The sequence below is a fragment of the Epinephelus fuscoguttatus genome, linkage group LG19, assembly GCF_011397635.1.
Source record: "Epinephelus fuscoguttatus linkage group LG19, E.fuscoguttatus.final_Chr_v1".
Lineage (NCBI taxonomy): Eukaryota > Metazoa > Chordata > Actinopteri > Perciformes > Serranidae > Epinephelus > Epinephelus fuscoguttatus.
Genome location: NC_064770.1, coordinates 35,662,046 through 35,802,232, shown reverse-complemented (window position 1 = coordinate 35,802,232; position 140,187 = coordinate 35,662,046). Strand labels below are relative to the sequence as shown.

The following is a 140,187-nucleotide window of genomic DNA, read 5'->3' as shown; positions in this document are numbered from 1 at the left end:
CATGAGCTAAAAGAAGACACATACCACCTCCACCAAGATACGCAACAAAATTTTGAATGAAAATACTTAAACCGTAAGATAATCCCTCGACTGTAATTTAAAATAAGTTCTGCCGTTTCTGTTATATTTATGTTTTGATATCAGCCTGCTATGTAGTAGCGTGTGCATACGTCATACATGATTATCTACTAGCTAAACTACGATATCGAGAGAGTAAAGGGCCGTCCACACCAAAAAAGATAACTGTAACGTCAACTATAACGATAACAATGGCAGCATCCACACCAATGAACGATATCGTTGTGTTGCTAGGTTACGCCAAACACGCACTGCTCGGTGCGGTCGGCAGGGGAGCAGAGTGATGGATAAAATGGATATTGATGACCTGTTATTGCTGTATGTTGCGAGAAAGAAAAAGAAAACCAATTTACCGCTTGCTCCACCTGTCTGTCTGTAAGCTCCGTCTGTCATGAGACAAACATGAATGAAGACGTGCAGTTTATTGTGTTTCACCGGCGACGAGCTGTCATTACGAGCGACAATTACGCACGGCTGCGCGCTCTTTATAACTCACTGTGTGAACCTATGTTGCATAATCAAGATTTGCCCCCCTCAGTAACTTCATCTTGGCGCCGGGCTTGCCTTAACCTCAATCACTGCCTGATTAGTATATAAAAGGTAGAAAAATAAAGAAAATTGCGGGCGGTAATGGTCAGAAATTCAGCGGGAGTGGGCAGGAGCGGGTTGAAGAAAACAGTCCCACGCAGAGCTCTAGCGCACAGGATGAATTTTATGAATGGAGCAAAATGTATTTTATTGCAGTTATTTACCCGGTATTTGCAAAACAAAACCACTGAAGTTAAAGTTCTGTCACAAAACTATATTGTTACGGATATTTGCACATTTTTAAGTGTGTATATAAAAAATCCTGGAGCTTTCTTAGTGGTACGTCACGTGATGAACGTCTCGACCTGTCATTTCGGATGGATTTTGATTGGCTGTCAGTGTTTCTATCGTTCATCAAATCACTCTGAAAGTGATCCAAACGATATCGTCCACCACTATCGTTGTCGTTATAGTTGTAGTGTGGACGCTGCCGAACACTTGAGTTTAGAACGATTTATAGTTATATATAATATATATTTATAGTTACAGTTCTTGGTGTGGACGGCCCTTAAGCCAAGGTAGAATTAACGGTTTCAGCACTGCAATAATGGCTCCAAATAACTGACCCAATCATAACATAGCATGGGGCCGGCTGTGCTCCACTGACTCAGATTTCCTTCGTTTTCAGGCTGGTTTTGTGGATTTGGAGCTAAATGTTGTGCCTGGGGCACGTCGTGTATTAATGATACTCGTTACCTGGAGAGGTTGGAAAAAGATATACGTTTCTTCCCTGTTCCAAAACCAAAATCAAACCCTGAAAAGTGCAGGGTTAGCTAGCTAGCTACTGAAGATATAGCCTACTGAATGTATACACATGCTGCTTTTGCTTTGCAATGATTATAACAGTGAAACAAAGAGCGACCCTGCTGTACAGGAACCAGTGAAGGGAAGCAGGGAAACTTTGCTCATATTCAACCAGCTGTGTGTGATATCAGCAAAGTTTCCCTTTATATTCATTGTCTTGTGTGGCGATCAGCAGTGATGTGGTGGTTCACTTTTACACTGTGATCTGTGGCCTATAGTTCGGCTTTAGCTTCTAACTATCTTTGTCTTTTTAACCTGTTGTTGCTGCTGAGTCAGTTTGACATCCTGGATATATCCTTCAAACACAGACTGCAGACCCCTCTGTCTGCTTCTCTCTGACATCACTCTTTCATGTTTCCAAAAATATGATTCTTCAGGGAGTGCAGTTAGTTACAGTGTGGGCTCCATGCTTACTGCGACAGCTTGTCGAGCCATTGCAAAGGGGCGGGGCTTAGTGAATGGTCAATTAGGAGGAGAAGTGCAAATCAGGCGGAGAACATTTCTTATATAATATTTTGAGTAAGTGAACAGGCTTGGTCTACACTTCTTTATTTCAATGCCAGTCACTGTGGTGACCTGAGGTTGTTCATGGTGTAGGAAGTTTGAGAACCACTGCGTCATATCTTATTAGTTTTACTGGTACAGAAACATGTGAAAACGTCAAGTTGTGGTTTCATGTGTAGTTTGGTGCTTTGTGTTAAATTCAGCTAATCGTCTCCTGGCACCACTTAGCACCCAGACAGATCGTGGTATATTCTCATCTAAGTCTCTACAAGAATCTGAACAAATGTGGCCTATTTCCAGTAATGTCTGAATATGGTAAACAAGATAATATGTTACTGAGAAGTCATTTTGTTTTGTTGTAGTTGTTTTTTCAACAGGACACTGAGGCTAAATGATCTCACTGCAAAAGAAACAAATGGAGCTTTTGTGATGTGTTTCAGGCAAACATGGCGATAAAATTAGACAGCAGGGCTGTGGTCTTGCGAGCTCAACATTAACCTCGGTTTCAGAATTGTGCTGCAAAATGCCTGTGGCTTCACACCTCTTCATTTGCAACACACACTCACACACTGACATATTGACACAACCATGCCCATAGACAGGGATGTTTTGGGTGGGGTCGTGTTAAGTGTCAGGTTTCATACGTCCATGTTGTCAAAAAACATCATAAGCCACAGGCCTCTCTGCACATCAGATGGGTAGTATTTTTTACACATGAGAAACATTACACAGTATGTTGCCTCTGAACTGGTTTATACAACACAGTCTGTAACCTTTAGTGGAAACACTGGCTGAAACCCTAAAAAAGACCAGTGGACTGGTGATTCGCTCCGTTGAAGCTACATAAAAACTTGGTCTGAAGATAAGGTTGTTTGAATTTTTTAAAGTATTCAGCACAACATGGATATGAAGACGAAAAGACAATACATTATGCTAAAGTATGTATTAAACAAATGAGATGTAATGATTATAGTATAGTTAGGTTTAAGGTTGATTTTGTGACCTTTGGAAAGAGCCAGGCTGTTTCCCTCTGTTTCCAGTCTTCATGCTAACTTTACTGTGCAGGTATGACAGTAGTGTCTGTCTTTGTTTTGGCGTGAAAGTATGTTTTTTTCACAGCTCATCAGATGACAAAGCACTGAGTGAGCAATGAGACACTTTTTTAGAGCTGAATGTGCTGAATGCTCATTTTTGCTAGCGAAGAACAGGTTCAAAACCATCAGCAAATGTACCGGAAACACTGAATATCTGACTTCCTGGAGGGTCTTTTGGTGCAACCAAATGCTAAACAAGACTTTTTTAGGCAGCCAAAATATTACAGTTAACTTTCAAGAACTGAAAACACACTGAAATAGTGACAGCTGCGGCTACGCTTAGGCCTATACTCTCTTGTTACACCAAGGTTATGTCTATGTTATCTAACCAATGGTGCCCACCAGTCACTCAAAGCCCCAATCCCAATACCCCCCCTTGTCCACTACCCCTTAGCCAGTGGCGGCTGCTGGTTTTTCAAGGAGGGGAAGCTCATTTTCGGCCTACATCATAAAATGTGTCCGTTTATTTATACGTAAATTCTACCCTCTGGGGCTGCTGCGCGAGGCTAGTGTGACCGCCTGTGAGTGCTTTGGGACGGTGGAGGGGCTCACAGCAGCACCCGCTGCTCGTTGGGGACAGTAACTGCAGAGCGACAGAAGTCAGAGTCTCCAAACACGAGTACAGTCTCCAATAACACCAGAAAAAGATGCTAGATTTGTCGCTAGTCGTTTCTAACAAAGAAAAAGTCACTAAGAGGATTGGAAAAGTCTCCAGATCAACTCGGAACAACGGATTGAAACTTGAAAAATGCTCCGGTGGTGTTTATGTTTCAAGATCGCTGATTCGCTCATTTCGCTATCAATCAAAAAGGGATTCAGCCTCAGACAGATCATCCAATCATCATGCAGAAGCCCAGCGTCCAGGCCAGCCGAGGCCAGCCCACTGCCCCATAGACCCCCAGAGATGCTGAGCGTCCGATGGGCGGGACAAAACTGAGCATTTATCCAATAACTGTCTAGTTTCGCTGCAGTGGAACAACCCACTCTATGCTTCCCCATTTAAGTCTTTGGACGCTGAGCTTCCACTGTTTAATGCACTTTGACGCTACGGGAATGAATGAGAAGAAAGTCGCGACAGTGACCTGTGATCAGTAGCTGATTCTGAACAAAAGTTGAACGCGTTCTAGCGCATATTTAGTCAATGAAATGTAAACACAACAGTACATATTTGAACACTTATTTTTTGACATTTTAGGGGAAGCTGAGCTTCCCTTGCAGTCTTAGAGCAATCACCACTGCCCTTGGCCCTCGAAATGAAGCAACGAGGGGTAGGGGTTGAAATCTTTCCCTAGGAATTGGGACACCACTCACTACGTCACTGCGTCAGTTACATTCACGCATATGTAACTATTTTAAACAGGAAGCTGGGAGCCATCTACATTTCCAACCGGCATCTACAATGGAGTCTCATTCATCCCACCGATCGCGTTTGCTGCATTCATCATGCTTCGTTTGATGAACGACAGACAACAGGGGACTTCTGCTAGCTAGCTAGCTAAGCTAACATTACGAGGCAGCATAGTTATACTAGCTGGTGCGTTATCGTAATGTGAAAAGTCTGACAATTTTGCAGAACAGGACAGACTACAGACGCCAGATAGTGCAAGCTAGCTAGCTAGCTGACAAGCAACCTGACGATGGTAACGTTAGCTATGTATGAACTTTTCTCCCCGCCTCTTGCTTGGTGGTAGCCATGGCAACATCTACCCCTCGCTGGCAAGTCAGCATCTGAAATCCCTCGCTCCGAAGGGCTAGTGGGAGGGGCCGAAAGTCTGACTCATTAACCCTAGCCCTATCCTGTAAAAACAGGAAGCTATGGGGAGACACTTGTTGTTGATACTGATTGGCGTTTACAGTAAGCTAGTAGTGCTGACTGACAGTAGCTACTACCTTGACATGTAGAATAGCCATGAGGACAACTTGCTCTCTGTTGTCAAGGACTTCTTAGCACCACCCTGGCCTACACCTGCAGATTTTACCAACAAATTGGACAAGGTTGAAATGGAGGAAGAACACAACCATGATGAATTTATTGTTGGAGTAAAATTAGGAAGTCTAGAAGAGACACATGATTGAATCATTTTACCACCATTCAAGTTAACGGAGCAGTAAACTGGAAGCAGCCAGCTCGGCCAGCGGAAGTCGCTAACATGCCTGCTCTATGGACTGCTAAGTGTGGAAGCAGTGCTGATAATTCCCGGATCATCCCAGTAGTTTTATATGTGGCAATTTTGGCTTCATGTGCCACTGAATAACTTTCATAGGAACGCTACCTCCAACACTGTATCCAGGTCTCTCTATCCATTGGCCGAACTGTCATATTACAACTTTCTGGTCTTTCACATGATGCCGTGGGGCCCAAAAGACTGTATACCATAGACTAACACTAGCTGCGTTTCCATTACAGTTTTGTGCAAAATAAATGTAATATTTCTAAAGTTTCGATAAGTACAATTGCAACTTGCAGGTGTTTCCATTAAAAGGTGTTTTGTGTATGAGCCGTAATTCTCATAAAATCTCGTCCTGCGAGACGGATGGAAATTCCAAATCTCTTGCGAGCTGGAACAATCATCTCGGTTTTTCGAAATGTAGGTGTTTCAATTACCAGTTTCTTATTGCGATATTTAGGTTTTGCGCATTTCTAGGGTTAATGGAAACGCACTTACTGTGAAAGAGACATCTGGATACATTTTTTTGAGCTTGACAACTGCCTTGAAGTGACTCCTTTCACTACCGGCATTTGATCCATTCGATCTAATCGGCTCAGTCAGTGGAAGTCTGTAGTGCATTTGCTCTATGGGCCCAACGATTGGAAGATCCAGGTAGTTGTAAACACAGGAAGTCGACCTTTTTTTATTTTTATGTGCCACTGAGCAACCTGCCTCCACCGCTGAATGCAGTTCTTTTATATATCTATCTATCTTTCTCAAGTGTAAGGAAAAATGGTCTGTCGATATATGGTATAAACCAAAATTACGAACTTACCGTCTCATAAAAAACTGTTATGATGTTGAAATGTATGTGAAGTATAATTTAAAGGGCCAGTGTGTAAAATGGGTTGAAAACAGTGACATCAGTGGTCAAATTCTAGATTGCAGGGCTCACTCGCTCACCCCTCCCGTCGGGTAAATGACGGTGGCCTCGTAGGGACAAAAAGCCTTGCGCACAAGTTTTTCAGGAGTAGGTCTATCTAGTGATGAGGTGAATATTTATTTAGAAATTTAAACCATGTTACGATATTGTAATGAATCCCTCATGAGCAGGAGACCGGAGAAGCGTTCGGGAAAAAGGCCCGTTTATTTGAGCACTCCAAAAACTCCAGTAACACTCCAGGGGGTAAAAGACTCCGTCCCAAACTCTGACTCTTCTAGCGTAACACACACACTCCATAACTTTACACACACACTCGTTTACCATACCTAGCGGGTACCCCCTCTCCTCTCTGCTCCACCAACCTCCAGCCCGCACACTGACTGACAGCGTAGCCTGTAAACAGAGCTCAGCTGTTTATTTAGCCAAGCGATATCTCCGGACTATAGTAGCTGCAATGGACGACTTTGAACGCGATTTTGAAGAGTTTCTTGTAGCGGACACAGACCCAGAGCCATACCTGTTTGAGCCGGAGCATACAGATGAGGAACTCCATGTGTTTGATGCTGAGCGAGCGAGAAGAGAGGCTGAATGCACAGAATGGGATTCGGTGCTACTGCTACCATCGTTGGGGAGATATATCATCAGGAGGAAAAGCACCGCAGAGAGTGCATCACAAGGAGTGAAGTTGCGTCTTCTTTTCCTCGCAGATGGCGGTTCGGGTTCATTCTCTCCTGTTGCGTGGTAAGTGTGGTCCATTCGCAAACTTTATAACTAAAAAAACTTTTCACTATTCTCTATCGACGAACTACTAACACTCTCTGCTGTTTCCTCCTCCTTCTTCCTTCCTTCTGCTGTCTTCGTTGGTTCATTTATACACGCGAAACGCGTTCTCTGGCTGGTTGGATTGTCCGCTTGGGCTGCCGTATATACATGGCGGCGCAAGATGGCGACCTCTCTAAAGCAAGGCCCTTGCTATATATATATATAAAAGCATAATTATAAGGCTACGAAAACCAAACGAATTTTATTTTATAGCGATCATACACTTGTATAAACATATTAATGGGTAGAATATTCAGATTCAGATTCAGATTGACAATAAACCATGCCAAATATTACACACTGGCCCTTTAAACATGTGCACAGTTACGTTCAGGAACATTACCCTTGGCTTTACAGACCGGCAGGTTTAATGCCATTCCAGAGGAGGACAGACTTTGTCAGGTGTGTGAGCTCGGTGAAATTGAGAGTGAGGTCCATTTTCTGTTTTACGGTCTTGTTTATGAGGACTTGAGGGGTGTACTTTTTATTAAAATGTCCTCTGTTTATGCTGATTTCTTTTGGCTGGACGAGTACGAGAAACTTGAGTTGTGTTTTAGAAAGGGAATCTTTTTTGTTGGAGATTTTATTTGTAAAGCGTGGGAGAGAAGGCAGAATATTCTGTTTAAAGTCTGAGCCGTAAAAGGGGCTGTAATTATGTATGAAATAAAAAAAAAAAAAAAATAATAATAATAATAATAATGTACACTGCAACTGTACTTTTTTGGTGTCTTATAAACCCATGAGGGTTGGGCACTTTGTGCATGACACGTAAATAAAAATAATCAATCAATATCTACCCTAAAATACCTACAAAAACTACTTACTGACTTGCTTACTTACACATGTGATCAAAAAACTCATTGGAACTTCAAGTCTTTTTTAACCAGTGCTACTGACATCCTAAATGCCTTGACATCAAGGTAAATAAAAATCAGACTTGTGGTTATATATTTAGGCTTTCTCTGAACACCACCAGTTTTACAGATGTAGGCAGTGGCTCCCTTGGGTACCATGTCACTTTGGAGTTCTCACACCCCCTTACCTCTCTGTAACCCTGCATTATGATACCAGTCTCCGAGAGTTGTCTGCGTGTGTGGGAGTGGGGATGCCCATTGCTTGACTGAATTTGAGAAGATGACATCACTGTGATTATCACCCTTAGTATCACCACCAACATCACTGTCATTCACCGTGTTTTGACTGTTCTCACACATGGAACATATTTAAGCAGCTAATCCATTCTCACAGACGCCACTGGGAGAGTGCTTCACCTAACCACAAAACGCTTTTCCACAGTGACTGATGGAAAACACAACAAATGGTTTTAATCTGAATCTGTGAAGTTTTCAATCTGACAGCAATTGATTGAAAACAGTAGGAGGGTGTGATAAGCTGTAACATAGAATGAAAAAATACCTCAGCAAAATACTTGTTTCCTGTTCAGTGGGAGGCGCCGTTGTCAGTGTTGTGGCTTTGCTCTTGAACATGACCCTGTGATATGGTGTGATATTGAGAGTGGGTGCAGTCCACAGTTCCCATTGCTAGTAAATATAGATTTGCTGTTCAAGCATCATGTACTGCAAAGCAATTCCTCTTTTTTTCTGTTACTACCGCCTATCTTTTATTTACATATTTTTTACATATGTGAAGTCTAATTTCCAGTAAATTTTCACTCAGCATCTCACCAAGACTTTTTTTTATTTCCCTTCCCTCACCCAACCATGAAAAGAAAGTCCTGTACTGTCCGTAACCTTCGCTCTTTCGCCAACCAAAGTGAGAGAAATTTGAAAAGTTGTGAGGAAATGAGTGTAAAGTGGGTGGGTGGGGGCAAAATGGTGACAGCAAGATAGAGAAGCTGTTGGCCGTGAGAAAGTGGCACAGCACTTCTTTCGTCAAGTCCTCTGACTGAAACCACCTAAGCCACCAGCCGCAGCAGCACAGATAAACACCAAGGAGCTGAGACTGCGGCACGACTCTGACACTGCCTGATAATCTGATGCTTCTCAGTCTGTGATCTTTGACGACAGTTCATTTGGCCTAATGATGTCATTTAATGTACTACAGAACACCTACGCTCTTTTCACGAGCGGCATATTGAGAACGTACGTGACTGGGTACACAAATACCAGTCACCAAGAGGTGCTTTGTTGCTCACTTGACATCAACAATAAAAATCATTTCAGATTATCATGTGTGTGTCATTTCTGTTTGATGTTTGTTACACGGTTTATATCTAATATCTGTTATCGTTAGCAAAACATTCATATATGTAGGTGTGCATTCTGACCCAGTGTGGCTCCATCTTATGTAAAGATCTGCGATGTGTGTGATGAAGATGCACAAAAATGTCTTCTCTCTACACTGCAGTATGTTCTCATTTTAAATTATGTTCTACTTTGCTACAATGCCTCGCAATATGTTAACCTCATGCATCATTGAGCAGCTCAACTTAAAGGGGCACTTCAATGATGTGTTGTTCAACTCAGTTTTACCTGATGACATCATCAGGTTTATTTCATCAGACTTTACACAGCTCTCTCAGGAACCACACATGACATATACAACTGTTCGCACAGGCTTAGTAGCATAACTTGACAGTAAAGGGGAACGCCACCTATATTAGGACTTCTGATAGGTTATTTCCATGGTCAAGGAAAGCTCAATTACAATTTGCAAACATGAGCTACTCTCTGTCAAAGCCAGAAACCAGAGAAGAAAGTCTAGCTGCACCACAGACAGTGAATGGGAGCCTGATTGTGCGGACCCACAGAATGTTTGTTTCTTTTTTTATCCCTGAAAGAGCTTTATTGTTATATTATTCTATTGTAGTGTTCTGAGTTCTAAAACAGAAAATATACCCATATACTCAGAACACTCCCCCGAGTACTCTCACTGTCATCTAAAACATCTTTCTAGGGCTGCCCCGATAGTTGACCAAACGTTTTTCAACCAGAAAGGTCATTAGTTGGCAAGATTTCACTGGTCGCTTAGTCGCAGAAGACAAAGAAAAACCAAACGTGAAACTCTATCAGGAGCTGCTCCTTGTCAAAATAAATCCAAACCTATATGACTGGACCATGTGGGGATTTAATTTGAAAGGGCAGACACAGGAAGTGTCCTCGTCAGGTTAATTTCCAGGGCTGGTACCTGCGGTTATTCCACAGGCTAGTTAATAACATGTCGGGCAGGAAATCCAAAGTGTGGGATCATTTTGAGAAGGTGAAGGACGAACCCAAGGTGATATGTAAACTCATCTTCATTGGTCGACTACAAACATGACGTATCATCTGAAACATGGAAGTAGCTACATGCCCATTAGCCCACAGCGTCATTAACAGGCGGCTCGCTCAGTGTGTGACGTGCACTTGGAGATAAAATATAGGCCACCCCTCCCACCCTCCCATACAGACTTTCACTGCCTTCACATTTGTTATTGTCCTGCCGCATTTCCTCCTGACGCCACCAGGCACCGTTAAACAATACCGGTGGCTTTTTTCGTCAGTGTGTGACGCTAGAAGTCACTGACCAAGTGACGGTTTTCAACGACTGCGGAGTGAGACCTGGTTGACTTTAGACGCCCTAAGCTACTGCTCATACCAGGCCACATGTTGTAGCACCGACACCCCAGAATGCATTGAATTGAGCAAGATTGAATTTTATTGCTTCTGAATTAAGCTTTAATTTTTAGAAATGTTTTGTAACACAGTCTCACTTTAATGTGTAAAACTGGTCTCTTTAAAGAGACAGGGTTGTAAGACGCTAGTTATTTGATGTTTGGATTACTGATTTAAAATCAAACGTTCATATAGTTCACACTCTAGCGTGTGTTTTCAAGGTGTTAGTTCTAAAAAGGAAACCTATAGTTCAAAGTGTTAGAGACAGTTGTGAGGAGAGATGACATTTATTGGAAGCTGGAGGATGGCTGGTAACTTTGCTCCACACTTGTAAAGGTTTTGAAAAAGTAATTTAAGGGGTGTCGGTGGCTTAATGGTAGAGCAGGCGCCCCATGTACGAGGCTATTGCCGCAGCGGCCCGGGTTCGACTCCAGCCTGTGGCCCTTTCCTGTATGTCACTCCCCCTTTCACACTTGTCTGTTCTATCCATTAAAGGCTAAAATGCCCAAAAAATATCTTTAAAAAAGAAAAAGTAATTTAAAACAAAAAAGTAATACAGTAAATTATAAGTAGTGTTTAATCGTGTATTTATTCAACACATGATGTGCGTCAATATCACACATGTACCACGTTCCTCCTACATGATTACCATACACAGTACGATTTAAAAACCCATAACATGGTGAACATCAATGGGAAAATGAACTTTAGACGACAGCCTCGCTCCCTTCTTCCCCTCCTCCTACCAGAGTTTCAGGTTCCTAGAAAGGCACTTCTCTGCCACCATCAGGGGAACAAGAAGCCCCCGATCCCCTCAGAACAAATGAGGCAGAAACCCACTGAACCCACCAGCCCGTCTCAGCTCCCTGCACGACTCTCGTCTGCTCTCCTGGCAGCCCCTGGGAGAAGGTTACGAGCCCCCCGCCACATCAACCACAGTGCTCTGCCATGCCTCTCTTTGTGCACATCAAGGCGAGCTCGGCTCCATTTTCAAGTCAAATGAGATGTTTGCAGAAATACAGCCACACTGAGAGATGCTTCAGTTTCAGTTCATGTGCAGCCCTCGATGATCTGATTTCAATCTGAGGTCAGATTCAGACCTCATTATCTGACATTACTCCTCAACAGATCGGCCTACACATTCACAGAATACTGTTTTTAATTAGTAAAGAAAAGCTTTTATGATGATTGTTGAAGCAATGGTGTTCTGTTATCGTCTGGTAAAAAAATAGCTTAATAAATCAGATTTTTCTTTTAGTAGAGACTTGTGTTTTTTATGATCTTATTCTACTGCAGTGGGATAAAATATTAAAATAGAAATTCCTTCAAAGGATTTTTGTCTTCAGCGTGGTTTACTAGGCTTATTCTCCCATTGGAATAACGTAACTAGCCCAATTAATTTATTGAAACACTCACACTCAAACAGTGACATGACCAGTTTAATATTAATTCCAGGGTGTAAATATAGACAGTGCAGGCAGTGCGGTGTCACTGGGGCCCATGGGGTGGGAGTGAGTGATTCAGTTTGCCACCTCTGAAAAACCCCTGTGTTCAATGAAGAGCACGTCAAAGTACAGACAGTTATCTGCTATATATAACCTCGAGAAGGGAAACCCATCTCCGACAATGTTTCTTTGGTTTTTCTTTTGTGAAATAGGCAGAAGAAATCTTTTTTAAAAAAGTATATGTTCATTTTACATAAACCATATAAACTATAAATATTTTTAAAATCCATTTAATGAATAATCTCTCATTTTATTTGGTATTTTTTACAGATTTGCAGTGATGATTGGTAACGTGTGTGTTGATGTTGTCCAACGTCAAGTCTGTATTTGTGTAATAGGGTCAATTATACAGCAGTAATATGCGTGACAAAATCAAATGTACATTTGTAATATTAAGTACTATAATTCCACAAAATTTGATTACCTGACACACTTAAGCCTCTGTACTCAATGTGTGGAACATTTGATACTCTGTGTGGTTGTGTATGACGCAGGATTTTGTTTTAGCCACCTGTTGTCAGGAGAGGAATAAACGGAGATTGCTGTTTCCACGGTGTAGGCATGTAGATCATGTGACAGTACTATAAAATACACAGTAACTGTTTTGATGCAAAATCTGGCACAAAATCCCATCATACTAGTGTGCACTGGGGCCCATCCTAACAACTGTACACCACTGGTTAATTCCATCCAGCCAATAGAAAATGAAATGCTTTTTTTTTTAAAATCAGTTTGTGTAAAGAGTTTAAATTTATGTCAGAATTAGGTACCCCTTTATATTTATTTTTCTCTGGGTTCACTTTCTTCACTGAGACAGATGAAAGTGAGAAGATTCAGCACAAACTGGAGTAGGACTCACAAAGCAGACTCACGGATTCTTAAATCTAAATTGTCAAACAAAAAAAGTGGTCACAAGGCAAAAACACACTTACAAATAACACTAGGGAAACGCTCGAACTCTCACTCAAAGGTAAAGATGACCTGGCAACAAATGAGGGGCAGACAGGGCTTTAAAAAACACATGAGGTGAAACACACGAGGGCGGGGCAAGTAATCACAAAGGAGGGAAACTTGACAGGACGTGGGATCTGAAATGGGACAGGACAATGGTCACCAAGGTAAAACAGGACACACACAGGGATGACAAATAAACATGAATCAGGTAGCTTGATGGGTCACAACAAGACGAGGAGACTGAGAGAAACAGAAAGAGAGAAGGTGATGAAGATGAGAGAGGAAGAGCAGGTGCTGCCCACTGTACACAGGATGAGATTAGCATTACGTCCCAGTGCTGTTCAAACCTGATCCGATTCAAACCATGTCATTACCACAGAGATATAAATGTTCCTTGGTAGTAACAGTGGAGCCAACACAAACATCTAAAAAAGTACACTGTTATAATAAAGTATTATTGTATAAATATATTACTGTCAGTAAATGGACTGCACTTGTATGGCGCCTTTCTAGTCCTCCAACCTCGACCATCCACCGGGGATCTTCCAGTTGGTGGACGACCCGCTCTGCCTCTGAGCCACAGCCGCCCCCTAGTGTGGGAGGCTACTTTAAAAGCATAGCTTTGCAAGCTACCACTCACTTCACACTGGAAGAAGTTTAACTATAGCGAACCTATCCTGGGAGAAATCCATTTTGGTTAACTAACGCTACCTGAGGAAAGTAGCTCAGGAATACTTGTACTCGTCGTCCTCCGCTTATCCGGGTCCGGGTCACAGGGGCAGCAGCCTCAGCAAAGAAGCCCAGACAGTCCTCTCCCCAGCCACTTCCGTCAGCTATTCCGCGGGAACCCCGAGGCGTTCCCAGGCCAGCCGGGCGATGTAATCCCTCCAGCGTGTCCTGGGGCGGCCCTGAGGTCTCCTCCCGGTTGGACATGCCTGAAACACCTCAAGGGAGGCGTCCGGAAGGCATCCTTACCAGATGCCCGAACCACCTCAAGTGGCTCCTCTCGATGTGGAGGAGCAGCGGCTCTACTCCGAGCCCCCTCAGGATGTCCGAACCTCTTACCCTATCTCTAAGGCTGAGCCCAGCCACCCTGCGGAGGAAACTCATTCCGCTTGTACTCGCGATCTCGTTCTTTCGGTCACTACCCAGAGCTCGTGACCATAGGTGAGGGTTGGAGCGTAGATCGACCGGTAAATCAAGAGCTTCGCTTTCTGGCTAAGCTCTCTTTTCACCACAGTGGACCGGTTAGGCGCCTGCAGGAAGAAAAAATAAAATACATTTTAAAAAAACACTTGTTCACAGGTCATACATGAGCCAAAAAAATTAAAATATCTTACCATTCATGGGAAAGTGCAGAAATTTCAGCTTTGGTTAATGTCCATCAGTCCGACACCTGCCCTCCAGTACGCTACGAAGATAATCCAACTTACCCAGGATATCTTCTCATTGTCTGGTTTGACTAACCCGTCACATTGGCTGTCTGGATCACTGGCACTACAAAGCTGGTTGTCAACTGGTTCAGTCAACTCTGGGTTTTCTTATCCAGACATGAACATGTGAAAGAGGTGAGGGTGTGGATTACAAGCGACATCATCAGAACCACAAATGAAGGAGGCTACTTGATATCACTTAAGATGAAATGGTAAATGACACCTGGAAATTTCAGCCGAGACTTAAATTACATGCAGGTATCACAAGGATGTAAGTGACATTAGTACGGAGTACTTTGTGCCATTTAGTTGGATGGTGATAACACTACTCTGAATCTGTCACAAAATTGATCTTCTTTATTTTATTCCTGTGTATTTCTCTTGTATATTTTAAGTTTTAGCACTACTTATTTTTGCATATATTTTATATTTCTATGTTCTCATATATTTTTATTTTGATCTGTCCACATACTATTTGTTTACTTGCTGCTGTAATGCAACAATTTCCCATTTCGGTAGCCTAGTTAATGACTGATGACGACTGTTTGACCAAAATGTTGCATGTATATTAATGGGAACCAATTAACTGTGCGGATTATTTTTCCTAATAAAATAATATCTTTAATCCCAGTTCCCATCACACAGGTGTCTCGTGTTATTTTGAGCTGCAGTGAATCAGAGTGTGAAAATAGCAACATTATCACCATGGACTTAAAAACCCTGAGTTAACCCTGAGGTTACGTTGCTAACTCCAAATCCTGCGTCATAAGCTATGTTTCCATCCAAAAGTGATTCGAATCATTGGGAAATGCGCATTAAAAGAAATACGAATCCTGTGTGTTTCCATTAAATGTACGGACTTTGGTGAAAACTACGAACTCGCGTGAGTTTTCCGCAGAACCGGAAACAAAACAAGTCTCGCATTCTTCTTCTTCTACGTTTTCTGGCGGTTGGCAACCAGCTTGTAAATGCATTACCACCTTCCCGACCCGGAGTGTGGATATCACCATGGAGAGAGGTGCGCTACGTCAGACTTAATTCAAACATAACTGTTTCCATCCCCCGTTTTGCGAATCAACATTTTTTCGAATCAACCAAAACCCGGCTATAGTGAGCATATTTTAGTTTGTGCGAATCAGGGGATTTTAATTCGAATTTTGACGTTTCCATCATAATTTTCCGATGCGATACTTCTAGATGCGCATCTAAACAGGCTGATGGAAACACGGCTATAGCCCAGGCCTCAGTTTCTCCTCCGTTGTTTACCAGCTGCAAACCTGTTGTTGTGACCTCCACAGAGGGCCCGCCTCTCAAATCATCCAATTGGACAATGGGAAAAAAGATGACGAAAAGAGAGATGACATGGGGCGATTTTCTGCTCTGAGTTAAGGTTTGTCTCCCAGTTGGCCTGATAACAAAGCACACAACAACTTCTTTGAACATTTGTTAATAATTAGCAATAATCAAACGCCTAAATGTGACTAAAGCACTATTCGGACGGGATTAGTTTTACATGGGCACGTGGGGTAATGTCACTTTACCACAGGACGTAGGTAATATTAATGGCCGATTCGCACGGGATAAGAAATATCAGTAAAACTACCACAAGTGGGATGGGGAAAATCGATTCACGCACCAGCGTCCCCTCCTGTCGTCATGTGCGTATGACAGGACTGTCAAAAGCACCATGAAATTGAGTTTGAATATTTTCAAATTAATTTAGTAGAGTTCGAATAACATTAGAATTTATTATTATTATTAGTAGTAGTAGTAGTATTTTTCTTTTTTACAAAAAAATCAACAACACAAAAAATAAGATGCTTATTGCTGACGCAATATGAACGTGACCAACTTCTGCCTCGCTATCTGAGCAATGTTTGGATACTTCAGTGCGTAATTTTCCACCACGAGAGTGGATCCTGGCCGGCTCGTAGTGGTGTCTCATTCTGGTAACGTTTCATCTCTTCTTCAAAAAGGGTAAGCAGGGGAGGCAGCAGGTGCAACACTCTCCCTGTATGTCTCCCCAAACAGGTCACACATCGCGAACAGCGCAGCAGGTGGTGTTGGTGCAGTGGGCTCCTCCGTCGGCGCCTCTCCCTCCGTCACTGCGTCCCTCTCTGGCCCGGCTTGTGCGTGAGCCATCTCTGCCCAAATAGGATTCACCAAGATATACAACATTATTGATAGTATTAATTAATTATTAATGATATGTGAATTATCAAATTTAGGTTCCAACTAATAAAAAAATATATGTATTCGAATATATGTTGAACTTCGATTTTTTTTTGACAGCCCTAACACACATATTTACTGCTGGTCTATTCGCACAGGATTAGTATTACCTGAGGTAATTGTCCTGGACCCTTTTACAGAAGGTAAAAGTCGCTGTAATCTTTACTGACATGGTGCGGTAATGATTACTGACATGACACATTTGGACGGGACTAAAATCTCTGGTAATTATTACTTTACTCCACATACCTATGTAAAACTAATCCCGTCTGCATAGGGCATAACTGTGGTCAAAGGAGGTTCAAAACATGAGAAGCAGTCAGCAAAAACAAACACATAAGAAACATTCCTTTCCTTTCGTGGCCCCAACCCCCCATAACTCCCCAACCAGCTAAATGTTTGTCCCCTGGTGTCTCTAAAACCGTGCGTGCGTCCCTGAACACATCTTGTTGACTTGTTGGGTGCGTGGGCACAGTGTGTTTAGCTGCTACTAATGCTCTGCTCTAGTAAATGTGTTCAGGGGGCGACGCCTCATGTGTTGTTGGGAAGATGAAGGAGGAACTTTGCAATTTGTATTAACAAGCCCCACACGGCACGATGACTCAGTGTGTCTCTTTTGCACCATGAGTGTGAAACTTTACACACTGTGCTCACATGACTGCACTCTTCTCTGAGGTATTGACAGAAATTATATTAGCAGCAAGTTAACGTGCTGTAAATATTTGAAATTACTGTGAAATATTTTCAGCACACAATTAATTATGGTTTCATAATTTGTTAGTTATTTATCACATTTAATGTCTTGCTAATTATATGGCAGATAAACAGTAATAATTTGATAATGGTTAGTTTATATTTACAGAGCTTATCAATGGTCATTAATAATAATAATAATAATACTAATATATTTATTTTATTTATGCAGCACCTTTCATACAGGAAATGCAGCACCAAGTGTTACAATAAGGGTAGTATAAGCACTGACTGCTTCACATGAAAACAGATATAATGAACATAAAACAGACATCATAAAATCATAGAACTGTAAAACTGTAATTCAGAAAATCAAGTGAGATTTTAACGCGCAAAAAGAAAGAGTTTCAGACCTGTATCAAGAAAGCCAGAGTGAGTGAAACACTAAAGTGAACAGATATGTTTTTAGCTTTCTATTAAAAATATCTAACGAGATAGCTTCTCTGATATCTACAGGTCGTGTGTTCCATAGATTTGGGGCGTCACTGACAAAGGCTGCATCCCAGATATTCTTCCAGCTGTTTCAGGAAACCTCCAATAAACCAGCACAGCAGGAGCTTAAAATCAATTGTAAATGTAACAGGAAGTCAGTGCAGAGCAGCTCAGACTGATCTGATGTGCTCTCCTCTCTTGGCTCTGGTTCATAGCTGAGCTGCAGAGTCTTCAGTCAGCTCTCAGTGGTGTTTTTGGGAGGCATTGCAGTAGTCGGCTTGACATCTTAAATCAAATATCCTGAAGGTTAAAAGTTTCAGTGTCCTCCAGACAAAAAGGTTAGGCAGGATATAGCTTACTACTTAAGATGAAGGTAGTGGAAAGAGAAAAAACCACACACACACACACACACACACACACACACACACACAAACACAAGGGTAAAAAGTGCGATGTGTAATTTGCACCTCAGTAGTAAAGGTCCACTTGTTCACATGAGAACGATGAGATATTCAAACTTTCCAGTGTATTTATGAGTCGCCTACACGAACAGTCACTACAGTGTAAAATCCAGCTGTGACATAAGCATATTGTCCCACAGTAAATAAAGTTTCATCTTGACTTTGGTATGACAACACCTCTATCCAACCGACCAATCAGACCTTTAGAGAAGACAGAATGCGCTGTGCTTATCAGATTAAAGTAGCAACAGAGATAAAAACACAAGAAGTAACTGAAATGAGGCGAAACTTCAAATTAAATTTATTTGTTTCATAATTTCAATTAACTTTTGGGGCATTTTTTCCCCCTCCATGGCCTGAAGTCCAACAATCGTCAACAGTCTCTCGAAATCAAATCAAATCTCATTGTGTCATGTCATCAGTTGATGGGTGTGAGAAAGAGAAAAGGGGACGTTGCCAACAGCAAAGACACAAGGAACACTCTCAACATTCAGCTGCGCAATACAGAGGTAAGATCAGCAATTCAGCTGGAATCTCACTTTTATTACATCATATTATATATTCGACTCATTAGACATTTTTTATGTACTTATAGCACAGCAAATTTAATCTGCGAGCACATGAACACATGCAGCTTTAAGGGTGTGAACGGTGTTATTTTATAGCATAATACGATCTGATTGCTAAATGAATCATCGTTAATACAGAGGCTCAAATGAAAATCTTCATGAAGATTTACTGCCCAAAAAAAGTTTGTGAAAGTTAGCGTAGCCTCTTTTTCTTGAATCGTCTCTTCTCATTCAGGCTTTCCTCTTTTTTGTTTACTGTATGAGCTCACATCATGTTAAAATCAACTAATACTAAAGTAGTTTTAAGAATTTATTTGCAACATATCTCTTGATATTTAATAAACGTAAACCTGCGTAAATACACTTTATTGATTTCTTAATTCCCAATTTCAGAGTCCTTCTGCTGTTGTTCTAAGTGTCTAAATAAAGTCAATGCATCTTAAATATAAGTATAAAAGGTGCACCGCAGTGTCAGTTTTGTGACAACACTACAGCCGGGTTATCCTCAGTGAAAGCCCTGAAACCTTTGTGCAGGTGTCGGGCTGTATTTGCTGAGGAAACCTCAAGCTTTGGCATTGTAACTGAACAGCAGCAGGTGTGCGACATCTGAGTGTGTGTGAGGCTCTAAAAGAGGCGTTCAGGAGCTGATTTTTCAGACTCCTGCAGGTTTACTCTGCATGATTTTTTTTAAAATCATCTCCCTCAGACACCACCCGGTCTGCCATGCCTCGCTCGTTCCTCGTCAGGAGTAAAAGGACCCATCTGCTCGGCCCAGCTAAGGACACCTACAGGCAGCATTCCCAGGACCACACAGACGCCCACCAGCCTGTGCAGCATGTGATGGGACAGGACAGGAGGTGTCCTGAAGATGCTGTGCAGCCTTTGTCCCCCATGTTTGGGGTCAAAGACCTTCTGGGTGAAGGCGTCTCACCCTGGGATGGGATGGCAGTCCGGTCCCTCAGGGCCCCCACAGATGATTCTTGGCTTTCAGGTACCCAAATATTTTGTGACTCTGAGAGACTACATTAAGTATACAATGTTTTTTTGAAGGCATGTAACAGTGTTGTTGAACTCAGTCATAAAGGTTCAGTGTGGAGGATTTAGGGGCATCTACTGGCAGAAACGGAACATAATATAACAAGTATGTTTTCTTCAGTTTATAATCACCTGAAAATAATAATTGTCGTGTTTTTGCTACCTTAAAATGAGCGATTTATATCTGCATAGCAAGCGGGTCCTCCTCCATGGAGTCAAACATGTTTCTACAGCAGCCCAGAATGGACAAACCATAGATGTATAAGGACAGTGGTTTCCAACTGGTTGTTACCGGCTCACCCTTTTGCCCCTGCAAGGGTGGCAGCCTTGTGGGTAACCTGTGAGGTTGTGAGGTGTACTTCATGGTGTGTGGAGGGAAGCAGCCCTCTCTTAGGGTGCCACGGTGAAGACAGCAGGTGGCAAAGAGTGATGATAGTCAGAATTAAGTGTCTAAGCTCAAGGCTACATCTTTTCCATTTTTGTTTTGTGGTGAAGACTGTAATAAAGCCATAGTTGTGAACGTCACCTGAACGCTTCACCATCCTTCTTTCTGCAGAGTGGTCTAATTTAATGTTAATAGCCAGCGTGTTCCTAACTACGGTTTGGAGCTGGTCAGCTGTCAGAGAGGTAACGTGTGTCCAGCCACGGGTCCAAACTTCTCCTCAAGGTCCACATGGTTTTTATACATTCAGCGTCATACTTGTGTTTGGCCATGTTGTTGAACTCATTTGCCATCTCTGCCAAGTAGCTTGTCATCAGTCACTCACTCTACAGCAGGAAACAGCACTTCAAAATAAAAGCTCTGCGCCAGAAATTCACTGTATTTAAAAGTAAAGTCTGTTTTTACAAACTTAAGTCACTTACAGTCCATTCAGAATGGACCTGCGCCACACTTTTGGACCGTGACCCACCAGTTGGGAACCACTGTATTATGAGAACTGGTTGCAGCGTTGAAAACAGGGCTCCTATCATAAGAGTTGCTCAATGGCACATCAAATCAAACTTGTTCAACTGCCATGTATGAAGACATTATTTGGATCCAGGGATGATCATCACTACTTCCACACTTTGCCGCCCATAGAGCAGATTCACAAGAGACTTACGGTCGACTTAGTGTAACGGAGCATCTTACTTCCGTCGGCTGAATGGTTAACTTCCAGTTTAGCGCTCCGCTAACTTCAATGGGGATAAAATTATTTCATCATGTGGTTTTTCTAGACTTGCAAAACTGAATGGGTTGAATCCTGATAGTAAAACGAGTCATTTCGTGGAAGTTGTGATGCTGAAAAAAAAAATGTACCCACTGATTTACAGACATCTTTTTCGCAAATCAATGGGAAAAAGTGACAAACCCCAGAAACTGTAGTACCACTGTTTGGCCACTATGAAAATTAGCTTCAAAGTGCGACGTGCTTCCTGGGCCAAACCAAATACAGGCTCTAGATAGGACCGTTAACATGTCAGCATTGGCTACCACAGCTGGCAGCCCCTCCACGACTAGCAGTGTCGGAAAAAAGGCAGCTTTTATTTATTGTGAAACTTCTTTATTCAGCGTTTTACCTGTTTTAATCCTCGGGTCTGTTTGTTTCGGAGAGGAAGAGACCTCTGTCAATAATTCAACCCCCAGTAAAAACCTCCTAAACAATAAACACTAAAGGAATTCTAACCGGGAGAAGTTTCAGCTGATTGCAATTTGCAATCCTCACCACCGGATGCCACTAAATCCCCCTTAATGTTACACACAGATCCTTTAAGACATTAATATTTTAAAAGAAACTTAATATTTAGGATCTTTGTGTAGACTCAAGGCCACAAAATGCGAAACAAAGACCTTAAAAAAGCCATTATCTCTAATCTAAACATGTTCTCATCATCATCATTATCATGAACTATTGCAGCCTCCAAATAAGTTTGAAAATAGCCGCTCACAGACGCCATAAAGAGAGAAATGATAAACTTGGTTTAATTTCACTCTGTTGATCCAGGTGTCTCAGTTGGTTAAAAGTTGAATGATTTGCAGGATGTATGGAGAGTTGCAGGATGACGCTGTGAGCTGAGTCTCTTGACTTTCGCATTTAAAAAATGAAAACAAACATTCCCCAAATGAACAGGCCTTTACAACAACAACGTTCAGATTAATAGCGTATTAAAGGACTTCAGCACACCTGCCTTTAATCAAAGGTTCCTGAGATGCCAGGTCAGGTGGCGCATTGAAGTGACTCAAACGATAATGGGAAACTAGGACTTGCTAGAAATGGCTCTAACATCAACCTTTCATGTTCCACCAAAAGCCCCCGTGGAGAACAGAGACGCTCCTCTGCCAGTCTCACCTTGGACGGTCGACAGACACCAGGCATCCGCCAGAGAGAGACAACTGGAGGGACTCGTCTTCATGTTGCTCAACCACACATCTCACACTGACCTTAAGTCCCCTGTCAGCGAGTGTCCACTCTGTGACAAGGTAGGATGGCCTCCGCCTTGTGAGAGTTACCACGTGTCTGTAATATCTCCATCTTCATCAGCTGTTAGAACAAAAGAGGAAACCAGAGTGAAGAACGATAAGAGTAACTGGTGTGACACACACGCTGGGAGATTGTCAGGGTGACACAGCAGAAAGGCTCACACTGTAACATAAAGTCTGTTAGTGCAGTCTGTGGGAAAATGGCTGCAGTTCTTCTTCTTGTGGAGATTTTTGTGACGTCTGGTCATGGACTTTCTACATCTACATACGTTGTGAAAGGTACCCTGGGTGTGCTGGTTGTTGTCTTTTTTAAAAATAAAAGCACTACGTTGGTACAACACCGCAAATTGACATTTTTTTCCTTAAACAACAAAAACACGTGGCTAGGTTTAGGAAAAAAGAACAGAGTTTGGCTTTATCGCTCTCTCAGGTGAAAGTCGGTCTTTGTTGGACCCATCCACAATCCCTCTTCCGCCCCACTCGGACTTTTGCCGCCTTAACTTTCATCCTTGTCCCTCCATGTTTCTCCTTGAGGCCACTGGGTGCCATTAAACTATAATGGCACCTGGATGTGAATCATGCCAACTTCAAAGGACGTCTTTTTTTTGTTGGTTGCTGATGCTGCAAGTCACTGCCCAAGCACCTGATTTTGACAACTTTGGATTGAGACTGAGCTTGATATGCAGTCAGCAGGCTGTTGCTTGTGCTCACACTCCTTAAAGTTTCTTTACGCTTCTGCGTACACTCGACCTGCAATTCCCCACCAAAGCTCTTGGGGCACGGTGTTCTTTTATATACCTGCCTAGACTCTGTGGCGTCTGTGGTTGTTGCTTGTTCATTGTTTGTTTATCTTCCGGCTTTGCTGTAGTCACAGTGAAGATGGCGGCCCGGAGAGAAAGATGATCAACACTGAACAACAAATGCTCTAATTACAAATGTTACGACGACAACAAAGAGAGAAGCGACTGCGCCGGGAACTGCCCATTGGTCCGACAGCCCATTGGTCCGACAGCCCATTGTTCCAAAGTCCCGTTGTTCCGAAATCATCATGATGCCCTGTGGTTAAGGTCTGGTTAGGTTTAGGCACAAAAACCACTCGGTTAGGGTCAGGAAAAGATCATGTTGTGGGTTAAAATGAAAAAGAAAGTGACAAACACATAAGCTGTGAGCCTGCTTCACTTCAAGCCTTTCCCAGCTGACCCAGAGCCGGTCGCGGCACACCATCAAGGTAGAAATACGCCCGCCGGGAGCCGTTCAGCACCGCGGACCGTCGGACTAAAGGGATGTCGGACAAATGGGCTGTCGGACCAATGAAATGGACCCACTGCGCCGATGGTCTGTACACCCGTTGAATGGCTCGAGGCACGAGACTACGGGTGAACACTGTACTGCAGCAGGAAGTGAAACCTTGCAAAATGCTGGAAATTATGTAGTTTGAAGGACTAATCAGAGGGACGCAATGCCTCCGCAAAGCCCTCTGCGTCGTTGGTGCGTAGCACCTGGGCATTGGCCAGTAACAGTGACGTGACCAATAACTGTATGTAAAGATGGACAATGCGTCTTCACTTCCTCCAACTCTACAAAAATGAAGCCAAGTTATCTCAGATGTAGCCGCTGCCATCTTGAGCTGGTGATGTCATTTGGGGCCAGAGTCTGCGCAGTGAGCCCAATGACACTCCAAAGTTGTCGAAATCCAGCGCTTGGGCAGTGACTTGCGGTGTCAGAAACCAAAGAAAAAAGGCCGTCTTTTAGCATTGGCATGATATGCAGCTGGTTGCCATTATAGTTTAACGGCGTCTGGTCGCGTCAGGGGGAAACGTGGCAGGACAAGGACAAAAGTTAAGGCGGCAAAAGTCCGACTGTGGTGGGTGGGAGTGGTGGTGGATGTGTCCAACAAACACCAACTTTCAACCAAGAGAGCAGTTTTCATGTCCCGTATGATTCTAAAGCCAAAAATCTTATTTTGCCATTTCCTGTGTTACCACTCGTTTGCTGGCTGTAGCTTCATTTTTGAAGTACAGACTTGACAGTGTTGTTCTTCTTTTCTGTCTCCCTCAGTCTTTCTCAGAGGTCTTATTATCAGGAGGTGGCCTGCAGGCTCATCTTCACAAGACCCTCTCTGTCCCACTGATGAGATCACCCACTGCCACAGACGTGTCCCATGTGCCCTTTGGCTTCAGAGCGATAGGCAGCTATAGAGCGAAGGTACAGCACACAGTGAGAATGTTTATATGAGAAATAGTTTTCAGTACAAATGCATCATGAGTTCTAAAGGAAACCCTGGTTTGTCCTCGTGTGTGTCTGCGTAAATGTGTGCACCCAGGAGCGTAGCTTTGGCTGCAAGGTGTGTGGGAAGGTGTTCAAGCGCTCGTCCACCCTGTCCACACACCTCCTCATCCACTCAGACACGCGGCCCTACCCCTGCCAGTACTGCGGCAAAAGGTTCCACCAGAAGTCAGACATGAAGAAACACACCTTCATACACACAGGTGAGTGAACACGACCAGGCCCAACGGCAGGCCGGGAATGAAGGTAATATAACACAGGTTTTTATTTCTCAGTAACAAGTGTCATAACTAAATTAAAAGTGGCTGAATGAATCAGTTGTGAGACTGAACTTCTAAAATAATAGTGGAAGCTCTGAGGCCCCTCTTACCTCTTCAAGGCGCAAAATGGTTTAGTCCACCAATGTCTTTAAGGCCCTGACACACCAAACTGACGGTCCACCATTGGTGAACAGTTGGCTGTCGTTAGCATCTGTTGCCTTAAGCGGGATTTATACTTGTGTGTCAGCTCTATGCAGAGCCTAGGCATGTGGCCTACGCCGCTGTGAGCATTTATACTTGTGCGGTGGTGTGTCTGTGTCACTCTGCAGTTACACCTCTAAAACACTAGTCAGCGGTGGAGGTTTCTGTGAAGTGCTGTAAAGTTTAGTTGATTCAAAACACACATTAAACACACATTAAACATGGCTTAATAGAGACAGTTTCAAACACAAGTACACAAATCAGCTTCACTATAACTCGCAGCATTCACAGACAAACACTTGTCTTTGAATGGACACTTTTTCCCCACAAAAACAACATGCTAACGTTATTAGCACAAGCCTATGGCATATGCATTGAAACAGACAATATTACTGATGTATTAAATAATGCTGCGGAGCACTTTTTTTATTCCGACGCCACACAGTCACATCTACAGCACACGCATGAACACGGACACATGCTTGCTCAGATTAACCCCTCTGATCCCACTCAAACATTCACACACAACAGGCCAAGCCTATTTACACATAAAGGCACAGATGAAGCTATAGCAAACAACAAAGTACATCCAGTGCACAACTACAACCAAAACTCATCTTGCTGCCTTGAATCTAAATCAACATCATATTCATTATCATCACAAGTCAGCACTCATATCAGACTGATGTGCAGAGCCGCACACACACACACACACACACCCAACAACAAAACAAGCGCAGCTGCGCAGTTACTGAAAAGTAACCAGAACACTGAATTTCTGACCATTACTGCCCGCACCTGCAATGTGTATGTCCACTCCCGCCCGCTCCCGCAAAGCTCTGACAATTTATGCCCGCACAATAATAGAGATGCATTGATTTTGTGTCTTCTTCCGTCCCGCAGGAGAAAACACATCATTTTATAGGCTATTAATAAAGAGATTCATGGGGTTGTTTGTTTCGTTTCCCTGGTCTGCATGTCTTTTGACGCACTGGTCAGGAATAGCGCTCCTATTTCGTTGTTTTCATTTAGTTTTTAATGAAATAAAGGCTCCTCCTCTTATTTATTTATTATTCTACCTTTATATAATCAAGCAATGATTAAGGTTAAGGCAAGTCTGGCGCCAGGATGAAGTTACTGAGGGGGCGGTTAAAAATTACGAGGGGGCAAATCTTTATTATGCAACATAGCTTCACACAGTGAGTTATAAAGAGCTCTCATGTTTGTCTCATGACAGATGGAGCTGACAAACAGACAGACAGACAAACAGACAGGTGGAGCAAGCGGCAAATTGGTATGAAAGTTGGTTCAGGGCATATTCGTCCATTTATGAATAAATATGGAGTGGAAACGCTCATGCATGTGCACCAAGTTCATGTGTTGACATCCTGCCGCTAGGCTACATCTTCTTCTTCTTCTTTTTCTTCTTCTTCTACTGTTTAATGGGGACCCGCGGGCCCCCCTGGCCAGTTCCGCAGTCTATGAGTTAAAGTAAATAAAAGTTTTGTTTCCACTGAGGGAAATGGTTTCAGCTTACAGAGACAGACAGGATGTCTGCGTCGCTGTGACGTGTAGTTACATTTCAGGGGAGGCGCACGTCAGGCCACGGAGCACACAGAGCCTAAAATACCTCAATTCACTCTTGGTTTCACATGGGACACGAACAGTGGGGTCCCGGGTGAAAGTCTGGAGTTTGTTTGACCCATCCACCTCCCACCCCGCCCACTCTGCGGACATTCCCACTCTTTATTCTACGGTAGTTGCTGAGAGTGTTAAACGTCACAGGAAAGTAAATCTGGGGTGGGCTTTTACTTTCCCTTCAGTTGGCAAGTGTGCATATTGTATACCTTTATCCAAATGTTGCTTTATATGCCAAAAAATAACAGATGGATAAACAGCTGAGACACCGGTGACGTGAGGCGACGCAACTGTTGGCTTTTGTTGTCAGTTAGGTCTCTGAAGTCGGTTTGGTGTGTCTGGGCCTTTGAATAAAGCTAGAGCCAAGTGACTGCTTATGTACACCGTCATGTCTGAAAAGAAAGAACAAAGGGAAATGGAAAGAAAGCAATCTGACCTTTAAGTTAAAAGATGTGTGAGAGAGACATGTGTCAAGAGAGGAAGGGCGTATGGTCCACAGAGACGACTCATGCACAGGGCCCAGAACACACCGGTGAATAAACTGAGCTGCGAAATGCTCAGACTCTGAAACATTGTGCACTTTCTCCCGTAGGTGAGAAACCACATGTGTGCAAGGTGTGCGGTAAAGGATTCAGTCAAAGCTCCAACCTCATCACCCACAGCCGAAAGCACAGCGGCTACCGGCCGTTCAGCTGCCCACACTGTCAGCTCAGCTTCCAGCGCAGGGTTGACCTACAGCGCCACCGAGAGACGCAGTGTGGATATGGAGACATGTTCACTCAAACCTGAGTCCTTGAAGCAAAGAAGAGATGGCAAGACTGTGAAGTGGCATTTTTAAATAATTTTAAATCATCTGTAACTGTAAAAGTCAGAGGAATATGCATCATGTTACACTTTGTATGCTTAAAAATAAACTTAATTGATTGTGTAAGAGTTGTTTCATCCTTTTTGTGTTTTTGAATTTAAAAGCTCTGCTGTTTGTTGTAGATTTGTGTGATAATCAGGAATCTAGTAAACATCCTGACACAAACATGATGATGCATCTCTCAGGAAACACATCGGCAGAAGTCAAAAGATAATTTGGGTTATTTTTTTCCCAGGATGTGCCACGCAACAGTGTTCTTAGAGGACCATCATCCAATCAGGTTGTGTAATTTTCAGGAATTAGTCGTGTGAATGTGACTGTAGTCTGTGTGTGTGATTTTCCCATTAGTGAACGAGGCGGGCTGCAGCTGGGCTCCCGACAGCGAGGACTGATGATGCATTCACAGGATGTACCTCAACATCATCTGGAGGACCATTTGGAAATTACTTTCTAGAAATTAAAGTAAAAAAAATCATACACGTGAATTCTCAGCACTACCATCTCCACTGCACATCCAGAACGCTGAATCAAAGTACTCAGATTCAAAGCTGCACTGATCGATAGCTTCAGTTAACAAAGATCAGAAGACGACCCATCTGGCACCGGACGTCAATATGATGTTAGAAAGACACTGGACTCTTATGTTGGACAGACGCTAAAATTTGTTCATTTGAAAATATGTTTGTTGATATCTTTAATGTCTAACAATGGTAGACGTTAACATTAAGACGTTGTGTGGACGTTGGGTTTTGTTCTCCATTCCTTTCGACTAAATGTTTTTACTCTACGTCAAGATAGTGTTCACGAGATGTTTGGAAGAAGTTGGATTTTGGTAACTTAACACCAACAAAAATCTGTCACCTGTGTTCTTCGTCACATTCTACGTTAGACACGGTCCTGACATTGACATTTGGTCACCCAACGTCACAACCTAAATTCAACCAAATATAAGTGTCTACTGATCAGTTACAGTAATATTACTTTTTCAGGTATGGTGTAGGGTATCTTGTCACTAATTAAATTTCAGTTACCCCAAAACCAAATAACTCATTACAACATTACTTTTGCTATCACCTCACTACTGACTCGAAATACAATATCACATCAGTGGACTCATTTTAGTAATTGTTAAGCTGCACAGGCGTGCCACAAAGCAGCAAACTAGTTTGGAAGATGGGAACACTTAAATTAAGTCACTGGAAATATTCACATTACTTTGATTTGTTGGGAGGAACGATGACAAGAACACGCTGCAGGTAGTCGGACTAAAACTCTTTCCACTGCGAAAACACGTCCTCAAACTTCCAGTCTGAAACACCTCGACTACTATAGCTGTGTTTCCATCCAAAAGTGATTTGAATCATTGGGAAATGCGCATTAAAAGAAATATGAATCCTGTGTGTTTCCATTAAATGTACTGACTTTGGTGAGAATTACGAACTCTACGACTTAATTTGAACATAACTGTTTCCAGCCCCCGTTTTGCGAATCCACATTTTTTCGAATCAACCAAAACCCGGCTAAAGCGAGCGTATTTTAGTTTGTGCGAATCAGGGGATTTTAATTCGAATTTTGGCGTTTCCATGATAATTTTCCGATGCACATCTAAACAGGCTGATGGAAACATGGCTTATGACCAACAGCACCAGCTCCAGAAAATACACCCCACCAAAGGTCAGCCTTCCCCGGCTGTGGAGGTCAGCTGTAACCCTACACTGGCTAAACCAAAACCGGATTTTAATCATGGACAGCTGCAGCTAAAGAGACTTAATGAAGCCTCTCCATCTTTTAGGCAGAGTTCTGGGAAAATAGCGTTTCAGTTATAGTAATAAAATATTTGTCCAACCAACAATAACCCTTCTGTTTTCATTCCTTTAAGGCTCATTCTAATTGTTAATAATATAAATTTTGTAATACCGTAACACAGCAATATTTTCGTGAAAATCTCATACGGTTGCAGCCCTAGCGCCAAAAAAGAGAATCAATACATTATTAACCTGTTATGAAATGGTCTCAATTTCGTCAGATGCCGCAGACAGACCGAATCCGGCTTCGCTGCCGCATTTGACCTGCAATTGGAGCTCCAGCAGGAAGCAGAGAGCTGAGCAGCGGTGTGCATCTGCGACGCCTTTTTCTACACTGTAGCACAACAAAAGTGTCACGTTGATGACGTAAGTGTGCTCAGGTACGGAGCGACATTACTAATGTGAAGGCTGCGTGGTGAGAGACAGGGGCAGTCTTACCTGGGCGAGGTATGAATCAATTGTACCAATGCCCTGAGTTTACTTTTATAATTACGAGGGCTGTCAAAGTTAACGCAAATTCCTTTTAACGCCACTAATTTCTTTGATGCACAATCAACGCACTTACCCTCTGTAATTATGACCCTTGGCGAGCAGAAACAAACCTACGTGAGCTGATAAACGGATAAAGAAAGTTGTCTTCTGCATAACAAGTTCAACTTCAAAGCCCTGCCACACGATTCTCTGCAAGACCGAAGTTATTTGCATTTATTGTTCATGTGAATTACCTCCAGGTTATGTCGAGCTGCTTCGAAAACAGGATGTTCAGTTAATCTTTTCAAGCGTAAAGTCGGCACTACATTGAACTACATACGAAGTCATGTTACATCCAGGTCAATACATCCAACTGTTGTTTGCCGTGGTGTGCTTTCAATGATTTTGTGAGCATGCAGTACATTCTGGACAGTGGTTGTCGTTGTTTTGGATTGTTGCACTAATAATAAACATACGTTTATACAACGAAATGTAAAACTTGTGGCGTGAGAACACAATTGTTGGGGCGAAAACAAAACAGAAGCTAAAACAACAGTGGATATTTATCAGGTGGACCGAAAACATGACTCACAATGAACGCTCATATGTGACAACACATGTATGCCAGCTTTGTGTTCACCGGTTTCTTGCTTTGTTGTTTTCTTTGGGTTTAGTGTTGCATGTGATCTGAGAGTGAAACGGCGAGTTGACACATATCTCGGCTTGTTTAATACATCATAAACACAAAAGAATTCACATACAGATAAATGCAGTTTCCAGCTGATTCACAGTTACAACACAAAGAGTGAAAATGACTCTGTAAAACACACCGACTCTTTACACAGGCGCACACAGAGGCCTCTCAATTTATCTTTGTGCTCCGTCTCTGAAGGGGGAGATGATGATGTGGTTTCCGTCTGAGTCACTCCAACCAACCTCAGATCCTGTTGAATCCAGATAAATGTCTCTCCATGCGACGGCTCGCTGCCACTCTTGAAATGACTTGGTGCAGAGTGGCCCGCAGCATCTGACAAACAACGTTTCACTTTGAATCAAACATCTGATGGTATGGAGATGAAAAAGTGCGACTGTATTCACATGGTTTCAGTCGTCTCGCATTTCGGCTGCACGGCGATGAATGATGGAGGAGAAGTGTACCAACATGGCAGCTGTGCTTTCACCAACACACAAGCTGTTAGAAACCTCTGTCCCAGTTCTCAGATTTGCAGGAAATCCTGCGAAGGAGATAAAAGAATAAAACTGTTCAGACCTATCAGGGTGAAATCTGCAGGTGTTAATGCTGGTATATTTTCTGGAGTGTTCTAACCACTACAGTTTATTTTAAAGACTCTACTCTGACATTCACTCTGTGTCGCCCAGCTGAAGAAACTTGTACAGGTTTACTCTGTAAGCTTGTAAAGATATTTAATTGGGACAAAGGGAGATTGTGGTAGATTCACTTCTGCTTGACTGACAATGATAACAACGATTACAGGCATTTGTCTGTGTGATGTGATGCAATGTGCTGCTGGCATTTCAGTTTAATCTTTGTGAAGAGTGGAGCAGGTGCATCCAAACGCAGCAGACTGCAGGAGGCAGGAACGTGAGGAAATAACTCTTTATTCAAGGTTTGTGTGAGCAAAGGAAAACTGCAGAGTAAAACCAGGGATCCAACAAAGACTGAACTGAAAACCAGGACGAACACCGGCCTCACACTAAACAACTTTTGAAGCAATCTCCCTGTCAGACAAATTTCCAATTTCCAGTGTTAATCTTGACAGCTGTTAGTCTTGAGATGAAAATGTTTATTGGTGTTAGTCACATTTTAGTCATTTTTATCCTTTATAGTTTAAGTCTAATTTTAGTCGACAAAAATTCATGACATTTTAATCATTATTTTTTCTATATGTTTTTTTAATCTCTAAACTAATCCAGTGAGGCTAATTCATGCACCAGAAATCAGAATCAAGGTGACAGGCTGTATTAAAATTACATTTAGACAATTTTTTCTACAAATACAAATAACTAGTCCATACCCACTGAGTGCACAGTTGCCCAGGTACAGTTTCACATGGTGTGTGTTTGGGATACAGGTCATAGGAAACTGCAGATTAAATAGTCAGCTGAACCCATTAAGAAGAGCAATGTATTCAGACAGAGTGTTTGTGAATTTGATAGTACGATTGCAGCCACAGCGATCGGTCGCATTTTAGCCATTTTGAAGCATTTTTCTGTTGTTATAGCGCCACCCAGTTGCCAATTAGAGTTACATTTCTCCAGTCACCTTGAGGCGTCCTGTTCTACATATCTACCAAGTTTAGTAAAAATCCATATGGCGGTTAGGCCTAGATAAGAAATGAGCTCTCTAGCGCCCCCATTTTGTTTGATGGGCTCAATAATGGAGGGGTCCCCTCAGATTATGTGTGGTCATATGCCTACAAAGTTGCGTGGTGATGGGTGAAACCCTTGAGATGTTCTACACCTTTATGTGATGAGTCACGCCCTCCGCAATATTCATTGCCTTATAGAAGCTCAGTTTTAGGAAGTTTTCCAACTTTTGCCAAGAGGGAACTTTAGATATTGGTCCCTAGATTATGTTCACCCAGTTTCATGCAGATCGCTCAAACTTCCTAGGAAGAGATCCATTTGAAGTGTTTTTCAAAAAATTCAAAATGGTGGAAAATCTATATAAGTGGAAGTTATGGGTTCTTGAGGCAAATGTGTTCCTCATGAGGAGAGGCATCTCTGCGCAAAGTTTCATGTCTCTACGACATACGGGGCATGAGATATGCCCATTCAAAGTTTGCAATTTCAATGGGTTGCTATAGCGCCCCCCTTTGGCCAATTGATGTAATATTGCTTCATTGGCATCCTCCCATGACCCTCTACCACTGTGCCAAATTTCACATGGATTGACCAAGTCAGTGAGGAGAAAAACCTGGAACAGACACACACAGGGTTTTCGTCATTATATAGTAAGATAAGAGATGGCAGAGCTGTGTGAAGTGGCATTTGTAAATAATTTTCAATCATTTGTATTTGTAAAAGTCAAGAATATGCATCATGTAACACCTTGCATGCTTAAAAATAAACTTGATTTATCATGTAAGAACTTATTTCATCCTCTTTGTGTTTTTGAATTTAAAAGCTCTGTTTGTTGTATATTTGTCTGATAATCAGGAATCTAGGAAGCATCCTGATAAAGACATGATGACACACGAAACTGTCATGTCTCCAGCAGTGTTTGACAGGTTTAAGGGCTGATTTATGAGCACACGCTCCCTGATCATCATTTGAAAAGCTCAACATCTCTCTATTTATACTCTCAACAAATAACTAATGTGAGACAACTAGGACTTGTTCCCAGGTTTGTTGTAAATCAAACCATAACAAAGTCCGGACTGAGTCCCATGGGGATCAGCTGTGAAGTCCGGCGCTAGGTGGCCGCTTACTCTGCTGCCATTCAGCGGCTGAGGGGCAGCTGCCATGCTGCATTTGAAGATAATTACAAGCACGGCCTTTGTTGACTTTCACTGTCCGATAGTCGACCATTAACATTTTTATCACATCTCGTCTCGTCAACAAAAAAGAAACACAGATGTCGTCTTAGTGATTTGTTATCATGATCTATTTTTAGCTCGTCAGTGTCTCGTTTTCGTCATGGAAAAAAGATCGTTGATGAAAAATTTGAGTCATAGTTTTTGTCAATGAAATTAATACAGCCCATGTTGGAAAAATCTTGACAGTTTCACATCAGGTGGTGTTGGTCATAAAACTTAATCTGAGCTTCTTCAGTAAGCCTTTTTCTCGTCTTGACGTTTCCACAAAAAAGTTTTTGGTCTCAGTTAAAGCAATAGTGACTTTCAATGAAGTGAACATTGTCAGCAATGGCTGCGCTCTCTCCAGCACCAAACAGGAAGCAGAAAACTAGGCAGACAGTTAACGTGGCAGGCACAAGAACGTGAACTAGTCTCAGTTCTCTTGTACTGTGGGAAAGGAGGAGAAACTGGTGGAGCTATGGGGTGATCAAGAGTGCGTTTAATTTGGTGTTTGATCCACCAACCACCACTTATTTGCATGACAAATCTTAATTTTTGAAACAGCTGGCCTCTCCTCTCACTGAAATAGTGGAGGAGGCTGGTGGCAAGTTGAGGCGACAAAATCCAAAATGTAAAGTTTGTGCACAAATACAGTTTATCTTTATAGATTATACTGATGCCGAATTGTCAAGAACACTGTTGACCTGTGATGCCTTTGGTCTTGTGTTTCTAGAGTTATGTGTTTTTGCAGATACGTAGGGAATTGTTTAAATGTCATATTTCTTAAAGGGAGTTTGGTGTAATATTTTCCACCAGCAGCAGGACGGGACATAATCTCAAAATCTAGTTGTCGTCTTGAAAATAGTGATCCTGGTATTAAATACAAACTAATCTAACGAAGGGATGAAGTGCAGGTGGAGAGATTGGTGGAGAAGCTCAGGTGTAGGGAATTAGCTGATTAGGCAGGAGAAGAATAAAAAAGCCCTGTTTTACGGAGTAATTTTTTCTGTTTTTTGGAGTAATTTATTTATTTTTCTGGGGTTTTTTGTGTAATTTTGTCTGTTTTTCAGAGTAATTTATTTATTTTTCTGTTTTTTTGTGCAATTTTTTCTGTTTTTCAGAGTAATTTATTTATTTTTCTGTTTTTTTTTGTGCAATTTTTTCTGTTTTTCGGAGTAATTTATTTATTTTTCTGGGTTTTTTTGTGCAATTTTTTCTGTTTTTCGGAGTCATTTATTTATTTTTCTGGGGGATTTTTGTGTAATTTTTTCTGTTTTTCAGAGTAATTTATTTATTTTTCTGTGTTTTTTTTGTGCAATTTTTTCTGTTTTTCGGAGTCATTTATTTTTCTGTTTTTTTTTGTGCATTTTTTTCTGTTTTTCAGAGTAATTTATTTATTTTTCTGGGTTTTTTTGTGCAATTTTTTCTGTTTTTCGGAGTCATTTATTTATTTTTCTGTTTTTTTTGTGTGTAATTTTTTCTGTTTTTCGGAGTAATTTATTTATTTTTCTGTTGGTTTTTTTGCGTAATTTTTTCTGTTTTTCAGAGTATTTTTTTCCCTGTTTTTCGAGGTATTTTTTTTCTGTTTTTCATGGTAATTTTTCTCCTGAACGAGGAGACGAGATACTTCAAAATCTCACGAGAAGCTCCCACCTGGCACCTGCACGTGACGCCTGCATCCATGGTGACTCCTGCTCATGGATGTATTTTGCATCCGTGCTCGACTGCATCCTTCTAGTGTAGGCCTATCACTCAGTGTAACAGATTAGGTTAGTAACAGGTAACTGCTACATTCCGAAAAAGGCCTAGTTCAGAGGAATATGCTGTGACATGTATTAAATTCAGGATATTGTCCTACTCAGAATATTAGTTGGCATGTAAACGTAGTAGGTTTGGGATCATGTAAGCCAGCGATTCTTAACTCTAGATCTTACCTCTACACCAAGCTGGAGGACTGGTCAGACAGTGACGGTGGATTCCAGATGTTGTGGCCTTCCTGAGTGTGGTCTGTTAAATGACTTTCTCCTCTGAGTGATGTTGGACGTGCACCTTCAAAAGAGAATATTTAATAACGTTCAATGTGTCACCTAGGTATGCTAACTGTCTCATATCATGGTATTACAGAATCTATATTAATATCAGTCAGAAGGACCCTTACATGAATGAAAACAGAAGGTTTATTGTTAGTGGAACAAACGTTTTATCACTGCAACTAAAACTTGAAACCATTTTGTTAATGAAAGTATGCGTAAAAAAAAAATCTCCCTTTAGAAAATAACTCATTATTCAGTGACATGGTGTCTCTTCGTTGTTATGCTGATGATACACAGATGTACCTGCCTGTTAGATCCACAGACCCTGTCTTACTGATGTTAAAAGCTGGATTCCAAAAATTTTCTTCAGCTGAACTCAGACAAAATAGAGATTGTTGTCATCGGCCGCAGCACATTACTCCTGTTGGAAAATATCCAACCTGTTGCAAGAAATCTCAGAGTCTGGTTTGACAGTAATTTAAGTTTTGAGCAGCATGTCACAAAGCTTGTGCTCATCATGTTAGAAATATTTCAAAAATACGATCCATTTAAAAGGCACTGTATGTAAGAATGTGGCCAAAACGGTTACTGCACTCAAATTCAAAATACTATGGCGAGTTGTGTCCGCCCCCCCTCCCCTACAGATTCGAGGTTGCTGGACAGCGGCACGCTGGAGACTGATTTGTTTGCCCACGGGCGGCTGCCGTGGCAGGGCTGCATCGCTCGAGGCTGTTCAAGCAAGTCCGGCCTCTCTGCTGCTAACGCTGCTGCTAACGCTGCTGCTAACGCTGCTACTAACGCTGCTGCCAGGATACAGCTGAGGAGGAGCCGGCTGCTAATGCTATGTACCGGGACACTGCTAATGCTGCTTGCTGTGCTGCTAACGTTTGTTTCTCAAAAAAATCAGTCGGGTCGATGACCCACCTGCACATGGGCTACAATGTATGATCGAAAATGAATAACAGTTGAAAGTATTCGAAATGTCCATCCCCGTCTGGCTATGATGCTAGTTAGCCAACTTTGGCTAAAGCTTACCTGTCGAGGAGAAGAGTAGCCACTTCAACATCCGATTTCAAATTCTTCTCCGCTTTCAACCGTCTCCACCGTTCAAAAGCATCTCCTATATAGAGCCTCGCTTTGTCACGAGTTTTGTCTTGGCGTTTTTGGGAATCATAACGAGGTCGTTTGGGTTTACTCACACCGTCAGCCATTGTAGCTCAGTCGTAACTACTGGCAACCCGGATGCTGAAAGTCTTTTGACTGCGTGACTGGTAGACAGTGGTGGGTGGCGCAACAGGCCAAAACACAAATTCAAAACATAAACATGATTTGCAGACCGAATATTCTGGCTGTACTATTGTTGTCGGTGATATGGGTCATATGAACATTATTCCTTAGTCTCTGTGACATATTACGAGGATTTTACAACGTTTTGCTTTAGATTTCTTACATATAGCTCCTTTAACTTTTTGCAGCAAAACATCCTTTCATTTTATAGTTACAGTTTACTAATAAAACTCTCCACAGTATGAACAGTGGTTACATGAGCCTCAAAACCAGACACAACTCAGCCCTGAGCAGAGTGACCGTCCTCTACTGACCAATCAGACTGCAGCATCCACAGCTCCACCTTTTAGTACCAGATCTGTGTGCTAGGTACCCCAACAGAGGGGGGACCAAACATGGGGACGGTACAGAACGCTTCTGTTGGTGCCATCCACAACTTTTCACAGTGGAAACGGAAAAAAGCGTACTGAACTGAACTGCTCGGTGGAAACATGGCTTACGTTTCCAGTGGTTGAAGGAAGCTGATCTCATTACCTGTGTAATAATAGATGCACCACAGCCCCCCCATCAGACTGACACCCATCACAAAGGCAGCGAAGACGATTCCCATCACTGGTCCCGTCTGCACCACAGAGCCTGGAGACACACACAGTGTTCATGACGATAGGTTAAACAGTCTCACAGTAACATAAAGATAAAAGATACTCACTGCTGTGCTCTGGGTCTGGACTGGCCACTGGGGAGACACTCAGTCTCTTGGTCCTTTGGCCAGCGGGGGGCCTCAGCAGTTTGGGTGCCAGGGAGCTTATAGCCTGGGTGACGACCATCGGCCTGGAGAGGTTTCTGATCTCACACTGAGATGGAGACACAGGAGAAGGCCTGTGTGTTAGTGATGGGCAAAGCAATCATTTTAAGTTAAAAAGATTTGTTTCAAAGACCCACTGAATCTTTCGGTGGTCCCACTAACCAAACTGAAACACAGCTAAACATTCAGTTCAGCTCGGTGACTAGTCAACTGAGAGCAGAGAATTTAGTTTAATAAATATATCATTTGCAAACTGGAAGCTGAATCCTCCCCTGCAGCACTTACATTTTCACAAACCCTAATTGTTCAATAAAAGGTTTGTTACTACTGAAACTTGAAGACACAGATGGGAGGGAGAGGGGGTGGTTTGAGCGACTCATTGTCTGTCACTCAGGATTCATGTTCACTCTGTGGTGCGTTGAGTGAATGAATCACTGATCATTATTACTCACTGAACGAGTCCCTGCACATTTGCTGTCTGAGAAGTCAACTGATGTCGGTTTAATGTCACTGTAACTGTTGCCGCTATATGTGTTACATATTTCCATGAAGTTTCCATCTAAGAATGACTTTATGAGTCAGAATTTATTTTGGGTAATATTCTGTATTTCATTTGTGCTCTTTTAGTAAACAGGAAGAGTCTTTTATTTTGAAGCTCCGTTGAGCTGTTTCCGTCTGGTTAACGTGAGTGAGTTATAAGCTAGGTGACGCTGTTGAGTGCAGGTTGCATTGAGAGATGCTCATATGCACCTGAGGATGAGCTGTACCTGCTTTTAGAACAAGAGTAATGTTTACTGGTGTATACGAAGATAAGAAGATTCCAAGATGATTTCCTTTCCTAGCATGCAGCCAACGAGGTACTTTATTACGTTTGTATTTATTTTTGTTTTCTATTGTTTGCTATCATGTTTGCTATTCAGCTAACGTGTTGTCTGTATGTTTAATACTGTGTATTATTAGTTTTCACGGTTTGATGAGGAGAGAAGACTTCAGTAAAACCCGTCGAGAAAACCACTTGTGTCTGATTGTGCCTGGGGAGGGAGTCACAGTCATGGCTCCCAACCAATCAGAGCTGCTGATTTGCAGATATTTCCAGTCTTTGTACCACTTGTACTCTAACAGCTGCTATCTGTCACCTACGCTTTAGCCTTAGCATTCACACATGAGCATAGTATCAGTGCTCTCATCGTACTCTTAACAAGACGGTGATTTCCCAAAGTATCAAACTATGTTACTGCATTTAACAGGATACTTTATTTTGCACCTGTTCTGTGCTATGAAACGTAGCTCTGATGTGTTGATTGTTTGTGTACCTGATGTCTGGGTGATCTAGATACAAGTGGGGGGATATGTAGCCCACCCTCACAGTCATTCTTTACGGTTTCCTTCGTGGGTTTCTCTCTTTTTAAATCAGAGACACAGAGGCGAAGGCTGCAGTGGAGGAACTGCATAGAGTCATTATAAACAGGTCGCAGGATGAAACTAAATCTCAGGGACTGCATCTCCTCCTCTGCTCCCACGTTTCTGCTGCTCCGTTCTTTCCTTTCTGACGCTTCTCTCCCCCTTCTGTCAAATTTGCCTCGGAGCCGGACATCTCCATCTCCATCTCTGCCTTCTTCTGGTCCATCTGTCTCTTCCTTTTCCTCTTCCAGTTCACCATCATCTCCGACCTCTTCTTTTTCCTCTTCATCTTTTGTCTTTGCACCGAGGGCCAGTGAGGGATCTGAGGAACAGCTGTCGCTGATGACAGTCCAGAAACGAGACTTTTTTGGGTCTGACTGAGGAGAGACCACACATGACTGCACCTCCAAGACATCTATGAAGGAGCCTTTGGCTGAAATCTGCAGAAGGACAGATAATGAAACAGCAATGAAGAAGACAAACTGCAGCTGAATGTTTGGACAAGATGTTTGATACGAGAGTGTAATAATGCACTATGAAGTCAGTTGGTAACAAACATTTAATTTGCGGTGATCAAAATGTTTATTAGAGTTTAGAATAATGAAAAATCAACACCAACGAAGGTCTTAACTTCAAAGAATTTTAGTGTTCTTTGTTTTTAAAATCAAAAGAACAGAAAATATCCAACACACACACACACACACACACACACACACACACACACACACACCTCAACATAGACACGGTGGTCTGCGGTTATGACACAGGGGCCAATCCGCCTCTGCTCGTAGCTCTCAGTGACAAACAGCTTCAAAGTAAGAACAGGCCCAGATCTGTGTCTGGGTGTCAGTAGTTGGCTCAGTCCTCTATCAGGCACTGGACCCTCGGGTGCCCAGGGGATCAGCTCTGCCTGAGGAGTTTTTACATCATCGTCATCATCATCATCGTCAGCAGATCTGGGGAGGGTGGGGACTGCAGCCAAACAGCTGAACTGAAAAGAGAAACAGGAGATTACAGGTTAAAAATATTCAGAGGGCCGATTATGCTCGTTTTCAGGTTCATCCTTGTATTTTTGGGTTTCTACTAGAACATGTTTGCAACATCTTATTTTCCTCATAATAACTGTGTCTCAATTCAGGGGCTGCAGCCTTCAATGGCTTGGCTAATACAGTCTTCAAAGGATGTGGCTGACGTTGACCGTGAAGGCCACGTCCCACGCCCCAAGAATGGAGACACAGCTACTGTCTGTGTTGGAACACCTGTATTCAACCTCTGTCTGAGATGCTCCATTTTAGCGTCTCTTTAAGACCCCTGTGCTCTGATTGGTCAGTGTTTCCAGGCTCCTGCATGTCAGCATCTCTGCACCGTCATTGCAGCCAAAAATAAAGTCACGTATATACGCTTCTAAACCAAAATCCTAACAACAGACACATTCCAGCAGGAATATAATCTGAAACTGGGAGAACATCAGCAACTAAGATTACATATTTTCCTGACGTTAGCATGTAGCTACATGTAGCAGTGTACTTGCAGCTGGGGAATGACTGTGTATAGCGGCACTTTCTCCCGTGAAAAATTCACCGATATAAGTTTTCAAAGACAACCGGACATGGTTCAGCAGAAATATGATCCTAAATTAGCATGAAATTAACAACATCCCCAACAAAGATTACAGGTTCCCCTGATATTAGCATGTAGCTACACGTAGCAGTGTATGTAATGTAAACACTTGCAGTAGCATGCCTGAAGCAGATGACCATATAAAGAAATCCGTAAGTAAAATAAAACCTTGGAAAAAGAGTTCTCAGAACAATTTGAAGCTTACAAGATTACTTTTACATATGTTTACCTCATTATTTGAAACTTCGGCCATGTTTAGCGTGAACATTCGACACTGTAACATTCTATACGACAGAAAAAATAAAGAAAAGTATAATAGGTTCCCTTAAATGAATGATGGGTAAGATTTATTGTACCAAAAATGAAGGTATGAAGATATACAGATATCTCACATGTATGCCAAGTGGAGTTTTGGACCTCCTTTCCGTCTCATTGCGTGCCAGAATGGTGTGAGGCTCGTCTCTCCATAATAACACCTGGCCAGAGAAGAGGGAGACATGTATGGGATAATTGCCTCTCACCCTAAACAGGCTGTTCTCACAAATATTTCATATGTTTTCCTACGAAAAACAATCCACCCAAATTCCTACATATCCCACATATTTTGAAAGGCTGCGATCACGTGATCAATGCGCCAATGGCAGTAAACAAGGATGCAGTCCTGAGCACTTGAGGCAGGTTGGGGTGGTGGATGGGTCACAAAAAAACTGACTTTTGCCCGCGACTTTCCCCTGGAGTCACGTGCTCAGATTCTTGTGAACTATGACTCGTAGGTGCTAATATTGTAGGCAACTTGACTTGCTTGCGTCTCTTGAAGACGTTTCGCCTCTCGTCCAAGAAGCTTCTTCAGTTCTAAATGACTGGTACGAAGTTCCAGGCTTTAAACCCTGTGCGCGTGGGAACCCTTGCAGAGTCGTAGGGGTCACATGAGCTCTTAGTTTCAGAGTCGTTAGGGTCACAATGTGAGTCGTTGACCCACCTGGCCACCATGTGAGTCATAAGGTGGGACCAGGGGTGAATGGGTGTGAAGTCATCTGGGGAGGGATCCCAAGACTGCATTGTAGGTGGGGGATAAGTAGTGTTGTGAGCCACCTGCTCTGTTTAACGATGGTCGTTCCAGCTTGACGTAGGTGGCTTCTTTTAGTCCTCTTTCAAACTATCTTTCCTCCCAGGCCAAGATGTGCACATTGCTGTCCTCAAAGAAGGAGCAACTTCGTACCAGTCATTTAGAACTGAAGATGCTTCTTTTATGAGAGGCAAAACGTCTTCAAGAAACGCAAGCAAGTCCAGTTGCCTACAATATTAGCACGTACGATTACCATGACCTGGATGACTGAGAATCCGACTTATGAGAGAATCGCCGAAGGACTGACCAGCCACGGCTTCCCTCCCACGTCACTGTTTACGTCACATGCTGAGCTACACGTTTTGTTACTTGCTCACGCCCCCCATTGCCCCGAAAAAGGCACATTCTGTATAAACAAAAGTAGGTAGGCGGCATTTTGCTGCACTCCCCGATTTTGTTTTTATACTGCCAATGCTGAAGAAAGACTGATTGGGCAGTCTTGTCCAGTCCAAAAATTAAAATCAGATCTTTTCTATCCTCTGCTAACCTGGAAGAAGTTAGCCACACTTTTATTTCATCCCTATTTAGAGAACTGCAGTTATTCATGTTAAATTTGTCTTTCTTGATGGCAGTTTTTTTATGTGCCTTAAAACATGGTTATTATGTCATCAAGACTGAAAGAAGCATTTATTTTTACATGTTATAGACACACTTTTGCTTGAGTGTTTCATTACACACACCTTCTGCCTCTGTTGTTCGCCTCTTTACCTTTCTCTAAATCACTCTGTGTCCTCCCTCCTTCCATTTTCCTGCCTCTGAACCGAGACTTTCTCTCACTTAATTTGCCCTCATGCAGCGTCCCGTAGTTACGCTTTAAGTCAGCACTGTTCTGGTCATGACGACCTGGGTCACACAGGTCTCACAAGGGACAACTTCCTTACCACCGTGTCAAGTGTCCATTATGCACCTCTTGTTTTTGTTTCTGCCACGTCTGATAAACCTTAACCTCATTTTGAATCCAGATGATCTTTCCTCTGTGCTCTTAAAGCTTCACTTTGTCTGTCTCTGCTGTTTTCTCCTCCCTAAACCTCATCTCTAATTTCCTCTGCCTCTGTTGGCGAATGTAAATTATTGTATTTTTAAAATACCAGAGAATTCTATAAATGTTAAGTGAAAAAGAAAATATAGATTATTTCTGGAATAAAATAAACAAATTTAATTTGGTAAAAATGAACGTAACACAGAGTTTAAAAGACAACACAGTATTTAAGATACATCATTTTGTAAATCTCTAAACCCTGCCTGTCCGACATTCTTGTCTCACCATGTTTTTGTACTGCACCCCTCTAGGCTGTCCCAGGAGAAGACCCTCAGTCCCACAGGAAATGACTGGGAACACCAACAGGAAATGACTCCCATTGGACTGAGCCTGGCATGTCGAGTCTCGTAGAGTCACGGCAGCCACTGGGACAGACAGGCTCTGAAGAGGAGAACTGGTGTGAGACAACGTAACTTTCAAATGTAAAAATGTTTCTATACACACAGCTGGTTTAACAGCCATCGTTTCATCATGATCATTTGAACATGACCATGGGCACGGATACACATGCTTCATACGATAACCCAGCGTTTCCCAAACACTGATTTACTTTATTGTAGAGTTTATCGCTCTGTTTATCAGACCACCAATTAGACAAGAATTAGCTACTAGCCACCCCACGGGCCCTCTGCCTTACTCCCTGCAGCTTCTGTTGGCTTGTTTTGAACAATGGAGGAGGATGATACAAGCGCACTCTGGCACAAACTGGACAGTGTCTGAATGTACTGTTCGGTTATCCGGAGCACCGAACTCTGGCAGTGGCAGAGCACACTCCGTGTGACAAGACCCCGGACTTTGCTTGAAGTGAATGTGTGATTAACTTAACCGCTCGTTAATTCATGTAGAAATATAACGCTCCGTTTCTCCGACCAACAGGGCTCTCATTTTTGTGTAGAGCGTCAGACTGAATTTACCAACGCACCATGTCAGGTCACTCACTCTCCGGGACCGCCAGTGTTACTTGAATAAGTAAACACTGACCAACGGGACCAGACTGGCCGACCCGTATGCTCTCACTCAGTGGATGGATGATGTCACAGGAAGCCAATCTTACAAAGGAGGACCACACTTGTTTGTTTTGCTATGGAAGCTAACGTTAGCTAATGTGCTAAAAAGTTAGCGTTGCAGAGAAATCCAATATTCCTCTTAATCCCTCCCCAGTTTCTGATGAGGTGGACATGATAACCCTTAATACACATAACCTTATTCATCCCTACAACAGGAAATACTTTCTCTCTAACCTAATATGAAGTGTGCGCTGCACATGTGAGCATTTTTGATGACGGCCTCCGTCCAGTCCTTTGGTCTTATCACATTTAACCATAGTTGTCTTTGTTTTTGTTGACGGGCAGTGGCGGCTGGTTTTGAGCCATGACTCCTTCTATTCTGGCTCCCAATAACACAACAAGACAAACACATTTTAACACTCCTGTGGAGCCTACAGCCCTGTGGGGGAGAGGCAGCTTTGGCTCCAGATAACAAACTGACGTCATCGTAATGTCGCCACTGAAAGGGTCCATTGCAATATGGTTAGTAAGGCCATTACCGGACCAGAAATAGAACCGCCATTAACCTAAAGGTGTCACATTTGGAGCCACTTTGGTTTCGTTGTGAGTAATAAGGGTGATGACGAGAGAGTGGTGGATAAAACAACAACAGTATGTTATATCTGCTATGTGACAGTCGGTTAAGTCAGTGGGACTACTTAAAACACGTCAACTCATTTATGGCAACATCACCCCAGTGTGTCAATAGGTGGAACTGTAGATGCAAACAAGGCAGCCATTCCAAACTGAACCAAACAGAGCAGGAGCAATCACTGCGGCGATTGGTAACGTTGCACTTATAGCTGTGGATATGAGACCCTTTGCTGTAGTCTAAAACACAGGCTTTACGAACATGTTCAATGTTCCTGGTTCCAGACCATAGACCCCGCCCACTCAACTGAGTAGGCTTGCATCTCTGGTCTGGCATACTGCAATGAATTTGCGATTTATCTCGTCCAAACGATGGACGGACCAATGAACGCCAGGGGTGGGGGCGAGTCTAGCGATTAGCCAATCAGCGCCACGCTGATGTCAAGCTGTGCGTCGGTGGGTAACTGGTGAGGATAGCAACAATGGCGACCGCTACAGATCCTACAGACCACATTAACGATGCTATTGAGGTATTTCACCACTACTCGCGTTAATGGAGGACCAAATTAAGGAAGCTGCTAAACTGGATTTAAGGGCGATGCAGCTGGGTGTGCACGACGACGGAGACATTTTAAACGGGCAATGCTCGCTTGTTTTCGGCACCCTCTGTGCATGGATACTAATGACATCAGATTCTGGGTGAGTCGTTGATCTCTACTGGTTGGTTAGGGAAAAATCAAATTCCCTCCCCCTTGTAAATCGCCTTCAATGGAAGCCATGTCAGACCGAAGGTTCTGGGAGCTTCAGTCTGACACTCAGGCTACCCTGTTACATTATTCCTTCAAGAGCCCTTTCTGGTCAGACCTTAATACCAACTTTTTGCTGCATTGAAAACATACCCAATGGTGACGCCACAGTGTTGCATCAAACCGAAACGTGAATTTTGTAGATTGTTGCACCCCTACTTCATGAATTGAATTAATCAGGGTCCTTATTTAACAACAGCAAAACTATATCAAAACATCTGTTTACAAAGTCTCACATTACTCATGCAGTATAATATAATTCTAATTTATTCAATTATACATGTAGTTTTGCTAAAACAGGACATTATAAAACACTTCCACCGAGGGCATATGCCCACGTGAGCTCAGAGGTCAAACAAATGCACATGCCGAGGTATGCCACTCGTCCGTTTTAGCAAAAATGCCTGTGTTTGGGAGGTATTTCCTCACACGACTGGATAAATAAGACTTGGATTATATTGTTCGAGTTGTGTAAGAGTTTGTAAACGAGTTAATTGTCACATAAACGGTCATTTTGTGGGTGAAGTGTTCCTTTAAATTGTGGCAGCTAGCTTCTCTCTTTATGATTTGTTTACATCTAATACTGAGGTATGAAGACCTGCAGGATGTGTTGGTCCACAGTCACGCTGAGGCGTCCGTCCTCACACTGCACCGTGAAACTCTCTCGGCCTCCTCCTGCTCTGCCTCCACCGTTCAGCCACTGCCTCAGCCGGCGCTCCTCAGCCCAGGGAGGCCTCACAACCAGAGGATTCATCACTGCAACCGCGTCTGTGGCACAGACAGAGAGGAGACACAGACACGGTCACGCGGAGACATTAAAAACTCACACATACACTTCAATACCATTCATTCAACATATACGATTGAAATATTCTGCTTTCATTTCCCATCCTCCATCGTAAAAGGGACACAGAAGAGTGAGGAAATGATTCTCCTTTACGTACAGGAAATCAGGAACTAAAGCGTCCAGGTCACTCACACAGTGATGGAAACAAGAGACACACAGGGGTCCTGACCTGTCCCGCCCCCAGCCAGCTGGATCACAAAGCGATTGGCCAGGTCAGCCTCAGTGTATGAGGTCACCTTGGTGTAGCCGCTCTCAGTGGCCCACACAAGAAGGTCAGATACGGTGGACAGGTCGGGGTTAACTGCACTGGACAGGGTCAGGTCAGGCTCAGGTGGGTAGGGTGGGGACACACTGTTGGACGACTACGGAGAGAGACAGATACATAGACATCATGACAAGTACGTCATCGAAGTGCAATCAAATAAATATGATGTGCAACATGAAAATAAAAAGAATGTGACTTTGCCCAGTTTGTCTGTTGTCGTGTAGCTCACTGCAGGCTAAGGGGCCGCACACGTGCCTCATCTTTAACCACCTGGAAAACGCAAGGTCGGGCGCTGGGTGCTACTTCTGTGCCTTTTCTGTGCCAGCTTTCAAGAGCACAGCAGTAGGTCGTGCCTGAGGTTGCTAGGCAAACTTAACAAGCATCATAGCCTGTTTACCTGAAATCCTGAGTGCAGAGCTGATCTTCTTCCAGGAGCTGTTTATAAGTGCGTAGGCCTATTGTATTGTATTATATATTTAAAAAAGCAACTCTCCAGCAGTCGTTAGACACATAAACTAGATTAAAAATTTAGAAACAAAGAAGAGACAGGGCCCTTACATGAACAGAAATATGACCCTGGACACCACTAGCAACGATGGCCCAGTTGACTGGCACAGAGCTGCTGAGAATAAGCACAACCGCCTGGGTCTTTGAGTTGGCCACCAGCGGCACCAGAGAAACGATCACCTCCACCTGGAGAGAGCTGACAGAGAGACAGAGAGAGAGAGAGAGACAAGATTTAACTTTGCATGTCATATATGCTCTTGCGATGATTTTCCGAAGCGTCATGTCCTCACCCACAGAGCCCCGAGCCTGCCGAATGGAGCTTGATCACATGTACTTCCGGGCTGATCCCACCTGCTGGTGCGTCAGTGCAGCCCTGCACTTCCTGTGGCTGCAGCTCAGAGGTCATGTAGTTGTGGGAGAGGAACATGGACTGCAGCTGGCACACAACAGGCAGGGTGGGGTCTGTAAAATGGAGACAGAGCAAGAGGGAAGAAGTTTTTAAAGGGTTGTTCTCCACAATCTGAATCACCTGAGCCTCCGTTATGTCTGGGGCCGATAGAGCCAGTGCACGTATGTTTTGGTTGGTTGCCAGTTAACTTCAGAGCTGATTTTAAGATTATTTTAAAGACGTTTACAGCTCAACATGGTTTAGCAGCCAGTTATATGGCTGAGCTTCTGACTGCCTATGCTCCAAGTCCTGACCTGAGGTGCTCCTGCCCTCGCTAGTCGTCCCTAGATCGAGGTTGGTAACTAAAGGTGGACGTGTTTTTGCCATCAAGGCCCCAAGGCACTGGAATTCTCTGCCTGAGGAGATGAGGCTGGCTCACACATCACCTGTTTTTAAATCACTGCTTAAAACATATCTTTAAGTGCTACACAAATAACACTATGATAAACTATAGAAGCTGTAAAAACTGTATCGTGAATAGACTTTAAACCTACATACAAACTACTACGAACAGCATGAGGGTTGAACATCATTCATCATCACTATAATATTTGGTTTCTTGGCGGCTCACCCTCTCCCAGTGGGACGTAGACTCGATTGCCGTGTGTGGAGTGTGTCAGAGAGGACAGGTTGCCATGGTGTTTCAGAGCCCAGCGGTGCAGCGCGTGTGGACGAAAAGGCAGCGAATGCACCGTTTGGACGATCAAACGCAGGGAGCGGGACTGCACGCTGGAGTTTGAGGACAACTGGCAGATAAGAAGAACATGTCAGGGGAAATATTAAAATGATTCAAACGTGCATTCAGATCAAATGAGAATTGGTAGTGGGTAGTGTCATATCACACAGATGTGATGACCCTCACTGACCTGCACCAACACTGGGAGGTCAGGGGGCAGTCTCTCAGCCTCTAGCCACCAGGTGACTGGGAGCTTGGAGCTGAGCAGCAGGTGGAGCGTTCTGAGAGGTGAGGGGGACGCAGATAAAGGCTTCAGCAACACCGTCACCTGCAGACGGCGGAGGAAAGGGTGTGGTACAGTTATAAAGCCAGTGTATATGGAGCTCTAACTTCATGCATGTTCAGTGTGTATGAACGAGGACAGTTATAGGCCAACTCTACTTACATGTATAAAGCCCTGAAACTGATCAAATGTGAGTTGTTCACAAGGTTAATCATTCATATGTAGTGAGAAACACAGCATTCCTTTATTAATCTCTAAATGGGAAATCCAATTTTTTCACACGCTCACAGAGCTCTGAACTACAGACACATGCATTAATGGATGATGTCAGAGTGAGGGAGCTGCCCAAGGATAGGCACCCCAAGCAGTTGGGAGTTCAGTGCCTTGCTCAAGGGAACCTAAGCAGCGCCCAGGAGCATGAACTGGCACCTCTCCACCTGCCAGCCAATACTCAGTGTTTGGTCTCAACAGGCACTTGAACTGGTGACCCTCTGGTTCCCAAGCCAAGTCTCTATGGACTGAGCTACTGTCACCATTGAGTGGCTGCATATCACCATCTCTCATTCCTGTTAAAGAAGACTGTTTGCTGCTGCCTTTTTATAAATCAAATATTTACTTACACTGCACTGTAATTTTCATTATCCAAATGTTTTTATTGATTTTATTTCCACTGTACCTTTAATCTGTCTTAGTATATTCCAAACCTTTTATTTTAAATTCTTTAATGAAATCTTTTTAAATATATTTTTACAGTGTGTATCGTCTACATGTTGTCTTGATGCCTGTCATGTTTTATGTTGAGCACACTGTTGCTGAAATGTTCCATATACATAAAACCTGCCCTGCCTTACTGTAGCATCACTGAATAAACTCTTAATTCAAAGTTAGCTAGCTAACGCTGCTTAGAAGTGTTTTTGTTTAGTTTATTTGAAGACGTTAAATCATGCACATGTAAAAAACATCAAGGAAATACGAGTCAATGGTCCTTAAACAAGACAAGGAAATGAGCTATAGTTAATGTTATGAAGAAAGAAGAATGGTACCTGCAAACTGCTAGCATTAGCTAGCTAAATTTGTCGGTGTAAGCATGCTGGCTAATTACTTTAGGGAAACAGTAAATATATGTGTCAAGAAACAAAAATAATAGGAAAGAAGTTAAAAGTAAACTGAGCTGGTGAAAGATTAATAAATAATTAGCCTATCATTTGGACAAGAAGGTGGAGCTGAGACTGAGAACCCAAGGACACTTGCTGTGTCTTAAATCACTTCCGTTAGTAACTTATCCTTCCATGTAGCATACTATGTGCACTATATAGTGGCGTAGTGTGCAAATTTCAACAGGGTAGTGCTGTCTCAAACCAAACACAGCTGTTGTGCACTCACTGGAAATGACGACCGCAAATTAGCTAGTTAGCAAACTAGCATTAGCATTCGCGTTATTGTTCGTGGTACCAAATCATTACAGACTGCTAATTTAACCAAATAAACATAGTGCTGGCTTATACCCAACAACAGTATAGTGGTGCTTAGCGCAAAAAACCCATGTATTTGTACAATGCAGTGACGTTCACGGTCGCACAGTCCTCGGCCGCCATTTCCAGTTTGAAAAGTGGTCCCTCCCCTTCAGCTACGTAGCCAAGATGGCGACCATTGAGGGCGAGAAGTGTCCATAGTTCCACACTCAACTTCTTGACTGTTTTGCTAACATCTTACCAAAGAATTGCAGTTGAAAATTAGCCAGCTGGCTAACACTGGCACATTTACAGAGATGTTAATTAATGTGCGTTGTCCTTATAAAAAAAAAAAAAATAACTGAGATGAAATTACATTTTGCAACCAGGAGAGTCGCCCCCTGCTGGCTGTTAGAAAGAATGCAGGTTTAAGGCATTTCCTCATCACTTCACTCCATGTCTTTAACGATACATTTCTTTTTGCAGTCAACTTAAAGGGATAGTGCACCCAAACATGAAAATTCAGCCATTATCTACTCACCCATATGCCGAGGGAGGCTCAGGTGAAGTTTTAGAGTCCTCACAACACTTATGGAGAATCAAGGGGAGAGGAGGTAGCAACACAACTCCACCTAATGGAGGCTGACGGTGCCCCAGATTCAAAGGTCCAAAAAACACATAATTGAAACCACAAAATATCTCCATACTGCTCGTCCGTAGTGATCCAAGTGTCCTGAAGCCCCGACATAAAAAGTTGTTTGGAAAAACATTTTGTGGTTTCAATTATGTGTTTTTGGACGTTTGAATCTGGGGCGCCGTCAGCCTCCATTCGGTGGAGTTGTGTTGCTACCTCCTCTCCCCTGGGATCTCCGCAAGTGTTGTGAGGACTCTAAAACTTCACCTGAGCCTCCCTCGGCATTTTGGTGAGTAAATAATGGCTGAATTTTCATGTTTGGGTGCACTATCCCTTTAAATGATTTAACTAACAACATTTTTTACATATATATATAGTTTCTATTAACATATTTTTGACTTTTAATGTAACAACATTTTACAGTTTAAGTGAGCTTGTTACCTTGTTCTCGGGGCTGTGCGTCACTCTCCCCACTGCGATGACATGAGTTTCTTTGTCCCCTCGTTCTCTCGCAGCGCAGCCCGGACCAGCCTCAAACCTCTCCAGCAGACCTTGAACTGGGTGTAGCGCCCCCACTGGTGCCACAGAGCATCGCACCTCCACACTGTGAGCTGAGGAGAAACAGCAGATACGTGGCTATGGGGTGTGATGAGAATTAACCCGCAGTGTCTATGTAAAAAAAACAAATAACATGAGTTATGAGTGAGATCGATGCTCTGCCCTGTCTACATGCAGACACACTGGCCCAAAGCCAGGTCTCGTAACTCCTTCTCTTTGTTCTGCCTTCTTCTGTCGCTGTATCAGTCTGATGTGTGCATGCTGAGTTTAAATCCCTGCTGGAGGGGACTGGAACGTCTCCAAGAAGCAACAATTTTAACTTTCGTTCTGACACTAAAAATAAAGACCTTTGACTTGTGGCTGCATTCAGATGAGGAAACATCACATTTGATGCTTTAAACGTCTTGACAGCACAGAAATCATTCCTGTTGGTCTGAAGATAAACGGCTGCAGTGTTGCTACAGACATTTTCACCTGCCGTTCTCTTCCAGAGCAGAAGGAGACAGAGAGCAGTCCATCCGACCCATGGCGGTGAAGGCATCATGAACATTTCACTACTGACCTAATGTGACGACCCCTCTTGCAACATCCTGGTGAACAGAGACAGGCCATAGGTCAGACAGCGCACAACACATTATGCAATAAATTAGCTGTAGTATTCGGTGCTGTCTATGACTGTGTTATCACAATATGCAGGTCTGTGAGAGGAAATATGACGAGAGGTGCAACAATTATCCCGTGCAACTATGAATCATGGACACAAAGTATCTGTTTAATTTGATCTTTTAATTTGATCTCTTTAAAAGTTGATCTTTTAACTTATTTTTATTTTTTTCATGTCTCAGGTTTGTCTCACTTTTTAAAATGTTCTTCTACTTCTGACTGTTGAGCTGATGCAACATGAATTTCCCCAGTGTGGGATTAATCAAGTCTTGTCGTGTCTTGTCTTGTCTTGTCTTGGCTTATCCTCAGCCAACTGTCTTGGTTTCTGTGGAAATCCATTTGTACCATGAAAAAAAATGTGGTTAGTCATAATAAAAAGTCGTAATTATGAAATAGCAGGTCACAATTATTAGATTAAAAAGTCAAAAAGTTGATTTAAAAACTATGACATAAAAACAATAAATATTTTTACTTACCAAGTCAAAATTACGAGGCAGTGACTCAAACTTGTGAAATTAAATTCCAAAACCGTAAGTCAATACTGTAATATAAAGTCAGAGTCAGATCTATTAGATCTGATTAAAAATGATGAGATAAAAATACAACTTTTGATTTACTCTCAGAATTTTGGCTTGGCATGATCATTTTCATCATGACCAAACTGATCATTTTCTGAACAAATAGTATTATTATTAATCATTAATCAAAATGATTAATTATGAGGCAAGTTTTCATAAGAAAAAAAATCAGTTCTTTCTGACATAATATGATTATCTATTGTTATGAGTAAAGTTTTCATGAAAAAATATTCTGCTCGTTTTTAAAAAAAAATTAGATAATTTTGTAAAATGTTTGATTTACTCTCAGTTATTTAATTTCTATCATGACAAATTTTATCCATTTTTTAAAAAAAATATTTGCCTTGTTTTTCTGAATTAACAAGATTACTTATGGGGCAGGTTTTCATAAGAGAAAAAAAAATCAATTTTTTTATGACTTAACATCAAGATTATTATCTCAGAATTATCAGCACTGAAAGCAGCAAATGATATAATTTTGTTAGATTTTTGATGTACTCTAAGAATTTTGGCTTGGCAACAAACCTTTGCTCATAATTCTGAAATAATAAAAGTATTTTTTATTATGAAAACATTCATATATATTCAACTCATACTTCTGAGACTTTTTGTTAATTTCAGAAAAATAAGGCATATATTTTTTCTTACATCAAAAATTCAACAAAATTATATCATTTGCTGCTTTCACTCCTGATAATTCAGAGATAATAGTCTTGATGTTAAGTCATAAATATAGATTTTTTTTCCTCTTATGAAAACTTTCCCCATAATTCTGAGATTATAATCTTGTTAATTAAGAAAAACAAGGCATATCTTTTTTGTTTTAAATGGAAAAAAGTTGTCATGAAAAAAATTAAATAACTTTTTTTGAAAAAATATTAGCTTTATTTTCCTGAAATTAACAAAAACAGTCTCAGAAGTATGAGAAATGTTTTCTTAATAAAAATATTCTGCTTTTTTTTAACAAGATAATTTTGTAAATTCTCAGAATTAACGTGCAGCTTTTAAATGTTATTTATTTAAAATATTTTATCGTTCATTGTTATTATGCCTCCCTAATCACTTGTTACTTTATCTGTGCTGTTGTACTTCTGCTCTGTGAAACACTTCAGGCTGCATTATTGAATAAAGGTGCTCTGTAAATTGTTTGATTTGATCCTTTCTTTTCCCTTTAACTGGCACAAATGGGCTTCCACAGTTTGGCAAAGAACATCAATGCACTTTGTTCTGATTTTACATTTTTTTTTCTGTCAAAATGTACAAAGTATGAATGTCAAAAATAAAACTAAAAATAATTATAATAAGCACAGTGTTGTGAGCCTTCTGAGAATCCAGGAAAGACACAAGCAATAAATTGAAAAGAGATTCTTCTGTAATTGCACGAGTAGATTAATGAATAATTAGTATATCCAAAAAGGAGAAACATCAAGCAATGAATATCAATAAGTGATGATCAAACCCACTAAAACAAATCTTACAACTTATATAAATAAGAAAAGATCATTTTCCAACTAACAAAAATCCACCATAACGTTACTATGCTGATCATATTATTGTGATATATATCTATAAATTATTCCAGCTTGCGTTAGCGTCTATCTGCTGTGTCTCAAGTTCATCTCAGGATCCCCAAAACTTTCTTCCAAGCACGTGCAGCAGGAGTAAACATGAGGAGAAGAGCTGGACTCACCTGCGGCGCTGCGCGGAGGGACAGACGGACAGACAGACGGACTGCTGATCCAGCTGTTGCTCCAGACTTCACTGTGAGGGCTGTTCCCAAAAAACTCAACACACGCCCCCCTCATTTCCTCAACACACAACCACGCAGTCACACACACCCTCCACATCTTCAAAATACTCGGCTCTCAGCTGCGTGTCGCGTCAAGCGTCTCCTCTCCAGCTGAGGTGAGACCTGCGAGAAATATTTCTCAGTGGAAATTCATTTTACGCACCGAGCGGGACCGAGTGGGACCGAGCGGGACCGAGCAGGGGGAAGGAGCAAAGACACAATTAAAGGGGCAATGGGAGGGACTGCAGGATGGTGTGACAGAGTGGAGAGAGAGATGGCGAGATGGAGAGGAATAAAAGGCTTTGGACGCGTCTCCAAACGTAGATGGCAACAGGAAGGAGGCCTGGAGGAGAGGAGGAGGGGAGGTGGGAGGGATGGAGGAGGAGGAGGGTGGAGCTCAGGGGTTTGACTGGCAGGTGAAAGGTTTAGGAGGGGAGTAAACACACATGGCCAATCACATGTGTCCTCGGATCCTCTGACACATTAATGACATGGATCCTGTTTTTATATTTCTGCTTTTGAGTTTTGAAGTTTTATTTTCTCTCTTTACATTTCCCTGAGGAATAAATACGGATAACAGTGCCCAAACACACTGCAGCCATGCCTCCATTTTGGTGCAACCACATTCAGGTTCTCTTAAATAGCACGTCATAGACTGGCAGTGCTTCTTTTTTGTTTGATTCATTCCGACAAAAAATGATTTGATTGTTTTCTGAATTGAAGGAGATACTTACCTCAGAATTATGACAACATTTTTCATGCTAGTGTCCTCGTCACTACTGGTAGCATGAGGCCGTACCTGCAGCCCAATCAGGTTGCACAGCTAGTCCAGTGGGCCCTGGGTTCCTCCTGGTGCAGAGGGCCCTGGGTTCATCCTGGTGCAGTGGGCCCTGGGTTCCTCCTGGTGCAGAGGGTCCTGGGTTCATCCCGGTGCAGAGGGCCCTGGGTTCCTCCTGGTGCAGCGGGCCCTGGGTTCCTCCTGGTGCAGCGAGCCCTGGGTTCCTCCCGGTGCAGAGGGCCCTGGGTTCCTCCTGGTGCAGAGGGCCCTGGGTTCCTCCTGGTGCAGAGGGCCCTGGGTTCCTCCCGGTGCAGAGGGCCCTGGGTTCCTCCTGGTGCAGCGGGCCCTGGGTTCCTCCTGGTGCAGCGAGCCCTGGGTTCGTCCTGGTGCGGCAAGTCCTGGGTTCCTCCGGGTGCGGCGAGTCCTGGGTTCCTCCTGGTGCGGCGAGTCCTGGGTTCCTCCTGGTGCAGTGGGCCCTGGGTTTCTCCTGGTGCAGAGGGCCCTGGGTTCCTCCTGGTGTGGCAAGTCCTGGGTTCCTCCCGGTGCAGAGGGCCCTGGGTTCGTCCTGGTGCGGCAAGTCCTGGGTTCCTCCTGGTGCAGCGGGCCCTGGGTTCCTCCTGGTGTGGCAAGTCCTGGGTTCCTCCTGGTGCAGTGGGCCCTGGGTTCCTCCTGGTGCAGAGGGCCCTGGGTTCCTCCTGGTGTGGCAAGTCCTGGGTTCATCCTGGTGCAGCGGGCCCTGGGTTCGTCCTGGTGCAGCAAGTCCTGGGTTCCTCCTGGTGCGGTGAGTCCTGGGTTCCTCCTGGTGCAGTGGGCCCTGGGTTCGTCCTGGTGCAGCAAGTCCTGGGTTCCTCCGGGTGCGGCAAGTCCTGGGTTCCTCCTGGTGCAGCGGGCCCTGGGTTCGTCCTGGTGCAGCAAGTCCTGGGTTCCTCCTGGTGCAGTGGGCCCTGGGTTCGTCCTGGTGCAGCAAGTCCTGGGTTCCTCCTGGTGCAGCAAGTCCTGGGTTCCTCCTGGTGCAGTGGGCCCTGGGTTCGTCCTGGTGCAGTGGGCCCTGGGTTCCTCCTGGTGCAGTGGGCCCTGGGTTCGTCCTGGTGCAGCAAGTCCTGGGTTCCTCCGGGTGCGGCAAGTCCTGGGTTCCTCCTGGTGCAGCGGGCCCTGGGTTCGTCCTGGTGCAGCAAGTCCTGGGTTCCTCCTGGTGCAGTGGGCCCTGGGTTCGTCCTGGTGCAGCAAGTCCTGGGTTCCTCCTGGTGCAGCAAGTCCTGGGTTCCTCCTGGTGCAGTGGGCCCTGGGTTCGTCCTGGTGCAGTGGGCCCTGGGTTCCTCCTGGTGCAGTGGGCCCTGGGTTCCTCCTGGTGCAGCGGGCCCTGGGTTCCTCCTGGTGCAGAGGGCCCTGGGTTCGTCCTGGTGAAGTGGGCCCTGGGTTCCTCCTGGTGCAGAGGGCCCTGGGTTCCTCCTGGTGCAGTGGGCCCTGGGTTCCTCCTGGTGCAGCGGGCCCTGGGTTCCTCCTGGTGCAGAGGGCCCTGGGTTCGTACTTGTGCAGCAGGAATATTACGTCAAATTACCTTTTGAGATGTTTTCACAGTGTGTGTGTGTGTGTGTGTGTGTGTGTGTTGCACTCTTTGTTTACACTCATAATATAAGAATGTTTTCATTGATGACCGTTTCAGGACAGCATTAACAAGCACAGCTGGGACCCGGCCTGGCTCTGCATCAGTCTTCATTCATAACATTAACTCCATCTAAAATCAACCCACTCAGAGATGGAAAATATTTTGCCAAACTGCCGTGAAGCTGCCTGGATGTTGTTTGCACTCAGATTACATTTTACCAGTTCATCTGACCTGACAAAAAAAAACAAACCCAAAAAACATCTGAGCATTTCGGAGAAATGATGCAGACATCAGCTGTGGCGGCTTAAAGCTGAGTTCACTGTCCTGGTGTCAGAGTGACCCTCTGTGTTGGCTGAACACATGAAGCAGCTGTACATGTAATTCTGCCTCTGTTCAATTAATATATTCAAAGAAATGTTTTTTACATTCGGTCGTCAGTGTTTTTCTACGTTGGTTTTTAAAGTCTGCAGTACGTCTAGATCACTGTGTCTGGTGTAAACATCTAGGCACAAAAACCACATGGTCAGGAACGGATGATGTTTTGGCTTTAACACATGTCTGGTGGCAGAAAAGCTGCTGGAAATGCAGGGACAAGTAGGAGAAAAACACCCAGGTTCGCTGGCTTGAACGCCACTGGGAAACACCACGAAGTGCTGCTCAAAGACAACAGGTTTTGTTGTTTGTTGGTCTTGAACAGCGGTCTGCAGCTTGGCAGGCATCTCACCAAGGTGTCACACTATCCACCATCCCCTCCAGCGCCCACTGACAATGACATCTTACATATTACGTCACTTTAAAAACACTGATATAAGTATGACACGTACAAATGTAACATCTCTGTGGTTGAGGTTGATGGGAACGTCTTTAGTTTCGCAGGATGTTTGGTCATAAGACTAAATTGCCATCTAAAGGACAGACTAAATATTTGATCTGATGATGCAGCTCGAGAAACAGTTAATGGACGAGTGTCGCTATTACAATTCATCCTGAAGGGAATATAAATGTCACATTTGACAAATATCCACACAACATATATCAACCTTATGGTGGCGCTACAGACAAATTTAAGGGGTTAACTAACCATCATGTGGTTGTTGAGACATATTGAGGATTATAAGAGAGTTATAAGCCCCGTTTCCACCAAACGCTTTCAGTGTGGTGCCTTTGGACCCAGCAGTAACCCTTCAGACATGGTACCTAGACCCTAGTGTTTCCACTGCAAACAGTCCTCTTAAATGTGGGCAGGGTTGTTGTCACTCACTGCTCCGTCCAGCACTCACTGTATTTCCTCCTTTATCAGTCTGCACCTGGTTTATCGTCCACAGAACGAGACTGCACGCCCACATTTTCAGAACAAAACAGAACAGGCTGCAGTGAGAGTCTCTCTCCATGGGATATTTAAAAATAGCAGCTTTGTGCATTTAGTCCTTCTCAGGCAAGCTCAGGGGTTTAGTGTTGCTGGCGCCCACAGGAACGACGCTCTACAGCGCATTTTTTCCCCTCTCAGGCCTCATTTACACCGCAAACGATGCATTTGCTAAGTGGTCCACAAGCTTAGCGGCAGCACACGTGCATTCACACCAAAACTGAACAGACGTGTCGCGCAGCAGCTGCTGCTGTCCCGTCTAAATACGAACCACACCCGAACAGTTGGTAGTGGTAGTGCACCGTGTTTGCAAATCTCCAATAAACCCCAAAGAAGAAGAAGTGAGTTTGGACCCAAAGCCCAGGGTGGACAGGTCTGCACGCCAGTGATTATTCCAACGCTCGGAGAATTAATATTTAGCACTACAAATGGGTAAGTAGTCATGCTTTTTGACCTCCTTGATTAATCTGTAGTCATCCATCTCCAAAACATGAAACATGTGGCTGTCAGGTCTCGTTTGGTCAAGGAGGAGATGTCTACGATGGCTGAGAGAGATTTTTTTGTTGAATACAATGACCACTCGCTAGTGACTTGCGCAAAAATAGAACAGATGGGGTGTTAATGCTCTAACCTGATAACATGCTCGCTGAAATGACTGTTGGCAAACGCTACACGAACGCATTGCTTGCGGTGTAAATGATGCCTCAGAGTGAGGATTAGAATATATAGGACAGTAGGGCTGTCAAAAAAATTCGAAGTTCGAAATATATTCAAATACATATATTTTTTATTAGTTGGAACCTAAATTTGATAATTCGAATATCATTAATAATTAATTAATACTATCAATAATGTTGTATATCTTGGTGAATCCTATTCGGTCAGAGATTGCTCACGCACAAGCCGGGCCAGAGAGGGACGCAGCGACGGAGGGAGAGGTGCTGACGGGGGAGCCCACTGCACCAACACCACCCGCTGCGCTGTTCGCGATGTGTGACCTGTTCGGGGAGACATACAGGGAGAGTGTTGCACCTGCTGCCTCCCCTGCTTACCCTTTTTGTAGAAGAGATGAAACGTTACCAGAATGAGACACCACTACGAGCCGGCCAGGATCCACTCTCGTGGTGGAAAATTATGCACTGAAGTATCCAAACATTGCTCAGATAGCGAGGCAGAAGTTGGTCATACCTGGCACTTCAGTGAGGTCAGAATGGGTGTTTTCATCCAAGTGTCACTTTCATATTGCGTCAGCAATTAGCATCTTATTTTTGTTTTTTTTTTGTAAAAATAAATAAATAAATAAATAAATTTAAAAAAAAAAATTCAAATATTATTCGAACTCTACTAAAATTAATTAGAAAATATTTGAACACAATTTCATGGTTCTTTTAACAGCCCTAATATACAGTTCACATAACCCCATCGAAAATAACATATATAAACTCTTGAAGATCCACTCATTACTAAAAGTGTGTGTCATATAAAAACTAAAGTGACGGTCAAAGTTGTCACAGTGAAATTTCAGGTGTGCTGATGGATTCACATCATCAACTCATGCATTGAGTAACATTACAAGTTAATGTTCCACCTTAAGAGTTGCCGCCAGTGAATGAAGTTATTTTTTCTCAGACTCCAGCTGCTGTGAGAGGCAGCAAAACATCCTTTCAACAGACCGCAGTGTTCACAGCTCCACCTTTTAGTACCAGATCTGTGTGCTAGGTACCCCAACAGAGGGGGGATCAAACATGGGGACGGCACAGAACAGTTCTATTGGTGCCATCCACAACTTTTCACAGTGGGAACTGACAAAATGTGAACCGAACTCAACTCTGCCATACTGCTCGGTGGAAACTGGGTATTAGTGAGCTAAAAATGAAATGACTTCTCCGTTTTCTCAAAACACACTGGTTGAGTGAGAGGAAAACTGCTTATGACAATAAATCGATCACTTCCTCTGTGTTGGGTTCACATCTTTACTGAGTCACAGTTCCAACACACTTCACCAGCAAATGACAGAGGAGGAAACACAGATGGGGAAAAAAAATCAATAAATCACAAAAAGAACAAAATCTGTAAAAGCTTCTTGTCATTTAAAAATGATTGTAGTTAAAAATCTGTGTTGTACTGACAGACAGTGGAAAGAGAAGATTGAGCACAGACACATTAACACCATGTGACACCCCCCCCCCGGGTGAAACCCCCACTCACTTTACTTCTCTGTGACACAGTCAACAGCAGCAGCTCTGAGTTCTCTCTTTCCTCTGGCTCCCCCTTGTGTTAATGTACAGGTGGTGCATGATTGCAGCTGATGTGGATACATTCATGACTGAGGCAGGGACGCTGTAACACAACGAAACACACACACACATAGCAGCAACAAACAGCAGAGATAAAGGGACAAGAGACGAGAGCGAGTGCAGCAAGGAAAGAGACAAACTGCTTCCTGTCAGAATAATCACGTTTGACTGTTTGACTCTGATTTAAAGGCTCTCTGAGCGTTTCAGTACGGTCACTGACGCGTTGGACAAACAGCAGGAGTCCATCATCTCATCTTCCGTTTGTTACATAATCTGGATTATCTTCACCACCACTTCCTCCTCCTCTAAAAGCCACGCAGTGTCACAGAGCTGCAGACCTGTCGAGGTCAGGAGATGCGTGACACTGCGTGTGTGTCCAACACGCGATCAGACTCCACTGATGGGCCCAGCCAGTTCTCCATCCCATTGCAAACAGAGAGAAAGAGCTCCTCGCCTCTCATCACCATCAAGTTCCTCTCTCCCTGTGCAGGACACAGAGTCAGCCTTCTCTTCTCAGTCTCCTTTAAGAGTCTGTGGCTGGCAGTGGGCAGCTAATAACCCTGTGACCTCTGACCTCTGACCCTAGCAGAGGTCAGAGACATAGTCAAAATCCTTGAAGTGGTCCTGTTCCTTGCGGGAGAGGGTGCGGCGCTCGCGGGGTGGCGTGAGGGCAGGAGCCTCGGCTGTGAACTCCACGTCGAAGTTGCTGACGTCCTCTTTTCCTGTGATGGTCGGGATGAACGGGGGCGGGACCTTCCTCTGAAGAAGAGCCTCCCAGTCCACACCCTAAAAACAACATTCACATTTAGTTTCTAATCAAGATGCACTCTCGGGAAAGTTAAAGGGATAGTTTGGACTTTTTCAGCAAATCACTTAAACATGCTCTTAATCTGAAGAAGCTGTCTTATTATAAGAGTGATTTGGTTGACAGGAAGGATGCTCTGAAACAGGTTAAGAAGGAGATAAAGAGAGCCAAAAACAAATATACAATGAAAGTTGAAAATGAGCTGGCTTCAGGTTGTTCTAGGGCAGCATGGAAAAGAATTAAGTCCATGGTGGGGATGCAAAACAGTGATAAAGGAGTTTTCCTTCCTAACATGTCTGAAGCCGACTTAGCTGAGCAGTTAAACACATTTTACACCAGATTCGATTCTGTTGATTTTAATGATGAACTGTCTCACTTTAGAAATGGGCCTTCAGGTTGCAAGACTATAATTGACCAGGCGACTGTGTGTAAATTTCTCAGTCATATCAATGAGAGGAAAAGTCCTGGTCCCAATGGCTTGGGAGGAAAATTGCTAAAAAAGTGTGCCAGGCAACTAAGTGGTATCCTTACACACATTTTCCAATCCTCCCTTGAGATACAGAAAGTACCAAGGATCTGGAAGGAATCCATAGTGGTGCCAGTTGCAAAAGTCCCGTCTCCTAAAACTTTGAATGACTATCGCCCTATAGCTTTGACCTACCTCGCTATGAAAACATTTGAGCACATTGTCAAAGTTGATCTTTTAAACTCAGTACAGGATATGTTGGACCCTTTTCAATTCGCTTACAAGGCCAACAGAGGAGTAGAGGATGCTACTGCTACACTGATTAATCTTGTATTGAGGCATGTGGAGGGAAGCAAGAATCATGCACGCCTTCTCTTTGTTGATTTTTCATCTGCTTTTAATTGTATTCAGCCACAAGTTTTAGCACATAGGCTTTTATCCCATTTTAATTTGGATTTTAGCATGGTGTGTTGGCTCATTGATTTTTTAACTAACAGATCTCAGAGGGTCCGCGTCAGCAAGAATCTGTCAAGTAACCGTTTCTCTTCCACTGGATCCCCACAAGGCTGCGTTCTGTCTCCTCTTTTATTTGTCCTTTACACTAATGATCGCCAGAGTGATCAAGCATCTGGCCTCATCTTTAAGTATGCAGATGACTCTGTTATTAGTCTCCTTGATGGTTCTGAACATAACCATGGCCCTGTTCTGGATGAATTTGTTAATTGGTGTGACCAGTCTTTCCTCCAGATAAACGTGGCCAAAACAAAGGAAATGTTTATTGATTTTCGGAGAAAGCCCTGTCCTCCTGCTTCTTGTGTGATTAAAGGAGAGACAGTAACAATAGTGCAGCAGTATAAATACTTGGGCACTGTTCTGGATGACAGGCTAAAATTTGATGCAAACACAGATGCCCTTTGTAAAAAGGTGAACCAACGTTTGTTCTTTTTAAGGAAGCTGCGTAGCTTTAATGTGGACAAGACAATAATGAAAATGTTTTACTCTGCTTTTATTGAATCTGTCCTCTCCTTTAATGTAATCTGTTGGTTTAGTCACCTTAGTCTTCAGAACAAAAAGAAACTGGAAAAAATGGTCAGGCTGTGTTGCAAGATTGCTGGTGTTAACCTTAGAAATCTAGAACAGACATATGAGGAAAGACTAACTTCAAAGGCTCGGTCCATTGTTTTGGACCCTCTTCACCCTTTGCACACTGAGTTTCAGCAGCTCCCCTCAGGGCGAAGGTTTAGCGTTCCGAAATGTCATACCAATAGGTATAGACTTTCCTTTGTCCCATCTGCAATAGTGGCTCTTAATAAGCACTGATCAGATCATTTGTTTGTTTGTTCTTCGAATGCATTGTGGCTTGTGCTGTGAGTAGGGATGGGTACCGAACTCCGGTATTCAACGAGCCCCGGGGCTACATTCTTCAAGACCGCAGTATTGATAAGCTCAGATCTTAACGGTTCTGCTATCGGTACTGGAGCAGTCGCGTTTTTTTTTCTTCTTCTTCTTCTTTTTGTTTTTTTTTACAAGATCAACCTTGTTTTGCACATTTGTCTCACCAAGTCTGTCAATTATCCGTCACTGTATCATAATTTTCGCTACTGTCCCTGAAGACGAGAGATCTGTGTCGCTCACCCTGGCTGCCTGTTGTGTGTGAGTGGAGAGCAGAGTGGCAGGGCTGTTGTTCCAGTGACACACACACACACACACACACACACACACACACAGACAGCGCATACACCAACTCAAGCTCATAGCCTACCTTTAGATAGATATCGATGGCGGAGAGAGCCAAACGGTCAAAAGTGTGGCTTTACATTACAAGAGTTGATGCAGACACAGCACGTTGTCACAAGTATGACAAATGTTTTGCGTGTAAGGGTGGCAACACTAGTAATTTGTCAAAACACCTTGCGAAAGTGCATCATATTCAGACAGAAATACAAGAATACGTATTCCTGTCAAATATGGCAGCCATAGTGCTCCGCGGCGCAAGTATGGCTTACCAGCGACGGAGAAGCCTGGCTCCAGGTCCAAAATTTTCCTCTTTGTTGGTGTCATGACTGTCCAGAAATACCTGAACAGCCGAGCCGTGGCGGCACACAGGTACGTGACGTGTCAGAGGAGAAACGAGTTCACATTTCTCTCTTTGTGGCAGGTAACGGTCCACAAACTTCACCGCACTTTAGGGACTGTTCTTTACTTATGAAGGGACTGTTCTTTACTTGTCAGGGGAGGAGGGTGGCTGGTTGATTTTTATTTTATTTATTTATTTATTTTATTTTGATCCCCCCTATGTTAATCATTTATTGCTGTTTTTAAAGTATGAATAAGTCAATAAGCAATTTATTCCATTGAAATATCATTGATGTATTATAGAAGTGACTTATCTTTTTATAAATGACAAAAGGCACATTTGCCTCATTTTTGCTGTGGTATTGTGATACTACTCAGAACCGTGATACTTTCACTGGTATCGTACCATGGGTCCCAATTTTGGTACTGTGACAAGACTATTATTTTATATATTTTACATTTCAAGTTGTAAAAAGTGAAATGTTTTGTTACATAACTATTTTGTTGCATAATGAGAATTGAGAAAATAAAGCAATTTATCTTCTTAATTTGTTTTTTTCCTCCTCAAAAAGCATCAATAAGAGTACCGTTAAAATACCAGATTGATGAGCAGTACGGATAAGAGTAGTAGTACTGTTAAAATCTTACCGATACCCATCCCTAGCTGTGAGTGTTGTTTATTGGTCTTGTTGTTGTTGACTACTGGCTGCAAATCAAATTGCCCCGTTGCCCCCCCATTGCTACCATTTTAAAACTTCAAATTCGGCATTTCGACTGTCACTATTTTGGTTTTTAGAGCAAGAAGTGACCATAACTGGACAAGAGGCTAAAGCTGTGGAGGACCTGACTCACAGAGTGCAGTGGAGCCTTGCAGACATCCTGTCACTGTTGTGGCCCCCTTCTTAAATATATGTAACTTTAGGCCTCGGTAAAATGTAAACGGTTATGTTTTATAAATATTCACCCCGTACAGTTGTCATGAACAGTGTTGGGCAGTAACGTGTTACAGTAATAACATAAGTTTTTCCAGAAACGAGTAGTGTAACTAATCACTAATTAAATTTCAGTATATATATATATATATATGTATATATATTACAATTTCTCCAAAACCAAACAACTCAGCACGGTGTTACTTTTGTTATCACATCACTACTGACATGAAATACAACAGTCACATCAGGCTGGAAATATTCCCATTACTTTGGTCTTGTCGGGAGGAAACATGACAAGAACACTGCTGCTGCAGGTAGTGCTAAAAAATTTTTTAGGTAGACTAAAACTCTTCCACTGCAAAAACACGTCCTCAAACCTTCGGTCTGAAACACCACGGCTACTACGACCCACAGCACAACGACAAGAAGCTCCAGGAAATACACCCCACCAAAGGTGAGCTATCCACGCCCGCGGAGGTCAGCTCTAGCGTTACACTGGCTAAACAATCAAAACTGGATTTTAATCATGGACAGCTGCAGCTGGGTCATTATACGAAAACGTGCCATTTTGTGTCTCTCGAACAAAACTGTGCTATAAATGTCAATAAACAATAAATACACTATAATCATTTCAGAATTAATTTTCCATGATATCTCTTGTAATATTAAAACAATGTAAAATTGTATTTTTGTTTTCAAAGAGTTTTAAACACCTTTTTGTATGAAGAATCATTCAAAAGCTGTAAAAATGGCCTGTCGCTCAATATGATTGTTCTACTTTTACTAGCGATTAAGGCCACAAAAAGTCAAACTATCATAAAAACATAAACTTATATATAAAGCCTCAAGTGTCCTTTCATTACTCATGAATGGGTTTTATTCTTAATATGTGTGAAATGTTGTAAAAAACATCAATTTAGTCGGGTCGCCAGGTAGTCAACCCTGTTACTTTTAAAGAAAACACCCCTTCTGAGATAATGGACTGCTCCAAAAGCTGCATCATTTCCTGGGAGTGAAATCAGCTTCCTTTTGTGAACATGCTGGTGAAAAGACAAATAAGTGTCCTCTTCTTTTCATCATTTTTTTTCGAGTTATATAATGTTTGACAGAGAGGGACAAGCTTATTGTGTCAGCCCTGTTTCCGCAAAAGGACACGTTAAAAAGATATTTGAACATTTTTCGTCAACCCGGTTACCATCAACCCTGTGACCACCAACCCTGTTACCATTCTAGTGTAAAAGGGTTGATGGTAACAGGGTTGACAAAAGTATGGTTTTGTGAGTACATGAAAATATACTTTCCTTACCAATAGTATTTACATGATATACATGGTTTTACAAGTTTCATCGCTAGCTGAGAGGGAAATTGAAAAAATTGTGCACTTGGTGACAATTTTTTGAAATTTGTCATGGTGTTAAACTTGGTGGAGAGGTACAACATGGTCCAACATGGAACCCATTACAATTTGGAGCAGATCCAAATCTCCGGTGAGGGCCAAAAAAAACCCCCCAAAAAAACAAAAGCATATTGAAATTTGTGGCTATCCTAACTTGGTTTTTGAAAACCTTATACCCATACCTTACACTATGCCAAATTTCAAAAACTTGTCACCAAGTGTACAATTTTTTCAATTTCCCTCTCAGCTAGCGATGAAACTTGCAAAACCATGTATATCATGTAAATGCTATTGGTAAGGAAAGTATATTTTCATGTATTCGTAAAACCATACTTTTGTTAACCCTGTTACGCTAGAATGGTAACAGGGTTGATGGTAACAGGGTTGACGAAAAATGTTCTTGGCAGCCATTACTAGCCATGTGGTGAAGGTCATGAGACCACATGGTGTGCATTCATTAGAGGCTTATATCATGTTATTTATGTACATTAAAAATTTCTAACAAATATCTTTTTAATGTGTCCTTTTGTGGAAACAGGGCTGACACAATGAGCTTGTCCCTCTCTGTCAAACATTAAGAATAATCATGTAAAGAAGAGGACACTTACTTGTATTTTCACCAGCATGTTCACAAAAGGAAGCTGATCTCACTCCCAGGAAATGATGCAACTTTCGGAGCAGACCAAACATGTTCAATGGATCAAATTCATTGTGACTGTCCTTTCAATATCCTTCATGTTTTGAAAAATGCTAAAACCTCTCAATAAATATGTCTCCAAAATATTCTTTGATTAATCATGTTGAATTAAAGGTTTATGAATGTCCCATTATCTTCATTAGACCCAAAGCTGCAACTTAAACTATCAGTATGGTAACTGTTGTCAACCCTGTTACTGAGGTGTCAGCCCTGTTACTTTTATAATATTGTAGTATAATTCAAAAAATGAAAAGACAAATGTCAAATCAACTCATTTTATATGTTAAATAAAAGAAACCAGTAATCTACAGAACGAAATGTGGGTATTATTGTTTTGTTTCCATATTCTGTTCTTAAAAAGAAAGATGCTGTCAAAGTGTCAATTGCAAATGAGCATATTCATCCATGGATAAAACATAAACATCTCAATATTCCCACTGTACAAACACACTCAGTGTAACAAGGGGAGATTTATCCTTCAAAGTATATTAGATTTGTTGTAAATATGCATTTAAAACATTTTCAAACATTAATTGGTGTATCACAACAGGGTTGACAAAACACATATGCATGTTGATTAAATGTGGGGGGGAAAGAAAAAAAAAAAAAAAAAAAAAAAAAAAGATAGCCTGAGATGGCACAGCACCTATTTCTGACAGGTAAGGATCTATTTAATCCAAAAAGGGTCATAAATAGTTTTAAAACAGTACTTTGAAAATCAAACATTAAGAATGGGAAATGGCACGTTTTCATAAAATGACCGAGCTACAAAGAAGTGATGAAGCATGTGGTTGGATATGTGGTGATGAAATGTTGCCCCATGACTGTCTCTCTGTTTTCAGGGTTCCTGCAGACTTTTTAAAGTCAAATTTAAGACGCTTTAAGACCTCAACAAAGGAAAATCAATACCATTTAACACCAACAAACGGCATTAATACACGGCAGTTAACATCACGTTCACATCTCATCGGTGCTCCTGTGCTTGATGCTTTAACTCCCACCAACCCAAGTTTGTCAGCATATCTTCTAAGTCGCCTCGATGTCTTGTGATTGCGTTACGAGTAATAAAGTAATAAAATCATATGACTAATCATGTAACAAGATACAGTAATAAGTAGATTTGATTAGTAGGGCTGTAGTCAACCAAAGAAAATCTTGGTCGACTAAAGTCTCACATAATCTTCAACTAATCGTTTAGTCGTGAAAAAAAAAAATTTGCATGTTATTTTTACTTCTGCGGTGGTGTGTCTGTGTCACTGCAGTTACACCTCCAAAACACTAGTCGGCAGTGGAGGATTGTGTTAAGTGCTGTACAGTTTAGTGCAAAACAAACTTTATTTACATAGTTGATTCAAAACACACATTAAACACACATTAAACATGGCTTAATAGAGACAATTTCAAACACAAGTAAGCAAATCAGCTTCACTATAACTCACAGCATTCACAGACAACCAATACAACATGCTAACGTTATTAGCACAAGTCTATGGCGTTTCACATTGTATAAATTAGCCTAGTGTCTAGCGATCTTTTCCTCTGCTCATATAAAACCAGGGACAACAGCAACATTTAACAAAGGTGACGCCACATAATTTGGCTCCATTACAACTCACAAGGTTCACTGACAAAACAACTGTCTCATACTAAACACGTTTTCCAAGCAAATACAACATGCTAACGTTATTAGCACAAGCCTATGGCATTTTACATTGTATGAATTAGCCTAGCGACGAGCGGAGATTTCCTCTGCTCATATGAAGCCAGGATAAATCACACACACGACTTAAAATGCTATTTTAGTGGAGGCTTTATTATCTTCACAATTTATTGTTTCTTATCTGTGAAATTAAAGTAAATCAAAGCTTCGTTTCCACTGAGGGAAATGGTTTCAGCTTACAGAAACAGACAGGAGGTCTGTGTCACCGCAACGCTGAGCGTGAGGGTGGGTGAGTCCAACTTTCTGTCAACAGGGGTGTTTTGAAAACACCCCCATTTTCACAGCTAACTTAGCCTGTCCCCCCGCCGCAGGACATAATGGATTAATCCTAGAAAGCTGTTGATGTAGCATTTTTCTCCTTATGAAAGTAACACGGCGATTATTTGACTAATGAGAATTTGGTTGGACGAGAGCATAGCGACCAAGTAATCGACTAGTCGACCAGGAGACTACAGCACTATTGATTAGGTATTCAGACATGTCTCCGTTAGTCTAAGTTTCATCTCAAAATTGAAGACTTCTCATAAGTAAAAATAAAACTTTTTAAGACATGTTAAGGATCTGCAGGAACCCTGTTTTTTTGGGCACAGCCCTGGGAAAACACCGGTCACTGACAACTGAAGACCTCCAGGTAAATAGGAGTTATCTATCATTAACTACACTTAACGGCGATTACCCTGACATTCACGCAGAGGCACACATCTGAATTTTGGGGAGATACGCAAACACCAATTTTATTTGGTGTAACGGAAAAGTAATATAACGAGTAGTGTAAGAAATCACTGTTAGCCGGGAGTAGTAAGAAAAGTAATATAATAACTTTTGAAAAGAGTAATGAGTAATATATTACATCTTTAAACTGGTCATGAATAAATTAAAGTGGTGAAAATATTCTAAATACAGCAAACACTTAAACTGATATTGATTTTTTTTTAGGCTTTGCTGCAGCAGTACATTTGCTCAGCTTCTGTGTCGGTACTTCTGCCTGCTTCTCCAAACTGAGGACATGCAGTCCGCCATCTACTGTAGATAAAACACTGACTATGGATAAATACTGAAAACGACACCACTTCAAAAACTCCAAACTATCCCTTTAAAATTAAAATTCGACACTCACCCTGAAGAACGGTTGCTTTTTGACATCTTCGGCATCCTTCTCTCCAGAGCCCAGACGTCTTTCAGGATTCCTCCTCAACAACTAGAAACCGACAAACAACAAAGCGTTACAAATACTTCATCATTTAAACATCATAATTCATTCATTCATTCTCTGCTGCCTGAGTGAAAGTGACTTAGCTTGAGTCTTAGTTTAAATCTGCAAAGTTTCAACATCACAAGCAAAAAAGTAAAATAAAATAAGTGAGTCAGGAGCAGGAAGTGACAGGAGAAACAGCGAGTGGGGTCTGACCCGTCTCATGATGCCGATGGCTTCGGTGGAGAGGAAGCGAGGGTAGCGCACTTCATCGTTCACTATGCTGTCGAATACCTCCTCCTCATCGTCACCTGGGAACGGAGACTGAAAGAAGCCAACAAACGTTAGTTTGTAAATATACAGAACTGTAAATATTCCTTTTTTCCTTTTTATTTTTTCCTTTAGTGCATCTAATAGTTTGTTCTAATTTATTGTTTTTTATTCTCTTGTAAGTTAAATATTTTTAATATCTGTTTGTGTACTTTATGTGCATGTGCAGCGTGGACGGGGCTACAGCTACATTCATCACATCCAGGTAGAATTACTGTAAACAAATGAGATGAGAAGACTGTCAGTCGTCCCTCACCAGTCGTATAATTAGCACCAGTGTTTCTGTAATTAAGACAAGGTTTCCCATGAAGCCCATCATATCCAGGTCCACAGAGGATGCTGTGCACCCTTTCTCACCACATATTTTTCCACGTCTATCTTCTCCTTATCTCTCACAGAATAAATAAACATGCTCTGCAGATTTTCCATCTATCAGCTGTTCACTCCATTTTTCACTCTCAAGACTTCGTTCCTGAATCTCCAACTCAAGATCAATAGTTCACTTCCTGTTTGGAGCCAGAAAGTGAATTCTCTTTCTGCCTTGAAGGAACTGTTTGACATTTTGGGAAATACACTTATTTACTTTCTTGAAGAGAGTCTTATGAGAGGATCGATACCACTCTCATGTCCGTCCAGTAAATATAAAGCTATCACCAGCCAGCCCAGTTGCCAGAAGAAAACTTGGCTTTGTATGTTTTTGCAAACCACCGATACCTTACATTTGCATGTGATCATGTAGCAGATGAGTTGAAAAAGTACTGTAGTTGGGTCCATGTCATTGGTCCGACAGCCCATTGGTCCGACGGTCGGCGGTGCTTAACGGCGCCCGGCGAGCGTATTTCTACCTTGATGGTGCGCCGTGACCGGCTCTGTGTCAGCTGGGAAAGGCTTGAAGCGAAGCAGGCTCACAGCTTATGTGTTTGTCATTTTCTTTTCCATTTTAACCCACACCATGATCTTTTCCTGACCCTAACCAAGTGGTTTTTGTGCCTAAACCTAACCAGACCTTAACCACAGGGCATCATGATGATTTCAGAACGGACTTCGGAACAATGGGTTTAATATGGTCGGACCAAAGGGCTGTCGGACCAATGGGCAGTTCCCCTGTGGTTAATGTGTGTTTAGGGTTAGGCACAAAAGCCACTGGGTTATGGTCAGGAAAAGATCATTTTTGGGGACACAATCCTGGCGGGAAGCGCAGTGATGTCTCAGCAAAAAAACAACTGCTTTTTGTAGCGTGAAAAGCCGCTGGAAACGCACAGACTCACTAATAAAACAACTGGTTTTGTTGTCTGTTGGTCTTGAACTGCGGTCTGGAGCTTGGCAGGTGTCCTGCCTGGGTACCACGCCATCCACCATCCCCTCCACCTCAAGTCAGCTCATATACTATGTCACTTTCGAAACACTGATTTAATACAGATGAAACATACAAATGTAATGTATTAGTCTGCAGAAACGTACGGTGCAAACATTTCATTTTGGCAGCCAGGTAGTTTAGCTGAGCACAAAGACTGATCACTTTCTGTATTAAACAAACAAGACGTAAAACGTTAAGTGGTCATTCTCTATTTCCACTCTCTATGCTAAGCTAAGCGCTTATTGGGTGTAGTTTTATATTCATCATATAAATGTGAGAGTGGCATCAATCTTCTCACCTAACTCATGGCAAGAAACTGAATAAGCATATTACCCAAAACGGAAAGTATTTCTTTACGTTAATCGGGGAGATGTTAAAAAGAGACGTCCAAGGGGTGAGTCTGTATTCTTACCTCACCGACCAACATCTCATAGATGAGCACCCCGAGCCCCCACCAGTCGACTGCTCTGGTGTATGATGTGTCTGTCAGCACCTCTGGGGCCAGAAACTCAGGAGTCCCGCAGAACGTACTGGTCCTGTCCCCATAACCCATACCTCAAGAGACATGAGATCAGAGAGAAGACAGTATGTGAGTAGAGCAGATTTCAGGGGTGAAGACAGAGAAATATTGACTGTGGAAGTGATGAGAGACTCATCAACGTTAGTGCAACAAACTATGGGAAGTCAGACAGTCACTTCCCCTAATGTATGGAACCTTTCCTCATCTGGTTTTGTAGAGGGCTGGTATGATGAATAAAGTATTGACACTCACCTTCTTTACAGAGCCCAAAGTCTGCTATCTTCACAAAACCTTCTGTGTCAAGCAGCAGGTTGTCCAACTTAAGATCCCTGACAAAGAAAAGAAAACAATTTATAACAAACACTGAGTGTTGTGAAAAAAGTACTTATGCAGTACAGACTGAAAATGCTAGGCATCTAATTGGTCTGTAAACTGTAAACTGTCACAGTCTGGTGCACATAACTGAACAAAGAATAAATGGTATGTATATTTATGCACGTACAGTTCAACCAAAGTTCACAAGTGCCAGTTCCACCCAGACACTTTAAGCCATGCGCCAATAGTAACATGTCCTGACAGGGGTAAATGTAGACTTAAGTTCTTGACGGTACTACTACCCAAGCCTAGAGCTTAGATCGGGCCCAAAAAAATCCAGCCTGACCCCACCCGAGCCTCTGCATGTTCTGTCCGGGCCCGGCCCGTCCCTTTATTTGTAATTATGAGCCTGAGCCCGGTTTAAACCCGACATTTTTTTTAGGATACGAACGTGGACATTGAAGGCTGACTCCTGTCTTTCTTTCCATGGCAAGCCTTCGTCATGTGCCTCTTAAGTGTCGAGGTCCCCGTCTGTTTGCTGTCATATACCAGCATGGTGCTGCACTCCACCAGATGTGATAAGTAGTTGGTTCCACAGCCTAGGTTTATTATGAGGAGCCCAACCCGTCCGAGCCCGAGGATCGCCGGGAGGGAAATTACGGCCCGGGTTCGGGTTGGCCAGAGAATCTAAGTTCTACTTAAGCCTTCATCGCTTGACATCATGTACAGCAAATGATTTATTTAAACGGTGAAAGTGCAACAGAATAATTATTGAATGTTGATGAAGCTTTCGAAATCATGAACATTTTGTTTTGTTTTAAAAAAACAAAACAAAATCACAACTAAACTCACTGACAGCAGTTGAACAGTTTTCAAGTCTCTGCCTTTTAATATTCAGAACACTGGGCACACAAGAAACAATTCTCTACGAGTAAAGTTACTGAATATTTGGGGACACTGCGCTGTTAAAGAATGAAGTTATTGTATATTTTTGAAGATTCTCCAAAAAGCACATTTTCTAAAGTAAGTATTGCAGGAAATTGTATAACCAACTAGAGAAGCAATTTCTGAAGAAATTGCGGGTGTGAATGCTACAAGCTGAAGCCACGCTGCAATGCTGCCTTGAATACAATAAAGTTTGAATGATGTGAATGTTTGAACGTTTGTTGAAAAGCTGACGCCACACTGAATACCTGCCTTTAATAAAATAAAGTTTGAATGATTTGAATCTTTGAATGTTTTACTGAGATTTATGAAATCCAATATGGCTGCTGGCTAGTGACGCCACAATATGCAAATTAGAAAAGTTAATTTACTCCCATCACAAACTATGGGTCATGATGAATAGTTTTCTAATTTACAGTATGCCTTTTTTTCTCACCACTTTCAAGCGACGGCCTTTTGAAATGTTGAAATGAAAATGGAATATTTTCCTCAATAAACTCTGGCACCTAAAGGGTTAAAATGGAGATTCTGCCCCTGTCATGTCTGCATTTAAGATGTAGACACGCACACACATCATGTTTCTGTGAGTGTGTATGTGAGAGACAGACAGAACACAGAGAAGAGACTTCTTTTAGTGGAGATTTAACTCCTCAAACAAGTTCATTTTAGTGCACCTAGGTGGCGCTAGAGAGCCCATTTTGGCACTTTAGGGGTTAATAATGTGTATTTGCTGTTTCAAATGAAGTTTCTGCTGCTGTAATCTGTCCTTTAAAGATTGTGAGACAGACAGACAGACAGAGCTGTGTGTGCGTGTCTGTGGGTGCAGCCGTTGTCATGGCGATTAATGACTTGCCTGCATCTGAGGGGCACACACAGAGCTCATGAGAGCGCAGATCAGCAAAGGGTGTTTATAATAGGTTTGACCTCCTCAAAGAAGTTCTTCTGATTCCCAAACCGTTGGTCCAATAATGAAAATAAAGTGATGGTGAGAGAGATAAACTTCTCGTGAACGCACGTGTCATGTTTTATATTTTTAGAGTCAAAAATGTGGTCACACGAGCGAGTTTAAAATGTGTTGCACCTCAGCTGTTTCCAGAAATTTCTCCTCTCTGCTTACATGGGAGTGAATGAGAAAAAAAATCGGCGCTCACTTCGCTTTGGAGCCGCTCAGCAAAAATGTGTACGTGTGACAGATTCCATGTCAACATTTCTCTGACCAGGACAAATTTTCCTACGTTTTTTGGTATAAATTGTGTATGTACAGTGAAAATTGTGGCCGTATGAGTGAGTTGAAGAGAAAATTTCTCGATGAGTTTACAGCTGCTCTCCACTCTAGTGATGACATCACTCACTCTAGCTCACACAATACACACCCATTATAAAGTCTGAGAAGGGCTGAAAACTTCATGTATTTTAAATTGACTTTGTAGAAAAACTAAAAGAGATATTGAAAATTTGAATTAGTTCCTGAAAGTCGACGGCAGCGTGAACGTTTGAGAGTTGGAATGGAGTTTCTACGTCAATGTATGAATTTGTGATGCGTGGGTGAAGATGAGTGAGTTTGAAGGATTTTCTCATTGACTTCCATTATAACAAAGTTTCAGAAAACGCTGAATATTTTTGAAAGTTTGAATGGGATTGAAAAGTTGAATCATATGTAAAAAGTCAGCAAAATGATGAGTATTTTCCATTTTGAATGGAGCTTCTAGCTGAAAGTATGAATCGGTAGATACAGTTTGAAAAAAGGTGAAATTTTTAGATTTTTGAGGATTCCGTAATGCATTCCCAATGGGAAAAGGATTTGGGAAAAATGGGGAATATCTGGGAAAGTATGAATGTTAGGAACGTGAAGAGTCGTTCCGGTCTTGTCCTAATTCAGCTGAATGTTTTCATGTTTGAATGGTTTGAATCGGTTGAAGTTTGTGGAACCTGTAGCGGTCCAACCGTTTTCGTTCCATTGGATTTAATAGGATTCACGCATTCACACATTGGGCGTGTGAATGCGTGAATCAAATGTCTGTCTGTGTTTATTTTTATAAACCTTTCAAGACCTTAATTTCTTTCTCCACAAATTAAAAAACTTGAAAGAACTGTCAGGACCTGTGGGAACCCTCTCTGGAATAGCCCCGCCCACTTTTAAATTCTATGTGGAGGGGATGGGGGGGGGCGGGGCCATCAGTGTTCTAAAGCCTTTATGACAGTTCGGCGCACGGAACACAAACTCTGAAACAGCCCACGAGATCACATAATTACAGTCACGTAATTAGTGTTGCGTATTGAGTCTTTTACACAGACGAACTTACACACACAGTGATTATTCCTGAGAGAAGCAGTCTGTTGGCCATCAATACAGATAGCGATGGATAGAAAAACTAACAACAGACAGAGACCAGCTGGTGAAGCTGTCGGCCGTCGTGGACCAGTGGGTGAAGCTCCGGGCCGCCGTGGACCAGCTGGTGAAGTTGCCGGCTGTCGTGGACCAGCGGGTGAAGCGACAGGCCGCCGTGAACCAGCGGGTGAAGCTGCTGGCCGCCGTGAACCAGCGGGTGAAGCTGCGGGCCGTCGTGGACCAGCGGGTGAAGCTGCCGGCCATCGTGGACCAGCGCGTGAAGCTGCCGGCCGTCGTGGACCAGAGCGTGAAGCTACGGGCCGTCGTGGACCAGCAGGTGAAGCTGCTGGCCGCCGTGAACCAGAGCGTGAAGCTGCGGGCCGTCGTGGACCAGCGGGTGAAGCTGCCGGCCATCGTGGACCAGCGCGTGAAGCTGCTGGCCGTCGTGGACCAGCAGGTGAAGCTGCTGGCCGTCGTGGACCTCCACAACGCCCTCCCCAACGCCCTCCCCAACGCCCTCCCCACCACCGCCACCATCAGCACAACGATGGTGCTTGGGGAAACCTTGAGGACGAGGAACGCCATAATTTCCTCATGATCATAAAGGAGAAGATAGACCACATCAAGCGTCTCGAGGAGCAGCTCGAGACCAAAGGCAAGCAGTCCAGCTCTGGCTGCAACAAACAAGCTGAGAGAGTCGGTCAGCTGGAAAAAGAGAACCACCAGCTCACATTGGCTCTCCAGCGCCAAGAGAAGGAGAGCAAGCAGCGATATGAGGAAATGGTCGCCAAGTATGAGGCCTCCAACCATGCCATCCAGAGCCAGGTACAAAGTAAGTACCAGCAGAAGGAAGCCCTGATGGAAAAGAAAATACATCAGATGAGCGCTGACCTGCTGAAAATGCGAGAGGAGCAACACAGTCTCCTCCTAACACTGGCAGATGCACACGCAGCTGCTGTCCAGCAGAGCGAAGAAGACTGGCAGGAGAAATATGAAGCGCTGAGTAAGAAAATGGAGGAAAACACCACGAGATGTGAGACGCAGGAGAAAGAACTGACCATCAAGGTCTCTCTGATGGAAGAGCAAATTCATCAGAGAGACCTTGAGATCAGCCGTCTCACCAAGGACAACGACTGTCTCACTAAAAAACTTGCGGAGACAGAACAAGAGCTGACCAAGAGAGCTGCTGAACTCCCCCAGAGCCAGACAGCCTGGGAGGAGAAACTCCAGGCTCTGAGTGAGAAAATGGAGGAAAACACCGACAGATGTGAGACGCAGGAGAAAGAATTCAACATCAAGGTCTCTCTGATGGAAGAGCAAATTCATCAGAGAGACCTTGAGATCAGCCGTCTCACCGAGGACAAAAACTGTCTCGCTAAAAAACTTGCGGAGACAGAACAAGAGCTGACCTGTAAAGCTGCTGAACTCCCCCAGAGCCAGACAGCCTGGGAGGAGAAACTCCAGGCTCTCAAGGACAACAAAGAGGCTGAAGAAAAAGAGCAGAGCTGGCAGTTACAGCAGACTGAAGTTAGGGTCAAGGTTGAGGCGGAAATCAGCAAAAGAGACGCTGAGATCCTGCGTCTCACAGAGGACAACGCTAGCCTCATTCAGCAGCTCTCTAAGACAGCAGAAGAGCTGAGCGGAAAAGTCGCCGAACTCCTCCAGAGCCAGACAGCCTGTCAGGATACGAACACCGCTCTGGAGAACATCACAAGGCACCTGGCTGAGAAACAGCTGAGCTGGGAAAGAGAGATGGCACAGCTGATGGATGAGAAGGTGGAACTGGAGGACCTCTGCTTGTATATTAACAGCAAGAGGAAACGCTTCTTGCTGTTTCCACGGAGGTCGTCTGACAACAGAGAGACCCTGCTGCAACAACTGAAAACCAAGATGCAGCAGAAGGCAGCAAAAGGAGCAAGAGGAGCTGAGAAGATGGAGGAAGAAATGGAGGCTGCCGATTGTTCAGCTCAGGCTGGGCAACAGTAGCTCCCATAGCTTCTTCCATTTATGTGGGGTTTTCTCCTGGTACGCAGGTTCGCCCGTCTGTGTTAATCACATTAAAAAAAAAAGCTCTAGAGGTTACAACAAACTAGAGCAGACAAGAAGGAGGCAATTGTTGCTCAGCTCATGCTGGGCAACAATTGCCTCCCAGAGATGTCTGTGTCCCAGTCATCAAGGTAACGAATGGTACTCATAAGTGCTATATCGTAGGCAAAGGGACACAGGCAAATCCATTTGCCTACGATATAGCACTGACAGAGATGATTACATCTCCTCGGGTTTTTTCCTGGTCCTCAGGTTTTTCCCGCCAATGTCAATCACATTGGGAAAAAAAAAAGCTCTAGAGGTTACAACAAACTAGAGCAGACAAGAAGGAGGCAATTGTTGCTCAGCTCATGCTGGGCAACAATTGCCTCCCAGAGATGTCTGTGTCCCAGTCATCAAGGTAACGAATGGTACTCATAAGTGCTATATCGTAGGCAAAGGGACACAGGCAAATCCATTTGCCTACGATATAGCACTGACAGAGATGATTACATCTCCTCGGGTTTTTTCCTGGTCCTCAGGTTTTTCCCGCCAATGTCAATCACATTGGAAAAAAAAAAAATGTTCTACAGGTTACAACAAACTAGAGCAGACAAGAAGGAGGCAATTGTTGCTCAGCTCATGCTGGGCAACAATTGCCTCCCAGAGATGTCTGTGTCCCAGTCATCAAGGTAACGAATGGTACTCATAAGTGCTATATCGTAGGCAAAGGGACACAGGCAAATCCATTTGCCTACGATATAGCACTGACAGAGATGATTACATCCCCTCGGGTTTTTTCCTGGTCCTCAGGTTTTTCCCGCCAATGTCGATCACATTGGGAAAAAAAAAAGCTCTAGAGGTTACAACAAACTAGAGCAGACAAGAAGGAGGCAATTGTTGCTCAGCTCATGCTGGGCAACAATTGCCTCCCAGAGATGTCTGTGTCCCAGGTAATGGTACTCATAAGTGCTATATCGTAGGCAAAGGGACACAGGCAAATTCATTTGCCTACGATATAGCACTGACAGAGATGATTACATCTCCTCGGGTTTTTTCCTGGTCCTCAGGTTTTTCCCGCCAATGTCGATCACATTAGACTAAACCATCATTAGTCCGAATAAAATGACAACAAATTGGAATTCAATGTTTCTGTGTCTCTGAATGAAAACAAACAGCATAAATACAATGTTATGACATTATGGAAGGTAAAAGGTGTAAGAGCTGGTATCTGTTGAAGTTATGATTTAAACACCTCTGAAACTGATGAATGAAACTAATCAATGCAATAGAAGACGTTCCAAATGGTATTTAAGTGTTGGTGGAGCGTAACACATAAGTGTTTGAAATATTTCTGATCTTTTTTAATGAACCAAAGTTGCTGGAGGACAGAATGTTACCTCCTTCCTCAGCAGGAGGATTGTGTCTGTCTTTGACACCGACTCCCAAACTGATGTATGAACCAAGCTGTGACCTTGTGTATCATTACATGTACCTAGCATCCAAGTACTCACCGATACACAATCTTATGGTCATGAAGGAACTGCAGACCCAACACAACACAAGCTGAGTAGAACCTGTCGGACAAACAACAAACAGAAAGAGCTCAACATTTTCTCTACCATATACTGACACTTCATATATCAATGGGTGCACAGACGTAGACACACAGAGCATGGAGCTGTCCAAAAAGACACACTCATCCTGTTTCTTCTCTTTAACACACATACACAAACACACAGCAGAACTCACACAGCACGTGGCTCAGAAAAGACGTCGGCATGTATGTGCATCATGAGGTCTCCTCCTGCCGTGTACTCCATGACAAAACACACATGTTCTGGCGTCTGGAAACATGCAAACAGGTTGACCAAGAAGGGGTGGTGGGAGCCGTTGACGGTCTCAAAGATCCGCTTCTCACACATCAGACTGGAGACAGACAGAGGGGAGATGGAGGGGCGTATGAGACAGTAATTACTGTGCGAGGTGTAATCATGAGGTGAATGAGCTTCGTCGTGTAGCTGACACTTCTGTTAAGGTCACCGGGTGCTGTGTTGTCAAACACAATTACCTTTCCACTTCATCCCTCGCTACAATGTCTCCCTTCTTCAGGGCTTTGATGGCGTACAGGCTGCCGGTCCTTTTGTACTCTGACAGCAACACCTGGAGAGATATTTGGGTTTTAGTTATTTTTAACACATCTCATGAAAACTAACAAGTTCATCACTCAGTAATTCCTGACTTACCCACCGTCATAGCATGTCAAAGTATCCTTGAGCAAGATACTGAACCCCAAATTGCTCCCAATGATGCTTCCATTGGTGTGTGAGCGTGTTAAAAGGTGGCAGGTGGCACCTTGTGCGCAGCCTCGGCCACCAGTGTATGAATGTGTGAGTGAATGGGTGAAAGTGACTCGTAGTGTAAAAAAAAAGCGCTTTGAGTGGTCAGATGACTAGAAAGGAGCTATACAAATGCAGGTCCAGTTGATAGTGAGATACTGGCTACAGCAGTGACCCACTGTCCGACGCCAGCTTACTGTGGGACAGAAACAGAAAGCTCGGCGGGGGACTGACACGAACACAACGTCTGCGGTCATTTTGACTTGAGTGGCGGACTTCACTACAAACTGACTGGCTGGAGAAACAGGTGAAAACCAGCCGCCGGCGATTTGACCACCAGAGTTGCAGGTGACACCATCAGCCAGCTTGAGATGAGCTCAGGCCAACCAGTTCACACCGCTGCAACTTTTCTCTGCAACGGTTTTGTCTTGTTGCAAATCATTGGTCTGAATCACAGCTGTTATGTTACATTACATGGGAGGTTATCCCCGGAAGATTACTGTAATAATTCATTAATTCGTTACAAACAACAAAATCCCAAGAGTTTTGTTCATCCTATGAGGCATAATAAAGATTGAGTACCTTCCCAAAGTGGCCCCTTCCGAGCACTGCCATCAGTTTGAAGTCCTGAAGGCAAAGGGGGCCTCTGCTGGGTCTGAGAGAGAGATTAAAGGCAGATTACAGGAACTGTGTGCAGCAAAACATAACACGATGTGATATTTAAAAGTGTCAGCAACACTGAAAAACAACCACAGCAGCCATGTTGCTATGAAAAAAGGCTCAAACTGTCCAGTATGTAACTCTTTAAGTGTTTATTCTATGTTTGGGTATTCAGCACAGCCAAGTATTTCTCATTTGGAGCGGCATATGCTGTAATCCACATTAATGATGACTTGGCTTTATTACCACGTGTTAAAAAAAAAAAAAAAAAAAAGAGGTTACAGCACCGGACCATATTGTGGGTGTGGGTGTGTTTCTGATGTCAAACTGTGTTGGCCATAATGCAAAAAGATATGCTCAGGTGTGGCTTCTATGTGTGTGTGTGTGCGACAGAGAGAGGTCCCCTTTGTGTTCGCACCTGCGTAAAGAGTTCTGGGAGAGGGATCTGGTTGGCTGCTCGTGAGCAGGGACATCCGGCGTGGATGGGGGCTCGATGACTGGCGTCTGTTCCTGTGAAACACCACAGAGACGAAGGAGAAGAAGAAAGGAGGGGATAAACGTGAGCATCAGTAAAAAGTGTGTATGTAGAGGGACAATGACAGAAGGGGAGTGACAGAAAACGAGGGAGGAATTAGGACAAAATGATTTGCTAACATCTGTAACGACCTTCAGTCACAGCACAGACAGACAGTTAGTCACTGAAGCACATCATGACCGGTTGCCAGATCCCCTGCTGGCTGACAGCCTCACTCCTCCCCTCTTCCTGTCCACTCCACTCCTTCCTCACTACTAATTAGTTCTCTAAAAAACATCAGAGTAATTAATCCCATAATACTTCAACCCCGTTGAACACACCATCTGCCACAGGCCCTCCGCTCCTCTGACTCTCTGTGCTTGTCTAATTCTGTGTGTCTGCCACTCTGGACTCCAAAATTCAGATCTGTTTTATAGTCGTCACCAGAACTGAGCACTGCGTTGCCAAACCATGTTTCATAAGATCCACAAATAATGTGTAAAAACGCAGGATGTAGGAAAGAAGTCTAAAATAAAATATAACAATATGAGTGATAAGATGGCATTTATTGTCTTTAAGTTATCATATTATGTAAAAATAAACTAAAATGTTTTAAGGTTATGTGTGAAGTTCTTGAAGGCCCATTATTAGTTATTGTTTGTTTTGTACAGAAATAATAAATGTAAGGTTTCCACAGCTAAAAATTTGAAACGACCACTGGATATTTTGGAATCTGATTCAAAGTTTCAAAAGATTTGGTTTGATTTGAACAATCTGTCTCTGTATTTAAAGCATAACTTCAGTATGTTTCAACCTGAACCCTATTTTCACACGTTTCTGTGTCGACGTGTATAATTAACAGCAGTTTTTAAAAACTGGTCCAGTATTGAGTGGGATCTGTATGTGGCCTAAAATGTGTTTGAAAGGAAAGAAATCATTTGAAAGGAATATTCAATTGCCAGAAACGTTGAGTCTGGATTCAAGACTAACTTGAAGAAAAATAGTAATTAACCCTTTGCTAAGTCCCGCCCCTGGACGCAGACTGGCCAATCATAACGTAGCATCAGGCCGGCTCAGACCAGGGTCCGACAACAGCACAGCTGTGCTCCATTGACTCTAATGCAGTCGTGTCAGATTTCCTTCACTTTCAGGCTGGTGTTGTGGATTTGGAGCTAAATGTTGTGCCTGGGGCACGTTGTATATTAATGACACTCGTTACCTGGAGAGGTTGGAAAAAGATATACGTTTCTTCCCTGTTCCAAAACCAAAATCAAACCTTGAAAAGTGTAGGGTTAGCTAGCTAGCTACTGAAGATATAGCCTACTGAATGTATACACATACTGCTTTTGCTTTGCAATGATTATAACAGTGAAACAAAGAGCGACCCTGCTGTACAGGAACCAGTGAAGGGAAGCAGGGAAACTTTGCTCATATTCAACCAGCTGTGTGTCATCACAGTGTGCGCAGAGGCAGAGTACGGTGTGCAGCCAAACACTGTTCATGTGCACACACTGTGATGCCACACAGCTGGTTCAATATCAGCAAAGTTTCCCTTTATATTCATTGTCTTGTGTGGTGATCAGCAGTGATGTGGTTCACTTTTGAACTGTAGCCTATAGTTCGGCTTTAGCTTCTAACTATCTTTGTCTTTTTAACCTGTTGTTGCTGCTGAGTCAGTTTGACATCCTGGATATATCCTTCAAACACAGACTGTAGACCCCTCTGTCTGCTTCTCTCTGGAATCAACTCTTTCATTTTTACAAAAGTATGATAATATTTCTTCAGGGAGTGCAGTTAGTTACAGTGTGGGCTCCATGCTTACTGCGACAGCTTGTCGGACCACCACAAAGAGGTGGGGCTTAGCACAAGGTCAATTTTAGGAAGGAACTGAAAATGCACACTTTGAAAGTTTAAAGAATGTTCAAAATTATCTAACAGACAAACATAGTGCAGTGCAGTGTAAAATGTCTTCTGTGTTTCGTTAAAAAGGTTAGGAGCAATAAGTTACAGCTAATTCTTGACACCTATTAAGTCAGTAGATTAAAAAATCTTCTAAGTTGCACTGTTTTCCACTGAACTAAAGGCTGGGAGCAACTTTGTCAAGATTTCTCTTTCTCTCTCTACTTAGTCTTCATGTTTCTCTTCATGTCACCTCTCCAGTCCTCTCCCTCACATTATCGCCCTCTACAGTTTGTGTTCTTCACACTGGGAAACTCACGCGGATTTGGCGTCGATCAAATTAAAGCTCCCCTCCATCCAATTATGTCTCATTAAAGCTGTCTCCCTGAGTTTTCGGTTCCCCATTCCTCTAATTATTCATCCTCCTGCTGCCATGCCTGTCTTAGATTTCACTGCAGCACAGAGTGCAGCGGCCTGTGACTGGAGCACTGTTTCTGAGCCAAAGGCTGCAGGTAGGAAGTGAGCAAAATAGTAACATGATAGTGTAAAAATGCCCATCTTTCCCCTCATCTGAAAATCCCCTGTCTGCCTCTCTTCCTCATTGGCTTTCATCCCTCTCTCCCCCTCTCACTCACCAAAGGAGCCGGTGCGTCCACTACGTCTCTCCTGGTTTCAGCTTTGGGAGGTGAGTCGCTGCCCAGATTCAGCTTCTCCACAGAGATTTCTCTGCACACACATAAAAAAAACAGATCAGGTTTTCTGTTGCAACAGCATAAAAAAGCCCTTTGCTGAAACTGTAATTCCATGCTGTGGACAAAGATGATTAATATGCAGCAAAATTAATTAATTCTTCACGAACAAGAAGCTCAATTGCATGAATACTTTACCCAGGAGGTCTCAAGGCTCTGAAAGCAAGAGGCAATTTAATTAGACTGTAGATATTCAATTGTTTAATGGCTCAAGGTTCATTTATTGTCATTATAAAACACAGGATTGCAGAATGAAACACTGTTCAGTCCCTTTACGCTACACAAGAAAAAAACAAACAAAACAAAAGATAAACTACTTTCTAAAAAGTGTGGAGAATGAAGTGGAGAAACTGGTGAATCAACTTTTCCCAAAAACGAGTTGCTACTTCATTGGTTCAGGCTATAGGGTTGTCAGCTTCATTACTGAGCTTCATTGATCAATGACGAATGATGAGAGTATGCTGCTGTGGTTCATTTCTGCACTCAAATGAAATGTCCTTGTCAACTTACAGGTAACTTTGGTATTGTTCAACCCAGACTTTATTTTTCGGAGTTTTTATGTCTAACTGATTAAGTGGAGTTAGATGTGAAAATATACTGGCTCTATGTACGTTAAAATTACTGTTTATTTGAATGGAGTCTGGTGGGTTTGGTGACGGTAACTTTGGGGCTGTTCCTGGTTAAACAACAAGGATGATACTCTTTAACAGAAAGGTCTACCTCTGTCGGGATCTGCTCCATAAGTTGTCAGACACTTATAAAAACAATGTGAGTCTGTAAGTGGCAAAAACAAACACTTTTAGTGGACATACAAGGACTACACTGCAGCCTGGCATTGCTGCTGCTCTTCAAAAGTTGTTCCCATCACTTAGACACAAAACTTACGAAAACAGGGTCCAGTTTGGGAAATACAGAAGTTCCCCTTTCATGCCTCATTTCTCAACAGACAACTGTCACTGAATGTTTAATCTAAAATACTTGCATGTCCTTCAAATCTACAAAGTAATCGAGAGAATGCAGAGTAGCAGGTGTACTGGTCACGTACCCTGTGTTGTGTGAGAGTGTGTTGCTCGTGAAGCTGGGTGTGTATGCAGGTGTGTTGCTTCCGCTGGGGATGGCGTTCCTCAGCAGGCGGACCCAGGTAGCAATGTCCACATTCATCTGACGAGCACGCAGGAAGGCTTTACCTGAAACATAAAGAGTGGGATATAACTCAAAACATGAAAGGTAAAACTACGTCTCACTACTGTAAGAAGATAAAGATCTGTTAATGCTAACGTCAGCGTCTGATGGAGTGCGGTCTCCTGTAGCTTTAATCATGTAAAAACAGCTGAGCTGGTGCATTACCTGGGTTTGCATTTCCTGTAAAGGTTTATAATCCCAGTTCCAGAAAATACTACAAGCCATTAACGTGTTATCTGCAGCAGTGTCTCTCTACCTCTTTGGTGTCTTAGTCCTTTAAACAAGGCAGGCATCACATGCAGAATGGGTAAACCATGTGTTTAAGTTGTTGGCTGGAAATAACTCAAAATTTAAACAAAAATTCTAGAGCAATGATGAAATCTATTATCATAACTTTTTCCCTTATTATTTATGGTAGAAACAGTTGATGTAACGGCTCATGTATCATCACAGTACAGGGGTCACACGTCATGTGGAACCACAGTTCACACACACCTGAGTTTTGCTGCATGTATTTTTAATTCTGAGTTGAGTGAGACCTGCAGGACTCCTGAATGACACTCAGGGCTCTGGAAACAATTTCACCAGTGTAAATTCAAAATATAGATTTTGAATTTACACATTTTATTCTTTAAAGCAATGGTTCCCAACTGGTGCAGCAGCGGCGTCCAGATTTCTACTTAGTCATTGGTTCAAGCTCCACACAGGTTACTATACTGAGTGTCATACTTGCATTTGGCCATCTTGTCAAGCTGTAGCTGTCCGTTAGTCACTCACTCTGAAGCACTTCAAAATAAAAGCTCTGTGCCAGAAATTCACTGGACTTGGACTTGTGACCCACTTTTGGTGGGGAACCACTGCTTTGAAGGGAGCCTCTGTGTGTGCACTTGAACGTACCGTGCTGTTTAGAGAAGACTTTCTTCTGCCTCTGGAGTCTTCGGCCTCTCTCTATCACTGGGTTGAAGAAAGTCACCTGAAACCAAAACAACATGTTAACAAACAAATCTACAGTGAGTGTATGTCTGAGGTCAAAAGCAGATTTCCTGTCTCCTTGTAGTACCTGTGCATGCAAATACAGGCTGTAAGGAGCTGCGAAGGCTAATAGTTATCACATTTTACCTGTCACATATTCATACAGATGATCGATGCTGGTTTACACATAGAAAAAGCTACATTTTCAAATATATCCATGTACATGTGCACAAGTGCAGACAAAGAGCGGTTGCATACGACATGATAGTCAGCCGCGCGCTTCCTGTTTGGACACCGCGGAGACATTGCCACAGTGAGTGCCGTCATGACACAGACCCAACTAATTGATGAATTTCGTTGCCAGCTATTTTTAATAATCGATTCAAATGGCTTTAATTGTTGCAGCCCTGCTGTGTTTACTGTTTGTTGTGTGTGTCCTGTACCTCTGCCAGCAGCAGCCCCTGTGGCTCCAGCTCCAGTTGGACTCTGTGTCTTTGGTTGTCCAGGAACTCTTCCAGCTTCAGGTACTTCAGAGCGCACAGGGAGCGGAAATCTCTCCAGTACACCGCAATCTCCATCTCCCTGGACTAATCACACAGAAAACATACCAGGGATGTAACATGAAGGATTGTTCGCTGGTCAGGATGAATCCCACTGCAAAGGACTGTGTGTGTGCTGTGTCTTACTCTCTCCAGCTCCACAGTGAAGGTCTGGTCCCAGGCCTGCTCTCCAACTGTTCTCCATCCTGTCTGACCCACCACTGTGTTCTCCAGCTTCAGCACTGCGCTCACCTCCGCTGTACAACACACACAGGAACTGTTAAACATTATGCGTACAGCAGATAAATCAACATTATGAACTGTGAAGATTAAAAGGCCCCTGTTGAAGATAAGAACTGAAACACTTACAGGAGGGCTCCTCGTTCTTGCCGGGGATTTTAAGGCTCATGCTGCTGGTGCTGCGGCTGTAGAGGCCGCTCAGTTTGAATGAGGAGCGTCCATCTGCCTGAGAGTAAGAAGGAAGTACCACCGGGGTCCCTCTACTCCGCCCTGGGACGACCTCCAGCAGCCCCACACAGCCCAGAAGATGCACCTGAAGAGTACCTAGACAGAAAAAACATCCCTTTAATAAAAATGACTTTGATTAATAAAATGCTTGCGAAACAGCGACCTCTGCAGGTAAGAACATGCGCAACACAGCGTCTTCCTTCTGTAAAGTAACAGTGAACTAAAAATGAAAAATACAGGATAGTTTGTGTGTTACCTGTGAGTGGCGATGGTTTACTCAGGGTGCTGTACTGGTTATGAACATAAGGGGTGCTGTGGCGGGAGCTGAAAGCCGAGGAGGAGGCCAGCACTAACTCCTCCTTGATGAGGCAGGCCTTGGGATGATCCTCGGGGAGCTCCTGCAGCCTCTGCTCCAGAGAACACCTGAGCAGGTCCAGGCGCTGCGACGACTCGCTCAGACCACACTGAGCCTGCAGACATCATTCCGTGTTTACAAGCACTGATCAGAGCATCACTGATCTAACACTAGAGCAACAAACAAATCTCAGTATGTTTAATAACAACTCTGGCTCTCTGACCTCAGCCATGGCCTTCTTGTCTTGGACCTTTCCTGCACCCAGCAGTCGCAGCATGTTCTTGGCTCCCTCGGCCATGGCGTGCTCCACTCGGTAGTGATGCCACAGCTCCTCCACACGCAGCTCCACTCCACACATGTCGGGCTTAGCTGGGACACAAGGTCAGGTTCAGTCAACAATATGTGAACAACAGGGTGTACAGCAGCATGCACAGATGATGTACGTTAACAACGGGCACGGCAAGAGAATCAGCTTTAAGTTAGGTTTGATAATGGCGCACACGTGCCGACGCCTGTTGCCGAACAATGATTTTAGAAGGGCTTGAGAAAATGGCATCTTGATGCTAAAACAGAGCACCAAAATTGAATGTTTGGATTTTAAAACATTATAAATTCTACTGGGAAGCTACAGAATGATAAAAAACATGATAAATAAATAAATAAGTCAAGGACTGGCCCTTTATAACAGCTGCCTGCTGTGGCTGAAAACAACACTACTGAGACCTGTGAGAAGAAACCAAACAGTAAAGCTGTGGGCCTGAACACTGAATCAATGAGCTGAAGAAATGCTGTAAAGCCTCGTAGAATTGAGGGGAACTGCAGAGTCGGGTAATAATCCTCTGTGAGGTCTGTCACTACCAGCAACAACTTTCACACACGAGTAGTCATGTAATCCTTTCTTAATATAAGTATACTAGTCATAGCAGCTTTACAGCACGGGGCTGAAGAAAACGTGAAGAAAAATAAAGGAGAACAGAGAGACTCCCGTCAGAGGCTCGCTGCCCTTTCCAGGACCACTGTTGCTCTTTCTGCTGCTTTGTTCCCCTTCCCTGCTTATTCTCTCTTTCATCTCGGACTCCTTCCTTCCCTCCATTTCACTCTGTCGTCATCTCTGACTCAGTTATTTCAGTCTCCCTCCCTTCCTGGCTCCCTGCATCTGTCCTGACTCGTCTCTAACCTCTGTTAAATGAGGCATGGCTTTTAGTTGTTGGGCAACATCAAGGGGATGCAGGAACATCAATAAGGCTCTAACCTGGGAGAGCGAGAGGGCTGTAATGGACTATGTGTGTGTGAGTGTGTGTGTTTGACTGGAAGACCGTGCACTGCGAAGTTCTAAAGCAACGAATTGATCCATTACCACCCGCATCATAAAATATGCAGTGTTTATAAGCTGAAAGAGTGACAGGTGGGATGAAAGAGCAATTGAAAGATGAGAGCGAGGATGAAAAACAAAAAGCATGATAGGTACATTGGCTGTCCTCAGATTGCTCCGTGGCCTGCATGGCCTTTCGGATCTGCATGCGGATGATGTCGATCTTCGTCTTGCTGTCCTGCAGCATCTGCTGAGCCGTCTGGAGAAGCTTCTTGTCCTGTGGAGGGACAGAAAACACAGGAGATCATGGAGAGACTAAAGGAGCTCAGACTGAATGTGACAGAATCGGCAGTGGAAGTTGAAGTGAACAGGCGACGATTGAGCCACATACCTTGGTACCTCCATTGACATAGATTGGAATCATATTCTCTGCTCCCTGTTTGACTTTCAGTTCAATGTTTAGCTGCCGCTCCAAAGCCGCAATGCGGTGCTGGTTGGCCGACGTCCGATTGAGCGACCCGGGAGACTTTGGGGTATCTGAGCAAGAAGAGCGGTTGGATGGTAAGAGGTCAGGTTACTGTTGGAGCAGCAGCTTTTTTTAATTGTTTTTTATTTCTCAGGTGGTTATTCAGGCCACATCCTCACTAATAAGTTTTTTATTTTAAAATAAAAGATCTCTGTAGAGAAAGCATTTTAGCAGCATTTCATAAATAATCCCCATCCATGTGAACACACTGAAAACGCATATCACATGACCATTACGTACACTAGGGATGCATGTACCGGTGTAAACAGAAGGTAGATTGTCTGCTCTGCAGTTGGTTGCTTAGATACAGAATATACAACAGAGATGCTGAAAAGTGAGACCAGAGATTTCTTGGCTTGGACCAACAACGAGGTGGAACTGTTAGTGAAAGTAACACATGAGTATAAAGCAGTCAAGGCGGCGAAAACAGATTGGGAGTTGTTGCAAAGCAAATACAGCGACACAGTAGAGCAGCACAGGGAGACTTCCTCCATGGCAATGGGAAACGGGTGACATTACCCACACAAGAAGGATAAAATCAGGTTTGCTTCACAAAAAGAGAGGAAAACTTAAATGTTCCAGGTCCAAGCAGTTTAAAATTATAAAAGGCCTTTATTTCAACAGGCTAGAAACATTAAAAATACACCAATGTGTATCAGCTACGTCTCACCAAAAGAAGGCTGAGGGACAGAGTGGCTAGAAATTTGTAGGTCATTCATACTGGAAACTTGAATTATCCAGTGGCCAAACACTATATGAAAGCCCAACATGCAAGCCTCGTTTCCACCAAACACTTTCGGTATAGTACCTCTGGAACCAACAGTAACCCTTCAGACATGGTACCTAGACCCCAGTGTTTCCACCACAGACAGTCCTCTTAAATGTGGACAGGGTTGTTGTCACTCACTGCTTATCGTCCACAGAACGAGGCTGCACGCCCACATTTTCAGAACAAAACAGAACAGGCTGCAGTGAGAGTCTCTCTCCATGGGATACTTAAAAATAGCAGCTTTGTGCATTTAGTCCTTCTCAGGCAAGCTCAGGGGTTTGGTGTTGCTGGAGCCCACAGGAACAAAGCTCCGTGACTTTTTTTTTCCAGAGTGAGGATTAGAATATATGCAGTTCACATAATCTGGTTAAAATTAATTTATATAAACGCTTGAAGATCCACTCATTACTAAAAGTGTGTGTCATATAAAAACTAAAGTGATGGTCAAAGTTGTTACAGTGAAATTTAAGGTGTGCTGATGGATTCACGTCATCAACTCATGCATTGAGTAACATTACAAGTAATGTTTTGACTTGACACATCGTGAATAACAAGACCCAATCAGGAAGTGAATGCAGGGGTCTGCGTCACTGTTTCCAAAAGTCTCCATTTCTGCCTGTCCAGACAAAGAGGCAACCCTGGAGTATTCAGCTAAACCGGTGTCAGCAGCGTTGTCAAAGCCAGAGCGGTGTAGATGCTAGGCGTAAATTTAAGTTATGCATTTTAAAGCAAAAGTGTATTAGTGTGGATGTATCCTCAGCTGCAAATAAATAGTAGCTAATAGGTACAACAGGGCTGTACACTGTGACATATGTCGCACATGCGATGGAAAAAAAAGTTTGTGCGCTGAATTTATTTGCCTAGTAGCACGCGTGCGACACTGCTTGCGAGCAGCTTGTGTGTGTGTGTGTGTGTGTGGTCTGTTTTTTTCTCGTTTTTTGTGCATCGTCTGGCAGCCAGGTGAGTTGGTTCATTAGCGTAATGAACGGAGGGAAAGCTCTCGTCATCAAGTGTCTTTGTCTCTGTGGGGGAGGCGGGGCTATGGGCCACACAAACAGTGCGATCTTCGTGAGGGGGAGACGAGGCAGAGAAAAACAAAACAGTTGAGCGCAAGAGAAAGACATGGAACTTGTTCCTAAACCAAACACCACGGCCCCTGTGTGGGAGTGTTTTGGATTTAAACCAAATGACAGAGGGGAGCCCAGTAATTTGGACGAGCCGGGTTTGTTCTAAAACCATCTCAACAAAAAGAGCGAATACGACCAACTTAACTGCACACCTGAGAGTGAGAGACTGACAGTCTATTTTTTTGTATTTATAAGGTCTTTATTTATTTATTTCGATATTTTTACGTGTTATTTAAGATATTTAAATTTTCTTTTTTGCATTCCTAAATATTATTGTTAATAAATGTTTATTTCTCTTTAAAAGGGTGTACTTGCATCAATATGCCTTCATTATCATTATATAAGTTTAAAAAATGGTTTAAAAACAGCAAAATTACAACAATAATAAAAATGGTCTTAAAAGAACAATGTTACGCAATATTATCGCTTATCGCAATAATTTCTGACGCAATTAATAGCCCAGCAAAATTTTTTATCGTGACAGGTGCTACAAACTTTCTGGCCTGTGCTACAAAATTATCACCCTCTGTAGCACCAGTGCTATGGGTTAAAAAAGTTAATGTACAGCCCTGGGTACAGTTTTGAAAATCAGTTTTTAAGTAATAAGTGATGGATGTTTCCAGGCATATTTTAGGAAAAATCTGGGGCAGTTTGACAAGAGTGCAGCTTAGAGTGCAGAAACGCCAGGCACATCGCAACGCAAAAACAGCGAGCAGCTTCGTTCTCATTAAAAAAATTACAAAAAGGTGCCTCCAGGGGCTAAAACTCTTTCTGTGTGATCAGGATTGCGCATTTTAAAACCAAAGTGTATTAGTGTGGATGTATTCTCAGTTGCAAATAAATAGCAGCTAATAGGTACAGTTCTGAAAATCAAAATTTGTTGGTGCCTTGAGAAGCATAATACCAAATATGAAAGACAAACAAGTACTAATGTGGATGATGTGACTGAGATTTGTAGCTATGCTAGCAGCCTGGCTCCATGGACTAGCTCCATTACTGTCATAAAATATTTCCAGAACCTTAACCCAGAAGCAGGATGGAGGTTTCCAATCTTTAGGGAAGGGAAAGGAGACCAGAGACGCAGAATCTCCAGCAACACTTGTAGTATATAAATCAACGTTTTTCCAAGACCAGCTCCTTTGACCACAAGCTGAAAGTTGCAAAGTTGTTCTGTATACTACAAGTGTTGCTGGAGTAAAGACTTGTAGGAAGCTTTTTGCAAAACATCTATGTTCCCCAGAGGATGAATCCTCAAAAGTATTCTCGAACTGTTTCACATCCCTCAGTGGCACAGGAGTTTATAAACCACCTCTCCATGGCGGATACTTTACCTTTGTTGTCGTCAGGTCCTTTGACCACGATGTGTGCGTCCAGCTCCTGCAGCTGAGCGTGGAGGGACTCCAGCTTGCGCTTGGAGCTGCGGAGCTGCGAGTCCACCTGCTGGGCATTCCTCTTGTCTGTTGTGGCCCTGCGCAGATTCTCCGCACCCTCCTTGATCTTCAGCTCCTTGCGGATCTCTCTGCGGATCCTCTCGCGGTGCTCGTCCAGGCGCTGCTGCACGCTGGAGTCGGAGAAGTCAGAGTTTTGGTCCAGACCGAGCTGCTGGAGCACCGACAGCCCACCTGGATCGCTCTGTGAGAGAAAAGGAGGAGGGTAAGAAGGTTAAGGAGAAGGCACAAAAGGAGAAGGAGGTAACAGCCAAATATGAAATGGAAGTGTTGTGACGTGTGCAGAAAAAAAGCACAATATGAAACAGAAAGTTAAACTATATTTAGCCCACTGCATACGTGGGGGATTATTCAATTTGAGTTGAAAGCGCAACAGTTTCAAAAGGTGACATCTCCAGCTGAGAGCTGCTGAGCCGAGGCTACAACAGACAAAGCTGCTAACAGTCACCCTGTGCAGTTCTGACGAAGTGGATGAAAGGAGAGAAAAAAAAGAGCAACTCCCGAGTGAATCCTCAACATGTGAAACCTGCCGAGCTCAGACAGTGAGGCAGCATCAAAGCAGAGGCAGCGTTTTAGTGTGTAAAGAGCTGAGTGCTCACATCAGCTCTCCTACTGATCAACACTAACCAGATTACAGCAGATCAGAACAGCATTAAAACAAACCAAAATCAATCAGCGTCTTGTCTGCTTCTGGACAGGTCACAAGAAAACACAAACACAGAGTGCACATGTATAAAAACATGAAACATATCTGTTTAAAGACAATCAGGCTGTCATGATAACCACAATATTACAACACTGTGCTATACAAGCTTACCGCAGGGGATGGCAAAATTATTTTATGGGAGCACCACATATTCACACCATGTTGCAAGTATCCAGCAGCATGACGAGGCGCTAAATATACCTTGAGCTGACATTTTTCCTTCTGTGGATATTCTGTATCATCGCAACCAGACACAACCAAAGTGTCAAGACTGAAAAAATACTGCGCTCCTTATTACACCTCATTGCCCTTCTGTGATCTGCATTTAACAATAAACGCTTATTTAATTTGTTTTAAAACTCTGTCATCTTAGTAATTTAAAAAGTAATAATATACCTAATAATGGCCCAACAATAAAGCTGATTCATGGTAAAATAATCTGCAATCACAAGAGCACATGTTGCACTGTTGAGCTACACTTAATCACTGCAGGGGAAATTCCTTTATCACAAAACCCTAAAGCGAATGACAAAAACTTCTGCATGCACCGTTAGCGGTTTTCACCCAATTCTCATATGGTGAAGTTTGATTTATCATTTGATTTTCACCCAGATTTCAAATCACCACTCATCCCAACGTCGTCGTGATTTTTAGGATGAGAAGATCATCTGTACTAAAACACCAAATACAGCTCAGTAAAGGTTTCAGTAACACCGGTTAGGAAGAGGAGGAAGAGAGTACGCAACCAAGTCACTGATTATGGAAGTACTTGTTTTCTTATTTGGTCCAAAACATAATTACCAAATCAACGCTTAAAACTTCTATTTACTTGTGTTTTTCCATCCACTACTGTTGCGCGAATATTGGGAGTTCATCAGGATTAGCAGTGGGTGGTGTTAATCCTCCAGTCAGACGTCTGCAGAAGAGTTCAAAACAAGATGATGTAATTATCAAACCTCAAACAAAGGAAAAATAGATGTATAATAACAGAGAGCACAATTGACAATCGATATCAAGAGGTTTGAACAACTGTTATTAAAGCTTTGAGCTTTTGGAAGAGCTCTGGCAGCAGCTCTGTGAGCATTTATCAGCTGTTAAAATCCACCCAGAATGACGAAGAGAGCTTGCATGGCCTGTGAAATGATGATACGAATCTGCTTTTTATCGTCTTTTCTTAAAAAAACTATAAAATCAGTCTTTGTCTTCTTTGTGCATCACTTGCATCGAGCACTTTGATTGGCTGTTACACACTACAGGAAACAGTGATGTCACCGCTAAAATAAGACACAGATTACTCTCTCTGTCGCAGCTACACATATAAATAAAACTGACACAGTAAAAATGGAATCAAACGTTTTCTATAAATCTGATTTTTGCACTGAATCTGTTTCCATTGAACTCCCTCCAAATAGCCTTTTATCCCTTTTAACAATACACCATTTTGCGCCTCCTCCAAGTGCAAAAACGTTTTTATGATATCTAGCGATTAGATTTTTGGGCGTTTAATCGCAGGTTTTTTTAATGTGCAAATTGAAAATGTGGATGAAACCCACCTACTGTTAAGCTTCTATGTTATGCTTCTCTATATAATTGTGTTGATGTTTTTCTGGATTTTAATGTTGTGTGATATTTTGTTTTTTTAATGTAAAGCACTTTGAGTTTACTTGTAATGAATTGTGCTATATAAATAAAATTGACATTGACATGTCTCTTAAATCTGCTGTTTTCATTTGTTTTTGTAATATTTTATCATTCTTATTATTTTCTGTTTTATTCCTTTTGTATATTTATGCCTATGTAAAGCACTTTGAATTTCCTTGTGAGTGAAATGTGCTATAAGTATAAACTTGGACTGGATTGAATTAGGCCCAGTCCCACTTCTACCCCTTAAATCTTCCACTCGAGTGTCCACGTTTGCGAGATAACCCTTGATGAGGGAAGTGAGAAATATTAGGGTAGAGATCTTTCCCTAAGAAATGAGACACCACTTCATGCAAATCTGCGTAGCCAACGTGCAGGCATACGTCACGCGTAGTAGCGATGCAAGATACTGGTAGTCATTCAGGTTTGAAAGTGCCGGCTCCAGCACTTGTGTTGTGGCGTGTGCTATGTTTATTCTTCTCCGTCTGATGAATCAACGGAGAAGAAATGCTGGAAACAGGAGGCGCCTACGACGTCTTCTAGTTCTGATCGATTTTGTTCGGGTAAGTTGATTTGTTTAAATATTCTGACGCTGTGTTCCGAGTTGCTGATGAGTTTACGCTAGTCCAACCATCTGTTGTTTGTATAGCCTACATTCCGATCGTACAGAAACAAATTGTAGCCTATATCTGCTTTTGATGGGTGTTGCAAGGTGTTCTGGGAAATTTCATCTTCCACTTTGTTGAAAGTGTGGGTCGGGGCTCCCTTGGAATCTAGGGCTGCTTTTAAGTGTTGGAAACCACTTCCACTACCTCGATTCTGTTTTGGGACACCACTAGCCTAAACGTGAACGTGCACAACCAAGTGCAAGTGGGTATTTCTAGGGGGAGTGTGGGTATTGGGACAGGCCCTTTGTGCTATTGAGGGAGTGTGACTTTTTGGTTCACACTAGCTTCCTAAATTATCCTTGGTATAATGCTGGAGCTGCCCGTGACTCAGTAGATACAACATGAACGAAAAGTAACACTGAGTGGGAATCAATTCTAACTTTGGCGAGCTAGGCTAACTAGCGTCCACTTTCTGGGTGGAATACAAACTTAACAGTGTGATGGCTTTTCCCATCTGTTAAATGTTATAAAGGGACAGATGCACGTCTTGTCTCAATGCCGCAATGCTGGCCTTCAAATGTCAGTCAACTGCTGCAATGAAAAAGTCATAAGAATGCAGCCACTGTTTCCACGAACAAATCCTAGAATGGTTTGATCGTTTTGTAAATGTAAAAATATGTGCAACAGCTGCAGTATCATTATATATTATGTCTTGTTTATATTTCCTTACACAAGAAGTGAGGATAATACCAGTTTCTTTTTTACTATAAAATCCAATTTTTCTCCATATCAAACAAATTAAGTCGACATGAATTAAAAACAACAAAGAAATCCCTCAAATTGGACCCGATACTCGCAATAAAACCCACGACAGGAGCCAAAATATTGTTAACACCTTAACAACCCCAACACCACCATCACCACACTAAAGGTCTAAAAATACAACAGGTGAGTCAACACCTCTTCGACACAGTCTTAACGGAACACTATAAGCTCTGCACAAGGAACATACTGTATGTAACAGAGCAGCAGCATTTAAAGGCTCAAATGCAGGTGGGTGAAAGTGATATAAAGCACAGCTAATCTTAACTCAATACTATGCTAATTAATAGCTTTATGCACAGTTGGTGTCAGAAAATGTTGATGACAGATGATACGGGGTGGGTATGTTTCGCTAACTACCCAGGATCTAAGCTTTTATTTCTATCATTTTTAGTATAAGACGAGACAACACAACAGTTAAGATCGATGGTAGCAGCTGCTGGCAGTGCAGAATTACAACTGTATTGTTCATAACGTTATAAGCTCAGCTAACTGAGCAAACATCAGCTGCTGCCTAAAATCGCTCTGGCTACACTCTCTCTGCCTCTCTGATGTTGGTTGCTGGGTCCTCATTGGATGCTGTATTATCGAAACAAGGTCAAAGTAGAGGCATCAAAGCAGCTTTACACACCTCAGAACACTTTTGCCGTTGTTCAACCATTTACAATAATAAGTGTACTTCAAAACACACCCTTGTATATGTTTCTACGTACAAAAAAACCTCACATATTCTTCATAAACCTATTACAAAGGGGCTTGAGAGCCTGAAGATGCCATCCATTAATTCAGTGTTGTGACATTAGATCTCATCAGATCACATACACACACTCGGACACTGAGGACAGTCCCCTCCCCTCTGCCAGAGTATAATGACGGGCTGCTCGGGGCCCTTCACTGCACCATGCAGCCAACCACCCAGCTTAGCAGATCTGATTACAACTTCTTAGGTCTCTGTGTCCATCCAGCTACATGCAGGCCGGGGCTACAGCTCTGCGCTCATTAAACCCATAATCCATCTGCAACACAATGCAGTACAACAGTCAGGCACTGCCCGAGCAGCCAACTGAACCACATGGCACTGGCCATGAGTGCTTGCTGGGTTTTAACTCCTGCTTTAATGCAATGTTATGTCATTGCACAACACTGAGGCAATGTAATCGAGCATGTACCACAAACATAGTTGTAGAACAAAGTCATGAAGATTTACAGCACTGGGAAAATGTGTTATTTTGTCATAGTACTTGTGCTGAAAGATGTAAACCAATACAGACACTGACATCACTGAGAAGCACACAGACATGAACATGTATCCTGCTCTATGTGGCAGGCCTGAGAAGCTCTCAGTGTGAGCAGCAGCAGGGGCCACAGCTATACAAGGCAGAAGAGAAAGCAGAGGCAGTAACACACCATGAACGACAGGAAGGGAGAGTTTGTGCCGTGACGCACTCCTGTTCAGCACAATACAACTTTATCCCTGGTGTTTTACAACAAAGAACCTCTGAAGCGAGGTGTAAGACAGCTCACACAGCGGAGCGAAATCACCACAGCAGACAGGAATGAAAACTCACAAGTGATTCGCTGTCAGATAGGAGATGTTTTTACAGGAAGTGAACAAGGAAGCCGACAGAAAAGAGAAGGGCCATAGCAATGGGTGAAAAGAGAAAAGGCGGCCATGCTGAGGCCTGCTGTGGCAACCGTTGCCTACCGAAGACTCTGTGTCACTCTGCTCAGTTTGTACCAGGGAGTCAACCAGTTGATCTCCTGGCAGGTCCTCCAGTGCGTCCTCACTGGCCATGTTTGGCCTCCTTCTGGCTTTGCTCCCGGGACCCCTCCCTACCCTCTGTCACAGCACTGACAGTAGCGCCAATCAGACAACACCGAGTGCTATTCCTGCCTCCTCAAAAGTCCAGGATGTCCTTCCCGCCGGGAATCAAAAGCCAGTCTAAAACAGGAGCAAGTGAACGAGGCGGAGGAGAGGAAGAGAGAACAGCACAGACCGAGCCCCACCTCGCTGCTTCCTGTTCTGCTCATTGCCAGATAGAGACTGAGGCGTCATGCACTTTGTACAAACACACACACACACAGACACACACACACACACACACACACACACACACACACACCGGGTGGTTTTGTAAGTGAGAGAGCTCACAGCCACTCTGCTTCCTGCTACTGGGTCTCCAAAGCTGTTGTGATAGATTGTGGTTGTGTTAAATGGACTATCAGACCGTGTGTCTGTGTGTGTATGTGTGTGTGCATGTGGAAGCACAGTACAGTACATGCACAGATCAGCAGTACTATTTCTATTACTCACATGACGGTGAATTAAGAAAACTAACCACACATACAGAAAAGGTCAAGGGACAAAACTTTCCCACAATTCATGAAGAGCTGTTAAAAGGACACAAAAACACTGAGGACCTCATCTTATACCCGGCGCAAAGCCGACACAGTTGTCATTTTACCCATGTTGTGTAAGTAGCAAATGTACTTGTGCCCATCTGTGCGTCCATGGGCTTATAGGTCTCAAAATGAGGCGTAGTCAAGCGCATTGTTGGTGCACTGTTATTCTGAGGCAGCAGAAAGCCATTGCGCCACTGACCGACAAAAACATAGTCTAAAGTCAGACACTTTGCTTGTTTCACACCAAGCTGCAACCTGTGTACTAAAAACATGTCAGTCCCAAAACCTTTAGTTCCTTGAATAGCCACTTGAGCCTGGCTCGAAGAGTGAGTAAACCACATAAACCTCAAAGTTGAAAAGTCAAACTTTACAGCAGAAATAAACACGTGTACAGTCTGGTACAAAAAGCTGTTTTGGTCTCTGTAGGTAATTTCTCTGTTCATGACGGCTGTACAGGGGTTGAATTTGTTTGCTTTCAGACCTAGAGTCGTCTCCTCTGGTCTGAATCAGGGACTCATTTTGTCACAAAGTTGTATAATTGTCTAGAGCTGGTTCGTGTTCTCACGGCAGCATTTACAAGAGGACCAGATCAAATGCCTTGTGTGAGAAAGCTGCTCTTGATTGGTCAGAATTTCCATGTGGGAAAAATCCAGGAAGTAAAGCAAACGTTGAAGAAGAGTACACTTGCAAGATAAATGTGACACTTTCTAAGGTCACAATGGAGGGACAACTACGCAGGTTGATTTTAGCGCTGCTCATCGTGGACTATATTGCTGTCATTGTTCATTTTAGTCAAAGCATACAGTTTGAAAACGAGGCAAACGCGGCTCCAACTAGAAAACAATGTTTTGATGCATTGGATGTGCTGAATGTGCATATTAAGGCAGTACAGGAGGAGGTGCACATTAATAATCCTCCAGGACTGTAACATGCTCATGTTTAACCCAAACAATGTGTCATGTGACTGCAGTCGGTTCAGATCCAGGTCGGAACACCTTCTCACCACAAACGAACTGCACCAGAGTTTGTTTGTAACCGGACTGAGACCACCTCTTCAAGAAGGTCTCAGTCTGGTTGTTTTGGTGCACACCTGAGTGTGATTGCTGTGTTCACACCTGCCCAAAAGAACCGCACTGAGGGGGCAAATGAACTTGAGTTTGATTGAACGGTACCAAACAGGGCAGGTGTGAAAGCAGCCTGTAACTACAGTTTGCTGCTTAAATATCCTACCGTATTTGCTGCAGTGAAATTACTGCTCTTACTGCATTACTCTCAGCACAATATTGCTTGTTTCACCAATTTGCTGAACCTGCCATCTAAATCGCTGTACACCAGGTGCAGGCGCAACCGGCTTTTAAAGGGAATGGGAGATGACACTCACATTGGCTGAATTCATGTCACAGCTAAACACACCCATGATTAGTTAAGGTACTAATTACAACCATTTTGCCCCTCCTAAATGCACAAAAGACCATCGTGAGCTAATGTTAGCTCGCTTGCTAATAAACACCACGTAATATGACGTTATTGGTACAGCTTCCAGTTTCTTACGTTCCATGTTTGTCTCCCGACTCACTGCCAGCCAGGTAGCATCTCACCAAAGTTGAACTCCACAGAGTGTAAAGATGTAAATTTGCTTTGCCCCCAGAAGCGGATGTTTAATCCGTCGCTCTGTTCGCACTGAATGGAAGTGATCAGGCGGTCAGGTTTAATTTTGCTCGTGTAACAGTACCCTTATTTTGCTCTGTCGAACCCCAGTGCCAGGAACTTCTACAGACCGTTTAAATATGACCCTGAGACACCAATAGCAAAAATCTTTTAAAAAATATCACAGGGAGTCTCTACTTTTTTAACAGAAAATGAAAAACTCTCTCCGCACGCCATATGGAGACAAACTGCACACACATGAGGGAGAGATGGACATTCGCCTGCTGTGTGCCGAGGCGACTGGAGGCTGACTTTTTGGAAGCTCCCACAAAATCTAAATTCACAGGAAAAGCGGGGCAGCAAGCTGAGTCGTCACCTCTGACACGTGAACGAGCAGAGATCACACACCAGCAGCACTGAGTGATCACAGACCATAGCCTGTTTGTGACGGTACCCATCGCTGTCTGACTTCTGTCCTCTTCCTGTCAGTGAGCGACACACACGGTCATGGGTTTATCTGACTCAGACACTCCGCAGTGCGAGGTCACTGACCCTCCGAGCCCTCACTGTGTGGCAGATGGCTCTTGTTGGTGCACAATCTCTATCTGTCGTAACACACACACTCACACAAAGGGTACAGGCACATAGACAGCAAGCAGAAAGGACAAACACACACACACACACACACACACACACACACACACACACACACCATGGCTAGTTCTTCTTATTCTCCTACGCTGCTGTAGGGGAATAGGAAGTGAAATAACGTGAAGTTAAGCCAATGCATGCAAAACACAGGCAGCTACTGTTGCTTAGCACAATTCTGATAAAAGACAAAAATGTTCTGCATCCAATATTCATACTGATATTACATGCAACTGTTTATTTCCTCACCGAGCAGCTGTGACTCTCAGAGCTTCTTCTGTGATGTGGACTGGTGGCTGCAGAGATAGCAGCCCCCATGCATCCATACTGTCTTTCACCTTTACAAATATGGCTGAGCTGTCATTATCAACTCTTCTGTGACTAAACTGAAAAGCTCAAACTTTAAACCTGAAGACGAGCTGCTGAGATGCCAGTGGCACCAAACTGTCTCTCTCATTGTGTCCGTGAAATAGATGCAGTTACTAAAACTGTGCCGACCACAGTATAAGGAACTAAGAGCACATCAGTTTATACGTACAGCTCTTAAAGTTACAGTCTCACCCTCTTCACCTGGCTAGGACTTATTTGGGACTAGTGTTGTCAACATACTAAAAATTCTGAAGTCAATAAAATACCTTGAAAAATATCGATAATGGCTAACGTTTTTGATACCATAGGGATAAATATAATAAGCATACAACCACTATTTTTCTCTGTAAAAGGAAAGAATTGCCAAATGACTGACTAGCAATCACTAACAATAAGAGACAGCAAGAAAGCACAGCAGATATTGGTGTATCAATACTGTGAGAAATGTGTACTGAAACGGTTTCAAATATTCAGAATTAAAATGTATCGATAAATCGTTGGAAAAAACAGTGTGATTAACCCTTTAACATCCAATTATCTTTTTACATTCTTTTATTTCCCCTCAAGTAGCTGTAAGACCAGTTAAACACCTTCCACACTGTCTGACAGTATCATCTTCATTGAAGCTACGTAATGTTTGAAAAGTGACATATTAATTATTGGAAATTAATTAAACATTTCCTGAATCATTCTACATAAACAAAACCCCAAAATCAAAAAAATGAAGCTCTGCGGTTTTGTTTGGCTGCGCAGCTTGAATTTGTAATGACTGACTTCCCGTCAGTTACACAATACCAGTTTTTTTAAGGACTGAAATTATTTTAGAAAGTGACAGCTAAGGGGTTTACACCAGTGGCCTCAGTAGTGTTTCAAACCAAGACATTGCTCTGTTGTGACACTTTTAGCAAAGCATTCAAAAGTTGAGCTAAGCGTTGAGAGGAACGGGTGATCGGGTGATAAAATGTTCATTAAAGCCACTTTGATTTTAAAAAAAGTATTTTTTTTTGTCTTGTTTTAATATGTTGGAACATTATTAAAATGTAAAATGAGAGCCGCACTGGTAGCTCACCCGGTACAGTGCAAACCTTTACCCCAGCAGCCTGGCTTTGAGAGGACCTTGGCCGTTTGCTGCATGTCATCACCTCTCTCTTCCCTGCCTTCCTTGTGTCTCTATACTACTATTCGAACGGGATTAGTTTTACATAGGGATGTGGACTAATGTCAGTTTACCACAGGATGTCTGTGTCTGTCACGTCACCTCCCTGTAGGCATGTGTGTGCAAATAATAATTAATGATTAGCTCAATATGAAATATTGCCCATGATCAGGATTGTGTGTGCACAACGATTAGCAATATGGATTTATATTAGGCTTACCTAACACAACCAGAAGTCTCGTGGCTCTGAAGTGCTTTCTTCTCAACCTTTTTGATTGGTCTCCCATGTAGGGCTATGTGATCATTAGAAGAATGTCTAGTATCACGACTGCTGACAATACCGAATGCTTCTTCTAGCGCCTCCATCATCAAAAAACACGAAAAACTAGTTGTAAACGTGGAAAAATGGTTGTAAACAGGATGTGACGAAATATTTACATGCATTTTGTTACAGAGGATCGCGTTCGCACGGGATTAATATTACCCAAGGTATTTTCTCTGGACCGTTTTACAGAAGGTAAAAATCGCCCTAATTTTTACTGACATTATCTGTAATGATTACAGAAATGACGCGTTCGGACGGGACTAAAATCCCTGGTAATAATTACTTTACCCCACGTCTCCACGTTAAACTAATCCTGTCCGAATAGGGCTTATGTCACTATTAATTAAAGTAGATATGCAAAGGAAAGTGATAAATAATATATGAATCTATAAAACCTGTATTACTGGCCTACTAATACTAATACTAATGGTAAAGTTAGACATGCTAAAACAGTGTTTCTCCTAAATAACGCCTATCAGTGACTTGCGTTTGTAGGGGCCTGTGTGGCACACCGAAAACCTGAGTTACATGTATATGCTCGTTTCATTCTGGCTCAGTGTGAAAGACTTTATAGACTCCAGTTGATGATAACTTATGTTACGTGCAATAAAAGCACGTTCCCGAAAAAACAAAGACAGGTAGATGTTGACTGCCCGAAACGGTTACAAATCAAGCCAAAATATCTGAGAGGCCATGAGATGGAATTGAACCTACAGCTTGACACTCCCTATGCCTATGTGCACCAAGCACTTTGGTAGTTGAACTCGACAAAATGTAGTGGTTGAAGCTAACTGAAGCTAAATGAAGATCTTACCTGGTAATTACATCAAACAGTCGTGAATATCAAAGTCACTACTGGCTACTCAGCAGGATCATTTTTCCAAGATAAGGAAGGTAAGGAGAAGTGGACACTGTGACAGACCGACAATATCGTTTGTAACTTTTGGTCTCTGGTAGACATATGATGCTAAAACAATCCATTAAGTTGCTAAAATCAAATTGTTTTAGGCTAACTAGCTTTGTTCGTGTTTCAAGCCTTCAGTTACTTATCATGGCACCGATAGTTGTCCCCTCCGGTAGACGTGGTTTTCAGAGTATGACCCTTTGCTCTTTGTCCATAGGATGCTAGCAGGGAAGCTAGCACTTGTACTACTGATACAGCTGCACCCCCCATATTCGTCACAGTATGTTTGGTGAAGACCTGTCAACAGAAGCATACAATCCTGTGTGAAATATAGTATGGTTTTTAACACATTGTGGTCTGCCATTTTAGACCAAAATGAACCAAATCAATTTTCTGTCTGTCACACTGTCTGGATTCTCCTCTTCTCTACAACCCCTTCCATCTTCTCCTGCCTGTATTTTTCTCACACCTTTTTCATGTTGCTTCCTCTTTCCTATTTTTTCTTCATCTAATTGCCAATCCGTCACACTTTGTCCTCTGTCACACATCGTGGTTAGCAGACCTCTGCCTGGTGCTGCCAGTGGGTGACAGAAAACCATCCCTTTGATTAAGTTTTAATGGCCCGTCAGCTCAACTTGGCTCATCTGTTTCTATAAATAGAGATTAAGTCCATTTTGTTTGGGGTAGAGGCCGTGCAGGAATTCTCCAGCCCTTACTCTGCCATTTTATTACTCATTCATTCACTTATCTCACCAACACCTGCATTTCACACGCAGCAATAATAATGATGGGGCTTGGGACTGGACTTTCAACCTAATTGTTACAGTGTAGTGTTGCCAAAAATACTAGTAATTTAATAAATGTACCCTAAGCTAGATATTGCATGGAGGGATGTTTTTATAGGGGAAAGTTGGGACTGGGGTTTATCAGGAAGTTACTGGTGATGAAAATGTTGTTTATTATTATTAGGAAGATGTGGATTAAAACAGTGTAACACAAGGTCATGATGACGCAAGCTTTTATGTGAGTGGATGTGGACCTTACTGTTTAGCAATGTGTGGCCTTGAAGATGCTGCAAGTGTCAGATGTTGATGGAAGCTGCCGGGATAGAAAAGGCAGAAGAGAAGAAAACATGGTCCAAACTGGACTGTTGTTACTACATCAAAAGATGATCAGAGAGGAGAAACAAAAAGAGAAAGAGTACAGATAAGAGGTCAGATTTATCTTAACGCTATCCCCACCATTGCTGAGATTTTCCGTCATTTATGACAGACTCCCCGCCACTGACGAGATATTCTGGCAATCCATGATTTCACTGTTATAAGATGGAGGCGCTGCTACATATCTTGTGAAGTAGAGCTGCACTGCTGTGTCCAAAAACAAACAAGGAAGAAGATCCGCTCAAAACCAGAAGCAGATGTTGTTTACAGAAAAAAGTTTACGGATGCGCAAGCTGTGGAGATGTTGATGGACTCAGACTCCGACAATTCCTGTTTAGATCAATCTGATTTGGATGAAAAAGCAAGCAGTGAGAAGAAACGAAATCTCCATGACGGTGCCAGTGACACGTGGACAAGATGCCCACAGAGTAGAGGGAGACAACAGCATTGACACTGAATGTGACAACACGTACTCTTAAATGTGGGTGGGGTTGTTGTCACTCACTGCTCCGTCCAGCACTCACTGTATTTCCTCCTTTATCAGTCTGCACCTGGTTTATCGTCCACAGAACGAGGCTGCACGCCCACATTTTCAGAACAAAATAGAACAGGCTGCAGTGAGAGTCTCTCTCCATGGGATATTTAAAAATAGCAGCTTTGTGCATTTAGTCCTTCTCAGGCAAGCTCAGGGGTTTAGTGTTGCAGGAGCCCACAGGAACGATGCTCTGTGACTCTTTTTTTTCTCAGAGTGAGGATCGGATACGCTGTTCACATAACCTGGTCAAAATAAATATATATAAACTCTCGAAGATCCACTCATTACTAAAAGTGTCTGTCATGTAAAAACCAAAAGAATAGTCAAAGTTGAAAGGTCATATTAAAATATAAGGTGTGTTGATGGATTCACGTCATCAACTCATGCATTGAGTAACATTACAAGTTAACGTTCCACCTTAAAAGTTGCTGGCAGTCGGCCCAGTGAATGAAGTTATTTTTTCTCAGACTCCAGCTGCTGTGAGAGGCAGCAAAACATCCTTTCATTTTATAGTTACAGTTTACTAATAAAACTCTCCACAGTATGAACAGTGGTTACATGAGCCTCAAAACCAGACACAACTCAGCCCTGAGCAGAGTGACCGTCCTCTACTGACCAATCAGACTGCAGTGTTCACAGCTCCACCTTTTAGTACCAGATCTGTGTGCTAGGTACCCCAACAGAGGGGGGACCAAACATGGGGACGGTACAGAACGGTTCCACTGGTACCATCCACAACTTTTCACTGTGGAAACGATTAAAAAGGTACTGAACTGAACTATACCAGTGCTGCTCAGTGGAAAAACACCGTTACTTTCATTTATACAATTCAAACTGACGTAAGGAAATGAGAAAAAGAAATTAAAAAATGTAAATGTGAAATTGATTTTGTACTTGAAAATTACATTCTTTGACAATAATGCGTTTTTCTCAGCTTTTTGTCCAAAATGTTTTTTTTTATGAAAATGTAAAAATTCAAGTGTTATCTGGCAGGGAAAGTGTTAATGGCGCCATTCATCACTTCAATGTTGTGTGTGTGTGTTTGGTAAGTCATACACTAAAACACTGCATGTGAAAGAGAGAGTGAAACGGACAGAATTTGGGAGAAACTTTAAATTCTCCTCACATCCTGATGTCTGCACAAAGCCTCATTCAGCAGACAGTGGATGGGATTTGGGTTAAGGGGGGGTGGTGGTGGGGGGTTGTTTGGAAGCTGGGAGGGGTGGGGGTGGGGGGGGGGTGGGGGGGTGAACAGTGAATTCCAATTAATCTCTCTTAAGACACACAAACACAATCGTGTCTTCATGCCAGTGCAGAGCGGCTAAAACAAAGCGATGGATATCAAATGAATAACATAAATAATACACTTTGTCGGAGAAAAAGCTTGAGCACCAAGACACATTAACACTCATACCGTACACACACATACACACACAGGACTAATGTACTGTAACTGGCTGGTAATGAATAAAACAGCACAGTAAGGCAATGTCAGCTAGATGCTGAGAGTACTATCAAGAGGAAATGTTGCTCTTCATAATGTCAACACAGCAGATCAGAGGGAAACGTGTGCACGACGGGCTGCAGAGTACACTTCAGGACACTGTTACACTCAGTGAGCAGGCCAAGCTGACTCTTATGTGGGTAAGTGGGCCAATTTGACTGTAGAGCAGCAGGGTTAAGTGTGATGTTGGTTGCCAGCACTCCTCAGCAACAACGATTTGGTGTGTTTGGGTGGTTTGTATTTTGGGCTGATTGAGGAGTCAGGGGAGGACACATCCGGATATCTTGGCCTCATCGATTGTCTCACATGCCTCCACGGTGAATGAAGAAACCAAAAACTGAGAAAATTCTTGATGAAGTGAAGTCATGGGGTTATGAATTTAACAACAGCAAAACTATAACTATTTGCCCACTCAGATAGTATAATCCAAGTGTCATTTATCCAGTCAAATGCTCAGTACTTCCCAAACAGACGTCCCTCTCCAACTGGAAACTGAACTAAAAGTGAAATTATCTATCAATGCGCTCTTCAAAGCCAGACTCGACTGACAGAAACAGTAATTTTACCTTTCTGAAAATGGAAGCTGCTGGTCTACTACTGCCATAAACAGTTATGTTTGTGATACTGTGTGACTTCAGTGAATCCAAACTTAGGCCCTGATCACACAGAAAGCGTTTTAGGAGCTGGAGGCGCCATTTTGTAAATGTTTTTAATGAGAATGAAGCTTTATGCTAGCGTTTTTTGCATTGGGACATGCGCTCTGAACGCCTCAAGCTGAAAAAAACTTTTTCCCCATTGCCCATTCGGATGATTTGAGACGCGGCAGGCCTTCTGTGGTGGTCACAACAAAAAGTTTACAATTGGTAAACAATGGAGGAGAAACTGGTGGTGGCGGTTGCTGGATACCCAGAGCTATACGGCCCAACGATAGACAGCAGGTTGTCAAACTGCCCCTGAGTCACCCTAAACTGCCTAAAATGCCTGAAAACGGCCATTGATCAACTGGTGGTACTCCCCATGATCCACCCTCTTTTTTAGGGGCTCATGTACCCACACAGATCTCCGTTTCCTTGTGCCCATCAAACTATTTGCTGACAGCCTCTCACCCTCAACCAGAGCTACAGTAAGTACCCCCTGCCTCAACATTTTAGGAACTTGATACTGACTACTGTCAAATAACTAAAATAGATAAATAAACTCGTCCATACCCACTGGTAGCTTTGTCATCTTCTACCTATGCCAATCCTCAATGCCTATGTGCAGTTTCACATAGATTGACCACGTCAGTGAGTAGAAAAACGTGGGGCAGACAGAATGACTGACTGACAGAATGACACACTGACAGTTTCCGTGGTTATGTACAGCATACCATACCATGACTTAGTCATACCAAACATTAGAAAACACAAACATTGGTCCACAGGGGGAGCCACAGCGATCGGTCGCATTTTAGCCATTTTGAAGCATTTTTCTGTTATAGCGCCACCCAGTTGCCAATTAGAGTTACATTTCTCCAGTCACCTTGAGGCGTCCTGTTCTACATATCTACCAAGTTTAGTAAAAATCCATATGGCGGTTAGGCCTAGATAAGAAATGAGCTCTCTAGCGCCCCCATTTTGTTTGATGGGCTCAATAATGGAGGGGTCCCCTCAGATTATGTGTGGTCATATGCCTACAAAGTTGCGTGGTGATGGGTGAAACCCTTGAGATGTTCTACACCTTTATGTGATGAGCCACGCCCTCCGCAATATTCATTGCCTTATAGAAGCTCAGTTTTAGGAAGTTTTCCAACTTTTGCCAAGAGGGAACTTTAGATATTGCTCCCTAGATTATGTTCACCCAGTTTCATGCAGATCACTCAAACTTCCTAGGAAGAGATCCATTTGAAGTGTTTTTCAAACAATTCAAAATGGCGGAAAATCTATATAAGCGGAAGTTATGGGTTCTTGAGGCAAATGTGTTCCTCATGAGGAGAGGCATCTCTGTGCAAAGTTTCATGTCTTTACGACATACGGGGCATGAGATATGCCCATTCAAAATCTGCAATTTCAATCGGTTGCTATAGCGCCCCCCTTTGGCCAATTGATGTAATATTGCTTCATTGGCATCCTCCCATGACCCTCTACCACTGTGCCAAATTTCACATGGATTGACCAAGTCAGTGAGGAGAAAAACGTGGAACAGACACACACACAGGGTTTTCGTCATTATATAGTAAGATGGTAGATTGATTACACAGGAAGGTCTGGGTAAGAAGGTGATTCTGTGTTGTTGTTTTTTTTCACAAGTGGCATTAAATTAAAAAAAAAAAAAAAAAAAAAAGCCAGTGCGGTGCGTTTTGCAACCTACAAAACGCTTTCCTTGTGATTGGGGCCTAACTCTTTAAAATACCAACGTCACACAATATTACAGACCGGCAAGTACTGTGTTCAGAGAGGTTAAATGACTGTTTATGTCACTGGAGCCTGGCTTTAAAGACCACATGGATAAGTTTCACTTTTAGTTCAGTTCCTTGCAGTTAAGGGCTGTCTGTTTGGGAAGTACCGAGCATACGACTGGATGAATCAGACTTTTTTTTTATTATACTGCATGAGTTGTGTGAGTGTTTGCAAATGAACATTTTGATATAGTTTTGCTGTTTTTAAAAACACGTGCCCTAATAACTTCAACTCGTGACGACGTCTGTTTGAGGCATGCAAGAAAACAAGTTTTCCTCACAAATTCTGCACAACACTGGGTGAGTAATTGTTATTCAGATAGTATTTTGGTGGGTGACCTATTCCTTTAAGACCAGGAGAACACAAAATAGACAGAATCATAAAACTACCATAGCCAAATTCCCTGCTGATATCTAATCTCATATTACAAATTCTCTCTCTGGCCCTCTATGAATGAGTTAACAGTTCACAGAATGTACCTTGGACTGTGTGTGTTGCCTGTTAATCCCTAAAATCCCTCATATTCCAGAGGAAATTCTGTTGCCAAATCTCCTTTTGCCATTTTGCAGTGCAACAAGGCTGTATGTATATCTACTGCACAACCAGAGCTTGATGAAGACATCACGTGCATGAAGGGAGAGGATTCTCCCAGTCTGAGTAAACATGAGAGACTGTGCAGAAGGTTAGGTGAGAAAGTGTGTCTTGTGTGCGTTTAAGTGCACATCTGTCTGTGTCTGTGTGTGTAAGTGTGTGTTGCAGGCAGCAGTGTCCGCTCCACAGCTGGGGAGGAGCGGATCAGGATGAATGGCATCTTTGTGAAGGGGTCGATCTTCTCAAGAGACTTCGGTAAATGCTTATGTGTTTGTGTTCCCGGCTTTGTCCATTGTGAACTCCACAGAAACAAACAGTAGCTCTGTTCAGGCTCCTGAGGAATAAGGCAGCATAAACCCCCCCATAAGAAAAGCTCTATAGTGCTCATATTTAATCTGCTTCTGTCATGCATGTAACAGCAGCTTGAGAGAAATGAGACAGGTGAAGGACACTGAGCAGAAAAAGAGTTTCTGAATATTAATCTCTTCAAGTGAGCAATAAAGCTGTTACACTCTTATATAAATCTGTCTCCATAAAAGACACAGCAGTTAAGAGCAGGCGCTGACCAGCTCAGAGGTAAAAAGGTCCCTGGACTTAAATCCAACAGACAGCCCACTTTTCTCTGAATGCTCCAGTGAGCACCACCTGCATGTAAAAAAGGCAGCAAACAGAGTTGTTGACCTACAACAGTCAACCTGGATAAGGGTGTTACTCAGAGGAGAACTAATGAAGCACTTCATGGCTTTGCAGTCATAACCAGTGTCATGTTCTTCCCGGATTAGGGAGGTGGGTGCTGAAAATACAAAAGCAATAAAAAATCTGTATGCAGGAGAGCAGAGACCATACAACAGAAAGAGGAGAGAGTAATCTGAAGTGTAAGATACAGGTGCAAGATGAAGCTTAACGTTCCATAGTGTCGCTCACGACAGAGAAAAGGGACTCGGGCTGTTCTGGATATCATTTCTTTTTACATTCAAAGCTTCTATTAAGTTTACGAATGAAGCTTTGAATGTCTGTCGTCATATTTTATGAGGTCGTCATCCTAAAAATTTTTTTTTTAATCCTCCAAAATATCCTCAATCTGAATTAAGTGATTCATCAGACTGAATGAGTTAGTCTTTTTTATTGATCACTTTTCTTTAAGCCAGTGTTAGGCAAAATTTATACTCCTGTACCTACAGCATAGGCTGTAGGTACATTAACGTAAATCGCCTGATGTGCATCTCCTCAGAAATGTAACTACACGTCGCAGCGACGCAGACAACCTGTCTATTTTTGTAAGCTGAAACCATTTCCCTCAGAGGAAACAAAGCTTTTATTTACTTTAATTTCATGGATAAGAAACAATAAATTGTGAAGATAACAAAGCCTCCACAAAAACTGCACTTTGAGTACTTGTGTGTGATTTATCCTGGCTTCATATGAGCAGAGGAAATCTCGGCTTGCTGCTAGGATAATTTATACAACGTAAAATGCCATAGGCTTGTGCTAATAATGTTAGCATGTTTTATTTGTTTGGAAAACTTGTGAAGTATAGGACAGATGTTTTGAGAGTTGTAATAGAGTCAAACTTTGTGACATCACCTTTGTTAAATGTTGCTGTTGTCCCTGGTTTCATATGAGTAGAGGAAATCTTCGCTAGCCGCGAGGCTAATTTACACGATGTAAAATGCTATAGGCTTGTGCTAATTCTTGCGTACATGTCAAAGCGATAGTATGGATATTAGCATGGATAGTGATAGCAATCACTAACATAATTTATCTTCACCGCCCAGAGCTCCCTGCCCATCAACCGGCAAAAGCCTGCTGGATTCACCTCTCAGACCTCCACCTGCAATTGAGCAGGGAGCTTTGGGCACTAGCTGCACAGGATTAAGGACTACACTGTTCATCTGCACACACTGTTTAACTCTCGACCTGTCTGTGACTGTTCAGAAACACCAGGTTTAAACAGAATTAATACACATGAAAAAAAAGCTGCACAGCATTCAAATATTGATTTAAAATTCTAATGTCAACGTAATGAATGAAGCTTTGAAGCTTCCAACTATGTGGTACAGCTCTAAAAGGCACACGTTATCTTGCAGTGTAGCCATTTCAGTATATGTGACTGGAAACTGAACCCATCAGAAGGCCACCCTAGTCATCTGAGCTGCATGAAACCAGAACACAGAGGACTGTAATTTGAAAAAGTTGTTAAATGTTTGATGTGGAGTGTTTTCATATTTGGTTGCTTCAGGCTTAAGCAGGAGGCTTGCACAGTGCTCTGTGATGAGGCCATGGTGTCTGATGAGTGCAGGATGCTGCAGAGACACACTGATGTGTGGATTTCCTGCAGCCGTCCAGCCATCTCAGGGTCCATATTAACAGAATATCCAACACTTCCTCCAACTAGTGACATGAGCCCACGGGGATCAGGAATGATTAGAGACAGCTTCTGGCTGTGAGCCATGGTGCTGCTTGAGTGACTTTTTCACTCCATAGGTTAACAGACACATAAACATGCAAACAACGCTAAGACAGCACCAGGTAATGGGGAGTAATTTTAGTAGAAGGACAGAAAGCGCACACCATGATGCACTAAAGATAGCTTTTCCAGTGTTGTGTTCCCTCATAGATGCTACATAATTCAGCAACTTGCAGCCCTGAAATCTCACTGGAATCCAACAGCCCAAAACATGAATGAGATAACACTGCCACCGGATTTGATCCGTTAGCATATCCCCTGCTCTCTGGGACAGATCCAGATTCAGATGTTGCGTAAAACATGCACGGATGTCCACGGGAGATTTTGACCAGAAAATTAAACACATGCATTCAAATCTGTGGTTATTAAGATTTTCTCCACTATAGATATCAGGTCGACTGACACGCTTTGTGGCAGATGCTTTATTTATTCTACATGCAATATGCCTGCAAGTCACCTACAGCCGTCAGGAGGGGACAGAGGAAGCGGAAAGAGCCCCGCTGTGTAATGGAATGGTTGAGCAGGCATGATGGTAATGGACATGGAAAGCAGATTAAAAATGATTATGGCAGAAGGGCTGAGGAGGATAAGAGGTCCATTCTATAATGCAGATGATTATCCCTCTTTACTGATGCCGTTGATTACGATAGCGTGGCTCTCATAAACACAGGACAGAAAGGGGAGAACCACACAGGCAGCAGAAGTGTTTACAGATTTGGGTTGTTTTAATAAAAATGTAATGACTAATGAAAACAAGACTCCATTAGTAAAGGCAATGGGCTTTTAGGTCACTGTAGTCCACAGACAGCAGTGGCTCATCTGCACATACTCAGCAGGTTTTAGGTTTTTGAGTTGTTCAGCTTTTAATTTAGGTTTGTGTAGCTGTGCAACAGGATTGGGTATGTTTCAGCATTTAAAGGATAAGGCTGGAATAATTCTTTATGAATGTATATATTATATTAATTCTATATATATGTTTCTTAGTGGTCAAGAATGGTTTATTATTTAGGACAGATTTTTGGACAAATCATGTTTTACTTATTTAAGCATTGCAGGTAAGCATTGTAGGCAAATAGTATATGTGGTCTTGTGCAGAGGTAATTGTTATGTAAATATGGGTATTAGAGTGAATTAAGTCGATCTACATTTTGCCAACAGGTAAGTGCAAGTAAGAAGAAAAATGACAGTATTATATTTTTTAAATATAAAATATAAAATTTTAGAAACATGGACTTTTAAATAAAAAGGCTTTACTCATTTTCACAAAAAGAAATTAAACAAATGGATACATTAAATTAGATAAAATGTTTGTAGTAGTTAAGTACCTCACAAATTCACATTTAAGACTGTTAAATGACTGTTTAGGCCTAATTGTTGTAATACTTATTTAAGACATTTTCAGACCTGTAGACACCCTGATATCCACTTACTTCACTGTATTTATGATGTTAAGTTAAATCTTATTTTGTTTTATTTCATTGTAACCAATATTCTAATCTGTGTTTGTTTTTTCGTGTTAATGTATTTTACTTAGATTTTAGTCTAGCTTTTATTAAATTACTACTTATTATTATTACTACTACCGTGTTTTGTATCTATTCATATTTATATCTGTATAGCATTTAAGTATAGTTTAAACTGTTAAGATTTAAAGGGACAGTTTTTTTATATTTTTTTTTATAGTGGATTTGTATAAGGTACTTATCCATAGACAGTGTAATACATACACAGTCTGTTGGCATGGCTCCAGTTTAAAGGCCCGAACATACTCAGGCGTACTATTAGCGGAGCAGACTCCGCATTGTGGTTTACTGTAAAAATGTCCGTGAAAAATCCCCGCGATGTGAAAAATACATGCCGAGCAGTCACTGGTGCACGGAGCGTCAGTCCACGCGGTCATAAAATCTGATCTTTGCGCGCACAGGGCTTGCGGACGTCCGCTTTGAGTCTGCGTGGACCTCTGCCAACTAAAAAAGTTAAACCTAAAACTATTTGTATCAGTTTAAGTGTATGCTATATTGAAAGTATTTTCAGTGCTTTACCTTTCTGTCAGACAGCCTGTCTCGATGGGGAAGCCATTAATGGTTTTCTATGCTCTAATCAAAGCCACCAGACTCCACTGACAAAAACAGTAATTTAAGCTTCCTGAGCACAGGAGCTGCTGGTCTACTGCTGCTTTGATCAGTTAATTAATTTGTGTTATTGTGTGACTTTGGTGGACCCGAGCTAACCCTTTTAAACGCTAAAGTCACACAATGACACAAACATAAAAAACTGATCGAGGCAGTGGTAGACCAGCAGCTCCGATGCTCAGGAAAGTTAAATCACAGTTTTTCTCAATGGAGTCTGGCTTTAAGGGAGCGATAAAACGGTTTCATTTTCGAGTTAGAAATCATTGTCTCACCTTAAGGTAAAATATTCTCAATATAGTATACAGTTAAACTGATTTTTTTAGGTGGCTTAAATATATTTTGTTGCTGACCCCTCCACAGTAGTAAATTTCTTCTATGTTAGACTCCAGCCTGCATCTCTAAACTGGGATTGTGCTGATCGACATCTACTGATTGTAATATACTGACTATGGATAAGTATCCCATACAACCCCACTTAAAAACAAACAAACTACTCGTTAATATACTGCTCTGTGCGATTGGGGCCTTGGAGTTGTTTTAGGAAGCAAAGATAAGCTACATTTTGTAATGAGCCCAAAATTAGAGTTGTGTGAATGAAGAGGATTTGGACAGTGTTCATAACCCTGCTACACTATCCATGACGAATCACATGGCAACAGCTGCAGAGATCAGTCAGTCAACTGGTCAAGCACCAAAACCACCAGTCACACATCTCTTCAGAACTTTCTCCTTTTTGTCTCTTCTCTAAACTTCCCTCTGTGGACACTGCATCCTATTCATTAAAGACTATGTGCACTCCTCCAGTTACAGATCTCATTATCTCCCGCGCATTGTTGACACTGAATAAAAAGCCAAACTCACAATGGCACCTGGCTGCTGTTTGTGCCTCAGTATCCCACTTTTCCAGCAGTTCTGCCTCAGAGACTTTAATAACAACAATGGCTCCAGTTTGGGTTACGTTTTGAGGGGTAGGCCTGTTGTTGGGCTACCCTCTGTCTCTCCCTCTCGAACAGGTAATAATAGCTGTATTTCTGCCCTGTCCGTCTCACTTTTATGGCCTCTGGGCTGACTGAACAGACAGTCCACTGTTGAAGGAGGCATCACGGCCGAGCGCGCTGCTGCTCCCATGAAGCCTCAGGTCTGTGCTCCCCTTAAACCCAACACCACTCCCGCAGCACAACACACAGGCTATCACATGACCCCAGCACGCTGGTGGGATAACTCATCTCATGTGCCTCAGGTGTAACCACAATCAGGTCACACCGTCCAGGTTCCTCTCCTTCTCTCTGTTTCAGTTTCTACTCAAAAAGTATGTGTCAACCTCAGCGATTTTTACCTTCTCTATCTTTTGCCCCACACCATTAAAAGCTTGGAGTGCTGCTATCTCTATGTAGCTGGCATTTTAAGCCAAGGCCTGGTCACACCAAAAAGGGTCACAGCTAACTGAATCCACATGCCTTATGCTGGCCTTACACCAAACAAGTTTTCAAATGATTTCACTATTGCAGACAAATTTCCAATGTCAGAATAAAGTCATGAGAGTTTTGCTGGAGTTAAGGTGCGCTCTGATGATCTCGATTGTTTGGTGTAAGGTGGTCATAAAGCTCAGTCTTTTTCTTGTCTCGACATTCCAACAAAATCAAACACGTTTGGCATTGTCTTAAGTTCTTACTCTTGGCTCATGCAAGTTCAGTGCCGTGAACATGGTCAACTCTCCAGCACCAAACAGAAAGGAATTCACCGGGGGGGAACTCCGGGAGGCGCAAGAACATAAACAAGTCTCAGTTTTCTTGGAGTTGTGGAGTGAACAAGAGTTGAGGTATAATTTGGCGTATATCTGATACACCAACCAGCACCTTACAACAAAATCTAAATTGTTAAGTCTGTATACAGTTTATCTTTAAAGATTATACTGATGCAGAATTGACGACAAATTACACCTTTTATCATGTGCTTCTAGAGCTATGTGTTTTTGCAGACATGTCAATCTTTGACAATTTTTATTTTTTAAATCACGTGTGCCACAATTTCAAATGACATGGCCTGCTTTGCTTGGTGTAGCACAAAATGTTAAGAATTTTTAAAAGGTATTTTGATACACTTAATCCTGACAATCATACCAGATGCTACAGTTGTTGGCTAATCAAACAGTTTTAACGTTGACTTTTATTCACCACTTGTACACATTCTGCTTTAAGCTACCGTGTTACAAACTCTAATAGACCCGAGAATGTACTCAATCCTAATGTAGTGACTACTCGTAGGGCTCGGTGGTAAACTGCGTGACAATAAATGTATACATTTCTTCAATCAAACAATCATGAATACACTACTGCTTTTAAATATCTTAGGTTAAGTTAGAGATGTCAACAGTTAACCATTAATCAGTCACCGAGAGGAATTTTTTTACGAGTTATGCATGTTGGTCCACAGGTTAGTTTTTCCACTCTTCAGTTTACTACACTGGTGGGAGCTAAAATTAGCTAGCCGTACTGTTCATTCAGTGATTAATGCTTGTGACTCTGTCCCAACCCAGCAGCGTTGCTATAGAAACGTTGGGCCCACTCTCCTGTTGTCCCCCAAGGTCACCCCGCTGAGTAAGCTGCTCAGCCCTTTAGCACTGGTAACTGTTAGCTCTGTTAGTGCTGTTAGCAGTGTCAGCATGGCTAGTGATGCTAACATACTTAACAATGCTAAAGGGGTTTTACTGCTCAAAATGAAGCTGCTTACTCACAGAGGCAACCTTGGCGGAGATCGGAGGATGGCCACCATGTACCGCAGCAGTTAAATGTTCGTGAGATTCAATATCCAAGAAAATATCATCACACTGTTAGTTTAAGGCACTTATTTAATATATTATGTTTGATATGTCAGTATTAATCAGCTCGTCTTTTATTCTATTCTGTTGATTCAATATAGCCTCCAGTGTTTGTCCTTTTTACCTCTGACTGTTCTTTCAGTGACAAACCCATTTCAAACACCACGGGCTGTTTCACAAGCACTGCTGAGCCTCAGTGCCCGCTGTCATTACAAAACTACTTTAACAGCCCATCAATGCTCGGTTCTCAGGCAAGCACATGGCTCTTAAATGGCTCCCTTCCTTTGTGACCTTCCTATCACCGAGCCGCACTGAGAGAACTATCATTTCAGGCTTGAAATTATGACATGTTGCTCCCACAACGTAACACCATTTCTCTAACTTGTCCTTCTCAGCAACACATTCTTCAATCCTGTAATACCACAATCCCTTAAAGCCCTGAAACACTCACACAACCAGCTTAGAAACAACCAAAATGTTGCTGAACACAAGTATAACTAGCAGTTGGTCTATCCTTCACCAGTTTCCCTGTAGTAATTCCTTTTTTTATTTTCTTCCTTCTCTTGGCCTGGGTTCAATGATAACTAATCCTCTGAAAGCCTGGTGGATGACAGTATAGCAACAACAGCTGGTGTGCAGACTGGTCAGCTGAATTAAAATGGCCCTGGTGAAGGGTCGGTAGGAGCAGGCATTAAAGGGACAGTTCAACCCAAAAAACAAAAATGCGTATTTTTCCTCTTGTCTGTAGTGCTATTAATCAATCTAGATTGTTTTGGTGTGAGCTGCCGAGTGTTGGAGATATCGGCTGTAGAGATGTCTGCCTTCTCTCCAATATAATGGAACTAGATGGCACTCAGCTGGTGGTGCTCAATGTTTTTTGAAACTGGTCCAGCTACAATGTAATCCCTGTGGGCAACTATGCACTATCAGTTGTGTTTGTTTTTGCCACTGACAGGCTCAGCTGTTATTAGAAGTGTCTGACAATGTATGGAAGGATTCCTACAGAGATAGACCTTTTTGTTGAAGAGTAAGATCCTTTTTGTTGAACCAGAAACAGACCTGAAATTGCCCTCGCTAAACACACTAGACTCCATTTAAACAAAAAGTAATTTAAGTGTGTATAAAGCCAGTATATTTTCAGATCTAACTGGGTCAATGAAGAGTTTATTTATTATTTTATTAGTAAATTATTGTTGGAACCAAGATGGGTTTCATGAATATCATTTTGCTTCTGTTGACTTTAAATTAAGTATGTTATACAATGATAAAATCTCTGTTTATTTAAGTACAGTCTGATGGGTATTACGATCGCAATTTTGGAGCTGTTTCCGGTCCATCCACCTCCCTGCTGAAGCAACATCCACAACAACACCATGGCGACTGAGATATTAAACCATACAACATTCTCGGAGTGTCTCCATCTGTAACTGAAAATGAGCTGAAGAGGGCATACCGAAAACTGGCAAAACAGTACTATCCTGACAAGAAACCAAATGCTGGTGACAAGTTCAAAGAAGTCAGTTTTGCCTATGAGGTACTGACCAACCCTGAATAGAAGGAGAACAAGGTTTGCAGGAAGGAGGTGGGGATGGCCTTGGGATGGATGATATTTTGTCCCACATCTTTGGCGGTGGACTTTTTGGTTGGAGGAGAAGAGAGGGCATGATTCATTTAGCCAAGGTGTCACTGGAAGACGTTTACAACTGGAAAACAACTAAACTACAACTTAACAGGACGCCCCCTACATGTTGTACAACAATGTACAACATGTAGGGGGCGTGGCATCATGATTAAACAAAAAGGATCTTTCCAATTTAAAAAAATATTGTTCCATTTGTCACTGTGACATAGAAACATGTGAAAATAGGGTCAGGTTGAAAAAAATACTGCAGTGACCTTTTAATAGCATCCCCCTTGGCTGAGGTGTAACGTTAGCTAGGTTAGTAGTGCGAGGTGAGCTAGCAGTTGGTGGGTGTAGTTTGGTAGAAAGAAAATGGTTCCTACATCAAACTGCGCACAACGAGGTCTGGGGATTTTCGTGAGCAACTGGGTCATGATTTCTGGAAAGACACATTGCTGTTGAGTTTAGCAATATTTTTTTTCTCTATGGACGATATCTCTAACACTCAACAACTCACACCAAAACAATCTAGAGTGATAAACAGCACTTTTTTGGGGTTAACTGTCCCTTTAAACTGGCATGGAAACAAGGAGAGTCATGAATGCTATCTTGATAGGTTGATAGTTTGAATTTTGGGATTTTTTCCTACATGGGCACTTTAGATATCAGCATTCCTCTGGCCCTAATTGGGACTGCTCGACTGCACCCTAATGAGCGAGCTCCAGGCGAGATGCACCTTTTGGGTTTATTGATGAACGCCATTAAGATGTGCCATCAATGCATCGATGCTGCACTGCAGCAGTTATAAGCTCGTCTACTGGTGTGTCTGGGACAGAGACAGATTTCTGCAGACACGGTGTAATCCTGGATTCAGGCAGGAGGGCCTGGATACTGGGGGGTCGTATATGAGTGCGTGAGTCTGTGTGGGTGATTGTGGGCAGTAATGCTACCCTGCTTGGAGGTCAGACACTCAGTGAAGCCCACTCCCCTAATCCTATTATCCCTAGCAGTGGCAGCTGGAGACACACATTATGGTGAGCGTGATGCAAGATATCACTGTGTATTATAACACATGTGAGGCCATCAACTGACCTCAACCAGTGCTGCTTCTTCACCCGAGTGTGCTCAAAAGTCTTCAGATGCCATTAAAGAAATGGACCGAGTTGCCTCCACTTTCTTGGATGATCAATAAAAAAGTAATTTGGTTGGGAATTGAAAGAGTTGCCTCTGCTGCTGACCGCTGAATGAAGAAGCAGCAGCTCCTCTGACTCTTACAGATAATAACTACAGGAAACCAGCAGAAATAAAGAATTCATGAGAGGGCGGCCACAGAATATATAGCTACCTCAGAGAGTATGTTATGTTATCAGCTCAGCACAGGAGCTCACATCCTCAGCAGGAGAGTTGATTTACTTTCCTTAAAGCTATCTAAAAAGAAGAAGGAGGGCCAACATCGGTGCAGGAGTGGTGAGCAAGATAGAGGGCAGAAAAGCACTAATAGTGAAGCTACACTTTACACTGATAGCCTCATCTGTGCATATATGGATAATGTGTTTTTAACAAAGGGGGGAAGAGAGAAAATAGAGGGCGATTTCAATTTTTTTCCTCTGAGCCCAACAGCCGTGACCTCCAATAGGATGAGTGTCGGCAACAGTACAGCTCTGATGAGGTATTCAGGAGAAATAAAGGGAAAGAGAGCGATCAGGCGAGCTCAATCACCACACCGCCATCCTCGGTCCACTCTGACAGACTCAGCCTATCATCATTACCAACGTGGCCCCTTGATCTCAATCAGCCGTCGCTCCATGCCTGTCTGCTGGACTAGAGTAATGATGACTGAACCCTTGTCATCATCACAGAGAGGGAGGCTGAATTCATCAGAGTGGGCAGAAACTGTGCAATTGCAGCTCAGGCAATCATCACGGTGTTATCAGTCATGGAGCCATAAAGACGTTTAAATGTGTCATCAACACAGCAGGGCAGGAGGAAGCTATGGTTAATTGCGCTGTGTATGACTCATGATCTACTATAGTGCAGTGTACCAGTCATGAAACATAATGGTGAGCTTACAGATAGTGGGAGATAATGTGGCATTAACAGGTGCACTCCACCACTTTAACACATGAAGTTCAGATGACTTATGATGAGGAGTACAACAGAGTCTGTGAGGTCATTATGCCTTCTGTGACTTAAGAGGATACATTTCATCTGAGAAAATAACCCTGATGATGCCATCTTAGGTTAGTGTACTTTGGAGACTACAAATCAACAGTAAACAAGGCATCATTACTGCGGCGGCCTCTCCACAATACCAGCACATCTGAATGCAGGCTTTCCAGAGAAGTGTACAATTTCTACTCACACGGTTATACAGCTTTTTATGTAATGTTACTGACTAGCATGCAGCTGCCTAGCCTAACATGGTGAAACAAGTAACATAAACTAAGTTAACACTGCTTAGCTAGCTAACGTCAGTAGGCTAAGGCCAAGCTCCCAGGAACAGTGCCAGGCTTTGAAGCTAATTTTACATAGTGGCCAAAAATAAAATTACAACAACCGGGTCTGTTACGTGATGCCATGGGGCCCAGCAAGATTTCACCCTATAGGCCAGTGGTTCCAAAATGGTAGGTTCCAGTCCAAAAGTGGGTCGTGGGTTCATTCTGAATGGACCGCAAGTGACTCACAAACATGTAAACATGCAACATGTTTGTAAGTTTCTAAAAAACACATTTTATTTTTAATTTCAGGAAATATCCGGCACAGAGCTTTTATTTTAGAGTGAGTGGAGAGACTGACTGACAGACAGCTACTTGACAGAGGCAGCAAAGAGCTTGACGACATAGCCAAACACAAGTATGGCACCAAATGTATTAAACTGTGTGGACCTTAAACTAATGACGATGGAGGAATCTGGACCCCGTGGCCAGACAAGTTGGGAACCACTGCAATAGACCGAAAGGGAACAAACTGGATAAAGGATAGAAATTCTTCCATGAGGAATTCGTCCTCAATAATATTAGCCGAATGCTAACATCAGCTAACATTTTTTCTCATAACGTTCGTGTTTGTGTGCGTGTCGTCATAGTATCAAATGTACTAGACGGACAGGTGTTTGTGAGCGCTAGCTAACAAGTATAAAGACAAAAGGAGAAAGGGGATCCTTACAACAACTACTAGCTTTAAACTTGTTCCTTGCTTCCACCATTTTCCATAGGATATTAGTTGCCACGATTGAGAGAGGAAATCGCTTTACACGTCGTCTACATATTTTCGGTCAAAAAATGCATACATGTGTAAATGGTCTATAGACTTATGTTGGGAAAGATACGTCTGTAAATCAGTTGATACATTTTATGTGCGTCCCATGAAATGACTCATTTCACTATCGGGATTTGATCCATCCAATCTGACAACATTTTGAAAGTCTAGAAGTATGATTAAATCATTTTATTCCCTTTCAAGTGAATGGAGCCCTAAACCAGAAGTAACCCACTTGGCTTGCGGGAGTTAGCCTCTCAGGCCGTTCTTGGTTACCGTAAGTCTCCAGTGAGCTTGTGGAAGATCTGGATATTTTCATGTAGCGGAAATGGAGATTTTTGATTTTCCACTGGGCAACTTTCATTGGAATGAACAGGACTCCCCTCCAATGTCGTACCCAGGTCTCTTTATACAACCATGGCTAAGTCACTGTCTTGAGGTTGTGGTGGTCCAACAGAATAAACCAAATTAATCAATTAACTGTGTCGTTATCGTGAAATGCAATGCTGGTGGCTCAAACTAGGGCAATCACCACAAAGTAAACATCCTTCAGTCGGCACCACAAGCAAAACAAGTACAATGGCGTCTGCTGTTTCAGTTGAACGAGTGGCAGTAACTGGTGACTCTCAGCTGAACGCTTTGTGGTTGCTTGTAGTGATGGCAGCTGTTAAAAACACGAATAAAACATTAAAGTGTCCTCATAAAAGCCTTCAAGTTCACTTCAATTAATCTAAAATACACTTACATGTCTATCTTCACCAAATAGACACATTAAGTTAACCAGTGAACCCGATCTTTTCTAGGACTGATTTTTTGTAACGTTGTAAAACGCAACTGTTATTTGACAGACAGCCTATAATGTCTACATTTTATGCCAAAGTTGATCATCAGTTCACTGCTAGCAGGCAGCTGCACACAATGACTCACTAGAACTTTCCACCACAGATATGGCGGCTCAGCTAGATGGCGCACAAAGCAGTCGCCAGATTCATCAATAACTGAAAGGCTGCATTACAAACTGGGTCACAGTTTTGAAAGACATGGGCATTTACAAGGCAGATAAAACGAACAAAAGATGCTACTCAGTGGCATTATGACGAAAGCAGTATCCAGCATTTTTAGAGCTTGCCCCAGTCTAAAAAATTAAAATCACAATAACTACCCAAATGTTGCTTCAATTTACTACTTAACTTAAATGTGGCAGTGCAACACTACATAGTTGGACTACCGCTTTAAATGTACTGCCCCTATTTACAGAGAGCTTTTCAAGGATCAACCTGCTGTAGAAAAAATAGAAAAGTGTCTATAGTGGTGCACTATGGCCCATATTAGCTGTTATTGATGATCACCATGCCCCCATAGGCAGAGCAGCTTTCCGAGAAACAGGTTCCCCACTCAGGGAAACTAAATGTCAGGACAGGAGCGAGTATTCAGTCACAACAAATGATTCAGCAGTGTGTGTCGAATAGATTGTGTAAAGGATGGAGTGTGAGTAAGCTGGGAGGAAATGGGAAATACTGGAATCTGCCTCACTGTTTATTTTTACATCTTCACACTTGTTGCTCTCAGGTCACTGGAACAACTTGTGAAACCGAACCCACGTGGCTTAACGTGTAGATACAGGAGGCATAAGGGGTTTAATTTCATGTCATACATCAATAAGTCTTTATTGTAACTGTAATTGTTCAGCTGTTGTTAAAATATTTAAAATTTACTTACTAAACTGCAATGTCCACGACACTTTCTTTGTGCCACAGTTCAACCTTGTGAAAGAGGTTTCTAACTAAAGAGTGATGTGCTGGCTCCTGGCTTGAGGTGAACCGGCACTCAGTCTTAAATTTTTAACATTTCCCTCCGCTGTGTCCTGAACTAGGCTGACACCAGGGTAACTGTAACCCAACCCCTCTAAATTAGACCTGAGGCTCTGACACCGCGACGCCTTCCATGACTCACCCTGGACTCCACCTGAGGGCAGCTGCTGTGTCACAAATGAGAAATCATTGCTTTTAATTTGGGAAATCTAATCTGTATCGAGGCTGGAGAGGAAGTAGTGGTGATTTTATTGTTGTGGGTGGAATTAAAATGTGATAAGGTCAAACAAGTAATGTAAGAACAGTCTTGTGTTCTGAAGGCATCATAGTCTAATGGCTGTTCATACACTGAGGAGGGGGCACACACATTAACGGGACAACAGCACTCCTCTTTTACTTCAATATTATACTGTTTTACACTTTCCAATTCATACACAAAAAACGGTAGGCATTTATACAGTTTTTTCCAATCGCTTCAAACACTTCCTGTAGTTACTGTCACCAATTTGTCATAGAAAGTTTAAAGGGATAGTTCAGATTTTTTGAAGTAGGGTTATACAAGATATTTATCCATAGTGTATTACCCACAGTAGGTGTCTGTCGGCACTCCCCCATTTTGGAGAAGCAGCAGGAGTACCACCACTGAAGCTAAGTAATGCACTGCTGTGGAAGGGGGAAGAGGCAAAATGTATTTTAGCTACCTAAAAAAATAACCCAACCCAAAAAAAACCACATCAATATCAGTTTAAGTGCACGGTATACTGAGAATATTTTTGCTGCTTTGCCGTAATGTCGGACAGCCCTCGCATCTACGCTCTTATCAAAGCCACCTGACTCCACTGACAAAAACAGCAATTTTGGCTCACTGTACACGGGACCAAAACCCCCAAATCACACAATAGGACAAACAAACTGATCAAGGCAGTGGCAGACCAGCAACTCCTGTGTTCAACAACGTGTAGTCACTGTTTTCTCAGTGGGGTCTGGCTTTGAAGAAAGGCGATACAATGACTTCAGTGCCCTGTAGGAAATTGCTGTCTGATATTAGGTAAAGCAAGGAAAATATTCTAAATATAGCAAACACTTAAATCAATATTGATTGTTTTAGTTGGCATAAAATCTTCTGCTGCTGCCTGCGTCCACGACAGTACATTGCTTAACTTCTGTGTTGGACTCCAGCCTGCTTCTCCAAACTGGGAGCAGCCGACTGAGATCTATTGTAATACACTGAATATCTCTTTAACTCACTGCTGTCTTTCCACACTGTTCAATGTCCAATAGTGGAAGTAACTACCTTCATTTACTTATTTACCAGTTCTGTACGCAAGTAAAATTTCAGGTACATGTACTTCAATTGTTTATTATACACATGCATGTACAAACAGGAACCATACATGCAATAAATGGAGGGGGGCTGCCCATGGACAGGCGCCCCATGTGGTCGGGGGTTTGGTGCCTTGCTCAAGGGCACCCTGGCAGTGCCCAGGGGGTGAGCTGGCACCCCTCCAGCTACCAGTCCTCACTCTATATTTAGGCTGGATGGGGGCTTGAGCTGGCGACCCTCCGGCTCCCTACCCAAGTCCCTATGGACTGAGCTACTGCAGCCCCTATTACATGTTATGCTCAACTTCTACTCCACTACATTCAGACGGAAATACTTTATTTTACTTTTCATATTCATATTTTGCACTAAAACATAATAAGCATATTGTTAAAAATGAAACATCCCTTAAAAACAGCAGTGTCCAGCTGGTGCTACTTGTCTTGTTTCAGGTTTCTGTATCTTCCACCAAAGACAGCTTTCCCCTCAAAACTTCTCAGGTGGTTTACTTAGATGAAAAACTCTCCAATATTTCAACAAGGAAGAAAAGATTTGAAAAAAAGCCCAAAAGCAGAGAGTCCAATAGGGCTGCAACTCCTAAGTTAGTCATAAACATGAGAATCCTTCGTATCTACTTTTAGCCTGTGGCACTGAAAACTACAATTGTGGTACAAATTTAGTGAAGGGACTGTCAGTGAGGTGGGCATTTACCACGTATGGAAAGTCTAATGAAAGTTACTATCAAGTTGCATTATGGGAGCTGTAGGATCCTGCATTTTTTCATTCTAAGGATTAAAAGTCAGGCTGTCTTGAAAGCTGTCTTTTGCAAATACCTCAACCTTATGGAGATGTAATACTAAATCACAGGAACAGCCTTTTAGAGTCTCTTCAGAGTATTTCCATCACAGATCTCCTCCCACCACTGTAGATATCAACAGGGGTCAATTAAAAACACCTCCAGATGTTTCCGTGTGTAGGTTTTCAGCTCTAATATGCACATTAATACAGCAGCGTTAACGCAGTAAGTAATGACGAACACAAAGTTGGGAAACTCACTTGTAGCTCGTTGTTATTGGCCATCGTGTGCTGCGCAGACGCCAGGTGACTCCTGCTGATGTTTGTCTCACTTCACAGCCGTCAGATCATTGTTGAATTACAGCTGAACTCCTCCGGTGATTAAATACAAACAGTCCAGTGTTGGGTGTCCTGTAAAAAAAAAAAGAAGCTAAAACCACTCAGCAGTCCCAGTGAAGGCGCAGTCTGATGTACCGAGATGCACAAAAATCAAATGAATAACTTGTTAACATCTTGTCGTTTGGAGGTTCGACAGAGGAGCAGGTGAGCAGAGCAGAGAGGAGGAGGAGACCATCACCTCCTGGCAGCAGGATGTCAACTCTTGGACTCTGATCTGCATCACGCAGTGCAGTCTGTCCTGTAGTAGTCTGAGGGCGACCGCTGCTGCAGGCTGTCTTCTCATGCTCAGGAAGGGGAACCACCGAGAGGAAACCCGAAACCCGCCAGGATTCACCACCACCGCACTCTGCTCGGCTTATTAGTGAAAACTGAGGCCATCTTCCCCGCGGCGGTGCACTCCTGCTCGGCTCTGCGGAGAGCTGAGAGCCGGTGAGTGATGCTTGAGAGCAGGAGGGGGCAGATGTTAAGTCAGTATAGGAATAACATATCCAACTTCCGGTTACAACCTTCAAAATAAAACTTAGATTGTGTGACTATATTAAGCCATTGCATGTTTTACAACTAAAATAAGCAACAGAAATTCTAATAATATTACTATGACGACTGCGGTGTAAATTACAGAGCAACTGTTCGTTAGCTGGCGAGTTTCACCACAGAGAATCCATTTTGAAAACTGCGCCACTAACGGAAACAAGCTAGATAGCCAAGTCACCGATATCATGTGCTTTACAAATTACAACAAATTACTCACAGCCAACATGGGTACAGAGATATTGCTGTGGTACCTGAAGTCCCGCTTAAAACATTTATTCCGATAAAAACTATTTTTACAGTGTTCTAACAGGCTAACTTTACCTTTCATGACGTTAGCAGCAGGCTAGCTAGCTAGACGAGATTAGCCTTGGCAGCAGACTAGCATTCAATCACGGGGCGCCCCACTCACGTCTGCAGGGGCTCCGCTAGAGGGCGCATGCGCACAACAGGAAGCCACAGATTTCCTAATCTCATACAAAAACAGTATTAAAACAAGACGTTATTAACAATAAGAGACAATTATTTAAAAGCAATCGTGGCTGAAATATTAAGCTGACTAGTGGAGTACTAAACTCATATGAGTTGGTCGACCAGGTTGTCTACTATTCACAAGGTTGGGAGTACAATCCCCAGTTCCTCCTTTCCACCTGTAGCATGTCATAGTATTATGAGGTTTAATCATTCTTCAGTATTCAATATATCACAGACAATACAGTTTATATATATTTACATGATAAATAAATGTATTTTTTATCATTAAAACACATTTCAACATGCCATCTGATAGTCCCACCCCCAGCAGGTATTGCGAAATGGTGCGGCTCATCTGACAGAGGGGTCAGATCATGATTTGACTTGTGATGTAATAAATTGCAGTAATTTCTTATCAGTGTTTGACTTTACTTTTCCCTCATCATTCATTGGAGGGCGTGGATGAATTGGATTATAATTGCAGGAAGCATAACATTTTGCATTGTGATATGATATGATATCATGCCCCCCCCCCCCACCTATATTTATGCTTACCGATGCTACTTGCAAGAAACATAGGCCTAAACTTTATTGAGACATTAAAAGTCAACATTTTTATACTTTTTACTCTTACTTACCTCTTGACGTTTTTAAGAATCCTGTCATTTGCTCTTATACAGCTGATAAAACCCATCCTTTATTTTGAAATCACCACATCTTCCTGTGCTGTTGTTGTGTCTTTGCACTAGTGTTGTCCAAAATAGCATACATAGCAATTCTTAATATTTGAAATTGTTTCAGTGCTCAGTTTCCAATGCATCAATACACCAAATTGAAAATCTATAATCTGTTTAATTCAGTTAAAAAATCAGGATTATGAAACATTTACAAACACAAGACGGTATGTAAAACGAAGACGAAATGTTTAAAATGCTGCACCATTTCAGGTCAGCTAGCAAATTTTAGCAAATTTCTGGCAGTGACGACCTTACATTCTTTGTACAAAAGGTCAGGGGTAGAGTTGCTCCCAGTGACAAAATTCTAAGAAAACTTTTATGATGTTTTCTAAGAATTTCCCCTTTAAGTTTAGACTAGGTCCTGGTAAAGATAACATTTATTCACAAAACATCTCAGTCCTTAAGGAAGCTCTGAAGGTGAAGAACTCTTAGGAGTAGGGCGAGGACTATACAGGGCTTTTCACTAGTAAGGACTACACCACAACAATATGTCGTTGTGTAAGTTGCTGAAGACATGATGAATGGGTGTAAGTGTGGGTTGAAGGTGGAAGAGGGATGTTTTCTGTTAGGTTGGTCAGGGAAGATGTACTGAAGATTGGGAAAGATATTCAGCCTGTCCTCTTGAGGAGAGTTGGATCCACTTCTGTCCTGAGTAGCCCCTCAAGTACACTGGGTCAGCCTCTATGAACATCCAGTCCCAGGATGTTTGTCATGATGCTCCTTTTCTTTGCCCTGGTTTTGTCCAACCCTGCTGGCTAGTGATGGACACATAAGATCCAGCTGGGTCCTGATCCTTCAGTTCATGAGCAGCTAAGCAGGCGTGGCTCCAGTTGTGGTTTGAGGGGTTGATCGGTACTTGAACAAGAACCTGGACAGCTTTGTCTCCGCACTACCCTCCCCCATCTTCTTGATGCCCTCCTTGAACACTCGCACAGCACGTTCTGCACAGCCATTGGAGGGTGGGTGGTATGGTGCTGTGGTAACATGCTTAATGCCATTCTTTTTCAGGAACTGTTTGAACTCTGCACTGACCAGACCTGGTCCATTATCACTGACCAGCACAGCTGGGAGTCCATGGGTGGCAAAGATGCTTCTCAATTTCTCTGCCGTTGTAGATTCAGTAATGGACTGCATCAGATGTGCCTTAATTCGTCCCGAATATGTGGCCACACAAGTCCAGATGCAACCTCATCCATGGAGGCTCCAAACCTCCAAGCTTAAAAGAATCATGGGAAACAGTGGCTTTAGTTAAAAGCAATCATAGTGTTTTGTAAAATGAAAAAGAATTTAAAGTGTGAGGAGAGGGTACAACATGAGCAATGTGTTATCTGAAGTTAAAACTTTCAACAACTCTTACTTGTGCTTTACAGGGATCTGTCGCCATCTTCTGGTCAAAAGGAGGAATCAGCTGATTTTAACCCACAGGTGAAAATTTGAAAATCTTTTTACCCCAACTGGTCCACAGCTGCACAGGAGTCCTCTTCTGAACACCTGGATGTTTCTAGTAAAGATTCATATGAGGATCATGAGGAACCATGTCAGGATATGGAGGTATAAGAATTATTTCTCTACCCATCTTTATCAAACAGTATCCTCTTCTCTTCGAAGTTGTTTTGCATCTTTCTGAAGTTTCTGTGTGCCTCTTTGTAGTGTTTTTGTGTGTCCTTGTGGTAATTTTGTGTCCCATTTGTAGTTGTTTTGTCTGTGGGGATGTTTTTACTACCTTTTTATATTGCCTCATTATAGCATTGTTTTCCAAAAAATGTCTTTAACTTCAAGGTCAACGATCTGTATAAATGTGAAGTTGAGGATTATGGATCTTTTGAGAGCATTCCTCTGGCATTTACAGTCTGTTAGATAATGTTTGGCGGAAATTCACAGGCTTCAAACACAAGCCCACTGAGCCTGCAGAATAATAGAATAACATGAAAACACAGCACATGATCATAAACGTGTGTTAGAAGTTGGAAAGAACAAACTCATCTGCAGCCTTTCACAACAGGAGGTGACAATCTGGTTGAATTTTGTTCTCAACATTATTATCTCTTTTGGGGTTTTGCTGAGGAATCGAAGGCTTGAAGGCTTGTAAGGATTTCTTGTACCCTAAAGAAAGACTGTGCTTTCACAGGAAGTCCATAAATTCTTCAAATGCCGATCAACACCCAAGAAGAAGCACCAGAAACTGAAGAAGAGGTAGATAGATAGATACCTCCAGAAGAGCTTCAAGCTGCTAAAACACAAACAAAAAGTTGAGGAAAGGGACTAACAAAGGCTGTTAAATCTTATTTGTCACCCTGCAGTCTGCCACGTTTGGTTAGAGATGTGGGACTTTTTGTATTTTGTATATGGACTTCAGGAAAAACCAGAGCTCTGTAAAGAAAAATCCCCGTTTGTCTCATGCTCGTCATTCCTTGCTTGTCTGTCCATCCTTGAAGAGGGATCCCTCCTCAGTTGCTCTTCCTGAGGTTTCTACCATTTTTTCCCCTTTACGTTTCTTTTTTTTAATTTTTATTTTGAGGGAGTTTTTTCTCATCTGTTGTAAAGCAAGGTTTATGCTTCTGCGTACCTACGACGCAGAGGGCTTTGCGGAGGCGTTGTACCCTCTGCGACCGACGCAGAGATGCGACGTGCACCTGCAAAAAATTCTAACCACGCGACGTGGCAACGCAGTCCCAACGCAGACCGTAAGAGCTATGATTGGTCCTTCAAACTACATCATTTCCAGCATTTCACAAGGTTTCACTTCCTGCTGCAGTACCACAACACCACCATTTTCAAAAGTCGAGCCATTCAATGGATGTACAGACCATCGGCACAGTTGCTTCTCTCTTCGTTGTAACATTTGAAATAAGAGCATTTGTGGTTTAATGTCGATCATTCTGAGCTCCAGCAACAGTCTTTCTCTTTTGTTCGCCATCTTCACTGTGACTAGAGCAAAGCCGGAAGAAAAACAAACAATGAACGAGCAACGACCATAGACGTCACAGAGTCTAGGTAGGTATATAAAAGAACACCGTGCCCCCAAGCGCTTTGGCGGGGAATTGCATAGCGACATAGACCAACAGGAAGCAGAACTATGATAGGCACACAGCAACTGCGGAGCAACTGCGTGCAGGTTGCGTCGAGTGTACGCAGAAGCATAAAGAAACTTTAGGGTCCAAGGACAGAGGGATGTCATATGCTGTTAAGCCCTCTCAGGCACATTTTGATCTGTGATATTGGACTTTATCGACCCGGTCTCACTCCAGAGTTGCTGAAATTTGGCTGTGTATGAAGCCAAACCCTGTTTTTTTTTCCCTAAACCCAACGACGTGCCTGTCATCCCAACAGGATAAGCAGTTGCAGAAAACGACTGAATAAATTAATTAACTGAAGTTGAACTGACGAGCAAGGGGCGACTGCACTGTTGCAAAAAGAAGTCATATTGTTTAAAAGTCAGTGATGAAGTGACCCTGCTCCTCACCTGATTCATTTTCTCACTAAACATTTTCCAAATGGGTTCAATTGGTACTTTCAAGTCTTCTTCAATACGCCATGATGTTCATTTTGTAAATGATTGTCCCATTCAGAGTCAAATAGACAATAAAGCAGGATATGCTTCAGGGCGTAGCAACTTTATGATTGACAAGTTGCTACCACTTTGACTTGTCAGCGTAGCAATGTGTTCCCTCCCAACTATGCTCACTTCTGGCTCCAAAAAAACAAGATGGCGGTGGCCTGAATGCCAAACTCAGGGCTTCAAAAGTCTACGAACTCCGTGGCTACATCTACTTCTTTTAAACAGAGCTGACTGAGATATGTTTGTTCAAGGACACCTCAAAATAGTGAAGGCCTGAGCTCTCTATTTATTAATGATTTGCTGTTGATTAGTTTTTGATACTTGTTGTGAACACTTTGTTTTTTGATGAGATAGTGAAAACCTAATCTTTCTTTCACTGTCACAGCTGGAAATGAGTCACTAGCGCTGTTGAATCACTGCAATTTCCTGCGAGTAATTCTTGGATGGCTGCACGGCAATTTGAGTAGGCTATAACATTGTTATTCTTTCCATTAACTCCTAATCATTCAATCTGAGCGGGGAGGAAGAAAAACACCCTGTATTCACTCTCTGTGAGTCTGGAGTGGGAAAACATTGTGCTGACAGCTGGAATGTTTCGAGGCACCTTCTAAAGTCACAAATTAAGTTAAACTGATGGTCAGGTTTGTCTGTCATTTGCCAGGATTTTCTTCTTAAACGGCTGCAGTCTTGACAACCGGAGGAGCATCTATCTTCGCAGTCTCGATCCTTGACATTTCCTGCAATCTGGGAGGCTTGTTTTCAGTCTGGCTGTAATCCCAAGAACCTGGAGAGGGATTTCCCTTTTTCCCCTCACATGCACATGTAGTCTTTTATGTCCCTCTTGAGCCACTGTAGGGTCAGGCAGGCCTCAGCCCCTCCTACTTTCTGGTTTTCAATTTGTTTGGCTCACTATAAAAGCCCACACCTCATGCTTGGTACAATCTTTCGTCCCTCTGCTCCCAGGGTTCTGACTGCTGGTGATTGGCTCTGTCCTGGTAGGTAGTTGCTTTAGGTTTTCTGTTTTTAAGTGAAATGCTGTGATTTACCCTCTGCTTTGTACCTCAGGTCCTGCTCCAAAGCAACCCTTGCTCCCTGGTGTATTTGGCTTTCTGTGTGAGAGGCCCTAGTAGTCAGGCAGGAAAGGTAAAGACTCCATTGTTTAAATGTATTTCCTGTCTTTAAGTAGTACTTCTTTGCATTTTTATATATGTCATACCTTTTTTTGATAATAGCTTTTAATAGTTGATTCTTCTTGGCTAGTTCTGCATTTTTCCAGTGCCATGTACTAGCCAGAGGTACCCTGACTGCTGTTAGGTAGCGGGATGAGATCTTCAGACCCATTGTCAGACCACATGCTGGTGCAGTGGGCCCTGGGTTCCTCCTGGTGCAGGACAATGCCCGACCTCATGTGACTGGAGTGTGTCAGCAGTTCTGGATGATGAAGGCATTGATGCTATTGACTGGCCCGCCCGTTCGCCAGACCTAAATCCAATCGAGCACCTTTGGGACATCATGTATCGTAGCATCCACCGCCGCCATGTCGCACCACAGACTTTCTAGGAGCTGCCTGATGCCCTGATCCAGATCCTCCAGGAGACCATCCGTCGTCTCATCAGGAGCATGCCCACACGTTGTAGGGAATGTATACAGGCACGTGGAGGCCACACACACTACTGAGCCACATTATGAGTTGTCCTGAGGAAATTCACAGACCAGCCTGTGATCTGATTTTTCCACTTGATTTTGGGTATGATTCTGAATCCAGTCCTAAATGAGTAATGATATTGGTTTCAATGGATTGTTCTTACATTATTTTGTTCTCAATGAATTGCACTATGTAATCAAAGATTTTCATCTGAAATATTTCATTCATTGATATCTGGGATGTGTGATTTAAGTGTTGCCTTCATTTTTTTTGAATAGTGTATTTTGGACATTTTATAAATAATTTTTCGGACATTCTATTAATTGTCGGACTTTTAATTGATATTATTTGTAAATTTCATTAATTTTTTGGACAATCCTAATTTTTCGGATATTAATATTTTGGACATTTTATTCATATTTTTTCAGAAATTGTATTAATATTTGTCGCACTTTTGATTAATATATTTTAGACATTTTATTCATAATTTTGCGGACATTCTTCATATTTGTAGGACTTTAATATTTTTCAGACATTTCACTAATAATTTGTCGGATATTTTATGAATATATTTGGGACATTTTATACATAATTTTAAGGACATTTTATTAATTTTCCTGATATTGGACTTTTGATTAAAATTTTTCGGGCATTACATTAATCTTTTTTTTTTCGGACATTTTATTAATATTTTTTGGACATCTTATTCAAACATTTTTTAAGATCTTAATATTTTTATTTACATTTTATTTATAATATTTATAATTATTTATAATATTATACGCAAATTTTCATTTTGTTAATATTTGTCCACGATTTTGGACGCCATACTATACTATAACGTTTTTTCATAATTTTTGATGACATGCTATACTATAACATTTTTACATGACTTTTGACAATATACTATACTGAAGATTTTCATGATTTTAGAGAACATGCTATACTATGCCATTTTTTCCTGAGTTTGGAAGACATGCTATACTATGACATTTTTTCATGATTTTGGGCGACTTGCTATACTATTACGTGTTTTTTGTCCTTTTTGACAACATGTTATACTATGACGTTTTTCATCATTTTTGACGACATACTATACTATGACGTTTTTACATGATTTTTGACAACATACAGTACTATGAGTTTTTTTCATGGTTTTTGACGACATGATATACTATGACGCTTTTTGCGTGATTTTTGATGGCCACATACTATACTTTGATTGTGTTTTATTTTTTATTTTTGACGACTTTGTATACTATACTATGACTGTTTCTTTGAGATTTTTGGCAACATAGTATACTAATACTGTTTTTTGAGAATCATGACAACATGCTATACTATGATACTTTTGTATGATTTTTGATGACATACTATACTAAGTTGTTTTTTCATGATTTTGGGCGACATGCTATACTATGACGTTTTTCATAATTTTTGACAACATACTATACTGACTTTTTTTCCGTGATTTTTGACATCATACAATACTATGTGGTTTTTTTCATGATTTTTCACGAAATACTATGTCGTTTTTTTTTGTGCTTTTTGACGACATACTATACTATGACGATTTTTATGATTTTTGACGACATGCTATACTATGACTTTTTTCCTTAGTTTGGACGACATGCTATACGATGAGGTTTTTTCATGATGTTTGACAATATTCTCTACTATGATGTTTTTTCATGATTTTTGATGACATGCTATACTATGACGTTTTTCCTTAGTTTGGACGACATGCTATACGATGAGGTTTTTTCATGATGTTTGACAATATACTATACTATGACGTTTTTTCATGATTTTTGACGACATGCTATACTATGACGTTTTTCATCATTTTTGACATACTATACTATCATAGTAAAACACACTTTATTCAAGGTTGAAAGAAACAAAATAAAAGTCACAAAAACAGTTTTTTTTTACTTTTACTATTTACTTTTACTATGTTTTACTATGACATTTTTTCATGATTTTGGACGACATGCTATACTATGACTTTTTTCCTTAGTTTGGACGACATGCTATACGATGAGGTTTTTTCATGATGTTTGACAATATACTATACTATGACGTTTTTTCATGATTTTTGATGACATGCTATACTATGACGTTTTTCATCATTTTTGACATACTATACTATCATAGTAAAACACACTTTATTCAAGGTTGAAAGAAACAAAATAAAAGTCACAAAAACAGTTTTTTTTTACTTTTACTATTTACTTTTACTATGTTTTACTATGACATTTTTTCATGATTTTGGACGACATGCTATACTATGTCCTTTGTTCGTGATTTTGGACAAGATGCCACACTATGACGTTTTTTTCCTGATTTTTGACGACATTGTATACTATGGTTTTTTCATTATTTTGGATGACATACTACACTATGACGAGTTTTCATGGTTTTTGACGACATGCTATGCTAAAACGTTTTTTCATGATTCTGAAAGACATGCTATACTATGATGTTTTTATTGATTTTTGATGACATACTATACCATGTGGTGTACTCGTGATTTTTGACAACATGCTATACTAAGTCGTCTTTTCGTGATTTTGGACGACAAACTATACTTGTCACGGGGAGTGATTGTACCCAAATGCAACACACTGAGGCAGGCAGACAGTTGGTAATGACCTTTATTGTTCACACAGATATAAAACAGTTTTGGGGTCTTTGGGTTTGGCTTGCTTGTAGATCCAATGCTGAGTGAGTGAGATGAGAGCTGGCAGTCAATACTTGAGCAGTCAGAGAGTAGGGGACTGTCCCGTGAGTGCAGGTGGGTTTCTCTTGAGGCTGGTAGTGGAGTGAAGACAGAAGTGACTTGCCGAACCAGGAGACCACAGGTAAACAGGATGGGTGTAGGACCGTGTAGCCACGGAGCCAAGCAGACGAGAACCAGGAAGGGAGCAGGCAGGACTAAAAGTTTGAGACAGAGGGCTGAGGTGATTATATGATTTTTGACGACATGCTATACTATGTTTTTTTTCTTGATTTTTGACGACACACTATACTATGACCTTTTTTTGTGATTTTGGACGACATACTATACTATGACGTTTTTTCATGACTTTTGACGACATGCTATCCTATGTTTTTTTTTCTTGATTTTTGACGACATACTATACTATGACGTTTTTTCATGATTTTGGACGACATACTATACTATGACGATTTTTCATGACTTTTGACGACATGCTATCCTATGTTTTTTTTCTTGATTTTTGACGACATACTATACTATGATGTTTTTTTGTGATTTTGAACGACATACTACACTGACGATTTTTCATGACTTTTGACGACATGCTATACTATGGGGTTTTTTTCGTGATTTTTGATGACATACTATACTGTGACGTTTTTTCATGATTTTGGACGACATGCTATACTATGACGATTTTTCATGACTTTTGACGACATATTATACTATGGGTTTTTTTCGTGATTTTTGACGACATACTATACTATGACGTTTTTTCATGACTTTTGATGACATGCTATACTATGGTTTTTTTTTAATTTTTGACGACATACTATACTGTGACGTTTTTTCATGATTTTGGACGACATGCTATACTATGACGATTTTTCATGACTTTTGACGACATACTATACTATGGGTTTTTTTCTTGATTTTTGACGATATACTATACTATGGCGTTTTTTCGTGATTTTGGACGACATACTATACTATGACGATTTTTCATGACTTTTGACGACATGCTATACTATGTTTTTTTTCGTGATTTTTGACGACATGCTATACTATGACGTTTTTTTTGTAATTTTGGACGACATACTATACTATGACGTTTTTTTGTAATTTTGGACGACATACTATACTATGACGTTTTTTCATGACTTTTGACGACATGCTATCCTATGTTTTTTTTTTTCTTGATTTTTGATGACATACTATGCTATGACGTTTTTTCTTGATTTTTGACGACATACTATGCTATGACGTTTTTTCATGATTTTGGACGACATACTATACTATGACGTTTTTTCATGATTTTGGACGGCATGCTATACTATGACGTTTTTTTTGTAATTTTGGACGACATGCTATACTATGACGATTTTTCATGACTTTTGACGACATACTATACTATGGGTTTTTTTTCGTGATTTTTGACGACATACTATACTATGGGTTTTTTTTCGTGATTTTTGACGACATACTATACTATGACGTTTTTTCATGATTTTGGACGACATGCTATACTATGACGTTTTTCATCATTTTTGACGACATGCTATACTATGACGTTTTTTCATGACTTTTGACGACATGCTATCCTATGTTTTTTTTCTTGATTTTTGACGACATACTATACTATGACGTTTTTTTGTGATTTTGAACGACATACTACACTGACGATTTTTCATGACTTTTGACGACATGCTATACTATGAGGTTTTTTTCGTGATTTTTGATGACATACTATACTGTGACGTTTTTTCATGATTTTGGACGACATGCTATACTATGACGATTTTTCATGACTTTTGACGACATATTATACTATGGGTTTTTTTCGTGATTTTTGACGACATACTATACTATGACGTTTTTTCATGACTTTTGATGACATGCTATACTATGGGTTTTTTTTGATTTTTGACGACATACTATACTGTGACGTTTTTTCATGATTTTGGACGACATGCTATACTATGACGATTTTTCATGACTTTTGACGACATACTATACTATGGCGTTTTTTCGTGATTTTGTACGACATACTATGACGATTGATGACTATACTATTTTTTTTGTGATTGACTATACTATTTTTTTGTGGGGTTTTTTGTAATTTTTGACGACATACTATACTATGACGTTTTTCGTGACTTTTGACGACATGCTATCCTATGGTTTTTTTTCTTGATTTTTGACGACATACTATGCTATGACGTTTTTTCATGATTTTGGACGACATACTATACTATGACGTTTTTTCATGATTTTGGACGGCATGCTATACTATGACGTTTTTTTGTAATTTTGGACGACATGCTATACTATGACGATTTTTCATGACTTTTGACGACATACTATACTATGGGTTTTTTTTCGTGATTTTTGACGACATACTATACTATGACGTTTTTTCATGATTTTGGACGACATGCTATACTATGACGTTTTTCATCATTTTTGACGACATGCTATACTATGACGTTTTTTCATGATTTTGGACGACATGCTATACTATGACGTTTTTTTGGTAATTTTGGACGACATACTATACTATGACGTTTTTTCATGACTTTTGACGACGTGCTATCCTATGTTTTTTTTTCTTGATTTTTGACGACATACTATACTATGACGATTTTTCATGACTTTTGACGACATGCTATCCTATGTTTTTTTTCTTGATTTTTGACGACACACTATACTATGACCTTTTTTTGTGATTTTGAACGACATACTATACTATGACGTTTTTTCATGACTTTTGACGACATGCTATCCTATGTTTTTTTTCTTGATTTTTGACGACATACTATACTATGACGTTTTTTCATGATTTTGGACATGCTATACTATGATGGCGATTTTTCATGACTTTTGGCGACATGCTATCCTATGTTTTTTCTTGATTTTTGGCACGACATACTATGCTATAGCGTTTTTCATGATTTTGGGCGACATACTATACTATGGCGATTTTCATGACTTTTGGCGACATGCTATCCTATGTTTTTTCTTGATTTTGGCGACATACTATACTATGGCGTTTTTGTGATTTTGAGCGACATACTACACTGGCGATTTTCATGACTTTTGACGACATGCTATACTATGAGGTTTTTTTCGTGATTTTTGATGACATACTATAGTGATTTTTGATGACATACTATACTATGGCGTTTTTCATGATTTTGGACGACATGCTATACTATGACGATTTTTCATTACTTTTGACGACATATTATACTATGGTTTTTTTCGTGATTTTTGACGACATACTATACTATGACGTTTTTTCATGACTTTTGATGACATGCTATACTATGGGTTTTTTTGATTTTTGACGACATACTATACTGTGACGTTTTTTCATGATTTTGGACGACATGCTATACTATGACGATTTTTCATGACTTTTGACGACATACTATACTATGGTTTTTTTTCGTGATTTTTGACGACATACTATACTGTGACGTTTTTTCATGATTTTGGACGACATGCTATACTATGACGATTTTTCATGACTTTTGACGACATGCTATACTATGACGTTTTTCATCATTTTTGACAACATGCTATACTATGACGTTTTTTTTGTAATTTTGGACGACATACTATACTATGACGATTTTTCATGACTTTTGACGACATGCTATCCTATGTTTTTTTTTTCCTTGATTTTTGACGACATACTATACTATGACGTTTTTTCATGATTTTGGACGACATGCTATACTATGACGTTTTTTCGTGATTTTGGACAACATACTATACTATGATTTTTTTCATCATTTTTGACGACATACTATACTATGACGTTTTTCGTGACTTTTGACGACATGCTATCCTATGGTTTTTTTTCTTGATTTTTGACGACATACTATGCTATGACGTTTTTTCATGATTTTGGACGACATACTATACTATGACGATTTTTCATGACTTTTGATGACATGCTATCCTATGTTTTTTTTCTTGATTTTTGACGACATACTATACTATGATGTTTTTTTGTGATTTTGAACGACATACTACACTGACGATTTTTCATGACTTTTGACGACATGCTATACTATGAGGTTTTTTTCGTGATTTTGGACGACATACTATACTGTGACGTTTTTTCATGATTTTGGACGACATGCTATACTATGACGATTTTTCATGACTTTTGACGACATACTATACTATGTTTTTTTTTCGTGATTTTTGACGACATGCTATACTATGACGTTTTTTCATGATTTTGGACGACATGCTATACTATGACGTTTTTCATCATTTTTGACAACATGCTATACTATGACGTTTTTTTCTTGATTTTTGACGACATACTATACTATGATGTTTTTTTGTGATTTTGAACGACATACTACACTGACGATTTTTCATGACTTTTGACGACATGCTATACTATGAGGTTTTTTTTCGTGATTTTGGACGACATACTATACTATGACGATTTTTCAT

The 140,187-nt window shown here is 42.1% G+C and overlaps 4 protein-coding genes across 10 annotated transcripts; 2 read left to right on the top strand and 2 right to left on the bottom strand.

Moving 5' to 3' along the window:
- The first annotated feature begins 18,620 nt into the window (after positions 1-18,620).
- LOC125879118 (zinc finger protein Gfi-1b-like) lies at positions 18,621-27,693 on the top strand. The gene is made up of 6 exons (XM_049560769.1): positions 18,621-18,876; positions 19,643-19,927; positions 22,263-22,432; positions 24,491-24,637; positions 24,756-24,921; positions 27,410-27,693. Exons 1-6 carry the CDS (start codon positions 18,780-18,782, stop codon positions 27,604-27,606), a joined length of 1,062 nt encoding a protein of 353 aa, XP_049416726.1. The 5' UTR covers positions 18,621-18,779; the 3' UTR covers positions 27,607-27,693.
- Positions 27,694-30,450: 2,757 nt separating this feature from the next.
- engl (endoglin, like) lies at positions 30,451-54,467 on the bottom strand. 4 transcript variants are annotated; one of them, XR_007447828.1, is made up of 18 exons: positions 53,852-54,467; positions 51,395-51,510; positions 50,804-50,973; positions 48,185-48,322; positions 47,890-48,064; positions 47,161-47,332; positions 46,922-47,066; positions 46,268-46,460; positions 45,850-46,019; positions 43,034-43,189; positions 41,036-41,119; positions 39,754-40,014; positions 38,936-39,463; positions 37,527-37,671; positions 37,352-37,453; positions 35,432-35,546; positions 35,151-35,242; positions 30,451-31,193 (listed from the first exon to the last, which is right to left on the bottom strand). XR_007447828.1 is itself a non-coding variant. In XM_049560677.1 (17 exons), exons 2-16 carry the CDS (start codon positions 51,445-51,447, stop codon positions 35,434-35,436), a joined length of 2,598 nt encoding a protein of 865 aa, XP_049416634.1. In that variant the 5' UTR covers positions 51,448-51,510; positions 53,852-54,467; the 3' UTR covers positions 30,453-31,193; positions 35,432-35,433. The 4 variants fall into 4 exon arrangements, 3 of the variants coding, with proteins under 3 accessions (XP_049416634.1, XP_049416632.1, XP_049416633.1); XM_049560677.1 differs by lacking the exon at positions 35,151-35,242 and having other exon boundaries at positions 30,453-31,193; positions 50,804-50,966; XM_049560675.1 differs by lacking the exon at positions 35,151-35,242 and having other exon boundaries at positions 30,453-31,193; positions 53,852-54,466.
- Positions 54,468-59,642: 5,175 nt separating this feature from the next.
- On the bottom strand, positions 59,643-126,972 carry pkn1b (protein kinase N1b). 4 transcript variants are annotated; one of them, XM_049560667.1, is made up of 24 exons: positions 126,899-126,972; positions 126,155-126,482; positions 125,906-126,055; positions 91,848-92,148; positions 88,486-88,631; positions 88,251-88,371; positions 87,006-87,151; positions 86,684-86,897; positions 86,329-86,523; positions 86,107-86,216; positions 85,864-86,007; positions 85,346-85,421; positions 84,312-84,453; positions 83,153-83,243; positions 80,523-80,614; positions 80,027-80,099; positions 79,177-79,268; positions 78,858-79,034; positions 78,620-78,682; positions 71,744-71,820; positions 71,384-71,526; positions 69,501-69,608; positions 69,210-69,290; positions 59,643-60,783 (listed from the first exon to the last, which is right to left on the bottom strand). In XM_049560667.1, the coding sequence occupies exons 3-24, from the start codon at positions 125,927-125,929 to the stop codon at positions 60,580-60,582; spliced, it is 2,820 nt and encodes a 939-aa protein (XP_049416624.1). In that variant the 5' UTR covers positions 125,930-126,055; positions 126,155-126,482; positions 126,899-126,972; the 3' UTR covers positions 59,643-60,579. The 4 variants fall into 4 exon arrangements, with proteins under 4 accessions (XP_049416624.1, XP_049416625.1, XP_049416623.1 ...); XM_049560668.1 differs by having other exon boundaries at positions 126,222-126,482; XM_049560666.1 differs by lacking the exons at positions 125,906-126,055; positions 126,155-126,482; positions 126,899-126,972 and adding an exon at positions 100,689-100,920.
- Positions 71,815-78,612, top strand: LOC125879091 (ankyrin repeat domain-containing protein 26-like). Its single transcript, XM_049560732.1, has 2 exons — positions 71,815-75,327; positions 75,538-78,612. The coding sequence occupies exons 1-2, from the start codon at positions 75,111-75,113 to the stop codon at positions 77,064-77,066; spliced, it is 1,746 nt and encodes a 581-aa protein (XP_049416689.1). The 5' UTR covers positions 71,815-75,110; the 3' UTR covers positions 77,067-78,612.
- Positions 126,973-140,187: the final 13,215 nt, after the last annotated feature.

Bases quoted from the DNA above. Each gene is read 5' to 3' on its own strand.
- engl (XM_049560675.1), bottom strand. From the start codon at position 51,470: ATGTTCATGATGCCTTCACCGCCATGGGTCGGATGGACTGCTCTCTGT. The intron at 50,974-51,394 runs GTGAAAATGTCT...GTTTCTCCTCAG, and splicing joins GCTCTGGAAGAGAACGGCAG to CTCACAGTGTGGAGGTGCGA. The intron at 48,065-48,184 runs GTCAGTGAGGGT...CTTATCTGCCAG, and splicing joins ACCTCCCAGTGTTGGTGCAG to TTGTCCTCAAACTCCAGCGT.
- pkn1b (XM_049560665.1), bottom strand. From the start codon at position 97,536: ATGGCCAGTGAGGACGCACTGGAGGACCTGCCAGGAGATCAACTGGTT. The intron at 80,615-83,152 runs GTGAGTGAGAGG...GGTGTTTCACAG, and splicing joins TGGACGCACCGGCTCCTTTG to GAACAGACGCCAGTCATCGA. The intron at 79,035-79,176 runs GTAATTGTGTTT...GTCTGTCTCCAG, and splicing joins GCGAGGGATGAAGTGGAAAG to TCTGATGTGTGAGAAGCGGA.
- LOC125879091 (XM_049560732.1), top strand. From the start codon at position 75,111: ATGGATAGAAAAACTAACAACAGACAGAGACCAGCTGGTGAAGCTGTC. The intron at 75,328-75,537 runs GTGAAGCTGCCG...GTGGACCAGCAG, and splicing joins GGGCCGTCGTGGACCAGCGG to GTGAAGCTGCTGGCCGTCGT.
- LOC125879118 (XM_049560769.1), top strand. From the start codon at position 18,780: ATGTCATCAGTTGATGGGTGTGAGAAAGAGAAAAGGGGACGTTGCCAA. The intron at 22,433-24,490 runs GTAGGATGGCCT...TGTCTCCCTCAG, and splicing joins AGTGTCCACTCTGTGACAAG to TCTTTCTCAGAGGTCTTATT. The intron at 24,922-27,409 runs GTGAGTGAACAC...TTTCTCCCGTAG, and splicing joins ACACACCTTCATACACACAG to GTGAGAAACCACATGTGTGC.